A 144,179-nucleotide genomic window follows, 5' to 3' on the forward strand; every position below is an offset into this window, starting at 1 on the left:
TTAATTATTGTTTATTAAACGTATTAATTAATGCTCATTTTAAACATATTAATAAATGTTCATTTCCAACCTATTTTGGGCTCTATTTATCCGAGCAATATAGTATTTTTTAAGTTAAATAAAACTACCCAGCAGGTTGGGTCAACATTTAACCCAACCGCTGGGTCAAAACAACCCATTCGCTGGGTTTGTCCCAATTTTAACCCAACTTGGCTTATTTTTAACCAAGCGTTTTTTTAGAGTGTAATAGCCAATAAATCACCTTTAACAAACATATAGCCAACATCAGCAAACACAGACTTAACAAATCACTATTGTATTAGTTGTGAGAGGTTATGTACACCAAACACTGTGACTGGACATCCCTTAAAGCCAAAGAAAGAGAGTTTTAGCAAAAGCAGCACGAAGCGCATTTAGCCATTAACCTTCAGCTGGAGTATCGTGGCAGTCTCTAATTCTAAATGGAGATATTTCCACCGCCGATATCACAAAGCCATTCTGACAGATATGCACATATGCGCCATATTCGCTACAATATCCACGAGTGTTCTCCACTCGGCGAGAACGCGCGCAATCACTCATGGAGACACTTATAGTCTGCATGGGAGCGGGGCTGAGTGACTGAGAGAATGAGGGCTAAATTAAGAGCGCTCTCTATTTGCTATTGTTAAAACAGCATTCTGCTGATGAGCTCAACTCGCACGCTTTTAAAAATCATACTTTTCAGGGTTTTGTTTTTTCGATATTATATATTCATACTGACATCTTTGCTTTTTTTTACCGCGCCGTTCTCTGTCTCTCTCGCTGACTGTCATTCAAATTCATCTTCTCAAGGACCCAGTGCACACAAGGCCTGGGGAATAATAGGCAAACCCATTTATCGGCTGCCTTTGTTTTTTATTCCTCTTTCCTCCTTTGGGAAATTCTGAGAGGCCATGTTCCATGTAAGATGGCAGCTGTCTCCTGACCATTAGCATTGCAAATGAGGTCAGAAGAGAGAGACCCTCAGCCCAGCATTTAGGGGCCAGAGACTGGGTCTCAACAAGCCCCGCAGACAGCCGTCCAGTTTTGTCAAAGTGAAGGGTGACTGTTCAAGAGAGTAATTGGTCATTTGCAAAAAATGCACAGCATTTATTACGTGACGCAAAAGGGGTCTGAACAGAAGCAAACGGTGAACGGGACATTGCCAGTGTTGTGTTTTCTAATGTAAAGATTTTATGTAAGGGTTTGTGAATTGTGCAAAGTGCTGTGCAAATACAAAACAAATGTGATGATGTGTAATCTGATTGGTTTAAACAATGTCATGGACTACAATTCCACGGATTTTATGTGGCTGTGGTCGTACGAGGCTCGTTCATTTTGAAAAATACATATAGTATAGTAGCACTATTGTTCTCAAAGCCTGCACAGACCTCAGCGACCAGCACAGCGACTCACAGGTGATTGTTCTCCGAACCCTCAGCGAGCGCTATTGTCATGGTAACCGGAAAGTACTTCAGATCACAGAGGGCACACACACACACACACACACACGCAATAAACAAACTCAAGAGAAGTTTGGTGAGCCCCAAACCCTCTAACTAATCAATGTTGATTAACTTTTCCTCTTAATTACACTTAGAGGCACAACATGTAAGATCTTTGGATTAAAACAGCCAAAAACCACTAGAACAGTGTTATATATTTTGTTGACTTGTGTACTTACATTATCCCAAATGTCTCCAAGAATGTTTAAATCCAGAGAAATAAGCAATTTTAACCAGGACACGGACTGTGTCCGACTGTCCGTGCGTCGCCTATCAATGACATCATACCTGCGTTACCCTCGATTTCCAGTTTTATTTTGTAGAAACCATGGAAACACCAAAGACGCTTTAATATTATGTGTTTTATTAGACAGGTGAGCAACTGTTTGGATACATTCATTGACAGAATTATTATATAGCTCAACACATTAAAGGGTTCACCCAAAAATGAAAATTCTGTCATTAATTACTAGAAAGCATCGGATTATTGTGAATCAGTGTGTCGAATCTGCAGTTCGGAGCGCCAAAGTCACGTGATTTCAGCAGTTTGGCGGTTTGACACACGATCCGATTCATGATTCGATACACTGATTCATTTATGCTTTGATGCTTCCTGAAGCAGTGTTTTGAAATCGGCCATCACTAAATAAGTCGTTATTTTATTTTATTTTTTTTGCCGCACCAAAAGTATTCTCGTCACTTTATAATATTAATATTGAGCCACACACTACTCACATGAACTGATTTAAATATGTTTTTAGTACCTTTATGGATCTTGACAGAGGAAGGGACATTGCTCCCTATGGAGGCCTAACGGAGCCATCGGATTTCAACTAAAATATCTTAATTTGTGTTCTGAAGATTAACGAAGGTCTTACGGGTGTGGAACGACATTAGGGTAAGTAATAATTGAAAGAATTTTCATTTTTGGGTGAACTAACCCTTTAAGTCTTATTGTTTGAATCTCGTTTTTTTGATTTACCATGACTACCATGTTTGTACTATGCCTAATATCGATCTAGCACTAGAGTAACATTATAACTTTCAACACACAAATATATCTAATATTATAAACAGTGCTGCTTTACCACACATACGCTTGACTGGAAGAAACGGAAGCGCTCGACTGCGGCATAATAAAAGCTCCATTATGGAATTACGTTTGTTCCAAAAATAATGAACGTAACTTTTCAAAAAAACTAATAAAAATAGAAATTGAAACTGAATAAAATGTCTTTGAAACTTAAAAAAAATAAATCGCAGGCAAAATGTTTGACTTTGTTTTTAATACACTGCATGTTTTGCTAACAGTTTCTTTTCTTTCTTTCACTGATCTTTACTTACAAAAGCATTTCCAGAGTTTTCATTTATGCTTCTGAAGTTTTCGTTTACGATCCCAGAGTTTTCGTTCGTCTTTCTGACACAAATCTCTCGCGGGGGCGGGGCCAGCAGTGGTGTGTTCTCATTGGCTTACTGAGTTTTTGATTGGCAGCTTCTTCTTGACCTGGAAGTGAAGACGTCAGCGTTGTGTTTACAATTACATGTGTGGAGGTGAGCGTCTGTAAGCGACTTCTTATTTCATTTAAAACTTTTTTTTAATTTTATCTGTATTTATCTGCGGCTTCTACTTTGTCACATAAACTTTTAGGAGCGTGAGAGATCAAACGCGAGAGAAAATGAATGTCTTGAGGTTTAATTGTACATTAAAGGTTATAATACTGAAAATATTGCATAATGTCCAATGTTTTCGGAGAATATTTGATTATTTCTGATGATTCTTCTCTATTGTTGGGTCTGATTAGGTTGTGCTGTTACAGTTTAAAGAGAATAGTACTAGTATCATATACATGTATATATTCAGCCGTCAAGAAAGTCTCACTCCAACCAGGTAATCAAGGTTGGCAACCATGGCCATCACTCTACCCATTGTTAGCATATGCACATACACCATCACAATTAATGATCACTTAATTCTGAATGATTCAAATATGAAAATAACAGTCGTGGCTTGCTGTAAGACGGTATAGACCTCAAAGGGCATTTCAGTACTCCACATAAAGAATGATCTTGTTGCCATTTTTTTATCATTATAATAATTTTATTTAGTTAACATTATCATCTAACATATAAAAGTAGATTTTTTTAACAATCATCAACAGTTTCAATTGTGACTTATATATATATAACAGTTGAATAAATGAAAATATGAATCAATTCAAATAAATTTAAATTATTTATTGTCACTACAGCATACACACAAGTATAAAAGTGAAAGTGTTGGATGCAATTATGTTGTGAAAAGAATGACCAGAATCCACAAAACACTAACTGCATATTCATGTAATGCAGTATTCTCATGATATACAGTACATTACTATAAAAATGCACAAGCACCTATTATAGAATACATGTGTAAAATTCATAAAATTCATTTTATTATCATTTTTTTAAACTATAGTGAATAAACTTAATGAATGGAATGAAATGTTCATGTTGTCTGAATACATTTTTGGTTTGAATGTATGACTTTCTCCACATAAGCACAAATATCTTTAGGAAAATAGTCCATCTCTGTGTCCATCTCATAAGTGGACTGTAACCCATACACGTATGATGGTTGGTGGGAAACGATTGTTAATAATTAAAACAGTTTAAATTATTAGTATTTTTCTCATCTATTGTTTCACTTCAGAAGACATTGATTCATCCACTGGGGTCGCATGGATTAATGTGTCTTTAGGACAAGATCAGTATGGACTAGTAAGAATAAAGTACAACCTCTTGTGTGTTTGTGAACTGTGTCTTGTTTTAATCTAGATCTCCAAAAAAATTAAAATATTTGCATAATATCAGGTGTCTGAAGATCAAGATCCCAGTCAGTCAAAGGTGATGTGTCTGAACAAAATAAGATTCTTGTCTGATGGGGACAGTGGATCTCTGGGGCTACCACTCCCTCCTCTGGGTCAGCATCAGAATTTTGTTAATGGAAAAGTTGCTCCACTCCCTGGAAAATAAGAAATCAGATGTATTATAATCTAACAATACAAACTGCTTTGAATTCCCACATAACAAATTATGCAGACTTAAAATATTTATTTCAAACAAATTATATATAATTTCAGCCATAATTACTTTCATGTATTAGGTTTTGCATTTAGCCATACAGTAGGCCTACTGTGCAAAAGTCTTAGCTTTGTTATTTTAGCAATGTTTTAATGACCACCCATGTTTATTTTTTTGGTCTTTATTACAATGCAAACATAAAAAACAGGAAATATGCACACAAAAAAATCAGAACAAAATGGATTCTATAAGCAAAAATCAGTATTTAATGTGACCTCCTAGACTTCCAGTTTTTTCAAAGGAGAAACTTGTGATCAGATTTTGAAAGTTTTCTTGGCCTTCCAGACATTTTCCATTCCATTTAGGTTTGAGAGAGCCAGGTTCTCACTATTACTCAAGTGTAAGGAGAGGTCACTAAATACTTGCCACTTTAGCCTGTAGAAGTCTTTTTTTCCCTGTTTTTTAATAATGCTTACAAATTTAAAGTATTTCCTGGTCATATTCTAATAAGAAGACTGAAAAAAAAATTACATGGTCACTATACCATTGCTAAAACAACATCTAATGGTGTCCTAAGACTTTTGCACAGTACTTTATATGAATTATTATTAAAGACTACCTTTTCCCCTTTAAATATGATCTAATCCAAGGCTGTATGTACAGTACATAACCAGATCCTGTAATGATTGGGTTAAATCAAGACAACACTGCTGTATAAAGTAGGCTCTAAATGAGCTCTAAAATACCTCTCCATCTGAAAAAGCAAAAGCAAGTAATGTTACTTATATTGATTTTGTAAACGTAAAAAATACTAACTTACCGCGAGTAGCCAGATAACGACGATGACTGATGATAATGATGATTATATCATTCGTCTGTGCTAGGCCTAAGAAATCATCTCACTATAGTAGCAGCAGATACAGATAAAATAATAAAAACGCCTATCTTTACATCACTAAAATGAAATAAGAAGCCGCTTACAGACGCTCACCTCCACACATGTAATTGTAAACACAACGCTGACGTCTTCACTTCCAGGTCAAGAAGAAGCTGTCAATCAAAAACTCAGTAAGCCAATGAGAACACACCACTGCTGGCCCCGCCCCCGCGAGAGATTTGTGTCAGAAAGACGAACGAAAACTCTGGGATCGTAAACGAAAACTTCAGAAGCATAAATGAAAACTCTGGAAATGCTTTTGTAAGTAAAGATCAGTGAAAGAAAGAAAAGAAACTGTTAACAAAACATGCAGTGTATTAAAAACAAAGTCAAACATTTTGCCTGCGATTTATTTTTTTTAAGTTTCAAAGACATTTTATTCAGTTTCAATTTCTATTTTTATTAGTTTTTTTGAAAAGTTACGTTCATTATTTTTGGATCAAAAGTAATTCCATACTCCATTGCTCTCGAGCTGTGTGTTGCACTCGTCTCTCATTAGCAATCGCTCCAGCGGGCTCATTCCTCTCCAAAGGCTCTCAGCCTCACCCCGCTTCATACTACAGTAATGTTAATAAATCATTAAAGGGTTAGTTCACCCAAAAATGAAAATAATGTCATTTATTACTCACCCTCATGTCGTACACCTGTAAGACCTTCGTGATCAGTGATTCGGAGCGCCAAAGTCATGTGATTTCAGCAGTTAAGACGTTTGATAGGAGATCCGAATCACTGATTCGATTCGTAAAGCTCCGAAGCAGTGATTTGAAATCACTATATTGTTGAAAAGTCGTTATTTAGTTTTTTTGCCTCACAAAAAGTATTCTTGTTGCTTTATAATATTAATGTAAAACCACTGCACTCACATGGACTGATTTAAATATGTTTTTAGTACCTTTATGGATCTTGAGAGAGGAAATGTCATTGCTGTGAATGCAGATCTCACTGACTCATCGGATTTTAACAAAAATATCTTAATTTGTGTTCCGAAGATGAACAAAGGTCTTACGGGTGTAGAATGACATGAGGGTGAGTATTAAATGACATTATTTTCATTTTTGGGTGAACTAACCCTTTAATACATTAGCTCATCCATGAAAATGATTTCTGCCCAGGTCCCATGGGATTCTTTTCCACTGGCTGTAGACGTGAAGACAACACCTCCCATGATTCCACGAAATCAAGGCGTCATCAAGCTACGCCTTTGTTTTGAATAAGCGACCTCTAGCGGAGAAAAATTGCTTATTGTCCCTTTAAAGGGATAGTTCAACTAAAAATGAAAATCCTTTCATTATATGACTTTCTTTCTTCTGTGAAACATAAAAGAAAATATTTTGAAGAATGTTGGCAACCAAACAGTTTCGATTTCCATTAACATACAATAGAAGTCAATGGGAACCGAAACTGCTTCTCAAAATATTTTTGAGTTCTGCAGAAAAAGGTCTTACAGGTTAGGAAGGAACAGCATGAGAATGAGTAAATGAAAACAGAATTTTCATTTTTGGGGTGGACTATCCCTTTAAGGCTCTCAAATGGTCAAATTTGAATACTAAATAACAAATACTGTGATCACAAGCCATCTGTAATAATCTATAATAATATTTTTAGATTTGGCTGTCATGTGCTCCAGAGAGCCAGATTCCTTAAATTAGCACCCAAATCCACACAAATGACTTTCATTCAAATGCATGGCATGGATCAGTGAAATTGTTGACCTCAAATTACACAGCTAATATATTCTAATTGGGCAGACACTCAAATCCACATGCAGAGAGACATAAAGAGAAGGTGAAGGAGCAAAAGATTTACACTGCTGTCCTCGCTAATGCTGTAAAACGCAACAAATGCACACAAAGAGCTGAATCTGATTTAACATTTTGTTGATATTTATCTATCGTAAGGAAAAGGAAAGTCAGACTGAGCTGTTGCAGTGTTTGTGTGCCTGAGTGCAGGCTTTGTGCTGAAGTCACAGGAAGCACAGGGGGGTTGTGGTGATCAGGTCTGGGTCAACTCTGTCTGTCTAGCTTTCCATCAATCACATGATGGATCTGTGCGCTGGACAGAGGAGACAGACTCAAAACATCAAACTTCACTTTCTTCATTAGCATCATCCATGTGGAACTACTGTGTTATAACATTTACATATTTGGGTCATTGACGAATAAGGTTTTTAAAAGTGTAAAAAAAAAAAAAAAAAACTAATGGAGATATAATTAATTTTGAAGTTTTATTAAGTGTTAACAATGAGATTATGTGTTTTTTATAATCAATTAACACTGCTTTTGTCATTTTTTACAAGATGTACAAAGTTTGTCACCAAAAAAGTCAGTTTTACCGCATGACGATATTTTCAAACAATGCTAACAGGCTGATATCTAACTAGCTATCAAAAGGACAATCAAATATTATATATTTAGTATAATTTTTTTAAATATTACAACATTTCCCATGTTTTATAACTGTTGTACCGAATGACCTGATGTTTCGGGACATGCGTATGAACAAGTGAAAACATGAATTTATCAAATAGTTAAGACAGAGTTAGTTACTTTGCTTCATGGCCATGTGGTCCTTTGCAGGTGTCTGAATGACGTCACATCCTGTCACATGATACTGATCGCATGACTTGATCCAAAATGGTCCCTTTATATTGGTTACTCCGAATGACATCAATGAAATTCATTTTTCCAGACATTCTTTCTCTTAACAAAGCAACGACTTCTACACATAATTTTAATACCATTGTGCACCATATTGATATATGATGTTATAAAATCATGCCAGAATAAAAAAAAAATTATTTACATTTATTATATTTTAAGATATATTAGTCACAAATTAAATGGCTGTATTGGCCTTTGGACGGTTAAACCGAATGAAACGAAACCTTTTTATGTAGCAAAATAATTTACTTTTTAAGTGAAACCAACAATTCTTTTTTACAGCGTGTGAGCTTAAACTCATGTTGAGTGCCGTTTCACCTCTCTCCTCACCCTGCGACCCACGTTTGTGTGTGTGGGATTGCCATGGGGACAGCTGGCTGTGGGAAGCTAGAGCAAACATGGCAAGGCCTGGACGGTGACACCGACCGACTCACAAGGAGACAATAGAAGCTCCCATCGGAGCTAATGGGGACACATGTAACGGGATTACGGCTCTGGACACTGATGGTGAAGGTTGGGGAGGGGGGAGACCACATTGGTAGCTACTACACTTCTACACACCTCCCCCTTGTCTGTCCCTCCTGCCGTACCCTGAGAACATCCCACTCAATCACATCCCACTGACACACTCAGCCACAGCAGGCCCATTCAGAGCCTCCAGGAGCACTCCAACCTGAACGGGCCTTTCCCACCGAAACCTCCTCTGCTTCTTTTTTTACATTCCACTTGCCATACAAGGCAGGTTTATGACAGTAGTTGTCTCATTTTTTTTTTTTAAGGTTGATAGTCAAAATCTGTGCATGTGGGAAACAAGAACTAAAGCAAGCATCACTAAAGGATTAGGGATTTGAACATCATATGGGTGTTTTTTGATGTACAGTGCATAGTAGACAGTAGATTATACATAGAAATAGTTTGTTGGTCAGAATCAACTATTATTCAAAGCTACATTAACAAATTAATTTAAGGCTTTAAGGTAATAAAACCCATTTAATTTTTTAAAAACGTTTTTGAAAGAAAAAGTCTCATGCTCACAGGCTGCATTTATCTGATCAAAAATATTGTGAAAACAGTGATATTGTGAAAAATTGCAATTTAAAATTTTCAATTTGAGAATATTTGAAAAAATAATTTATTCCTGTGATCAAAGCTGAATTTTCAGCATCATTACTCCAGTCTTCAGTGTCACATGATCCTTCAGAAATCATTCTGATATGATGATCTGCTGCTCAAGAAACATTTCTGATTATTGAAAACAGTTGTGCTGATTCATATTCTAGTGGAAATTTGTTTCAGGATTCTTTGATGAATAAAAAGCTATACGTTTTTTTTTAATTAAAAATTAAAAATGTAACTGACTTTTTATCTTACAATTCTGACATTTTTCTCGCAATTGCAAATTATCTATCACACAATTCTGTCTTTATAACTCACAATTATGGCTTTTTTCTCAGAATTGCATGATATAAACTCACAATTGTGAGTTATAAAGAGAGAATTGTGTTATAAAGTCAGAATTGTGAGATATAAACTCGCAATTCTGAGAAAAAAGTATTTTTTCCCTCACAACTGGACATTATAACACGCAATTGCGAGTTTATATCTTGCAATTCTGACTTTATAACACACAATTGTCACTTTATATCTCGCAGTTCTGAGAAAAAAAAGTCATAATTGTGAGATAAATGCTGCAATTACCCTTTTTATTTATTTCAAGGCGGCACCAAGCTTCCAAAGAACAGCATTTATTTGAAATAGAAATCTTTTGTAAACTTTTGTCACTTTTGTAACACTTTTTGACACCAAACTTTTGAATGACAGTGTATTATACACAGATATCATAATGAATACAAAAGTTTTATTTAAAAAAATGAAACTCATGAAAAAAAAAATTTTTTTTAGTAGTTTGGCATTATCTTTCATAATTATATATATTAAAAAAACATACAGTGAAGTAGTTTTGTTAAAATTTTATGACCATTTGAAAACAGTTGTCAGCCAAATGTAAAGAAATGTTGCAATAAACATGCAGAAAGATACATGAAGCCTAAATTATGTATTGATTGTGACTCTTATTTGTCATTGATTCATTAGGATCACTGTACCATGGTACAGTCAGTACTTTTCAGTAAGGGAAACACCTTTTCTATGTGATTTTCCCCTGACAAAGCATTTAGAGATATAGAGACTTGTAAGCATCCGCTCAAAACACCCTTGCAAAACATAAATCTAACAACCACTCAGAACACTTAACATCACCCTAGAAACCATCGACAGCACTATAGCATCGAAGCATTGACTTTTGCTCTTCCTAGCACTGCTTCCATTTTTTTCTCAGAAAATGTAAATATCTAGTTGACATCTATGATTGAGTAGGAGGTCCAGGCTAAGCTGTGAGGCAGTCCTTCCTCTCCCTTTTCTCCTGCAGCCAAATTCCTACACTCCTTCCAAGACACCCAGTCAATTAATAAGACATCGTCTCCTCCCCTTTGCAGCCCCCTGCACAAGAGGCCACCCAAGAGCGAGCGGCCCCGTCTCTAAAGCAGCTTCTCTGGTGGCCCAGTGGAATGCCGGGCAAGACAGGAGGGAAGGGCCCCGGGTCTGAGGTGCAGAAGAAAAGAAAAAGTCCCATCACTGCTCGCCAGGGCAGCCTGGTCAAAATTTAAGGGAGACAATAGGAGATGTGGGTCCCGTGCTGAAATCCTGTATTTCCCGCCATTGACTCCTCAACACCTCCCACTTTAGACCCAAAGGCTTTTCTGCTCTCATTTCCGTTCATTGCATTGTGGAGCTCTTTACTAAACAGTTTGTGCTTTATTCAAATCTTAGATGTTCCTTCTATTGTATCCCACAGTAATATTTAAAATATCTGTAAGCTTAATATATACACCGATCAGGGATAACATTATGAGCACTGACAGGTGAAGTGAAAAAAAATGGGTAAGCGTAAGGATTTGAGAGAGTTTGACAAGAGCCAAATTGTGATGCTAGACGACTGGGTCAGAGCATCTCCAAAACTGCAGCTCTTGTGGGGTGTTCCCGGTCTGCAGTGGTCAGTATCTATCAAAAGTGCTCCAGGGAAGGAACAGTGGTGAACAGTGCTGGGAAACCTTGGGTCCTGCCATCCATGTGGATGTTACTTTGACACGTACCACCTGCCTAAGCATTGCTGCAGACCATGTACACCCTTTCATGGAAACAGTATTCTCTGGTGGCTGTGGCCTCTTTCAGCAGGATAATGCTCCTGCCACAAAGCAAAAATGGTTCAGGAATGGATTGAGGAGCACAACAACGAGTTTGAGGTGTTGACTTGGCCTCCAAATTCCCCAGATCTCAATCCAATCGAGCATCTGTGGGATGTGCTGAACAAACAAGTCCGATCCATGGAGGCTCCACTTCACAACTACAGGACTTAAAGGATCTGCTGCTAACATCTTGTTTCAGATACCACAGCACACCTTCAGGGGTCTAGAGGAGTCCATGCCTCGACGGGTCAGGGCTGTTTTGGGACCAACGCAATATTAGGAAGGTGGTCATAATGTTATGCCTGATCAGTGTGTGTGTGTGTGTGTGTGTGTGTGTGTAGTTTGGGGTTATCAAGATTATATTTGAATATATATCAGAATACAACAATAATTACTATTCAGAAAATATGAAACATGAATTTTACTCAATTTTTTGCTTTTCCTCACATTTTAACATAATTGTCATTTTACTTAAAACTAATTCAAACGTTAAAATCAAAGGTGTAATAAATCTACGGGCTTCAAACAGGTCTGTAAAAACTATTTTTATAAAGTAAAACTTGCACAAATTGGATAATACTGATGGAATATACGGATGAATAAAACATTGTAGCCAACAATGAACATAATATAAACTGAAAATATTTTCTACAAAAACACATAAGAATAAATACACATATTACATAAACATTTTGTGAATTTAGAGATTTTATTCCATGTGTGACAATTTAAATTATATTACTCTTGTTCAATAAGATATGTATTTAAAACTTTTTAAGCCCTTATTTTTTTTAATAACCACCTCAAACATATTTTGAATCACAAAACAAATGGGAAAACAGCTGCTAACAAGACTAGTTAATAAAAGAAGCACACTTTCTGACAGACAGATTCAACTCATCTGAGACTAAAACACTCATGCAAGACACTCCAACTCAAAGCATTTTAATGCACTAATATAACCACACAATCCTTGAAAATATGACGTTTCCATGTATACTGTGTCCTTTTATTTCAAAAGAATATTATTTTTAAAAAGGACTGGACACATCAACAGGGTTCAATGTCATACTGTGTGGTGAAGTATATGGCTTAGCACTTACAAAATAGATACGTAGCATTACAACTCACTATAAATATGACTATTTTGGTGCTTGTAAGCATTAGTTTATTAATAATTCAATTTAAATAAATTAATGTGAGAAAAAATCTAGCCCAGCTAGGTAACTAATATAAAATTGCATTTATGATAAACCATTCAGGTCTCATGTTCAAATCTTCTTCATGTAATGCCTAAACATTAAACATCTAGTGCACAGTGAAGACTAGTACAGAGTACAGAGACAGGAAAGCTCTTCTATACATCCCATGATCAAATTTTCCTTTCCTCAGAAATGACCATCAATGCAAACAGGCTAAATCTGTGTAAACAGCGCCCCTTGGTGGCAGCATTTGGTTGTACACTAGTAGGAAAACAGCCTGTGAAAGTTCCCTTTAAATCTGTTTGCTGTTTGCAATTTAAAGCAGCTTGTGCTGCAACAACTGGACAACAAAATGCAAAAACAGCAAAAATACATATTTCAAAAATGAGCATCTTTGTAAAACACCATACATTTCAGATCATCACGATCACAATATCTGAATTTGCTGCGACACCAATCGAATATGGGCAGTTACACTATCAAACCCATAAGCCCACAGACAACAGGAACGTATATATGATGTACATTTTGCATTGCGCTTTTTGGTGGCTTTGTGGAAAGTGCAGTGAAAGTACCTGGTCCATTTCTACATCGGACAAACAAATAATCAACAAAATGACATTTATAAATGTGTTTCACAGCAGGAAATGCTAGAGAAAGGAAGCACATGGACAAGAACCTAACCAAACCAACAGTTTTAAAGACTTTACTACAAAGCAAATTAAAGCTCAGTGTATGTTGAAACATTTTGCATTAAGTTTCACTGCTACAAATCATGACTTTGGTAAAAAATAAAATGGATGTGTCAATTATTCAGTCCTAGGCATTGACATGGACAGACGAAGTGGTCGAAGCTGAAGACAATTACGTCAAAATAACAATAAGAATTACCTTCAGCGTACAGAGTCAGTGTTCATTTCACAATGCATTTTAAATGTTAAACTGTTACATGTTTAAAATACTGAATAAATACCTGTGATTTAATGTAACTTCAATGTTTTAGAATAACTGATTTGTGTCAAAACCAACAAAGTATCCAAAATGAAATTGTGTGTCTGGTCACATTAGCCATAAAGACAATACAGGCGTAGAGCCGATAATACTGACTACAGTATTTACACTACCGTTCAAAAGTTTGGGGTCAGTATTTTTTTTTTTTTTTTTTAATTGAAAGAAATCTCATCCTCACCAAAGATCCATTTGATCAAAAATACTGTAAAAACTGTAATATTGTTACATTTTAAAATAACTTTTCTATTTTAAAGGAGCTATTCACGAATTTTCATGTATTAATTGACCCTTCACTAGGAGTTTGACTGACAGGCGATCTAACCAATCATAACGCCGAATCCACATTTTGTCGGACAAAGCAGTCAGGGGAATTAGTAGATTAACGTTGGTGGACTTGAACTTGAAAAATGATGTGTACTGACATCTTTCTGTGGTTGAAATATGGTTCATTCAGTTTATTTGATGATATAAATTAAAGGGGCTCTATATAAGTTTTTGACTGTTTTAAAGCATAAAAATGTTTGCAGATATTTATTAAACATGCTCAGTTCACATACTCGTTTGTCTGAAAACCATTGCTACAGCCAGTTATTTTACTTTGAAATTTGCGTTCCGTGTCGGAGTTTCTGTTTTTGTTTTGGTCTGTGCAAGATCACACATTGCCAATTTACCCAATAGTATTTCGCCACCCCGGGTTGCCAGTTGGCGCAAATTGCAGCCATGGAAGCCAGTGAACAAACTGGGTCAGAGATCTAAAAATCTCTACGAACGGGAGCATACTAAAACGCGATATCAACTCATCATAAATCAATAAATCAACTAATTATCTTACAGTGTGCAAGTCTACTCGCCTTACAAAGTCACTTCCGTCATGTGTCTTCAAACTGGCAACCCGCGAGAGCATCGAGTCTGAGGTGGAGGGGGCGGGACGAACAATATTTTGAATTTGAACTGCAGTACCCATTTCAACCACTAGCTGTCATTCTTACATAGAGCCCCTTTAACTAATAAGAAGAGATGATTGATTCATGAGGCGCTGATCTGCAAAACGGTATTTAATATTGTTTAAATTTCTTTAAAAATTACAAATTTGAGACTTTATTATCAAAAGTAAGCTTTTGACATGATGTGTGGTGTGAGCGGGAAATCAAAAGGATGTGACGTTTAAGCGCGTTCCCAAGAGCCTTCTTCCATTCAACGATGCTTATTCAATGATCAGGATAATGCCGAAAGAGCAGTTTTGTACTACAATGCCAATGTGTTATACAAAGAAGAGGGATTAATTCAAAACTATAGTTTGAAATATAGGCCTGTACCTTATAATAATTTAAACTGTGTAAACTGAGTATCTCATCTGATGACAGTGAACTACCAGCAGGTAAGATATATCCACATCGCTATGATCAGAAGATTTCTTACCTGCTGCTTTCCGTTTTGTTGTGTTTATTCTGTTATTGAGAGGAAGGCGCGCAGCTCATATTTACATATTCATCTAACCTCAGCAGTGACGTTGGGATGTTGTTAACAGTAGGATATCACTGCAAAGGTATTTCCACCATCTTTTTACGTCTAAACCAAGAATGAAAAGAACTTCTCCGTGAGTATCGAGGCCTTTAATCACGTTCTGTCTCTTACAGTGTGCACAAGTACAAGCACAAGCAATAAGTTGTTGGCTTCAGTTCATTTAATGGCCACTGGTGTCACTAATAATACGGATTTCTGAATTAGTCCTTCAAATAGCCCCAAATATTTTTTAAAATGTAATTTATTCCTGTGAGGGTAAAGCTGGATTTTCAGCAGTCAGCGTCACATGACATGATCCTAAAGAAATCGTAATATTCTGATTTGGTACATTAATATTAATGTCGTACTATCATCAATGCTGAAAAGAGTTGTGCTGCTTAATATTTTTTTGTATAAACCATGATTTCAGGATTCTTGGATGAACAAAATCTAACATCATATTTGCTTTACTTTCGTTTTTGTTAAATTTAATCCATCCTTGCTGAATTAAAGTATTAATTTGTTAAAAAAAAAAAAAAAAAAAAAACATACCCAAACTGGTAGTGTCAAAACTAATGTAAAAAGTGGTCCCACTTTATATTAAGTGGCCTTAACTACTATGTACTTGCATAAAAAAATAAGTAAAATGTACTTATTGGGTTCATATTGAATTGCAAAACACTTTTGCTGCTATTGAGGTGGGATATGGGTAAGGTTAGGGAAATCTTTGGTGGTATGGGTAGGTTTAAGGGTAGGGGTAAGGTGTAAGGGATGGGTCAACAGTGTAATTATACATGTAATTACAGAAATTAATTGCAGATGTGATTACATGCAGGTGTACACATGAAGTACAATGAAAAAACATGCATGTACACAATAAGTGCATTGTATCAAATGATTAATTTAAATTTAAGTACATAGTAGTTAAGGCCACTTAATATAAAGTGGGACCTAAAAAGTTGTATTTAGGTGGCTGACATTTTATTTCAAGAACTTTTACCGCTAAAGCATAGCCACCTCTAAAACAAGGTAATTCTACTAAAGACGGGGACAAATTTCCATGCAATGCAAAAAAAATTCATTTACATTCCAACATCAACTCAATTCTCCACTTTCAAATCCACAACCCCTTAAAAAACAAAGTTTAAAGAGTCTAATCACCCCACCTCCATGAGCAGATGAGCCGCACACACCCGCCGCTATCACAGATACAAGCAAACGGGGCCCCTCGCTTACATTTCACAACCAGACAACACAATTTACAAGCACTAAAATAGGGCAACAAAAATGAAGTGCACAGATCAAAGGAGCGAGTTCAGTTTGAGGGCCGATGCTCACAACATGTTCACTACACCTTTATAAACGCTAAACAAAAACTCAAAATGTCTGGCCTTTAATTTCATAACAGCTAAAACAAAACCCCCTAAAAACTTATCAGACCGTAAAACAAGCTCTATGTTTGTGCAGTTGGGCGCAGGGAGCCGGTGGGACAAACAGCAGCACAGCAAATCATCCAATAAAGCTTCACTCCCAGAGGAGAGTTCAATGTAGGACTCTCTCAGCCTCCCATCATTCTTGTTCTATTAATACACCCAAACAAAAAGAGGAGGCAGTAATGAGGGAGCTTCAGGGAGAACAGTGATGGGGAAGAGGCCAAACGTGGCAGCTTTCAGCCACATGAAAGTGAGCCAAGCTCCTGCTGTTCTTATTGCTCTTGTCCTTTGCCCGGGTTCGAGTGGGCAGGAGCACCAATTAGAGTGTGTGCGTGCATGTATGCGTACCCAGATCCAGCCCTCGCCGTTTAAACACTCAATCTCGGTTAGTGCACAAGAAGCGGAATGCAGACCGGAGCCTTACGACTGGCAGTTATGTTCGTCCTGATGAGGCACCGTTTCTATTCATTATTTTCTAATGCATAAAGGTATTTCAGGATATGAATAGAGACATAAAAATAAGAAAGGAAGAAAATAACTTTTGCATAGCAATGTAGAGTTCAAGTGCCTTTCAAATAGTTTCGTAGTGCTTGCAAGGTATGAATGAATGATAGCATAATGCTCTGAATAATACAGATGGTCCTTTAGGCCAAAGATAAAATCATTCCTTTTCAACTGTAGAACGACTAGAAAATACAAACGACACAAACACAGAGAACCATACGATCAGCTCAGCAGGGTTGTCCACGGCACGTTCGAAGGCCGATTACGTCACAGCGGCGTGACGAAGGCAGTCCCAAATTCGAATGCTTCATTTCCAGAGCAATTAAGGATACAACAGACGGATCCTTCGCTTACCCCACCGCAGGATTCATTCCGTGCTGTTGACGACAGGATTTTTTTGGAGGGAAATTGGCGGATTCCACTTTTAAATAGAAGTATTGGGTTCCATCTTACTTGAATACAAATGTAAAATCTATATATATAAAGCGGTTCAAATGTTATATCTTACTAAGATGCAATTTCATAGAGTTTATACTCTTTGTTATATACAGAAATGGACCAAGGTGAACATATTTAGACAGTTTGTGAACCCTGTTTTGTTTTTAGACAGTTGAATATAAACTTTCAAAAAAGTCCAGTACAAACGTTACTGTCGCTCGTCAACGGCAGCTGTCACAGTTGTTAGGCGACAAAAACAATCCGTAGGCTAGACCTGACCCTCATGGCCTTCGAAGGCGTTGCTCTTTATATCTAAATATATAAAATTACACACGAAAGATAATCTGCGCATGAAAGAGCGAGTGAATCAATGGTTTCAGTTTAAAAAATATCTCCAAAAAGGACAGATGATAGTTTGTGCGAGCTGCCGATACGCTAAAATTACTCCCGGTACTGTGAACAGCAAAACAGAAGTGCCGCACTGCCTTCACAAAAACCAGGACGCGCACTTGATTTTAGACCGTTTATAGTCAGGTAAACAACGTAGCAGTGTTACGTCATCATTCGTTCCTCAAGTCTGTGGAAAAACACGGCCAGTTCGCGACAGGCTCCAGTTCGCCTGGCCGAGAACAAGGTCTGGCCTCAAACTATTCTAGTGAAAATGAGCTATAAAAGGTTATTTAAGGAACCCAAAATGGTTCCTCTATGGCATCGCTGCAGAAATCCTCTTTTGGAACATTTATTTTTAAGAGTCAACATTGGACTCGCACTTAAGTCCATCTCAAAAGTCCATATTTTCTACGACTAGTCGAGACCAGCTCATTCGAGTCCAGACTGAGTTCAAATGCTCCTGAAAATGTCCAATCTTGTCCAGACTTGAGTACTACAAGATCGTAGCTCAGTGTCACAAAACCGCCAAGGCTTGTGAAACAGACGTTGCAAAGATGAAAAATGCAAGCACATTGTTTTAAACACCACAAACTCTACCGCAGCCCGCCTCGAAGCATCAGTCAACAAACACAGGGCCAAAAAAACACAACGTGCCACCATCAAACAGGAAGCCACAGATGTCTTCTGGCATATCACTTCATTTCAGGGTAAAATGTGGCCTGCAGTCATGGTTATCTTATATAAGATAAACGTGTCATTAGACTTTCCACACGCATAGTTTATAGTCAACATGAAGTGCAACTCATAGTACTTCCTCTAATAGGATGCATTTTCAAAAAACAGGATAACAAGGTTGGGACATGAGCAGGGTCGACAGGTTTTCACGACAAAACCCGCCCAATCATGTTTCAAGGTGGATAAAAATTCCAGGGGGTAAAATCCTCGCTTTTGGCAGGGATCCCCTGGTAGAATTCGCATTCCAGGGACTAAATATGTTATTTGGGGTCACTTCAACCTGTGGACATGAAAAACAACCCGCGGCAACAGTGTTAAAGTAGCCCAATTCCATGGGAAAACCATGAACTTGGCAACACTGGACATGAGTTTATCCATCAGGAATTGAAAAGTAGGCAGTGATACAAACTAGAATACACCCAGATCAAAAGTGAGTTTGCTAAATCTTCGGCTAAATAGCCATTTACTAGTTAGCGTTCCCCAATAGCCTGCAGGGCCTAAGTGATGTCAATGGAAAAGTCATTGCAAAGGAAGCAAGAATTACTACATTTTGATTAAACTTTTTTTCTTTGTAACAACATGCACCGATGAATCAATAGAATCAAGTCCATTAATAATTTAAAATGGGTCTATTTTAAATTCATGTTGACTTTAAACATCTATCGGCAGATTCATGTACAGCCTAAATTTATACTCGAGCATAAAACCTTGAGTAACGAAATCCAACATCCCAGGCAACACCTCTAGCGTTTTCTCTTTTAAGGCACGGTCACATCAGCGAAATTTCAGCAAAAAAGCTAAAAATGTTCCATCGTCCACTGTCAATGCTCACACAGTCACTTTCAAACCAAGCAGTTTCTTCTTGTTGGTCAACGCTGCTAAACTGTGAAATCTAACCAAAACCAAATACAAAATTGGATTTCAGCGACTAAATTTCGCAGAGCAAGAGTAAATGTGACCGCACCTTCAGCCGGTGGCTTTGTCTTCAACTCTTTAAAAATGAGCTCAAGTTTATAAGAACAAATAAATAACCTGAGGAAAGTCAAAATAACACGTAAATGTGAAACAAACTGTCTTTTTTTTACCTTGCCAAGGGTAACTACATAAACAAGAGTTTTACACAGAACACAGAAACTATTACACCTAATTGTTGCTACTTCAGTAAAATCTTTTGGAAGAAGTCAAAGATTGAAGTTAAATATGTGAATCAACACCATAAAGCTCCCAGCACAAATGGAGCTGTTAAATCTGACAAACTGGTATATACCAAATATCTATTAAATTTGAGATAAGTCTGTATAAACAATAAATCTCTTCTTAAATAAATTCTATTTATTTATTTTTTAAATACATATTCCTTATCTTTTTCTCTTTTTTTAGCCTGAAGCAGAGCACCTGGTCAGGACAATGCACAAGCAGGCTTTTCTTCTTTTTGTCTATCAGTGGAGAAGGTCTTGATGCTCCTCAAAGTGAACTTCTCTCTCGTGTTTGAGACTCTGGACTGGATACAGTGATATTAAGCCATGCAAGACTTGAGCCAGAAGTTCACTCCAGCTCGGTCTTCAGTGCTCATGGTGTGCATCTATTGCTAATGATGGATTTGAGTTGGTTCCCACATGCAAATTCTGGAGTTGTACGGCCCAAAGTGTGAGGAGAAAGAATGAGACAGTTGGAAAGTTATGTCCTATCACTCTGTAACCTGGAGTTCGCCCTGAGAGGGCTCCTCATCGTCAGGGACCAGAGTGAGAGGCGTGCTCACGGAGGCCTGGGGAATGATGGCTGTCTCTTCCTCCGGTAGCGTCTTATCCTGAGACTGGGAGGAAGAGGAAGAGGAGTGTGTGCTCTCACTGGAGCTACTGCGGGTCTCTGTGCTGGTGCTGGTCTTCTTCATCTTCCTGCGTTTGGCCAAAGGAGCCTTGTCAACCGTCTGAAGTCGGAAGCCCTCCCGCTTACACTTATTAAAGGCCTGGGGAAGACATAACCATATTACACAACAAAAGTAGGGATATGCAAAAAAAAAAAAAATTGTTATCTGCCAAAATTACAGTCATAATATACAAAGCATACTACTAATAATAAATTGGAAAGTTACAAAAATAACCAAATTTCCTACTCTGCATTGTCAGCATGTTCTGTAAATTGCATATAAAAATCACTATTTTTTCCCCGAAACCAAACGGCCAAAATTATGCATTTATCATTAACATTTATCCACACCTATCTGCTCTTTTATACTATGTTGTAATCTTTATTTTATAGCCTCCTTCCAGTTTTCTTACATTGAAGGTGGCTTTGAAACAAGAGTGCACTGATATGGTAGAAGATCCCAGGATGTCAGGGGTCATAAGAGGGTTAGAGGAGAGCTGACTGTCATCCTGCAGCCAGGCATTATAACGTAGGCCGCACATCTTTATCCGCTTGTCAGGGTCCACCGTCAGCAGCTCTGTACCACACATTAACATTTTAGTTTTAACATGTATTCCTATTTAGACTACAAAAATGGTCTCTAAACATCTCCAGCTGTGTCTCACCTTGTATCAGATCCTTGGCCTGGTTGGACACATTCCTCCAGGCTTCACCTTCAAAAGAAAAGTCTCCTTGTTTGATTTTCCTCATGATCTCCTCTGCACTGGTGTGCGCTAGACTCTTCCCCTGACACTGAAATGGGACCTGGCCAGATAGCATGGTGTACTGCAACAAAACAAAGCATATAAGAGCACCTTGATGCGGGGTACCTCAAGGCTCTATCTTAGGACCTATTTCATTTTCTTCATATATGCTTCTCTTTGGCTTCATAAAAAAAAAAAAAAGACATTTATCTTCAGTTATGCTGATTATAAATAGCTGTGTCTAACTTTTAAAGTAAACATGAAATGAAAAAATGACCTAATTTATTTTCCAAATACCAACTGTGCTATGGAGGGAAATAGTCCTTGAGAAATTGACTGTAAACGCTTTCCTTGATCCAATCAATTACTGATCCTTTTGTCTTTTTCACTAGGAAATGTGTCAATATTGTACACGTTGAATACACTCATTGATGATTACCCTTTTAAATCCTTTTTGATTGTTAGGGCAATGTTTAAATGGAGGATAAAATATTTCACTGGTTAAAAAACAAAGAACAAAACAGTGTTTACATTATAAATTACTATATAGACTTTGTTTGTCACTTTATTTATATTCAGCAGGGACCGTGCACATAAGATTACTGTAAATGTGCCAGAATTAGGCCATTTTTCATTTGTAGTCCCTGGACAGAACCCATCATCATCATCATCTATATAACCAACAGGTTTTGTTTGATAAAGCCCTTAAAGGTTCTCTAAGCGATCCTGGGTGGAGTAACTTCCTGTTGACATTCTTAGTGTTGTCAAACAAAACAGAGGCTAGCTAGACCCTCCCTCCTCCCCCCAACCGTGCTTCCTGAAACAGTCATGAACGCGCATTTAAAATCATTCTTGTCGGTTATTGGCTGGAGCGTGTTTATTATGTTTCATGGTCCAGGCTGCACCAGTTTGTTTTTATTGCCGTTTTCGGAGCTTGTGGCGACTACAGAGACCGCGTTTTTTTTACAGTGTGTTCAGGGGACAGCTAGCGGATAGTGAAGAAATGTTTGCTGTATGTGACAAAAAATGTTTTGGCCTAAAAACGCGTGACATCACTTAGAGGACCTTTAAATTTGTCAAGCATGTTAAAGGATTAGTTCACTTTCAAATTAAAATTTCCTGATAATGTACTCACCCCCATGTTATCCAAGATGTTCATGTCTTTCTTTCTTCGGTCGAAAGGAAATTAAGGTTTTTGATGAAAACATTCCAGGATTTTTCTCCATATAGTGGACTTCAATGGAGCCCAAACGGTTGAAGGTCAAAATTACAGTTTACAGCGATCCCAGACAAGAAATAAGGGTCTTATAAACCATCGCTCATTTTCTAAAAAAAAAATAATAATTTTTTTTTAATACGTTTTAACCATAAACGCTCATCTTGAACTAGCTCTCTTCTTCTTCTTCTCTGTTTGAATTCCGGCAGTGTAGAGACTGCTAAGTGTATTACTGCCCTCCTCAGGTCAAAGTTTGAACTAAATTGTCATATACAATATGCTAGTGCAAGTATATAACAATTAGTTTAAACTTTGACCTGAAAAAAAAAAAAGTTTCAATGGAATCAATTCAATGGAAAGGATTCCGGAAGAGAAGACAATGCTGAATAAAGTCGTAGTTTTTGTTATTTTTGGACCAAAATGTATTTTCGATGCTTCAACAATTTCTAACTGACCCACTGATGTCACATGGACTACTTTGATGATGTTTTTATTGCCTTTCTGGACATGGACAGTCTACCGTACATACACTTTCAATGGAGGGACAGAAAGCTCTCGGACTAAATCTAAAATATCTTAAACTGTGTTCTGAAGATGAACGGAGGTCTTACGGGTTTGGAGCGACATGAGGGTGAGTCATTAATTACATCATTTTCATTTTTGGGTGAACTAACCCTTTAAGATTCATGAAAATGTAAGAAAATAGAAAAGAAAACATGTACACAGCTAAATAAGCTACATAGCCCTCATCTCTCTCAGTGCTATGGTCTCTCTCTTTGCTGTGCAGAGCTCCAGGGTCTCTCAGCTCACAGCCTGTCAGAGATCATCATGTCAAACTCTGCTGCACTACTCTTGTTCTCCCCCCAGTCAGGTCCTGCTCCCCAATACAGAGCAAGCAGAAATGTTCCTACACAAATAACTCAGCCATGGACATCTCCCCCAGGCTCTATCTCCTCTCATCTTTCTCTCAATGAAGTTCTGGCTGAAATCTTCCGCTTAAGGGTAGCTGTGATGACTCCAATCAGCAATGCTAAGCTGTCTGGGAAAGGGCTTGATAGTTTGTTTATTTTGGTTTGTGTTCAACTGAATAAGTGTCAGAAACAGCAAAACATGGATTCATATCCAAAAGGAGTAAATAATATACATGAAGCAGGATAAAAGCTCAAGTATACAGGAATGGAAGAAAGCACTCATATTCACCATTCAATATTTCATTTCCATTAAAAATCCTGAACAAGAAGATACTTCCAAGTGACCTAAAGCTGAATGGTGTGATGTATATTTATTTATTACTTGCTCGCTGCAACTTTTCTTGGTCACACAGAGCTCATTTTCTGCATTAATCCAAAGGCCTATAGAAAAATGCTCCTGAGTTTCAGGGTGATGCCAACTTCCGGGTTGGCCTACAAAAATACGTCATCACAGCAGCACTCCATAGTAGGGGTGTGACGAGATCTCATGCCAGAAGATTAAAATGTGACTAGATATCTCATCGAGGTAAAAAGCTGTCTCATGATACTGCCATGACGTATGATGGTGCAATTTGGATATAGTATGTTTATATAACACCTCCACTGTCGTTTTACTTGTTATAGAAGTACAAAACCATTTAATTCAGTTGGATAACAGTCGCTCCAATCCCATCCAGCTCATCCAACACGAGCCGCAGAGTCATGCGCAGTGCAGCGGGAATCAGAGTTCAGTGATCACGTGATGAGTGTAAGTGACGAGATGACTGACAAGACCATGGCGGAGAATACAGAGACAAAGCGTCTGACAAATGTCTTATCTTATATTCTTATCTTATATTATATTCATTTTGAAAGCAGCTCCCTGATGCATGCCAATATCTCCCAATATTAAAGCTATCTTAGGCTGGGCTGTGTAATTGTAATCATCTCTTAGCTCTGTATCATGCTTGAAGAAAAATTTGGTCTTGTCTCATCTCGTCACACCCCTACTCTATAGTGAACACAACTGTTTTAAACCTTAGTGGACTTCCTTGCTGTCAAATGTCTACACATCTGTTCCTAGTACACATACATTACATTCTATACCAGCATGACATGTACAGTGTGAATACTGGCCTTACCAAAATGACTCCTAAACTCCAGAGGTCACAGGACTCATCGTAACCGTCGTATTTAAGGATTTCTGGTGCTGCGTACTGAAGAGTGAAGCAGGGAGTCTTCAGGAGCTGATTGTCGGGGGGTTTGAGCCGTGCAAAGCCAAAGTCAATAACTTTTATCTCTGAATTCTCAGTGTCGTCAGTGAAGAGCAAATTCTACAAAGAGAAAAGAGAGAACATCTCCATTACACAGTCAGAAAATTAAAGACTGAGGCAGTAAAATCTCATTATTAGTTTACCATTATAAACATTTACTAATTCACTGTTCACCAAACTGAACGCAGATGTTTCTTGAATACATTTTCTATTTCATTCAGCAAGACTTGTCAATCATGCGGCCTAACTACTATGTAAAGTTCTGCCCAACCTGCACTTTGGGGCTCCTCGACCTAAAGTGCTGTGATATGTGGGTTGTATTTCTACGATAATGACAGCGGATGTGTTGTGGCGTGCTGCTGTACCTCTGGTTTGAGGTCCCTGTGCACCACGCCAACATCATGCATGTGGCTGACGGCAGACACCAGTCTGCGCATGATACGGCTGGCCTCCGTCTCGCTGAAGTGCTGCTTCCTTCTGATCCTCTCCAGCAGCTCTCCACCTCGCAAGAGCTCCAGAACGAGATATGTGTGTAGCTATACAAGCACACAAACATAAATTCACCATATTAGAGAGCTCAAATAATTCAGAGCCATCTCTCTAATTGCTCTTGCGATACTTTGATGTCATGCACCGATCGGTCTGCTTCAAATCGAACACACACGGTCTTCGGGAATACTAGAAAGTTATAAGTAGGTGAGTTTAATCAAGGTTGGAGTTTTGAACCCCTGGTCTATATTATAAACTGAAAAAAATATATAACGTAAGTATTTGACATAAAAGACAACCCAAATATATTCAATGAGGTATTCATAAAAACTGCCCTTACAAAGGTACAAAAAAATACATTTACAAGCGGCATATATTGCCAAGCTTCTTTCTACTATCATTCTGCCTAATAAAAGAGGTAAGAGTCCAAACATAAAATTAGCGAGCACATGGAAATGCAATATTTGCAAGAATAACCACATGGAATGGTATATGATCGCAATTACACAAAACTGACAGATAGATATTATGAAAAGCCTTCTATCCTTGCACGGACGTACATTTAATGACAGACAGAGGGAATGATGCCTTTGAAGGACTGGAAAAACCGTTTGGCAAAGGTTCAGATTTAAGATGATTTTTAAAATGGGCTTCAGTCTCATTATACGCTGAATGAGTGTGAATAAGTGAACCGCAGAACAAGTGTTTGGGTCCTGTATGGGGGTGGGATGAGATAGAAAAGAGTGTACGAGTGTGCAAGTGTGTATGTGTGTGTGCGCACAGAAGAAAAAAAAAAAAAAAAAAAAAAAAAAAAAAGGCAAATGAAAAAGAGCAAGCTAATATCTCTCATTATCTCTGGTATAGAGGAACAAAGACCCTGACCGGGCAGGGCGGCTCTGCTTTTCATCTGGGGCACGGCACTGGGTACAGAGCGTGGGGTTGATAACCTCCAATTGGCAAGTGGGCACGCACACACATACACACTTTCACAGATGTGAAGAGCAGCCCAACTGACTCTAGCTTATCATACTAATGAATAGGACGAAGGATCAGGATGTCTGGCAAACAGTGAAAAACACAAAAATAATACACAAACGCCTAAAGGCCTAATAAACCCCAGCAACAGTGACGATGAAAAATATAAGAAAGTAAATAATTTTTTTTTTTTTTTTAAGAAATTAATACATTTATTCAGCAGGGATGCATTAAATTGATCAAAAGTGACAGTAAAGATAATTCAAAAGATTTTTTATATAATAAATGCTGTTCTTTTGAAGCTTCTCTTCTTCAAAAAATACTAAAAAGATGCATCACGCTTTTCACAAAATATTAAGCAGCACAACTGTTTACAACATTAAAAGGTTAGTTCACCCAAAAATGAAAATTCTGTCATTATTACTCACCCTCTCGTCGTTCCACACCCGTAAGACCTTCGTGCATCTTCGGAACACAAATTAAGATATTTTTGATGAAATCCGATGGCTCAGTGAGACCTGCATAGCCAGCAATGACATTTCCTCTCTCAAGATCCATTAATGTACTAAAAACATATTTAAATCAGTTCATGTGAGCACAGTGGTTCAATATTAATATTATAAAACAGCGAGAATATTTTTTGTACACCAAAATAACGACTTTTCAATCGAATCAGTGACTCAAAGCGCCAAAGTCACGTGATTGCAGCAGTTTAGCCGTTTGATAGGAGATCCGAATCACTGATTCGATTCATAAAGCTCTGAAGCAGTGTTTTGAAAGTGGCCCATCACTATATTGTTGAAAAGTTATTTGTTTTTTTTGGCACACAAAAAGTATTCTCGTCACTTTATAATATTAAGGTAAAACTACTGTACTCACATGAACTGATTTAAATATGTTTTTAGTACATTAATGGATCTGACATGTCATTGCTGTGAATGCAGGCCTCACTGAGCCAAATATCTTAATTTGTGTTCCGAAGATGAACGAAGGTCTTATGGGTGTAAAACGGCAATTAATAAATCGAGTAATTAATGACATTATTTACATTTCTGTACTAACCCTTTAATATGAAATGTTTCTTGTGCACCAAATCAGCATACTGGAATGATTTCTGAAGGATCGTGTGACACTGAAAGCATTTTCACACATGAATTGAGTCCAGATGGAGTCCATGATAGAGTAGACTAGAGTAGACTGCTTGACTCTTGCATTGTCAATATAAGATCTTGACCAAAAATTGATGCACCTCTTGTCAGTATTAGATTATCTAAATATGCTATTGGTTGGTTTAATCAAACAGAACTCATTGTGTACAGGCAGAAGGTCTTATCTCTTGTTCACTTAATGTAACTAAGGGTGTGCCACAGGGGTCAGTCCTAGGACCACTCCTATTTACTCTATATATTAATAATATTGATTAAAATGTTCATAATTCAATTTTTCACTATCACGCTGATAATACAGTTGTATATAGTTCAGGATCCACACCCAATCTGGATCTCTCAGTTGCAGCTTGCTTTAAATATTGTTCAGCGTAACTTATTTGAACTCAATCCCTCAATCTTCTTTCAATTACCATTTCCCGAGGTTCAGAGATTGAGTTTGTGTCTCAGTATAGTTATCTTGGGATTTTAACTGATGACTCTCTCTCCTCTGGCCCTCATGTTCAACAACTGGTGAAAAGACTGAAAGTGAAACTGGGTTTTTATTTTAGAATCAATTCTTAAAGGTGCCCTAGAACCATTTTGTACAAGATGTAATATAAGTTTAAGGTGTCCCCTGAATATGTCTGAAGTTTCAGCTCAAAATACCCCATAGATTTTTTAAATTAATTTTTTTAACTGCCTATTTTGGGGCATCATTAACTATGCACCAATTCAGGATGCGGCCCCTTTAAATCACGTACTCCCTGCCCCCCGAGCTCTCTACTATAATACAGTGCATTTACAAAGTTCACACAGCTAATATAACCCTCAAATGGATCTTTACAAGATGTTCGTCTTTCATACTTCATGCATGCATCATATCATGTATTTATTTGGATGTTTACATTTGATTCTGAATTAATTTGATAGCGCTCCGTGGCTAACGGCTAACGCTACACTGTTGGAGAGATTTATAAAGAATGAAGTTGTGTTTATGAATTATACAGACTGCAAGTGTTTAATAATGAAAATAGTGACTGCTCTTGTCTCCGTGAATACAGTAAGAAACGATGGTAACTTTAACCACATTTAACAGTACATTAACAACATGCTAACGAAACATTTAGAAAGACAATTTACAAATATCACTAAAAATATCATGATATCATGGATCATGTCAGTTATTATTGCTTCATCTGCCATTTTTCTCTATTGTTCTTGCTTGCTTACCTAGTCTGATGATTCAGCTGTGCACAGATCCAGACGTTAATACTGGCTGCCCTTGTGTAATGCCTTGAACATGGGCTGGCATATGCAAATATTGGGGTCATACATATTAATGATCCCGACTGTTACGTAACAGTCGGTGTTATGTTGAGATTCACCTGTTCTTCGGAGGTCTTTTAAACAAATGAGATTTACACAAGAAGGAGGAAACAATGGACTTTGAGACTCAATGTATGTCTTTTTCATGTACTGAACTCCTGTTATTCAACTATGTCAAGATAAATAAAATTTTTGATTATAGGGCACCTTTTAAAAAAGGCTTGTTGCCACCACTTTTATGTCTGTACTGGATTATGGTGATGTCATATGCATCTTCTCAGTGTTTATATGCTTTGGACACTGTTTATCTGGCATGTTATTAATTATAAATCTATCCTGGGTCTGCTTATTTCATATCTTCAGACCTACGTCTGTAAAAAAACATGTCGGTAGTTATGGCCTTCGGTCCCAGGAATTTCTCTTACCATCTGTTCCAGTGGTGTGTACTGAATTAGGGGAAAAGGCATTTAAATTTGCTGCTCCCTCTGCCTGGAATAATTTGCAAATGAAGTCGAAACTTAATGAGCTGGTCTCATTGGACATTTTTAAAGTGATTTTTTTTTAAAGTGATTTTTTTTTTAAAGATTTGGAGACAGAAACATCAAGTTGTAGATGCTTTGTCTGATTTAGTTATGTATTGATATCCCTTCACAGTGTGTATATATATATATATATATATATATATATATATATATATATATATATATATATATATATATATATATTTTGTTTTTTTTTTTTGTTTTTTTTATTTAACTTGTGTGTTTGTATGTATCTATGGATGGATGGATGTTATCTGTTAAAACCACATGAGTTGTGTTGCTGAATATCTTGGCCAGGATTCTCTTGCAAAAGATTTTTTCTGATTTGCCATCTGATTTGTCTTGCTTTGATTGGCATACTGTATTGTATTTGTTCTTTTTTCTTACTTCTGTTCAACCTATATCAAATTCTAACACAGCGGCCAGAACAATGAGAAAGCAGATCTGATGGACTTCCATTGTTTTGCTGCCTTGCGAGGACTTACACTTCCTTCAGGAAATTTAAGTAGGTTTTTTTCTTTAGGAAAAGGGACAGAGCATGCTTATTAAATAAGTCACGTTTGGATGTTTTTGTTGACCACTGAAAATCAACCATGGTGTTATTTCTCCAGGGCTGCGTTTCTCAAAAGCATCAAGATAATTGTAAAGACCACTGGTGCCAATGGATCTACAATCTACTTATGCTTACAATGCTTTTGAGAAACGCATCCCAGTTAGTGTTAACCTTCTTTACGGTTGCATCTGATAAAGACTGGATGGTAATTAAGATGAAGTACAAAGAAAAGGAAGAGGACAGTTTATGAACAGGAGGGATGGAATTAAATCTGGGGCAGGTGTGAGGACAAAGAGGGTTCAAACTTATTCAGGCTAGCCCAGTCCTTTAAATGAAAGAGGCTTTGATGCGTACAGGAGCTCTTTCTCAAACACTGTCATACCTGGTCATGGTAGATTTCATGTAGTTTGACTATGTTGGGGTGTCCGTCGCACAGTTTGAGAGCGGCAATCTCTTTCTGCGTCTGTGCCTCCATTCTGCAGAATGATAAATGAGCACTACAAATCACTTCAATGATTATTATGAAATATAACTGAACTTTAAATACATCAAAAATACTCTCTTGTCAGGCTGCATAGCCGGTACCTTTTACTGACAATCTTTACAGCATATTTCTGTCCGGTCTTCTTGTGAGTGCATTGTCTGCAGATGGAGAAGCTTCCCTCTCCCAGAGCGTTCTCCCTCAGGTCCATCTCATAGTTCATGTAGAATGGCGAGTCCTATGGTCAGTTTGTCAGAAGTCAAGGAAAATTGATGATATTAATTTACTTAAAGGTGCCCTAGAACCTTCTTTCACAAGATGTAATATAAGTCTAAGGTGTCCCCTGAATGTGTCTGAAGTTTCAGCTCAAAATACCCCATAGATTTTTTTTAATTCATTTTTTTAACTGCCTATTTTGGTGCATCATTAACTATGCACCGATTCAGGCTGCGGCCCCTTTAAATCACGTGCTCCCGCCCCCCGAGCTCTCGACTCTATCATTGCATAAACAAAGTTCACACAGCTAATATAACCCTCAAATGGATCTTTACAAGATGTTCGTCATGCATACTGCATGCATGCATCGGATCATGTGAGTATAGTATTTATATGGATGTTTACATTCGATTCTGTATGAGTGTGAGACTATACTCCGTAGCTAACAGCTAATGCTACACTGTTGGAGAGATTTATAAAGAATAAAGTTGTGTTTATGAATTATACAGACTGAAGTGTTTAAAAATGAAAATAGCGAAGGCTCTTGTCTCCGTGAATACAGTAAGAAACGATGGTAACTTTAACCACATTTAACAGTACATTAGCAACATGCTAACGAAACATTTAGAAATGTACAAATATCACTAAAAATATCATATCATGGATCATGTCAGTTATTATGCCTTGAACATGAGCTGGCATATGCAAATATTGGGGTCATACATATTAATGATCCCGACTGTTACGTAACAGTTGGTGTTATGTTGAGATTCGCCTGTTCTTCGGAGGTCTTTCAAACAAATTAGATTTATATAAGAAAGAGGAAACAATGGAGTTTGAGACTCACTGTATGTCATTTCCATGTACTGAACTCTTGTTATTCAACTATGCCAAGGTAAATTCAATTTCCCATTCTATGGCACCTTTAAAGGGACCATATTCTATTCGTGTCAAACTCTGCTCCTGGAGTGCCTGCAGATTTTAGCTCTAACCATCTCCAAAACACCTGCCTGGAAGTTTCTAGTAATCCTGAAGACCTTGATTAGCTGGTTCAGGTGTTTAATTAGGGTTGTAGCTAAACTCTGCATAACAGTGGCCCTGTTCTACACTTTTGTAGCATTTAATTTAGATTTTTGGGTGAACTATCCCTTTAAAAAAAGACAGGTCAGCTTTAAATGTTACTACACAGCAATATGCAGACTGACCTTCATCATAGCGCTACGGGCAACAGCAGCGGAGCCCGGCCTCTCTGACACGCCACACAGCTGAGCCGGGTCGTCCATCACCGCATTCCTCTTAAACAGGATGGAGGGAGCCATGAAGGAATAGCCCTGCAGATACAAACATCAATAAACACACTCACTAAGAGAAGAGGGAACTGATGCAGAGGAGTTTTCAGGGTCACTGAAGGAACTCAAACAACTCAGCCTTTTGCATTTCTGCAAATCTTACATGCCAAGGGACTCCAGTCACATTGTTTGCAACGACTGCATCATGTGCACCCAACTAAATAAAGCCTCTGCCAGCCCATGTCCCACTTACGCGGCCAGACTGCAGCTGTGTGCTACATGGGCGGAGGAGTGGCTGGCGGAATGAGAGGATGGCTGGACGGAAGGATGAGGAGATGAATGGTTGAAATGCTTTTAATTGCTAAGCCAAGGTATTTGATTGCCCTGCTTTTCAAATTATCACAGTCCTCTAATGCAGCCTAATTTCAGTTTGTGAGGAGTTCGAGGGGGTGGCTGGGTTTATATGCGGCTATGCATGTGTGTGCGTGGTGGTGCGTTTCGAAAGTTATCATTGCAGACGTCGCTGCAATTGTACCGCCCGAGAATTATGAAGGATCAAAATTCCAGCGCACATGAAAGGCGAACGCTCAGAAAAGCCAAGATGAAGTTGGTAATCAAAGGTTGAAGGAGTAATTGAGCCAGACATGGTTGTTCTCGCAGACGCCGACCTTTTATTCCATGACAGAGCCGTTTAATGGCGGCATTGATCCGCCAGACTGAAGGATTCAGAAGGCAATCATAGACACCATCTCTTTCGCAGCCTCCCATTTCAGCTGGCATCATGCTATAGGCAACGTTATGGATCAAGCCGCATCAAAAATAGTCATTCACATCTGATGCTTGAAACATATCACCATAATTACATCTCCAAACAGCTCTCTAATTCATCTGAATACCAACACAGACAGCCGGGCTCACGTTGCGTAAGTGATCATTATAAAGGCTGACTTGCCCATATCCACTTCAGTACTTCCTGCTTACTGATAATGAAGGGTTAACTGAACAATTATATCCTAACGCAACATCAAATGTCCACTCGTGTGCAGAAATTCATTCTCAGTATCATAAATAAATGCTCAGTGTGAATCAACACTGGTTTAGGTAGATATATTGGCCTGGCAAAGAAATCAGCTGATACTTGGCCATTTTCAAACCCTGAAATATTTTTGAAGTGAAATTTGAGTAAGTTTGGGGTCACTTTTAATGCATAAAAATTCAAGTGAAGACATTTACAAATTCTGTTACAGATAAATGCTGTTCTTTTGATCTTCCTATTCATCCCCCAAAAAGGTATTGTGGTTTCCACAAAAACATTAAGAAGCACAGCTGCTTTCAACACTGATAATGATAATAATAAGAAATGTTTCTTGAGCTGCAAATCATCATATTACGATTTCAGAAGGATCATGTGACACTGAAGACTGGAGTAATGATGCTGAAAATTCAGATTTGCCATCACAGGAATTTTAAAATATATTTGAAATCATGTTGCTAATGTTAAATTTAAAACTATTTTTACAGTATTTTTGATCAAATAAATGCAGCCTTGGTGAGCAAAGAAAAACTGTTTTCTTCTTTTTTTTTTATTTTTTTTTATTTACAGACCCTAAGGGCCCTATAATACACCTGGCGCAATGCGACGCAAGGCGCAGCGCAAGTGTGTTTGCTAGTTTGCGTCCGGCGCCGTTCGCGTTTTCCCGTTCAGCGCCACGTCCTTAAATTAGTAAATGCATTTGCGCCAGTTAGTGCGCCCATGGGCGTGCTGGTCTAAAAAAGAGGTGTGTTCAGGCGCATTGCCGGCGCATTGCTATTTTAAGCAGCTGAAAATAGACTGCGCCATAGACCAACTCAAACCTGGTCTAAAGTCTAAAGTCAGTGGCGCAATATTTTTTTGTTAGAGCGCGTTGGTAGAAACTGCACCTCCGGGCGCGTCCACAGTGAGCGTCGACTTTGCTTATTACACACAGGGATGCGCATCACACAAATATGCCAAATATTAAAAACAAAAGGATTACAGTGTAAAAGAATATTATTGTGTAGGCTACATAAATATAAAAATGTAATGATGAATAGTCATTGTGTGTATTAGAATTAGGATACCTATTTTCAATTCAGCCTATTACTACTTATAATGATGAACGAAACTGGCTAATTAATTGAACAATCTTGCCAATACACACACATATTAACTGACTGATCGCGCGGAGCTATTTGAAAGCCCGCATCCAACGCAGACGACTGAAAGATTGACTGGCCACTTAACAGGTAATTTCAGCAAAACATCACTCGTTGAACTCCTCAGTTGAAACGGTGTGTTTAATAAGTCAGTGTATTTTATAATGTTATATGTTATATAATATATAATTATATAATATATATAATGTTATATCCTGCTTGTCCCGTAGATGATCTGCTCGCGCGCTTTAACTTCGCGCACGAGCAGATCAGTTTCTTCGCTTGAAAAGCGTTCAGCTTTTCCGCCAACAAATTTCGGCATGTAAATAGCAATCCGCCATGGCGCGAGTGCATCTCGCTCTTAAAGGGAATGGGAGATGACACTTTGATTGGTTTATTGAACGTTACGCCCATTACTCATTAAGAGAATAGGGACAACCCATTTCAAAAATGCGCCCCAGCGCACGGACCGTTTTTCCGTCGTTAAAATAGCAAAAGTGGATTTGGACATGCCCTGAGTGCACCTGCGCCGTGCGCTTTACACTTTGCGTTTAGATCATTAAAATAGGGCCCTATATGTTTAAACTGTAGTGTATGTTCATTTGATTGTAGCAATAATATTTGGCAACATTTAATAAAAAAATTAACATTTAGTTAATTTTCACAAATTTGCAAATTTGCATTGGTGAGTAAATTTTGCATGATAACTTCATTAGAAACTGCAACATTAACAGAGCAAAATAATAATGTATTAAATTGTATGATACCCATTAAAGGGATAGTTCACCTAAAAATTAAAATTTTGTAAATGAAAATTGTCTGTATTTACTCTCCCTCATGTTGTTCCAAACCTGTATGAGATTCTTTCTTCTGTTGAACACAAAAGAAGATATTTTAAAGAATGTTGGTAACTAGACAGTTGACGGTAGCAGGTAGGGAAAAAATACTATGGAAGTCAATGGCTGTCGTCAACTGTCTGGTTACCAACATTCTTCAAAATATCTTCTTTTGTGTTCAACAGAAGAAAGAAACTGATGACAGAATTTTCATTTCATTTTCTTTTTTTGGGTGAACTATCCCTTTAAGGCTTCGCAAACAAAAAAAATGCTGCTAAGGTCATTTGTGTTTAAAAAGTATATTTTTATTTAAAGGTGCCATAGAACGTCTTTTTAAAAGATGTAATATAAGTCTAAGGTGTCCCCTGAATGTGTCTGTGAAGTTTCAGCTCAAAATACCCCATAGATTTTTTTTTATTCATTTTTTTAATTGCCTATTTTGGGGCATCATTAAATATGCGCCGATTCAGGCTGCGCGGCCCCTTTAAATCACGCGCTCCCTGCCCACGGAGCTCACGCTTGCCTTAAACAGCATAAACAAAGTTCACACAGCTAATATAACCCTCAAAATGGATCTTTACAAAGTGTTCATCATGCAGCATGTCTAATTGCGTAAGTATGGTATTTATTTGGATGTTTACATTTGATTCTGAATGAGTTTGATAGTGCTCCGTGGCTAAAGCTAACATTACACACTGTTGGAGAGATTTATAAAGAATGTGTGTTTATGAGTTATACAAACTGCAATTGTTTAAAAATGAAAATATATCATTTCCATGTACTGAACTCTTGTTATTTAACTATGCCAAGATAAATTCAATTTTTGATTCTAGGGCACCTTTAAGAAATTTTTTTTTTTTTTTTTTTTTAAGAAAATGGTCGATCGCTTCACTAGATAAACCCTTATTCCTTGTCTGGGATCATGTAGAGCTCTTTTTTTTTTTAAACCCATTGGTAACTGTTGAAGACCACTATATGGAGAAAAATCCTGGAATGTTTTCCTCAAAAAACTTAATTTCTTTTTGCCTGAAGAAAAAAGACATGAACATCTTGGATGACATGGGGGTGAGTAAATTATCAGGAAATTTTAATTCTGAAGTGAACTAATCCTTTAATTCCCCTACCTGGAAGATGCGGTCACAGTTGTTAGGAAGAGCCGCAGGAGAGTAGGTGGGGTCCATCTCCGTAAACTCCTCTGCAAAGTTGCTCACATCCAGCTCATCACGAATTACAGGTTTGAAAGGAGCCGGAACCTTCTTAGCAGCTAGATCCTCCCAATTCATTTTCTGAAGCAACAAAAGTCAAACATTTTTGATGTTGGTCCCTCAAGCCTAAATGAACTTTAACAAGCCAACAAAATGACAAGGGAAATAATTATGCTTCTCATTTAATTTAAAATTAATTTTTGTGAAAAAAAAAAAGTCAATGGTTCATTTTTGTCTTGCCTGGTAAAATGGATGGCTTTTCACATTCTGGGCCCCTGAGGGGCCAGAGCCCAGCCTCTTTTTTGGGTCTTTAATTAGCAGTCGCTGGATAATGTCTTTGGCCAGAGGGCCCATGTCTTTGGGGAACGGGGGATCCTTTTTCATAATTCTCCTATTGGGCAAAGAGAGAGAATTAATCAAAACCAAACCCTTCCTGCAGATTCATATTTGAATTGTAATAAAAAACAAATGCAGCTTTAGAGGCACAGTATGCAATTTTCCCCACTAGAGGTTGCATATTCAAAACAACAACAAAACTTGAACAAACAATAATTATTATAATTAAAACTTGAACAAACACAATTATGCAAACAAAATGCCTTTTTTGTCGAGTATTAGTAAAAGAGCAGTCTTAAATGAGTTAAATAATGTCTTAAATGAAATTAAAAAGTTGTGAGAAAATGAGATGCGTGTCAGATCCACATCATGTTCGGCAGCAGCAGCTCTTAAAGTGACAGCAGCCTAATAAACCAGTCGCTAATGTCAGTCATTAATGTTAATAAAAGAACAAAGGTAACAGAGAAAACTGTATCTTAAATAATAATTAGAGCACTAAAAAAAAAATTCTCGTCCAAAAATCTTTTGATTTTGATTCATCCGTACGTTTACGTTTCTTGGAGAAATCTTTGGCGACAGAACCTGCTACAAAAGATAACGAATAAATGTGGTCCATGACGGCTGTGCGAAACAACAACAGAGTGGCATGCTAGACCAGAGATGGTCTTATTTTTTGGCTTATGGCCTTGAAGTGGCTCTGGCTAGACACTACAACTACTACTTCCGCATTTTTTCACGAGACTCACTGTGTTGCCATGGTGTATATGCTAGTAAAAGCTGAAAACGAGGGCATGGCACCATTAACAGGTGACGCAATGAGGAGGGAGACAACACTGGTTAAAATTGTGAATTTCTCTGAATTTAAACATTGTTGGAAACATTTGGGATAATATAAGCACACAAGTTATCAAGATATATAACATTGTGCTAGTAGATTTTGGATATTATAATGCAAAAATCTTACATATTGTGCCTTTAAGAAAGTAATTTGATGTTATTCTGTCAACATGCTGATGCAACCAAATTCATGATTTCAAAACAAGATGGACTTCTAGATAATGGAAAGGAAACTGGTGTTAAACCACATAAAGGCGTACAGAGAACTAGGGTTGGGAACCAAGAAACAGTTCTTATTCAGAGCAAGTTCCACTTTTTTAAAAAAAGCAACAATCTAAAAATTTTCATATGCTTTCAGATCTGTTTAAGTCAGATTCTTGAACGAATAACTCTTATCAGTCATCAAATTTCATCATTTCCGATTTGAAATTAACCACAAAAAAAAAATATTTTTATGTGTATGCAGGCTTATGACACTAAAGTCAGTGTAGTTAACTGATCGCTCATTTGACAATGAGATACACATCATGCATTTTGTTGTATTTTAGTAAGTGGTATTTAAAAAAAAATAAACTAAGTCCCTCTGAGGTGAAAATCAAGTTTTTAATGTTGATTATATGTCTATGTGGTGTTTTTATTATACTTTAAACAAACCAAAGGTAAGTCAACACCACTGCTAAGTATTTTCTCTTTAAAGATGCCATCAAATGGAAAATTTAATTTACCTCGGCATAGTTGAATAACAAGAGTTCAGTACATGGAAATGACATACAGTGAGTTTCAAACTCCATTTTTTCCTCCTTCTTATATAAATCTCATTTGTTTAAAAGACCTCCGAAGAACAGGCGAATCTCAACATAACACCGACTGTTACGTAACAGTCGGGATCATTAATATGTACGCCCCCAATATTTGCATATTCCAGCCCATGTTCAAGGCATTACACAAGGGCAGCCAGTATGAACGTCTGGATCTGTGCACAGCTGAATCATCAGACTAGGTAAGCAAGCAAGAACAACAGCGAAAAATGGCAGATGGAGCAATAATAACTGACATTATCCATGATATTTTTAATGATATTTGTAAACTGTCTTCCTAAATGTTTCGTTAGCATGTTGCTAATGTACTGTTAAATGTGGTTAAAGTTACCATCGTTTATTACCATATTCACAGAGACAAAAGCCGTCGCTATTTTCATTTTTTAACACTTGCAGTCTGTATAATTCATAAACACAACTTCATTCTTTATAAATCTCTCCAACAGTGTGTAATGTTAGCTTTAGCCACGGAGCACTATCAAACTCATTCTGAATCAAATGTAAACATCCAAATAAATACTACACTCACATTATCTGATGTATGCATGCAGTTTGCATGACGAATACTTTGTATAGATCCATTTTGAGGGTTATATTAGCTGTGTGAACTTTGTTTATGCTGTTTAAGTCAAGCGCAAGCTCCGGGGACGGGGAGTGTGAGGATTTAAAGGGGCCGCAGCCTGAATCGGTTCATAGTTAATGATGCCCCAAAATAGGCAGTTAAAAAAAATTATAAAAAAAAAATCTATGTGGTATTTTGAGTTGACACTTCACAGACACATATAGGGGACACCTTATTAGACTTATATTACATCTTGTAAAAAAAACGTTCGATGGCACCTTTAAAACTGCAGCGAAACACAGACAGTCTCAAAAACACGGTTTGAAATCGCCGGCGGTGTTTCTGACGTCACAAACTATCTTGTAACCAATCACGTCAATGTGTGATCATCAACGAGTGGATCTCTGAGCTGGTATGAGTGGAGGCAGGGCTAATTTGAATATTCATAGAATACTAAATGAAGCAAGGGTTGCATTCAAGCTATTTTAAGCCATGAAGATTTTTTTTTAAGGAAAAAAACATTTAAATATGTAATTTTTGGTGATCAAAAATGAGTTAAGGGATAAAATTATTTACTAGAGAGGGACTTTAAATAAATTTAGTTCAATAAAGAACTTAGAGAATTATTAATTGAACCAGAGTTGCTAAGAAGAATCACAATCAGAACCAAAATGCTTAAATTCTTTACATTTCCCACCCCATCAAGTATTGGTATATGTATGTGCTTGTCTTACTCAGCAATGTCAGAATGAGAGTTCTCATCGCCGTCGACAGTGAAAGGAGAGCCTCCGGTCAACAGCTCATACATCAGAACTCCCATACTCCACCAATCCACCGCCTGCAGGAGAACATCGGTTCAACACACTGGTTATATTCCCAACAGCATTCAAATGTATGCAGGAACATTTTAAAAATTAATGAATGAATCACTGTTGAATAAAAGTCTAACTTAAAGCTGCTTAAGAAAATTTCACATATAACATGAAATGTGGTAAATGGACGGAGGAGCAGTTCACTTTACCTTGTCATGTCCTGACTCTCCTCCCGCTACAATCTCAGGCGCCATGTATTCAACAGTGCCGCAGATGGAATAAGCTCTCTCTACCTACAAGACAAAAAAAGTGTTTATTTTACGGTTTGTAAAAACCTGTAAACAAAATCTGTACAGTTTCAGTTTTCACAGTTGCCTTTGTCACATCCAGATTTTAAATTTTTTTTTATTTTGGAAGTGTAGATGTTGTTTAGGGCTGGGTATCAGCAATTGCATCATGATATATCAAAGGCAATGTTAAATATCAAATACAAGTCATGACTCGATACATCATGAATGCGAAATTGTGTTCCACAAAATCTTGCGAGATTAAAATGTGAAAGATTTCTCGTTGAGGGGGAAAAGCAGTCTCGTGATATTGCCATGACTAAGTGTGAGGGTGAAATTAGGATAGAATATGCCACCGCTACATTTACATCTTTTTTTCCTTTATATAGAAAATAAAAACCATTTAATTCAGTTGGATAACGGTCGCTTCAGTTCCATCCAGCTCATCTAACACAAGCTGTAGAGTCGTACGTAGTTCAGCAGGAATCAGAGTTCACTGATCACATGACGAGTGTAAGTGACGAGATGACTGACAAGACCATGGCGGAGAATTCGTTGCACAAAAGAGCCAAAGCGTCTGACAAATGTCTTATCTTGTAGAATGCACACTCAGCATCGCCTCTACCTATACATAGAGTACACGCGAAAGCGAAAGTAAAACGCGAGCATGCATTTAAATGCAATTTCAATATTGAAAATATTGACAATATTCAATATTGACTACCTGATGCATGCAAATATCACCCAATCTGAAAGCTATCTTTAGGCCCCGATATACTTCAAACGAAATCCAAGAACGAACTAATGTGACGTCATTTCGAACTAAATCAGTCCGAAACAAAGTTAGTTTTGGAAGTTCGAAACAGCTTGCCAAAGCTTTCTGAAAAAGTTTGCTTCGGCAGTTAAACACCTTTGTACTACCATTGGTCTGTGGCCATTACGAAAGGTAGGTGTGCACTGAGGCTCCGACTTCTTTCACTCGGAAAATCTTTTCCAGTTCATTTCTCCTCTCGAGTCCATACAAGTCAGACATCCGCGAGTGAAAACATGAACACTGGAGAGGTTCTTTATAGTAGAAAACGAAGCTGTACTTCTGATAAAATGAGAGACTGACACTTTTTTCGTGTTTATTATGGTAAAGCTGCTTGATTTTAAGCAATCTATTTTATAAAATGCTATAAATATAAATGACTTTATGGAGTGCCAAATTACAGAGCTCATTCAAACAAAACATATCCACATTGCCATGATCAGATGCTTTTCTTATGCTTTATTAAAAAATCTTTGCTAGTTTCTCAATTTTGTTGTATTTATTTTGTTACTGAGAGGAAAATGCGCAACATTTTTACATATTCATCCAACCGTCGCTCTCAGAGGAGTGGGCGGCGTCAGAAGTTCGATTACATTATATCGCTACTCATGTATTTCGAACTTCGTTTTATCCCTAAACGAAAAACGAAAAAGAACTTCGCTTGAAGTATATTGGGGCCTTTAGGCTGGGCTGTGTAGTTATAACCATCTCTTAGCTCTGTATCATGCTTGAAGAAAAATTTGCTCTCTTTTGCACTTTGATTTTTTTTTTTTTTACTTTGAATAAGGTTGCACTTATTGTTTGCACTTAAGACTAAGAGAAAACTGTTATTCATTTTTATTTATAATGTTTTTATGATCAATTTGTGGAAAGGAGTTTAGTTAGGAAGTCAAAAGCTGTAGAAGCTCATAAATCATGTACAGCTGAAGAGACTCATATGAAATCAAACACAGAGAAGCCAGTCAGCTGAATTTGTGGCAAACCTTTTACAGTTAAAAAAAAATCTTTTATGCTCCCCAAGCCTGCATTTATTTGATCAAAAATACAGTAAAAACAGATGTATTATGAAATATTACAATTTAAAATAATTGTTTTCTATTTAAAACTGAATTTATTCCTGTGATGCAAAGCTGAATTTTCAGTATCATTACTCCAGTCTTTAGTCACATGATCCTTCAGAAATCATTCTAATATGCTTATTTGATGCTCAAGATTTAATGTTGAAAGTTCATTTCTTCAAAACAGAAACATTTTGTAACATTATAAATGTCTATACTGTCACATTTGATCAATTAAGTGTGACCTTGCTGAATAAAAGTATAAATTTCTTACAAAAATAAAATCTTACTGACCCCAAACTTGAGTGTAGTATACTTCAATAGCAACATAGTCTTTCAAAAGTTAAAAATACAATTAAATATAAACCTATACATCGAAACAAGATTCATCAGTCTAGAATGATTAATTACTGCACTTAGATGCCGTTGTGGCTAAGACTAAACGCACCATCTGTGCTTTCTAAATTGGGCAAAACTGCTTTCTGAATTATGCGGCATATTTATGGAATGAAATACATGAAAACATCTGGAACAATCTTCTTTAATATCCTATGAGCATTTAATGTTCTTGCCACGTTTGAATACCGCTACAAGCACATGGCTTTTATAATTAAAGTTCCTGTGTACATTTATTAATTGCTTTTATTTTTATGCATCTCATAATCAGCATATTTCTGCCGGATGAATTTACTCGTTTTATGTGTTCTGGTTTATATGTACGCTATAAAGTCTTAATAGTCACAGGCGTCTTTTCAAACCACACTCGTAAAAAGAAATTCTGGCTGAAATGGGTTGTTAGCTGGTACAAAAAAGGTCAAACTGAGAAAAACAAAAAGTTAATATAATCTTTTAGAACAAAGAGCACGATCAAAACATGCATGATAAGTGATTACAGCATTGAGTAAACAGTCTTGCATTTTAATTGCATCCATGGGACGGAGGAAGGTTCATTGTGAACTAATGAAACATCAAACACATCATCTTTGACAGGACAGGACACGCCAGGACCTGCGCGTGCAGGATATTGGGTGGTCCCGGGAATAAACAGTCATTTGTTAGCTAAGTAAAAGATGCTCTTCTCTTCTGGATGAATGTCAAAATCCCAGACAATGATGCAACAATAACTCTCTCAATACAGATCTTTCAACATTGGTCCCATGCACTCATAAACACATTTAGAAAACTGAAAGTCTGGGCATTTTTAATAAGGAACACCATGTAACTTTTTGGTTACAGGTAAAACTCATTGCGAAGGTGCACTTAGGGCATGTCTGAATCCACTTTTGCTAGTTTAAGAACAAAAAAAGGGTCGGTGCACCAGGTGCATGGTCCAAAAGGGTTGTACCTAGACTCTTAATGAGTCTTAGGTGTGTTTTGGGCAATAAACCAATCAGAGTGTCATCTCCCATTCCCTTTAAAAGCCAGTTGCACTTGTACCATGGCAGATTGCTTTATCGTTTTCAGTTGCCTCAAAATAGCAACATGCCAAAAATGCACCTGAACACACCTCGTTTTCAGACCAGCACGAACAGATGGGCACGAGTACATTTGCTATTTAAACAAAGCGGGTCTTGAAAATTATAACTGCATCTCTCTATCAGTGTTTGACTCCGGTTTGAACATGTAAGGCTGAACACCGTTACTGACAATTTCTGACATTTTGGCTGTGTGAGATTCTCCAGTTTTGTTGTTGTTGAAGCACAAGCTGTTAAAGCTCCGCCCTCTTCTGGAAAGGGGGCCGGGAGCAGCAGCTCATTTGCATTTAAAGGGACACACACAAAAACAGCGTGTTTTTGCTCACACCCAAATAGTGTCAAATTTGTCAAGCTATAATAAATGATCTGTGGGGTTTTTTGAGCTGAAACTTCACAGACACATTCTGGAGACACCAGAGACTTATATTATATCTTGAGAAAAGGGGCATTATAGGTCCGCTTTAAAATGTTGTAAAAGTGATGCGGAGATGGCATCTTTATTACTCAACAGGTGAGTATGTTTTTTATTGAAAAGATAAATTGCCATTTGTAGCTTTTAACAGAGTTCATTGTAAAGTATTATCTATTGTGAAGGGTTGTTTCATCATGGTTGTTGTAGCGTGTCTATTGACGGCTATAGCTATAATAACGTCTTCAGCTAGTCAGCTTGAGATCCTTTCTATCTAAACTGGTTATATCTCTTGCCTAGTAATGAATGTTTTATGAGCAGTATAATAATCTCTCGCTCTCTTTTTTTTTAGTTATGAGAAAGAACTATATTTATCCGCAGAGTCACACAGAGCCAAAGCACAACCAAAACAATGTTCTTCTGCAAAATGCATGCAATTTTGTTACATAGTGTACCTTTAATGTTTTAATATAAAACCACTCTTTTCAAGCATACATAAAAGCCATGAAAATTTGAGTACTGAGATGTTCCAAATATCATGACAACAACAGCTGTGAAATATTAAACACTTGTTGGCCTGTCTAATCAAAAAACTTGTTTTCACCCTTAGCAGTTCTCAAACTGGCATGTCACTCTAACACAATGTTCCCTCTAAATTTCTGTTCCAGATTTTTTTTTTTTTCGACAAACCCATGTGGCCGAGAATCTAAGCAGAAATACCCCATGCGACAAACCTGTGAGATGTTCAATGGTCAAACAAAGAAACTCTAACTGTTAAATAATGGGTTAATTACTGGTTTAACAAAGAAACTCAAAAAATTTCTTGATAATGCCATTTTGGTTTTGGAGGCATTACATTTTTACAGTAACTAAAAAAGTAATATATTTATTTAAATATTGATTATATTAAAAAATTTGCTCTATACAATGTTGGACACATAACAGTAATTGATATAATTAGCCTTTGGCTATCAAACAGTCATCATAACATTGTAATATACAATATATACATAATTCACCTCTATATTGGTAAATGTACCTAATTTTTCATATCAACAGAAAAATATACCAGGATAACCTTGCTTCTCTTGAGACTCCCCTGCTTCGCAACATAGTTAATGATATGCTAAAGCCCGCCCACACATTAATGTGATTGGTTACAACATGTTTGTGATGTAGGAAACACAGGCGATTTCAAACCGCGTTTTTGACGCTGCAGTTTTAAGGAGAAAACACTCAGCAATGGTGTTGACTTATGAATTTGCACATGGATTGTCTTAAAGCATATTAAAAACACCACATAGACATATAAACAACATTAAAAACTTGATTTTCACCACAGGTCGTTTTTAAATTGTGGAGAACTGGCAAGAATACAAAATATATAAACACAAACTCACCTCATGAAATTCCTTACTAAGGCCAAAATCCGTCAACACAATGTGACCGTTTGCATCAAGAAGGATATTCTCAAGTTTTAGATCTCTGTAGACGATTCCTAGCTGAAAAAACAAACAGAACCAAATAAGGTCTTATGTTTAGATTTGAGACCAAATACTTTATTTCATATCATCATTCATTACTAGGGGTGTAACGACATATTTATTCCTCCCGAACCGTATGGTACGAGCGTCACGGTTCAGTGCATACAGACAGTTGACGAATATAGTCAGTCACAGGTGATCCATACTCCAGGCCAGAAGGGGGTGCACGTGGTAATGCAATGCTGTTTGCTAACCACCACAACAGGAAAAGGCGCAGAAGTAGAAGAACAGACGATTTACGCATAGTTTATGTGTAATCTTTCAACCAGTGCTTCAACCATGGAAAGAAATCAATAAATCAGATTGAAAATAATAATATCTCACTTAGCATTACATTTACCTCAGGCAAGTCATTTAGTGTCCACAGCATGTTAGTACACAAGAGAAATGAACACTAGAGGGAGCATTTCACTAAATATATGCACTATATTAGCTTATATATTCATTATATTTACTTTACCTGTTGGTAATCTCATTTAACCTTGTAAATGATTATATTTCAAAAATGAATTGGAGAAGTTAATGCAAAACCTGCCTTGTGTGCAATTTACATGTTTTTTTTTGTTGTTTTTTTTGTATGATGATTATTATATCTAAAAATAAATATCAACTGAATGTAATAGTTTGGGCTCTGAAGTTAAGCTTTAATATTATAGTAATGTGCAAGAAGGGATTCCCTGTATAGTTTACAGCATTAGCTGAGAGACTTTTTTATCCTTAAGAAAATGTTAATTATAATTGAATTTATTTAAAAAGAGACAATTTGTTCAATAAACTACTGTTTAATAAAAAAGAAGAAAAAAGTAACAATTTTATGTTTAGTTTTCTCCCCCTGCTGTACTGAACCCGTACCGAACCGTGACTGAGGTACGTTCCGTCATGTTTGTGTACCGTTAACACCCCTATTCATCACATTTTTTTCCATCCTTGCCAAAATTATTTGCTCAACTGCTGAGTTTACAACCTCATCTTGTCTGGGGTCATAAAATGCAGCCATTCACCTGGAAAATGTACTGCTACTTTAATAAATAATAAATGGCAACATAATAGGCAATGACAAAAAATGAGACTGAACCAAAACAATGTTAATCTCACTGTCAAGGTCCATTCTACAAACCCTGCACTGGCCCCCGGGCAACTCTCTTCTCTATGAATAATGGCTGCACAGAACAAGCATGCATTAAAAACACTTCTCTTCCTCTTTCTGTAAACACAGCATTTGAGCAATTTTGAGCACTGCAGATACATGCAGCCTGGCCTGGTTAGACGAGTGAGGAATTGATCTGAGTAGGCAGGAGAGAGGAGAAGTACCTCCTGAGTAAAGGAAGGAACTACTTTCACTACTCTTTCAAAATGAGGCACTGTTCAGTCAGATTGAAAAGGAAATGAAGATAAGTGTGCAATTTTTGCTATTTTACCTTATGCAAGTGCTCCAGTGCTAGTACAATCTCCCCGCTGTACAAGGTAACCTCTTGCTCTTTAAAGCGAACCCTTTGGACCAAGTGTGTGAAGAGCTCACCTCCATTCACATAGTCTGCGATTTAGGATATAGAAAACAAAATTGCAACTGGTTAATGAGGGTTTTATATTTTAAATGCACCTGGTATTGTGCAGTTACTGCAAAATCCTGCTTTCATGCTGACACTGACTCAATCGGTTCCAAGCAATACCACAAAAGCCAAGAGTTCCTGTAGTGGTATACAGGCTTCAGCATTTAATTTTTATAGCAAATAAACTGTTACGATTGACAGGGTCCGTATGCAGTGTTCACTGCTATGTGCAGAAGTTCAGTTTATTTGAAATGTTCAAACAACACTTCAAATGTGATGGCATGACATAATATCAGTTATTTATATGCACTCAAATAAAAAAAATGAAATAAATAAAAATAAATTATACAGTACTGTTCAAATGTTTGGGGTCAGTAAGATTTAAAAAAATAAAAATAAATTATTCAACAAGGATGTATTAAATCGATGAAAAATGACTGTACATTCTTACAAAAAAAATCCATTTTAAATAAATGCTGTCTTTTTGAACTGTCTAGTCATCAAAGAACCCTGAAAAAAATGCATCACTGTCTCTACAAAAATATTAAGCAGCTTGATAATAATTAGAAATGTTTCTTGAGCACCAAATCAGCATATTACAACCCAAATTCCAGAAAAGTTGGGAAGTTTTTTCAATTCGAATAAAATTAAATCTAAAAGACTTTCAAATCACATGAGCCAATATTTTATTCACAATAGCACATAGATAACATAACAAATGTTTAAACGGAGAATTTTTACAATTTTATGCACAAAATGAGCTCATTTCAAATTTGATGCCTGCTACAGGTCTCAAAATAGTCAGGACAGGGGCATGTTCACTATTGTGTAGCATCTCCTCTTCTTTTCAAAACAGTTTGAAGAAGAAGTCTGGGCATTAAGGTTATAGGTTTCCAGCTGCTGTAGAGTTTGTGGTCGTCTTTAACGTATTTTTATGTGTTCTCTATATGTTGTAATAGCTGCAGTATGTGGTTTTGCATTGTCCTGCTGAAATACACAAGGCCTTCCCTGAAATAGACATTGTCTAGAAACCTTTATATACCTTTCAGCATTCATAGTGCCTTCCAAAACATGCAAGCTGCCCATACCGTATGCACTTATGCACCCTCATACCATCAGAGATGCTGGCTTTTGAACTGAACGCTGATAACACGCTGGAAAGTCTCCCTCCTCTTTAGCCAGGAGGACACGGTATCCGTGATTTCCAACAAGAATGTCAAATTTGGACTCGTCTGACCATAGAACACTTTTCCACTTTGAAACAGTACATTTTAAATAAGTCTTGGCCCACAGGACATGACGGCGCTTCTGGACCATGTTCACATATGGCTTCCTTTTTACTTGATAGAGCTTTAGTTGGCATCTGCAGATGGCACGGTGGATTGTGTTTACCGACAGTGGTTTCTGGAAGTATTCCTGGGCCCATTTAGTAATGTCATTGACACAATCATGCCGATGAGGGATGCAGTGTCGTCTGAGGGCCCGAAGACCACGGGAATCCAATAAAGGTCTTCGGCCTTGTCCCTTACGCACAGAGATTACTCCAGTTTCTGTGAATCTTTTGATGATGTTATGCACTGTAGATGATGAGATTTGCAATTTGATGTTTAAAGTATTCCACAATATTTTTACGCATTCTAACCCTCTCTAAAACATCCCTTTTATAGCTAATCATGTTACAGACCTGATATCAATTAATTTAATTAGTTGCTAGATGTTCTCCCAGCTGAATCTTTTCAAAATGTCTTATTTTCAGCCATTTGTTGCCCCCGTGCCAACTTTTTTGAGACTTGTAGCAGGCATCAAATTTGAAATGAGCTCATTTAGTGGATAAAAGTGTAAAAGTTCTCTGTTTAAACATTTGTTATGTTATCTATGTGCTATTGTGAATAAAATATTGGCTCATGTGATTTGAAAGTCTTTTAGTTTTCATTTTATTCAAATTTATGATTCATGGTTCAAATGAATGATTTCTGAAGGATCATTTGACAATGAAGACTGGAGTAATGATGCTGAAAATTCAGCTTTGCCATCACAGGAATAAGTTACATTTTAAAATATATTTAAATTACAAGTTATTTTAAATTGTAATGATATTTTTCACAATATTATTGTTTTTAACTGTATTTTTGATCAAATAAATGCAGCTTTGGTGAACAGTTCTTTTAAAAACGTAAAAAAAAAAAATCTTACTAAGTTTTTGTATAGTAGTGTTTATGTTTTTATATAAAAATATAAATATAATACTATATTTATTAAAAAAATAGCCAAACTTGGGAAAAAAACACTGTTGCAATATTGTAATAATTATAATATGCGTATCTTTTTAACTGTTGTAACAGATGGACATAGTAATAACAGTTTTCTAAAGGTCACGTATCTGGTGCACATTATACCCTCCCTCAAATTGCTCAGTAAACCACTTCTGAGGTTAATTAAGCTGAATAAAAATGCCTGAGGTTGTACACAATGACTGATGGGTAAATTTCCCTGCCCATTTCCTGTGAAGTGAGATATCAGTGTACAGTTGCTCACTAAGCTATTTCAGACTGACTAAATACTCCCTATGACTGAATCACACCCTATAAAATCCACTTCGTACAGCGTTTTCACACCTTGTTTTTTTACGAAACAGGGACTTAATTTGTTAAAGTTTAGTTGGTTCGGTTTCACAAAGCAACACTTCAAAACGTACTAAAATACATAGTTCAGTCATGAAACTCTGATGACGCAGGCTAATGGGTCTTAACGCAAGCTGATGATAATTACAGCGTTAACTACTGGCACAAGCTGATTGGTTCATGTCACATCTACAGCCAGTGAGCTTGTTGCTCACACACTTAAATGGCTGGTTGCATTCACTATAGCAGTTTGCAGCACGCTTCAGAGTTCCTTTAAAACCTTCCCCAGCTCCACAATACATTAACATTGTCATATCAATCACCATGCTAACAACCTTCCGAGAGTTGTTATGATTGAAATATGTTTATGCAAATCACATGTGAGTAAAACTGTCCCATTATTGTTCAGAGTTTCCCATGTGTCATCCATCAAGATGATTTACAAATTCGCTCCATGAGCTTATTGTGGCTTTATTTGTGACAGTCAGGACACTCACAAACACTATATGAATGTAGCCATCATTCCCGCTGTTGGATATACTACATTCGTATTAATGTCGCAGTAAATTCAGACATACTATCTGGATCTGGATAACTGTGTCGAGACGCATGCAAACACTATACGAATGTTATAATGCAGGAGAGCAGGAATCAAGGATATAAAAACTTTAATAAAAACAAAATTTTCAGGTCTATTGTAGTTAAATTCAGCAAAGCTGAATTTTCAGCATCGTAACTCCAGTCTTCAGTGTCACATGATCCTTCAGAAATCATTCTAATATGCTGATCTGCTGCTCAAGAAACATTTAATGTGTACAATTGTACAAAATATTTGTGTACAATATTTTTTTTCAGGATTATTTGATGAATAGAAAGTTCAAAAGAACAGTGTTTATCTGAAATCTAATCTTTTGTAACATTATAAATGTCTTTACTGCCACTTTTGATTGATTTAATGCATCCTTGCTGAATAAAAGTATTAATTTCTTTAATTTCTTTAAAAAAAAAATAAAAATAAAAATTCTAGTGTATAATAGTACAGAAGCTTTGTATTTCAGATAAATGCTGTTCTTTTGAACTTTCTATTCATCAAGGAATCCTGAAAAAAAAGTACACAACTGTTTTCAACATTGAAAATAATCATAAATGTTTCTTGAGCAAAATCTTGAGCAAATCAGCATATTAGAATGATTTCTGAAGGATCATGTGACACTGAACGATGCTGAAAATTCAGCTTTGCATCACAGGAATAAATTACTTTGTCAAATATATTTAAATAGTACACAGTTATTTTAAATTGTAATAATATTTCACAATATTACTGTTTTTTACTGTATTTTTAATTAAATAAATGTAGCCTTGGTGAGCAGATGAAACTTCTTTTAAAAACATTAAAAATCTTAGTGGTTCCAAACTTTTGGACTGGACTGTACTGTATATATATATATATATATATATATATATATATATATATATATATATATATATATATATATATATATATATATATATATATATATATATATATATATATATATATATATATATATATATATATATATATATATATATATATATATATATTCTTTTTTTTTATTCACTCTTATTTGTGTCTAATATGCCAAAAACGCAAAACATTTATTGTCTCGTCACATTCAGTTATGAATTACATTAATCACATGATATTAATCAAATAATAGCATGTTTTCAATTCAAAATGGCGAAATTTCATAAAAATATTGATTAGTTTGCATCACTGGATATTACTGTCAGTCGCTGAATATTTCAATCAAAAGAGTCATCAAATATTAAATGTTTAGCTACTTAGATTACTCGCCACATACTCTTTTACTGCTAAAAAAAAGGCATTTTGAAAAATAAGCCCCGCCTTCTTTGATTTGATTGGCCAGCCCACTCATTTTTAAGCAGACTCGCCTAAAAATGTAACTTTTCAAACTTTTTTTGTCATAATAACAACAAACAGAGTGATGCATAATGGAGTACAGCAGAGCAGCATCAAGAATATCAAATATTGGGGGGGGACAATTTGGCCATTTCTAATATTTGGAGGGGAATGTCTATGGTGGTTACGGCCCTGTATGAATTATGATACCATTTTCGTTCGTTGGTCCGTTGGAAATTGGGCCGAGACCACTTCGTACAGGCGGTCTGAGAGGGATTGTTTTGGTGTGGATCCGAGCGTGATTGCCGTGTCACATATGCCTAAATGAACCGAACCAAGGGAGAAAATGCACCAGCTTCTGAAACAATCGCTCAGGTGTGAAAGCACCCTTAAGACACAGAAACATACCCATAGTTCACTGTAACAACACTGGTGAGCAATGCAGAGCAAAAGTCTGCTGCACAGACTGCACTCTTAAATGCAAAAGCAAGCATAACGTGCAATTCACATTTTTCACAATCCACAAGGGAGAGAGGAGAGAGAGCGTACCTAGAATGAGATGCAGTTTGGTGTCTGTCTGGAAGGCATAATGAAGTGTAACCAGGAAAGGAGACTCTCTGATATGCTCGAGGACCTGTCTCTCTGTGCGTGTGTGTTCTGCAGTCTTCGCCTTCTGCACAATAGTGGCCTTTTTCAGCACCTTCATGGCGTAGAGTTTACTCGAATCATGGCCGCTCACCTTGCGAACCAAGAACACCTTGCCGTAGGCTGCCCAGAGGAGGAGAACGGTTTGTTAGTGGAGTAGGAACAAAGATAAGGAGAGAACACATGGTTCACATACTTGAACTACCACTGACCTCCTGTTCCCAGCACTTTCAGCAGCTCAAAGTTTTCAATGCCCACACGCTCCACGTGACCCGTCAGATTGGCTGGGGAAAGATTTAAACACATATATCTGGTCACGCAGCCAAGAAATCATGTTCTTCACTTGGATATCATACAAGAAGAAAACCTCCCGTAAACCTTCCCAACTTCAGTTACTTGAACTCTTGCCACTTTCTCACAACAGTGAGAAAAGAAAATATGTACAAAATGGCGAACCCTTGGAGACGAGCCTGTAGCTGTTTGTAAATACAGTATGTTGCTTATAAACAGGTCCAGATGGAATCTGCAGACTTTATTATGCATTTGCTGCACTGATTTTAAATATTTAAACATGGTAAAATATGAAGAGGCAGCTGAAAGCATTATGAAATTAGGCAAAAATAATGTAACGTTCAAGTGTATGGAGTCAATAAGATGACTATACTTTAATTCTGCAAGGATCCGTTACGTGACAGTGACAGTAAATTTTTCTTTTTAACTTTCTATTTATCAAAGAATCCTAAACAAATGCAACACAGTTTCTGTTTTCAACACTGATAATAATAAGGAATGTTTCTTAAGCACCAAATCAGCATATTAAAATGATTTCTGAAGGATCATGTGACACTGAAAATTCAGCTTGGCATCACAGAAATAAATCACATTTTAAAATATATTAAAATAGAACAGATTTATTTTAAATTGTAACAATATTTCGCAATATTACTGTATTTTTAAACAAATAAATGCAGCCTCAGCGAGCATAAAAGACAGACCTTACAGGATTAGTTCACTTCAGAATTAAAATATCCTGATAATTTACTCACCCTAATGTCATCCAAGATGTTTATGTCTTTCTTTCTCCAGTCGAAAAGAAATTAATTTTTGAGATTTTTGAGGAAAACATTCCAGGATTTTTCTCCATATAGTGGACTTTACTGGGGTTCAACAGGTTGAGGGTCTAAATTACAGTTTCAGTGCAGCTTCAAAGACGAGACATAAGGGTCTTATCTAGTGAAACAATCCGTCATTTCATACTTTTTTTACATCCTTTTCAACCACAATTGCTCATGTTGCACTGATCGTCACGCATGATGTAATCACGTTGGAAAGGTCACGCTTGACATAAGTACCGAGCAAGTATTAACAAAGCGAACTTGCAAAGACTAAGTCAAACGGCCTTTACTATAAAAGATAAAAACAACAATGTCATTTTTCACCCTGCTGCGGTACTTCCACCTACATCACACATGACCTTTCCAACGTAACGTCATGCGTGGTGCATCTCAGAGCAGTGCAAGATGAGCATTAGTGGTTAAAAAGTATATAATTTGTATTTTTGTTTAGAAAATGACCAATGGTTTCTCTAGATAAGATTCTTATTCCTCATCTAGGATCATGTAGAGCTCTTTGAAGCTGCACTGAAACTGACATTTGGACCTTCAACCCGTTGCTAACTGTTGAAGTCCACTATATGGAGAAAAATCCTGGAACATTTTCCTCAAAGAACTTAACTTCTTGTCAACTGAAGAAAGAAAGACATAAACATCTTGGATGACAATTTAATTCTGAAGTGAATGAATCCTTTAAACTTTTGAATGGTAACGTAAATAAACAAGAGCCAGAAATATGAATTAAAAAAGCACTCGAATTCTGCTGAAATCTAAGTTTTGTAGGCACTGATTCTGTGTGGGCCTGCTCATAAATAACGAAGAGCTTGATGATTCAGAGGAAACAAAACAGCCTTCATGAATGAGACATGGAAGAATGTGAACATGTGCGCGGTATATGTTTACACATTAGCTGGGGCTAAAGTGAGGTCGCTTGTTTTATGCAGTAGATGCAATGAGTGTGTCCAGCGAAGTGAATGCATTCCTGCTGTTATCCTCACTAACAGCAGCACTGCATCTCTCGCAAAACACTGATCTTTCTCTGTCTTTGCAAATTATCTGATTTTAGATGTAAAAGAAAAAAAAAAACATATGCCGTTACCACATCCTCTGACTGGATTTCAAGCAGCATGTTTAAAGTTGTGTGTAGCCCCCTTTGCAACCAACCTAGAGGCCCATGGGAACTACAATGTTTATTAATAAGCTTCCAGGCCCTGACTTTCTCCACTCAGGATACAAAGGCATTAATGGAGAGAATTTGGTCCCCACTGGGCTCTCTTAGATGAGCCTTATCAGATGACCGCCTTCTTGTCTTTAGCTCTTCACTCTAATGTTACAAAGTTTGTAAACCATAACAAGCCAGAAACAATTAAGTGCCTGTAAACTGATCATCCCCATTAACCTGCATTTTATACAGTACAGTACTGATACAGTAATGCATTACAGAGTCTAAGATCTGGATCTTGGTTAGTGGATTAAATTACTGATAATCTACCAGTCTGCACAGTTATGGGCCAACAACAATCTGAAAATACTGACTGATAATTCAGCCTGGCTGAAGCCATTTTTATGATTTGATACAGAAGTCAAAACTATGGAAGCTTGTTTCCACCATGAATTAAAAAATAATATAGGTAATTGCAACTTTTTTTTCTCAGAATTGCAAGTTATAAAGTCAGAATTCTGTGATATAAACTATATAAACTGTTATAATGTTCAATTGTGAGGGAAAAAAAGACTGACGTTTTTTCTCAGAATTGCGAGTTTATATTTCTCAATTCTGACTTTATATCTCACAATTCTGACTTTATATCTCACAATTCTGACTTAATATCACAATTCTGACTTAATATCACAATTCTGACTTAATATCACAATTCTGACTTTATAACTCACATTTCTGACTTTATATCTCTCAATTCTGACTTTATATCTCTCAATTCTGACTTTATATCTCTCAATTCTGACTTTATAACTCTCAATTCTGACTTTATATTGCACAATTCTGACTTTATATCTCTCAATTCTGAGTCTGACTTTATATCTCTCAATTCTGACTTTATATCTCTCAATTCTGACTTAATATCACAATTCTGACTTAATATCACAATTCTGACTTAATATCACAATTCTGACTTTATAACTCACAATTCTGACTTTATATCTCTCAATTCTGACTTTATATCTCTCAATTCTGACTTTATATTGCACAATTCTGACTTTATATCGCACAATTCTGACTTAATATCACAATTCTGACTTTATAACTCACAATTCTGACTTTATATCTCTCAATTCTGACTTTATATCTCTCAATTCTGACTTTATATCTCTCAATTCTGACTTTATATCGCACAATTCTGACTTTATATCTCTCAATTCTGACTTTATATCTCTCAATTCTGACTTAATATCTCTCAATTCTGACTTTATATCTCTCAATTCTGACTTAATATCTCTCAATTCTGACTTAATATCTCTCAATTCTGACTTTATATCTCTCAATTCTGACTTTATATCTCTCAATTCTGACTTTATATCGCACAATTCTGACTTTATATCTCTCAATTCTGACTTTATATCTCTCAATTCTGACTTAATATCTCTCAATTCTGACTTTATATCTCTCAATTCTGACTTTATATCTCTCAATTCTGACTTAATATCTCTCAATTCTGACTTAATATCTCTCAATTCTGACTTTATATCTCTCAATTCTGACTTTATATCTCTCAATTCTGACTTTATATCGCACAATTCTGACTTTATATCTCTCAATTCTGATTTAATATCTCTCAATTCTGACTTAATATCTCTCAATTCTGACTTTATATCGCACAATTCTGACTTTATATCGCACAATTCTGACTTAATATCACAATTCTGACTTATCACAATTCTGACTTTATAACTCTCAATTCTGACTTTATAACTCACAATTCTGACTTTATATCTCTCAATTCTGACTTTATATCTCTCAATTCTGAGTCTGACTTTATATCTCTCGATTCTGACTTTAGATCTCACAATTCTGACTTTATATCTCTCAATTCTGACTTAATATCACAATTCTGACTTAATATCACAATTCTGACTTAATATCACAATTCTGACTTAATATCACAATTCTGACTTTATATCTCTCAATTCTGACTTTATATTGCACAATTCTGACTTTATATCTCTCAATTCTGACTTTATATTGCACAATTCTGACTTTATATCGCACAATTCTGACTTTATATCTCTCAATTCTGAGTCTGACTTTATATCTCTCAATTCTGACTTTATATCTCTCGATTCTGACTTTATATCTCTCAATTCTGACTTAATATCACAATTCTGACTTAATATCACAATTCTGACTTAATATCACAATTCTGACTTAATATCACAATTCTGACTTAATATCACAATTCTGACTTTATATCGCACAATTCTGACTTTATATCGCACAATTCTGACTTTATATCTCTCAATTCTGAGTCTGACTTTATATCTCTCAATTCTGACTTTATGTCTCTCGATTCTGACTTTATATCTCTCAATTCTGACTTAATGTCACAATTCTGACTTAATATCACAATTCTGACTTTATATCTCTCAATTCTGACTTTATATCTCTCAATTCTGAGTCTGACTTTATATCTCTCGATTCTGACTTAATATCACAATTCTGACTTAATATCACAATTCTGACTTAATATCACAATTCTGACTTAATATCACAATTCTGACTTAATATCGCAATTCTGACTTAATATCGCAATTCTGACTTTATAACTCGCAATTCTGACTTTATAACTCGCAATTCTGACTTTATAACTCGCAATTCTGACTTTATAACTCGCAATTCTGACTTTATAACTCACAATTATGACTTTATAACTTGCAATTGCTTTCTATAAAGTCAGAATTGTAAGATATAAAGTCAACTATAAACTCGGAGGAAAAAAGTTTTTATCTCGCATTTCTGACTTTATAAGATGCAACGGAGCGTTTATATCACACAATTTTGACTTTATAACTCCCAATTGTAAGTATAATATATATATATATATATATATATATATATATATATATATATATATATATATATATATATATAGCAATTGCGAGAAAAAAGTCCGAATTACTATATAAAGTCGCAATTCTGACTTTATAACATGCAATTCTGACTTTATGACTCGCAATTGTGAGAAAAAAGTCAGAATTGTGAGATAAAAAGTCGTAATTACCTTTTTTATTTTTTTTATTTAGTGGTGGAAACAAGCTTCCATACAAAACAGAGCTTTGTGTCAGGGTGGCACAATAAATGTTTAATGGATAGTTACTGCTGATGGATAGGGTACAAAATAGGGCCTGAAACTCTTTAAAAAAATACTGAAAGAATGTTCTTAACCTTCAAAAAAGCAATCAATTTTTTTTTTTTCCATAGGGGGCTATTTTTAAAGTCCCCATGTGGTGAAAATCAAGTTTTTAATGTGGTGTTTTTAAGACAAACCATGTGCAAATTCATAAGTCAACACCACTGTTGAGTATTTTCTATTTAAAACGGCAGTGATCTAAAGACAGTTTCAAAAACACGGTTTCAAATCGCTGGTGTTTGTGACGTCACAAACTACCTTGTAACCAATCACGTCCAGATTATATTTTTCTGTTAAAATAAATCGTGTAGATTTAGCAATATAGCGGGTGTGTCATGTATATTATGATGTTATGATGAACTATATGCCTTTCTCCACTGACGTTCTAGGGTGTTCAAAGCGTTTCTGTGGATGCTGATTGTTAGAAAGCAGCCGTCTGACTCTACGATTGCGAACGTGAACACGGTTTGTGTAATATTAGCAACATTAGCTGTTTGATAACATAGCCAAGCATTCGACATTGTAAAAAGCGATACCATTGTGCAGCGTTTACCTCAGTAAGTTGACCGAGTGGATCTCTGAGCTTGTGTGAGTGAGTGAAGGCGTGGCTAATTAGCATATTCATAGATCCACGTATACTAAATGAAGCAAGGGTGTAGATTTACATTCAAGCTATTTTACGGCATGAAGATTTTTTTAACAGGAAAAATGTTTAAATATATCATTTTGGTGATCAAAGATGAGTTTTAATGGATAATATTATTGACTACAGGGGGACTTTAAGAAATGTTTTATCTTCTTTAACTGCGGTAAAAGAGGTTGAGCTGAAAATGTAGACCAAAGAGTTTTTCTGTCATTAAAATTAGTTAAGTATTTATTGTACTAAAAAATTTTAGAGGGTAAAAAAATATTACATTGATTTACTTTATACTGTACATACAGTACAGTTAATAGAAAGTATAACTTTTTGTTACGAAAACAATAACTTGTTTAACAGGATTGAATTGTTTAGGTTCATGAATGCAGTCATAATTTGGTAAAATTTGAGAAAACGGAATGAGATTACAGCGCCTGTAAAAAAGTAATGAAACAACAAAGCTTGGCAGAATGTGCCTACTAAGCAATTGTACCAAGTTTACTAAGAGAAGCAAGTGAGGACACACACCTGGTCACTTCATTTATATAAAGACATCATCAAGGCCCTAGAGATAAAATTAGCTCCAGTAATTGGGTTTCTTTGGACTCAAGGCCATGGCATGACTGAGCAAATGATTAAAGAGCTGACACATAATAAATGCAATTATTTCCATACAATAAAATACTTTCTTTCAAATGTCAATCTAATGCTTCTCAACAACATGCACTGTGCACTTATGTGCACTTAAGTGCAACTGCGGTTATGAATGTGAAATATGAAATTACCCATGCAGAACACCCTCCAGCCTCAAAGTAACACCTTTGTGATGATGCACATATCAATACATTAATATAGACTGCTAATAGCACTTACTAATGCATTTACACTAGCCGACCAGCTAACATTAAAGCTGCTTTTTCCATCATACAACGAAAACACTATCAGTCCAAGACATATAAGCGCTGTTTCTCAAACATAAGCGTAGGACGGAGTGCCCGGCGTTCATTTACCGTTTCTGAGCTCGTGTTTGACGGTAAACAGGTCACCTTCCCCCGACGAGCCCTCCATCGTAGACGGCATTACTCGCGTGAACGGAGCGCACACTCTTTCCTCTGCTCGCTGCGCGACACTAATGCAAGTACTACAGCCGAGACAGTCACGGCAGGATTGCATACACGGAGTTGTTGCTGTAAAGCAACCTTTGGAGAAATAATGTAAATGACAATAACTGCATTCTCGTGGAAAGGAGAGTGGGGCTGCAAATACTACAGCTGCACTAACAGACAGAGATACACACACGCGCCGACCCAACTAGACACGCCCACTGGAGCTGCTGGGAGAAATACTTCCACACTATTGGACCGCCCAGCTGTCACTCACAACCCATCGTACAGTTATTACAGCAGTGTAACAGATAAATTACAATTTATTATTGTTAAAGAATAACTATTAATGAAGAAGACATATATAAAATATACTAATATTAAAACAAATGTAGTTAAATAAATAATAATAATTAATATATTTAATGACTAAAATGAAAATAGGCTACTATAAATATTATCAAAACTATTTCCCTATTGGTAGAAGTTACTGGGAGAACTGTTCACAGTCTTTAGAGTTCTTGCAGGAATGTGTTTTATCTCATTATGCTTATATGTTCTCCAGAGATTGAAGGATTAGTTCACTTCAGAATTCAAATTTCCTGATAATTTACTCACCCCCATGTCATCCAAGATGTTCATGTCTTTCTTTCGTCAGTCGGAAAGAAATTAAGGGTTTTGAGGGAAACATTCTAGGATTTTTCTCCATATAGTGGACTTCAACGGGTTGAAGGTCCCAGTTTCAGTGCAGCTTCAAAGAGCTCTACATGAGGAATAAGGGTCTTATCTAGTGAAATGATCGGTCATTTTCTAAAAAAATAAATAAAAATTACATGCTTTTTAACCACAAAGGCTCATCTTGCACTGCGATGTGCCACACATGACATAATTATGTTGGAAAGGTCACGCGTTACATAGGTGGAAGTACCGATCCAGTGTCTACAAAGCAAACGTGCAAAGACTAAGTCAAACGGCCTTTACAAAAAATTTAAAACAACGATGTCGGATGATTTTGAAGTTGGAGGAGAAACAGAGATTTTTGCCCTACCGCGGTACTTCTGCCTACGTCACATGTGACCTTTCCAACGTGATTACGCAATGCACAGCACAGCAGAGCAGTGCAAGACGAGCATTTGTGGTTAAAAAGGTTGTGGTTGTGGTTATATAATTTTATATAACCACAACCACAGTTTGACCAATCGTTTAGCTAAGACTCTGGTCTGGGATCAGGTAGAGTCATTTAATTTGGACCTTCAACCCGTTGGTAACTGTTGAAGTCCACTATATGGAGAAAAATCCTGGAATGTTTTCCTCAAGAACCTTAATTTCTTTTCGACTGAAGAAAGAAAGACATGAACATCTTGGATGACATGGGGGTGATTAAACTATCAGGAAATTTGAATTCTGAAGTGAACTAATCCTGTAAGTAGCTATCTTTTCTCTTTTACAGTGTATTATTGACTAATAGTTTTTATTTTTAATAATCAAGTTTTTTTTCTAGGCAGTTGTATACAGAATGTGATGTACTTGACTGTCAATCACTGTTTCTACTCTGTTGTGTGTTTGATAAGTGAGCTCAAAGGGTTGTTGTTTTGTTTTTTTCATCCGTACATGCCTGAGGCTCAGGCTGTATTGAGAGAAAAGAGCAGGTTTATAATTTCTCAAGAGGGAAGGGAAGCCTGTGTCCTCATTTGGACAAGCAAAGGCCTGTACCTGCACTTCTGTTATTGCCCAGACACACAGTTATAGATAGTTTACCATGTAAATATTCCCTAAACATATTGATTTAGATGTTCCTGTACGGATAAGAAGTTGTAGCAAACAGACACACACATATGGGAGGCACACCTGTGCATGCAGTGCAAACAAGTGTATGACTATTCTTGTTTGTCTATGGTCTACATCAGGGATAATGGCTCTGAAAAGATTAACGGGTTGCCAGATTTCCATATAGAGACTCTGGTAATTGTCTCCTGTTTTGTTTACTACACAAGTTGTTCCTTTTGCATGGTTTGCTCACAATATATTGTCTTCATAACATCTAAACAGAAGGCTATAGGGACCAATTAATGGGTAACAGCATTGTTCTGCTGTATTTATTGCAGCACATAGAACTGTTTTGTTTATTGTCATAAAACCCAGAAGAGAATTACCACTTTTGAGTATGATCGAGTTAAATTTAAGATAATTAACACTTCAAAATGTAGTGTTTATAAGCTTTTAGAGCAGCAGTTTTTGACTTATGAGTAAAATAACAAAAAAAAAGGTTAACATTATTGAAGAGACTATCAGGTTTTCTACAATGTATGCACACAATCACTGTGTTTTCTAAAAGTGTGAGTTGCTAACAACTAAATTTGTTTTAGATATTTTATGTTAAACCGTAATATTAACCTCAGACCTGATTTTACTAAGGAGCCCATGTTTAATTCTGGTTTGGCTTTCAAATTGACTTCATAACGTCTCAGTTGTTATAAATACAGTGATTTCATGGATATTATTCAGGCTAAACAATTTTTCAATTTAAATAGAGGCGAGACGTACAATGGATTGTATTTGTCATAACCAGTGTTGGGGGTAACGCATTACAAGTAACTTGAGTTATGTAATCAGATTACTTTTTCAAGTAACTAGTAAAGTAATGCATTACTATTAAATTTACAACAAAATATCTGGGTTACTTTTGTCAAATAAGTAACGCAAGTTACTTTGTTTTCCCATGTATTGACTGACAGCTCTCCTGTCCCCATGTTGAGAGAAATCGAGAGTAAAGGTTTTGCCGAGCAATGTTCCTTGGGCACTTTCCCACTGAGAATAGTCAACAAATTTCGATCTAAAGTATCCAGATAGAAATTTGTTGCCCATTCTCAATGGGAAAGTGCCCAAGCAACATCTCTCAGCAAAACTGCCCGGCATCATTGCTCAAAAAGTTGCCCCGTGTATCATCACCATAAGTGTGTGTAAACATGATGATTATTGTAGCTCTAGACTAAGCATTTACTCAAAAAAGTAATGCAAAATACATTACTTTCCATAAAAAAGTAGCTAAGGCGATTTTAAGTGAGTAATATCACAATGCAATATTATAATGCATTACTTTATTTCTCAAGGGGGAAGGGAAACCTGCGTCCTCATTTGGACAAGCAAAGGCCTGACCTGCTCTTTTGTTTCTGCTTTCTTTTACTGTTTCATAATGCCTTAGTGCTTTTCTTTTATGGTGCTGACTGTTTGCATTATTGAATAGATTTTGTATTTGACTTATAACTATGCCCCCAAATTTCAATGCAATAGGTCATATATGGTACTAAGAGAGAACAATACAAAATATAGGCCTACAATGTAAATTTGTTTAGAAAATACTTGATTTTATGTAATATAGCAATGGTTCTTGACATTTTTGACAATACATGTGTTATGTGTGGTTTCCAGGATAATTTATGATCTATTATTACTTCTAGAAATTAACGATTCTAAAAGAGCCGCACTTGTTGTTTTTAAAAAGTACTTTGACTTTGACTAATACTCGACATCCAGGTACAAAACAGGTGTGTGGAAAAATTGTAGGGCACATCAATTGCCTAACAAAAAGAAAAATATCCAAAACACATAAAACCTTTTAAAACAAGTTTTAAAAAAGTTAATTTAAATCTTTAAAAAAGATAACGTTTCTGTACATTGGTTTATAGACCCTTTCTGAAAAACTTTTACTCCCTAATCAAATGGAAGCATAGATATATGTATATCTATGAAATGGAAGATCTGAACTTTTATTTTGAAGTACTGGCAATGTTGTTGAGGTTTGCGCGCGCTGTACTCCTCAGCCAATCCCGTCCTTGACAAGAGGCACGTCACCCTCATGATCCTCAGAGAAGAATGGCGGCTCTTTTGGAATCGTTACTGCACAGTAAAGTGGAGTTAAGCGAGGCAGTGATCTGGCTCAAAGGACAACACGTAAGAATTTAGATTAGTTTTCTTTCTAATACTGTGTTTTCTTGCTAATGCTGTGCTGTTTCTCTGTCACTGCCTAGCGGAGTGTGAGAGGGATTGTTTTCCTGAAAGTCAGTCAGCTAGTCTGTAGCTACGTTAGCAAACAGCCATTAAATGAGTCGCTTTATTGTATATGTGGGTATTTACAGTTTTGTTTTTAAGTTAAATTTATGTTTTACATGTATATGATAACTTTTTATGCCACAGAATATCTTCGAGCAATAAGTGGGAAAGTTTCTTTTTTGGTGAGAGAATAATGACCGTTTTGGGGATATAAATACCTTTCATAATGTGTTGTTTATTATGATAATTTGAAAATATAACATTCTCAATGTTTCTTAACATAATTGAAACGTTTTAGTGTTAAAACGCAATTTTAGTAAAAACTAAGCCTTGTTTTTACAAGGTATAATAGTGTTATTTTACTATTACAATTGTTGTAGTATTTATTGTGTTTTTTTTTCATTTCAGTTCATTTCAGTTTTTAGTAATTTACGTTTTTCTTTTTTTTATTTTAATTAGATTTATTTTCTTTCACTTTTAGTCATTTTAGTAACTTACTTCATCTTAAACTTTTTAATTTCAGTTAATTGCCAAAGTGACATTTTTTTATATTATTATTTCAGCTTTATGTTAATTACTGAAAACAAATAATAGTTTTAGTTAATAACAACACTAAGAATATAATGTTAAATAGAGATAATTAAAAATCCAAATATTTATTTTTTGCTGTGAAAAGAAATAACTTATAATTGAATCATTTTAGTGTTTTGTGTTAAAAAGGCTTATTTACAAGGTATAAGTGTTATTTTACTATTATTTAAATACAATTGTTGTGGTATTTATTAGTTTGAATTAGCTTTTATATTTGAATCAGCAGTTTTCATTTTCATTTAAGTTTTAGTAATTTTATATTTTGTCTTTTTTTTTCTGTTTAGCTTTAACTTTGTCAGTTTTAGTTATTTTACTATTTCATCTTAAACTTAATTTTTAATTTAGTTGCCAAGCTGAAATAATAAATAAAACATATTTTATTATTTCAGCTTCATTTCAGTTGAAAACAAATAATAATAGTTTTAGTTAATGATAGCAACGCTAATAATATAATGTTAAATAGAGATTTATAGGGTTTTGTTTCATATACATAAAAATACAATTATTTTCATTTTTTTTTTCTTTTTTGCTGTGAAAAGAGAAGTAAATTATTTAGGGAGTTATAATATAAATTTAATAATTTCAGTGTTTTTGTGTTAAAAAGGCTTGTTATTTACTAGGTATAATAGTTATTTTACTATTATTTAAATACAATTGTTTTAGTATTTATTAGTTTGAATTAGCTTTCATACTTGAATCAGCAGTTTTCATTTTCATTTAATTTAAGTTTTTAGTAATTTAATTTGTCTTTTTTTACATTTCTGTTTAGCTTTAACTTATTATTTTATCAGTTTTAGTTATTTTACTACTTCATCTTAAACTTGTTAATTTTTAATTTAGTTGCCAAGCTGAAATAATAAAAAATATTTTATTTCAGCTTTATTTCAGTTACTGAAAACAAATAATAATTGTTTTAGTTAATGATAACAACACTAATAATATAATGTTAAAAAGAGATTGATTTTGGGTTTTGTTTCATATACATAAAATCCTTTTTTTTTCTGTGAAAAGAGAAGTAACTTATTTAGGGAGTTAGAATATTTCATACATAAAGCTTCATAACTATATGTGGCATGATGTTACATTTATTGCAATATATTATTAAGATATAATTAAAATTTAGTGAAGAATTTCTCACACCCATGATTTTCATTTAGATATAAAATATCTATTTTTAAATACATAAATATGCATTTCTTTTGCTGAGATATTACATGTTTTGCCAGATAATTTAATGTAAAAAATCTAAAACTAAAGTTTCATTCATTTTGCTCACTTTTTAACTCAACGTTCAAGCCTTTTCACAACTTTTTGTTTCGGCAGGTTTGTGAATCCAAGGTCAGCAAAGAGGAGTTTGTACCTTTCCTTTTGAATTTTTTGCGAGAGCAGAGCAGTCAGACTTTGACCCATGGCCCCACCACACCTGCCAAGACCCCCAGCACCTCCAGATCTGTCAGGACGCAGCACTCTTCTGATCGGAGAGGCAACAAATCCACACCAGTCCAGGGTATGCGTAGCGCCAGCCGAGTCCAGCTCTTCTCTCCTGCCCTGTCTACATCCCCCGTGGGTGGGAGGGGTGAGCAAGAGACCCCATTTACCGGCTCTCAGTGTTTGAGTGGCGTAAGCGCCTTCAGCAGCCCTTCTTTCAGCTCTGTCTGGAGCCCTGCTCCCCGCAACACCCCCTCCGAGCGCCGCTCCGCCCAGCGTGCCAGTCTTGGTGACTTCATGACGTCTCCCCCAGAGACCCAGCCCAGCCCCTCCGCACAGCAGCACAAAGGCCGCAGGAGGAGTGGGGGGTTTGGGGGGTGTTCATCCAGCCGACAAACGGGAACTCGCGTTGCTGTGTCGGAGGAAGGAGTTCGCTGGGAAGGTGGCGGCAGGAGGAGTAGAGGTGTGGCCAGGATTGAACCGGTGTCACCTCCAACACAGGTGCAGCTCAACTTCAATAATTTGGAAGACTTTCCTCCAGTGGGTGCCGCCCAGTCTTCACCAGTGTAAGTGATGAATCAGTGACTAATATAAGAAAAAAAAAATTGTAAAAAAGAAAATGTACACGTAATGTGCATGCTGCCACCGTTTTCACAGATCCGTGTTTTTGTTAAAAAAAACAAACAGGCCAAAACATAAAGTTTTCCATTTTTAGTTAAACGTTTTCGTGTACGCTGCTTTCCATATGAGGTTGGATGTGGGAATATCCAAAATTAAATGTCCCACTTCAGTCCTCAGTGAGTTCCAGTCAAACAGATGTTAACATGTTGACCACATGATGTCGCCACAACAATATTGTGTTCTTGTGTCAATTATGGCAAAAACAGAATAAAAACTACATAAAATCGCTTTGAAAACAGCTGATGAAAAGCAAAAATGAAGTTATTATCACAAAAACTAAGTTAATGTCTAATGTTATGTGTTACGTTACCAATGCTCAATGGAAGCACGACTTGCCAACATCTTGGAAGTGACGTCAAATGACGCATGATCTATGTACCGAGTTCACAGGTCGACTTTAAGTGGCGTTCCAGACGTTATTTCCAAGAACGAGCTGGAGAAAATCCAAATTCCGAGTTCGATAGAATTAAGTGAAACGCTGCGGGGGGCACTCTGACTCGGACCGCAGAAAATTTATTTGTATTATATGTTCATTTTGGGTTTCAAAAAAACTTCATACCAGTTTCAAGCTCATTTATTGACAATAAAATAAAATGATGATAAAATTATATGGCAGTTAAGTATATTTATGATTGTTTATGTATACAAGTGTGTGTGTGTGTGTGTGTGTGTGTATAAAATCTAATAAAAATTAAAAAATATATATTGTATTATTGTACATTTAAATAATGATATATATCAGTCAAACCAAAAATTATTCAGACATTTTTTATATATTTTTACTAGTTGGTGCAGGACACTAAAGTTCATTTATGTAAGTGAGGATAGCAAAATATAGTAAACTGTGACATATTATATCCAAAAATTCTTTATACAGTGGACTACTAGTAAAATTGATAAGAATTTGGGACCAAAAATTATTCGGACCCTTTGCTTAATGAATGAAATGTTCAAGGTGTCTGAAATAAATTTTGGACTGACTGACCATCCATCCATCCATCCATCCATCCATCCATCCATCCATCCATCCATCCATCCATCCATCCATCCATCCATCCATCCATCCATCCATCCATCCATCCATCCATCCATCCATCCATCCATCCATCCATCCATCCATCCATCCATCCATCCATCCATCCTCTCTCAATAAATAAATAAATAAATATATATATATATATATATATATAATATATAATATATATATATAATATATTATATATATAATATGTATGTGTGTGAATTGACTTTGACTAGCTTGGTTATAAAAGTCAAATTATCTAAAAGTTTTAGAAGACTTATTGTCCCATACAGACAGTCATAAGCGCCTCCTATCTTATAATTTCCAGTTTTAGTAAACTGATATATTTTTTTCCCCCTCCAAGACATAATAAAAATTCAAAATTGATAAAAATATGCCAAATTTAATTCTTAAGTTTTTTTTTTTTTTCATTATTATAATATCAAGACAGTTGTATTACCCTGATATTTCTACATTATGCTCCCCAGAAAAATTTAAAATATAAATAATTGTCAAGTCACTGTGAAATTAAAATTGACTTTTTTTTAATTGAATATTGCAGTGTTCATTATAAATTATTTATCTGTGCACATTGTTTTTTTTTTTGTTTTGTTTTTTTCAAATCTTATGCCATTGTAAACAAAAACATTGAGCAAAAAACAAAAAGATACCTATTGTTGTCAATTTTTTCCTCTGTTTTCTGTCAGTTACAGAAATTAACAAACATCAATGATCCAGTCAATTCTCAATGGACAAAATAAAAAAAAATTGAGGCGTTTTAATTGAATGTCACAATAGGGAAGGAAAGATAAAAGCAAATTAAATTTCATGACAGTTTTAACGTATTTTTAAAGTAATTCCTTTTTTTTTTGTGTCAGGAAATTGAGCGTGCTAATCAAACAATTTAATCTCTGTATTTTAATTTTGTATGCATTGAATATTCCAGTTAGTGATTCAAATGTGTATTCATTGCAATTACATGATAAATGTAATATGAAAGATCAAATGAAACATTTCTGCTGTTTTTCCAGAGCAACCAAACCTTCACGGAGAATTAACCCAACTCCTGTAAGTGCAGAGCGGCCCAACTCTAAACCTAAGAGCTGCTTCACATCCACCCCACTCAGCCTACCTGCCAGTTCATCTACCATACCAGAGAGCGCTGGGGCCAAACTGACCGGCGGCAGTCCTCTCAGTCTGCAGGAAGAGAGAGAGTTGCTCAGGAGAGAAAGGTTTGTTGGGTTATGTTGTAAGAATATATTTCTGTGGTTCTCTGTCATCATTTGCAGTTTCATCTTCTCTAGGTCTAAACTTGCCCAGCAGACCAGCTCTCCACTCAAAACCACCCCTGCCATTTGTACCCCAACCAAAACAGTGCAGAGGCAAGGGTCAAAAGTGACCCCTGACCCCAAGTCACCTTGCCCTGACCCTGACAAAGTTACACACAGATCAGAGTTGGATCTCTTAGCGGAGCTGTATTGTACCTGCATTTCAGGTAAGTGGCCTGTAGAGGGTGCTGTATACTGCTTTACTCATTTATAGTTGATCAAAGTTTGCATTTTCTTTTCTTTTTCTTTGTAATTCACTGCCAAATACACTTTTTCAATAACGTTAACAATAAAGAGAAACATATGTTAAAAAAAATCGTTCATACCACAATTATAATGGCACAGAGAAACGATATCGTTGGAATCACTTTCAGAACGATTTTTCAGAACGACAGCCAATCAGAATCCACCCAGCTTTAAAGAGCTCAAGAATTTAAAGCAGCAGACAAAACTGCAGCACACACTTACAATAAACGGAGCAGTATTGTTGGTTGGTGTGGATGAGCCTCTTACAGAGCTGCCAAACCTAAACTTTTGAACGGCATAAGCATACATTAATAAGATGCTTCGTCTGTTTTAAGTTTTAATGCATTTTGCTTGTAGAGAATCTGGTTCCGTGTGTTTTCCTGGAGCTGTTCTTCGTGCTGCAGCTCCTGACATCTCGTGGTGTGTCTGTCTCTGAATCTGCAGAGGAAGGAATCAGTGTGTGTGAAGACAGTCCAGGTATGTCAGTATTTAAAAGCTTATTTAATTATTTAAGGCTTTTGGCTACGCTTACATGTTAAATCGTGCTGAAGAGATGTCATAAAGATGAGTCGTTTCATAATCCTGCTGTCAGCACAGAGCTAGTAGAGTACAGCTTTAAAAGTGCATTACTCATGCATTATTCTGTACTGGAAACTAAATTAGCTGAAACATTTATGCACATATTTTTTTTTTTTTTTTGGCTTTTATTTTTACTGTAAAATAATTCTTAAATACTTGTTTTTTTTTTTTTTTTACACTACAATATTATTGTAATAGTAATATTGGAATAATTGTAGGGCTGCCCACGACTAAAGATTTTTCCAGTCAACTAATAGTTGTTCATTTAAGTGATTAGTCAACTAATCGCACATGTATATTAATAAGCCATATAAATCATGATAATGAACCTTTAATTGCCTATATACTGTACAGTATAATACATATCCTAATCAGCGCTCAAGCGCACGCATAAAACTTGCCACAGCACACCGGCAAAAGTAATGATTATGAGTGTGTCGAACAAAACAGCAAGGAGACTGTCTAAACATTTTAATAATTTGTTTTCTCTTTTCGGCTGCAAAGATTAAGTCAACAATGCTGACTCGTCATCTCCACAGTAGTGGATGCACCTATATGCACGGTTCTTACAGATTAACCCTTAAATGCATGATTGTTTCGCCAATCATTCTTACATATTCGGGTCTATAGCTAACACGGAAGGATCACTACCGTCGCGATAATATAAAACTCCTCTGATATTAAGTAACAATTACAGAAGAATTAATCATATTTTGTTAACTTTTGGAGCTTGAAAGGGCTCAGTTTGAGCAGATGTTTTATGCAATCACCACTGTCCTCGTCAGAGCTCATTTCCCAGTAAATTCAGCAAATAATGGGCTAGTTTTATGTTTGAGGTCACGAATATGAGCCCAACATATTCTGAAAACTATATAATTTTAAATATTTTCAAAATCAATATTTCGATCGCTAACAGCTTCACCAGATTCATCCAGTAACAGTTACAGTAATATTTGATTGCGCTCAGTACTTGCTCTGCAGTAAATCGCTGAGCCATTTCATGTTTTTCTTATTAATTGGTTTTCTGTCTGAATGAGTCGTCACTTCAGCATTGTGTATCAGACATTGCCACCTTGTGGGAAAAACGTATTCTGTCATCTAAGATTCAATTATTGTTGTGCAGAAAAAATATACGTACACTCATACACACCTCGGGTTGTTAGCAACCCTATACAATTTTTTTACCAAAAATGAATACAAAAATAGGCATTCTTTTTATAATTTTGATTTTTTTTTTATTATTATATTCTTTATAATGAATTGTTTGAGGAATACCAAGAAAATTGATGTCTAACTTTAAAAAATAAATGAGGAGGAGGGTAGTGAATGATGTCCCGGGTCACTAAAGACCCGAGGTATGCATTTAAGGGTTAAATAATCTGACAATATTTATTTGTTTTCCACTTGAATTGGTTGACAATCGCTTGACATTTCAAGCTTTCTAAAGATATATTTCTTATATCTGTGAGGCAAGTATACGTTGAGGTTTGGTTTATTTTTTTTGACGCGCTCAAGTTCACAGATGGCAGAAAGTGCATCCTGCTTGTTTTCTTTATTTTACAAAGGCACAATGTTTTCTTGTTATTGTGAGTTTACACAAATAAAAGTACACCTTTACAGTCTACAATCTGTATGAACAAAAAATTGAGTATTTTAAGTAGGGCTGCAAGAATCGCTTTTGATTATGAACGCGATATTGCGTAGCTTGTCCGCGAACTACGGCCCTGTATATTAAGTGCCGCTCCATTTGAAAGCAGGTGATGGACATTTACCGCTAATCACAGAACCGGCTTTACTGATGAGACACGCATGACAATCGCATGCGATTAATCGTGCAGCCCTAATTTTAAGTTGTTTTATCAGAAAAAATGCAAGTGATCGTGCCGGCGCCTCCATGTCTTGCAGTAAGCTAGCTATACTTTAGCCTCCACGCTCCACACACAGACTTATATAAACGCACATTTATCTAGGTTAACGTTAGAGCAAGCACAATGTAAAGTTGCTACTACTAGCATGTTTCAAATGGTTAGCCATATTTGAGGTTGAATGTTTTGATTTCCTGCCCGACATACTGTAATACATTAATCTGTCCCTCACGGACTGCGTGACTTTGCCACAAGTTTTTTTTTTCTGCGACTAACCGAGTAATAAAATTTTTGGTCAACTAAGACTCTTCTAGTCGACTATTAGGGGGCAGCCTATTTTAATTTTTTATAAATTAATATAAAATGTATTATTCATTTTATATTATTGTCGTCATATTGAATGGCCTCCATAGTGGAATAGAACAAAACAATTGCTATATGATTTTCATTCTGTTTTTGTTTTTAGCTGAACACATGCCTGTTAGATATTTATTCTGGTTTTGAGGATTAATCAATCTCAAAGCGATTAATTTGATCATGTCCTGATTGTGTCCTGTTCATTTATGGTCTTGAAGATGTGCTGGAGAGAGCTTACCTGGGAAATGTCCACAACTGTGTGTATTTTTCTGTGAAAGTGTTGGAGAATCAGTTTGAGTAAGTCTGATTATAGTTTCATTACTTCTCACTGCTTCAGATTGGATTCAGTGTGCCTGACTTTCTGTGTTCTCTGTTCGTCAGGCTGGTGTCACACCTGGACAAATGCACTCTGCGTCTTCTGTCTGAGAACGAGAGAGTGGGGACTTTCTCCTCATCCCTCAGAGACCGCCTGGCACAAGCTCAGGACAACTGCACAGCTAAAGTAAGCATTAGTTTAAAAGTAACCAATAAGTAACCGTTGAAAGCTCATGGTGAACCATGTCTTCTCTTCCTCAGGTGCTCCCCAGTCCACCCTTGTTCGTTCATTCGGTACCCTTCCAGCCCGCCACAGATAACCGCTCCAATTTTAGCAGCGATAGGGCCTTCCACACGTTTAAAAAGCAGAGGTACACTGAGCAACATAAATATGTTTCAAATATGTGAAGTTTTAGGTGATTTCAGTTTGTTGCCTGGATATATATGGTTCATTTTATTTTTTTCTGCTTCTGTTGTAGGGATGTGTTTTACGGGCTGATCAGAGAATGGGAGGACTCTCATAAGGAGCCTGGCTGGGATTTTGAGGCAGCATTAGGCAGTAGAGTCAGGTGAGTGTTAAAGGATTAGTTCACTTTCAAATAAAAATTAGCCCAAGCTTTACTCACCCTCAAGCCATAGTAGGTGTATATGACTTGTATATATCTTCTTTCTGATGAACATAATCGGGGATATCTTGATAAGTACCCTGGCAAATCTGAGCTTTATAATTGCTTTATAAACACATCGCTTTGCTTCAGAAGGCCTTTATTATGGAGTACGTTTATGATGGATGGAGGCACTTTTTTTCAACTCATACTCGTGAACCCTGTTCACTGCCATTATAAAGCTTGGATGCATCAGGATATTTATTAATATATCTCTGATTATGTTCATCAGAAAGAAAAGAGTCATATTGAGGGTGAGTAAAGCTTGGGATAATTTTCATTTGAAAGTGATCTAATCCATTAAAAGGGATAATTTATAGTTAAAACTAAAAGTATATTCTTTGTTCTTTTTATTTGAATGATATACATATCATCCCTCAATCATTTTGATTGTGAAAATTTGATTTCCAGTTGTGAGATGTTTATACCTGTATATACATTTATACCTGCAGGATGATGGTCAGTCAGCTTACAGCAGCAGGAAGCCATTCTCACTTTGCCAGACTCTTCCAGAAGCAGCTGATCCAGGTGAGCCAAAATGGCTGATTATTTTCACATATCCTCTTATTCTCTATTTGTCCCTTTTTATATTCTCTTTGTCTCTTTTTCTAGATGTGTAAGAGCCCTTGTGTGCTGGGCTCCTCCAGTGATGCTCCTGATGCTGATCTGCTGGGCATGCTGGGTGCAGACAGCCTGGGTCGTCTGAAGCGCCTGCAGCAGCGTCTGGTCCAGCCTCAGGGACTCATTGGTCCCTGCCCTCCACCGTCCTTTCCTGGCCATCAGGAGTTCTTCAAGGGTTTCCTTCAGACAGCCAGCTGGTAAATGTTATTGCCGCGGGCCTCTTTGGGACCTTTTTAGATGTGCAATTGATGCTTTCATGATGTCATAATTTAAGCTTTTCAATCCCGCTCCAGCTGTTTGAGTTAGTTTGAGTGCAGTTTACATTCCTGTGCAAACATTTTCTGTTCTTTTGTAACAAAGAGATATTTGTTTACATTACAGCACAGCAAAATCACAGCTTGTACGCTGGGCAAAAACAGTGAAGGACGCTTTCAAAACACTCACCAATTTTTTTTAAACACATTTTAAAATGTAATCCTCTGATCTACTCTTTTCAGGATTCTTGGATGAATAAAGTTCAAATGAACAGCATTTTTTAACATTGTGCATATCTTTACTGTCACTTTTTGTCAATATAATGGATCCTTCTTGAAAAGTATTAACCGAGTTTTATTTTTTATTTTTAAGAATCATACCCATTTCATACCTAATTATGCTCTAATTCTTGTCATCTTTGTACTAGCTGTCAGCTGAACCAGCACCTGAAAGATGGTCTGTGTCAGCAGCTGCTGAAGTTAGACGAGGTGTCCATCCTCGGTCCAGACGCTAGCCCTTCCCGGGGAGAGGAGACCGGTGATGGAGACATGGAGCAACAGGTTAGACCAGAAAGCAAAATATTCAAGCACTCCAAAGTAATCAGAGGCTTTGAATGGGTTTAAAACACATTTTTTGGGCTCATTGTTTCAGGATGAGAAGCAACGTTTCTCCTCTGTGCTTCTCACGGCACGACTTCTGGCCAAGTTTTTGGGCTTCATCTCTTTTCTGCCTTACCAGACCTCTGAGCTGCCATCTAGAGACATACAGGACGCTGCAGTCACTCTGCGGAGCAAGGTATGAAGGCCTGAATTTTGCCTGCAAGATATGCATTCTTCAGGACCTAATTTATTTTATGTGCATATTGTCAGAGTTCTCCAGTGCTGGATGTGTGTGCGGTGTTGAGGAGTTCAGTGCATCGGAGACGCACCATTCTGACAGTGCCCTGGATGGTGGAGTTCCTGTCCATGCTGGATTATATCGGCCCATTTCTGCCTTGTTACAGGACTGCTCTGTGCCTTTTGCTTCAGATCTACAAGTGAGTTTTTCACATGCACATCAAAGATGATCTTTGTGTGTGATTGTGCTGTTAATTATGCTTGTGTGTGTGTTTCAGGAGGATGGTGTTGGGTCGAGGAGGGGAGCTGTGTTACATGAATCAGCTGCTCATGGTGGCAGTTTTGGGCTGGCTCTTCCAGGTGAGATGTCTCATTTTCACTGGGCTGAAAATCAAACACCAGGCAGAAAACTGTTGCAGATGGGCGCTTCCAATGTAACCTGCTTTGTTTGCAATTGAACAAACTTTTGACATATCATGTCAGGACATAATTTATTATACTGCATAATAACGTTGCAATATTTAAAATAATAATAATTCCACATTGATATATTATAATAATTTAAAAAGTCTAAAAAATAACAATGCAAGTCAAAAATGTAACCAAAATGCTGCAAAATAGTAGGTTGCACATGACGTCACAGCAGCAGCGTGAATGAGTTTGGAGGGCAGGGAGTGATTTTTCTATATAGGAATCCTATCAAATACTCAAAATTTGTATGTTTTGCGTCGTTTATGGTTGCTCAAATAGATAAAATCAAGAACCCAGAAGGTGTTTATATTGTTTACATAACTTATACCGTTTTTTATAACTTATATCGTTTTTTAACTTTAAAAGTTGTCGCCTTTTAATAGCATTTTGCGTCTGCTGATACTGAAATGAATATGGATACCTGCTTATCTTATTTGTTTTTGACTTGGTTAAATATCCACATGTATCGTTTGCAGGGAAGAGAAGCTATTTTATCACATTGAATGGTAATTTGGTGTTTTCACTTCAGTTTTGTACTATTCCGTTCATAATGTTGTTCTGGTTACCATGAGAACAGTGTCACGCGCTGCTGCTTCAGTCATCATATGGTAGAAAATGTCCAAATAAATGTTTAACAAGCTGACAGAAGTCGATTCAACAACAAAGACAACACTTTCAAAAACACTCAGCTATGTGAATATTTTATTGAGTGATAGGGAGTGGGTTAAATCAGTGACATTATTAGATTGGATATACGGCGTCTTCCCGTCACCTCCTCAACCTGCTTCCCTTAGTGTGTTTTTACACGTATAAAAGGCAACAATTGTATTACACCGTCCAGTTTTTTTCTTTAAACGATGATGTGAGCTCCTGTTGCAATTTTCGATTCAGCATAAATTAACTAAAATAGCGACATTTTTCACAATTGCGACTGAAAATCAAAATACTCCCCTAACTTCACTAGTAAAAAGGCAGCGCGATGTTAACAAACCCAGACTAGAACTGAATGCACAGCTTCACATTCTCTATATCTACCTCTTCGACGGCAGGAAAGTCTTTCAATTCAGTGCAAAAGTCGCTCATCTTCATAACATAAAGATCACGTCCAACATATGTTGTGATTTTCTGTTTATACCTTTCTAAACCAGCACAGAACGGACCTTTCTCCATCTCTTCCATTCTAATTTTCATTGCTTGCCGTCCACTGGTATTTTGCGCGTCACCAGAACCACGTGATTGTAAACAACCTATTTTCAATATTACTGCACATGGCTACATTTTCGTCAATGAACACAAGCAGTCAGATATATGAACTCCCTTTTTCTGCTTCACTTCCTGAATGTAGCAAACATCAAACAAAACTTAAGTCTGAACACAGCACATGAAACTTTCAAGTAGTGTACTTAAGTTATAAAAACGCTCACACACGCACACGGGCTCTCTCACGCACGCTGTAAATGTTAAAATGGTGGGTGCATTTTTTTTATTACTCTTGTGTTTCGACTCCCTCTGCTATTTTACGCTAAAGAAAGAAGCTTTTATGCAATGAATGACGTCAGAGAAACGTCAGTAGGCTTTGATGGATTATGGTCTATTACTGAATTGATGCAGAATCGTCTACGTCTGCATTGTGATGCACCATAGAAGCACCCCTACTAAATAGTGATATGGATCCAGTTTTATGGTCAAGGCCAGTGTGAATGCAAAAGGGTTGCAGGGTTTGGGTTAAAGAAAAGCAGAACATGCAGGCTAAACAGGACTTAATTATGAGATGCAAGGGATCATTTGATAGTTTGTTTTTGCATATACTGAAGATAAGAGAGGTTTCAATGTGATTTTTTTTTTTATTTTATTTATATAATATAATATATAATATAATATAATATAATATAATATAATATAATATAATATAATATAATATAATATAATATAATATAATATAATATAATATAATATAATATAATATAATATAATATAATATAATGAAAAACAATTATCAAATTGCAATTGGCCAAATCATGCAGTCTGGACAAAGAGAATGGTTATGAGCCTGTCAAATCTTTCTGTTACTGTCCCTCTTTTAGATCCCAATCTTCCCAGAAGATCTCTTCTTCAGCACAGATCTAGAGGAAGAAATCAAGGACCTGGAGAGTAATACAAGCTCTCAGGGGCTGGTTAGTGGACCACTGATCTTCTGCTCTGGATGCATTTAGCCATTTTTCTTTTAAGGAGGAAAAGAAATGCTTATTTATCTTTTCTTTTTCCTGAGTTCACAATGTGTATAATACTGCATATTTTCTTTTCAGGACACCATCCCATTAGTGGACCAACAGCTTCTCTTGACATGCTGTCCATATTTAGGTGAGAGCGTACTGTTTGAAAAAAATGTCTTTTACTGAGTTTTGGTTGGAATAAATCCAGTTGTGGGTGATTGAAGTACCTTTACGTCATTCTTTTGGCAGGAGAGTTTCGTAAACTTCTTGCTGCTTTTGTGGCTGGTAGCACATCCAAGAGCGGAGGCTTGATTCGCAAGATCACTCCCACGTCTGCAGAACTGAGGGGACCCTCCACCACCCGTTCACAGCAGAAACTTCAGGTACGCTGCAAACAAATGTCTTCCATCTGTTGAAGATTTGAGAGTATGTCATCCATGTGCGGCCATCCATGTGTTTTAACAGGTCGATTTGGAACAGGCCTTCTTTCACAACCAGCCCCCATCTCTCAGACGCACTGTAGAGTTTGTTGCTGAGAGAGTCGGTTCCAACTGCGTCAAACACATCAAGTCAGTCTTTTTGTTTTTTTCCCCCTCTGTGTTAGTCCATGTAAATCAATTTGAATTCGCATTACATCATTTCATATTTTCCTAACTCTGTGTGTGGCAGGGCTACGCTTGTGTTGGAGCTTGTGAAGGGTGGAGAGAAAACTCTCAGAGATAGTTTGGGTTTGGAGAGTGTCAACACGGCCAAACTAAACGATTCTATCTGTGCTCAGCTGTGTGACGCAGGCATGCAGGCTCTGGAGAGAGCCACCAGGTCAGCAGCTCTCTTCTCTCATTACGTGTAAATCATGTTGTTGGACATGTTTTGGACTAGTCACATCTCTCATGATAGGTTCTGCAGTGAGAATGCCCCTGGAGCGGTCCGAGTTCTTCTTCCTCTGGAAACTTCTTCTTCTGTGAGTTAAACAGTCACTCTTCATTAATTCCAGCCACTTAATACTCTGTAGAAAAATAGAGATGCTTATCTTGGTTGGAAGATTGCTGTACAGTGATACTCTTGTTTGTCATCTCATTTCATGGTTAATTTAAGGAAAAGGCTTCAAAATCATCAGTTTATTTACTTGGAGATATTCATTTTTTTTGTGTTGTGGATTAGGTCCTGACCACTGCTGAGCGCATCACCACTCGTTTGGCTACAGAAAAGGCTTGCAGCTGGCTGTCCTCCAACATCACAAGTAATGAAGCACAATTCTCCATTTAGACTCATTACATATTTTATAGCTTGCCATTTTTTAATATAAGGATCTGAAATATTCCTGTTTGAATACCTCCCTTAGCATTGCTAAAGAGAGAGTGGAAGAGTGCGTTTGATAGGGTGATGAAGAGCGTGCCCTCAACTGTCAGTTTGGATGCTGAAGAGGGCGAGGGATCAAGCAAGAGTCAGCAGGTCCAGAGGAGTGCCTCAGGGCTCAGTGCTGGGTCCTCATGTGTTTCAGACTGCACCCATAAGGTCCCACTGGGATCAGAAGTCATGATTGAAGTTAAGGTGATTATTGGTAATTGATTATCAGACAAGTTGTAAAAATGTTAAAACGGATTGAGAAGGGTGGTTGATGATAAAATTTCATAGTGAGAAATGAGACATACACCATTAGTCAAAATTTCTAAACAACAAAATGTATGTTTCTTTTAATCTTGAACAAGGCCATCAGAAGTGTTGTAATTGTTAATTAAAACTAAGGCTACATCTACATTAATACAGACATTTGAAAAATGGAGGGTCATCCACATTAGCGTTCTCAAAAAGTTGCTCATCCACACCTAAACGTCTGAAAATGCTTAAATCACCTTACAGTGCATGCGCACAACATACTAAAAGCTCACAAATGATGCAGAGAGAGTAGACATAATGAAGTTCTCATGCTATTCTTCTGGCATGATCATTTTATTAGCATAATATCACATAACTCACTGTTTCATCCAGGTCGCACTCAAAATCGGGTTTAAAACGTAACTCATATTTTGCCACGCAGGACAGCAGATGTGAGTAAATTCTCGGTCATCTTTGCTGGAATATAATATGAAGATTTTACAAAGGAGCATTTATCTTGAGCAAAACTGTTGATGTAAATAGAAGGCACAAAAATACTGGAATAACTACATATCTATGGGTACAACATGCGTCACATGACTAAACATGCATCGTTGTTTTCAAATACCTCCGTTTTCAACATCCACTTTATAACGTGAAAAGAGTTTTCAAATTTATCGACTTTGAAGAGTTTTCAAAAAGCGTAGTTTTTCTTTGACAAAAATACCATCTCAAGGTGGGCTGAACGCAAAAACAGAGAAAAAGATGCATTTTCAAACGAAAACATATTAGTGTGGACATGGTGTGGCCTAAAGTGATTAAAAATAGTAATTGTAATGTTAATAGTAATGAAGTTAAAATATAAATGACAAAAAAACTTTTTCACTTAATTGCAAGGCAGCATTTCTAAACTTTATTTAAGTTGAATTACTAAAGTGACTAAACCTGAAATAAAAAAACTAAAAAAAACTAAATAGAAATACTGTATTAGTAAAATATTTTTATTCCATTTAATTCTAATAAAAATGACAAGTGCACATAACAAAATAACTAAACTTACACTAAAATTAAAAACTGAAAATATATTAAAGGTGCCATAGAATGTCTTTTTAAAAGATGTAATATAAGTCTAAGGTGTCCCCTGAATGTGTCTGTGAAGTTTCAGCTCAAAATACCCCATAGATTTTTTTTTTTTTTTGTATTAATTTTTTTAACTGCCTATTTTGGGGCATCATAAAATATGAGCTGATTTAGGCTGCGGCCCCTTTAAATGCTCACGCTCCCCGCCCACGGAGCTTGCGCTTGCCTTTAACAGCATAAACAAAGTTCACACAGCTAATGGATCTTTACAAAGTGTTCATCATGCAGCATGTCTAATCGCGCAAGTATGGTATTTATTTGGATGTTTACATTTGATTCTGAATGAGTTTGATAGTGTTCCATGGCTAAAGCTAACATTACACACTGTTGGAGAGATTTATAAAGAATGAAGTTGTGTTTATGAATTATACAGACTGCAAGTGTTTAAAAATGAAAATGCGACGGCTCTTGTCTCCGTGAATACAGTAATAAACAATGGTAACTTTAACCACATTTAAGAGTACATTAGCAACATGCTAACAAAACATTTAGAAAGACAATTTACAAATATCACTAAAAATATCATGTAATCATGGATCATCAGTTATTATTGCTCCATCTGCTATTTTTCTCTGTTGTTCTTGCTTGCTTACCTAGTCTGATGATTCAGCTGTGCACAGATCCAGACGTTAATACTGGCTGCCCTTGTCTAATGCCTTGAACATGGGCTGGCATATGCAAATATTGGGGTCGTACATATTAATGATCCCGACTGTTACGTAACAGTCGGTGTTATGTTGAGATTTGCCTGTTCTTCGGAGGTCTTTTAAACAAATGAGATTTATATAAGAAGGAGGAAACAATGATGTTTGAGACTCACTGTATGTCATTTCCATGTACTGAACTCTTGTTATTTAACTATGCCAAGGTCAATTCAATTTTTAATTGTAGGGCACCTTTAATAAAGGCTAATTTAAAATATTATTAAATGCTATAATAGTATATAAATAAAGCTGTTTATTACTGTTGACCATTGGCACTGGCTATCAGTAGAATTTGGAATTTAATTAAATGGAATTAACGATCAGCAGTATCATGGAATTGGTCAGTTAATCAGCCTGGACTAGATGGCAGTAAGCAATTTTTTACAGTAATTTTTTTAAATATAAGCGTGTCAGATCTCAAATCATTTGGTCTCATGTTTCAGGAGGTTCTGAGCGTGTCTGTAGGACCCAGGGCTGATGAGGTTTTCACTGTTCATCAGATCGAGTCTCTGCTGGACAGAGTGGGACAGACACTTGGATGCCGGAAGGTAATCGGACCTCCCGTACTAATTCAGTGTTGACTCAAAACATTTTTTAATCCACATCATTCAATGTTTTTAGTAATCCTTTATTTTGATCCTTTCTTACACATTCTCTCCTGATCTGTTTCTAGCTCCTCTCTCCTGTGGTCGAGCAGATGCTGTTGCGTTGTACTGTTCAGCTGGCCTGCAAACTTGGTGAGAGAACAATTAATGGAAAACGGGGCGAACGTTACATGAAGTCAGTGCTGAAAATGATTAATACCCTGTTGTGTCTGTTTGGTTTTGTTTCCATGTGCAGTATCTGGGGAGCTTCCTCTGGTGTTTTCAGCCGAGGGGAACAAGAGACCTGCTCTTCTGGAAAAGTTTTTAGCTCTGTGGGCTTGGACTCCCTCTCCACCTCTGCACCTTCTCTTCAGTGAACTCACTCTGACTGCCATTTGCAGTGCCACAGATAGTGAGGTAAACATTGGTGTTGTTGCAGTTTTGCCGAGCTGTTACATTCTTTATAATAAATAAGAAAAAGAAAAAAAATTAATAATAATATTTTATTACTAATTTTATAATGGAAAATTTTAAAAAAGTTTGTTGAAAATGTTATACATTTAATATTTATACTTCATTTTATTTTAAATTCATTTTAATTACTGAAAACTATGGAAGCTTGTTTCCGCCACTAAATAAAAAAATAAAAAGGGTAATTGCAAGATTTTCACAATTGTGAGAAAGTAAGTCAGAATTGGACTTTATAACTCACTGTTGTGAGTTTATCTCTCAATTCTTTAGGGAAAAAAAGTGACTTTTTTTGTCCTCAGAATTTCAAGTTTTTCGTCAGTGAATAAAAAATGGTTTAATTGCAACATTTTATCTCACATTTCTGACTTTTCTCAGAATTGCTAGTTTATATCTCACAATTCTGAGAAAAGTCAAAAAAGTAATTTAAGATGAAAAGTCACAATTATACCTTTATTTTTTTATTCAGTGGCGCAAACTAGCTTCCATAGAAAACCATTTGTAATAGGTTTAGTTTTATATTACAACAACAAAGTTGGTTAAACAGTGCTTCATCCTTAATATTACAGAGGTCTGACTTCATGTTCCTGATAAGACGGCTAATAGAGAGGGGTCTTTTAGGAGAAGAGGAAGTGGGCACCAACTGGTCAAAGTTGTCAGCACTATCTTGGCCAGAGGTAATTGCTGCTTACATATTCTGTGCTGATTCGTTATTTTAAAGATGGCACAACATGGCTGGACTTCTCCCAAATGTCTGTCTGATGGCTTTTTTCCGTTTTCTCTTATAGGAGTCTGTAGAGAAGTTTCAGCAGCTCTCCCTGACCACCCAGTTCCCAGTGCCTTCACTGCCAAACCACAGGGACATACTGCAGGTGTCTCAATGACCACTAGAGGGACACGTGTGTCGACATTACCAACTCTACACATGAATCCCAGCCAAACACTATTGTATGAACAGGCAATGAGGATGCCTATTCATAAACCTACAATATATATGATTTTAAATATTTTAAAGTCTGATTTATTGTTAGTTGCAAGGACAATATTTGCTGCTTAAAAAATGCTGAGTTGATAGACCAGTCAATTTTAACATGGCATTGCCAGTTTTCTCTCATGCTGCCTCAGAGTAGAATAAGATAAAGACCGTTCACTGTGCTTCCTTGTCCTGAAATTCTATTTATTTGTTAAGTGTTTGTACATGTTTTTCTGCTTGTTGTCACTGCCTGTTTGTATGCGTTTCTTATAGTCTATATTTGCGAAAAATTTGCACTTTGTTCATGTTGGACAATGTTATCTATTTAATTCTAAACCTGTCTAATGTAATAAAATGTGATTTTGTGAATATGTATGAGTACCTTTCGTGTGTTCACATTTTCCATATGGATTATAGCAAAGTTAGAGTCCATATGCAAGACTTACAAAATTCATGGAAATTGTAAACTAAAGGGTTTACAATAGGACGACTACATGGCTTTCCGTCACTATTGTGATTTGTTTTTTTGTTTTTTAATTTAAAAAAAAATCTATTTTTAGCAAATGTTAAGGCCTTTTCACACAAAAAGTGAAATGAATAAGCCTCAGGCTGAAGGAAATGCATATTTATTCCTGTACAGTAGAAAATTCTGAGATAACATTTCACTGTTTTTATTCATTATGGGGAATACTGAATGTTTTCATGCAAGTGAGATTGGTAAATACATGTTCACATTTGGTCTAGAACTACAAAAACTATCATGTTCACACAGCGCACACAACACCTCTGCACTTTATTTCTCTCAACATGGGGACAGGAGAGATGTCAGTCAATAAATGTGAAAAAGTATATTTGAAAAAGTAACTTAGATATTTTGTTGTAAATTGAAAAAAAATGTGTTACTTCACTAGTTACTTGAAAAAGTAATCTGATTACATAACTCAAGTTACTTGTAGTGCGTTACCCCCAACACTGGGAATAAATACATTAAAGGTGCAGTGTGTAAATGTTTAGCAGCATCTAGCGGTGAGATTGTGAATTGCAATATAAAGAAGCTACGGTGGCCAACACAGGACAAATATGTCATCGTCTGATGGTACGTTTACTTGACAATATGCTTAAAACGGATAAGTTTTTCCTTGGAGTTTTCCGCGTACAGACGACACCATTGTCAAAACGATCCCCATTCATACGAATCCATGAAAATGACTAAAAACGCTATATTCTGCTGGCAGGCCATTAGATGGTGATGAAACACTAGACTGAACTTGTAATGCATATGTGCGTGACGTCATCGTCTTCACAGATTCACGTTTTTGTTGTTTACACGTAGGCAGTTTTCAGGTCACCAAAAAGTAGGCCACGTTTAGGGCTCCTGTAGAAACATGTTGGCGCAAAATGGTGACTTAACATGTAAGGGGACTCGTGCTTTTTGTCGTGTAAATGAACGGCCAAAAAGCATTAAAAAGTTTTCCATTTTTAGTTGAAAACAGTGTCATGTAAACGGCCCCTGAGACAGCAGAGAGTCAAGCAAACGCGCTCCGTAGAACAGTTTGTCCATTCAGGGCTACTGTAGAAACATTTTTTTTAAATCCAGTAGTCCTAATAACAAAGTCATGGAAAATTATTAGTCAAATGCAGCTATTACTTAAAGGGTTAGTTCACCCAAAAATTTAAATAATGTCATTAATTACTCACCCTCATGTCATTCTACACCCGTAAGACCTTTGTTTATCTTCAGAACACAAATCAAGATATTTGGCTCAGTGAGGCCTCTATAGACAGCAATGCCATTGTAAATCTCAAGATCCATAAAGCTACAAAAAACATATTTAAATCAGTTCATGTGAGTGCAGTGGTTTTACCTTAATATTATAAAGCGACAAAACTACTTTTTGTGTGCCAAAAAAACCTAAATAACGACTTTTGAACAATATAGTGATTTCAAAACACTGCTTCGGAGCTTTACGAATCGAATCAGTGATTCGGATCTCTTATCAAACGGCTAAACTGCTGAAATCACGTGACTTTGGCGCTCTGAGGCACTGATTCGATTCGTAAAGCTCCGAAGCAGTGTTTCGAAATCAGCCATCACGAGATATTGTTGAAAAGTCGTTATGTTGTTTTGTTGGCACACAAAAAGTATTCTCGTCGCTTTATAATATTAAGGTAGAACCACTGTACTCACATGAACTGATTTAAATATGTTTTTAGTACCTTTATGGATCTTGAGATTTACAATATTTGCTGTCTATAGAGGCCTCACTGAGCCAAATATCTTGATTTGTGTTCTGAAGATGAATGAAGGCCTTACAGAATGACATGAGGCAATAAATGACATTACTTTCTTTTTTGGGTGAACTAACTCTTTAAGAAATAATTTTAAAGGGTTAGTTCACCCAAAAATGAAAATTCTGTCATTAATTACTTACCCTCGTGCCGTTTTACACCCGTAAGACCTTCGTTCATCTTCAGAACACAAATTAAGATATTTTTGTTGAAATCCGATGGCTCAGTGAGGCCTGCATAGGGAGCAATGACATTTCCTCTCAAAATCCTTTAATGTACTAAAACATATTTAAATCAGTTCACGTTAGTACAGTGTTCAATATTAATATTATAAAGCGACGAGAACATTTTGGTGCGCCAAAAAAAAAAAAAAAAAATAACGATTTATATAGTGATAGCCGATTTCAAAACACTGATTCGGAGCTTTATGAATCAGTGTGTCGATTAATGAAGGTCTTACGGGTGTGGAACGGCACGAGGGTGAGTAATAAATGACATTATTTTAATTTTTGGGTGAACTAACCCTTTAATCTGCTGATTTGGTGGCCAAGAAACATTTTTTTTTTTTAAATCAATTTTGAAAAAATTGTGCCGCTTATTTTTTTTTCAGCAGCATTTATTCGAAATAGAAATATTTTGTAATATTATAAATATCTTTGTCACTTTTGTTCAATTTAATGCGTCCTTGCTGGATATAAATGTTGTATTTCTTTCAAAATAATTGTCCTAATGACTACACGGGGTTTTAATAAAGCAGAGACAGGCAGTTAACGTGTGCCTTCAGGCGAGCACTTCGCCTTTGTTTCTCTCGCCCTGGTTTCCTACTATGGCGATGGTTTAGCTCATTAATGTTAAACTTTACCTCGCAGCCTTCCCAAAGCGACCAGCAACCAACCATAATGAATATTAAGAACCCACGCCTTATGCAAAATAGGCATACTCGTTCAGCAAATCAGTAAGTTCTATTGAACTGACGTCACGCTGCGTTCTTAATATTCATGAGCTATGCCTTCGAAATAGTAGGATTCGTAATCTCCCCTCCCGGAGGGACGGCAGGAAGTTTTAGCGCAGTTCAACTGCGGCCGCGGATTCATAATGCGCTCTGTGATTGTCTAGACGATATCAATAACATGACCCGAAAAACGTGTAATAGGTTTCCTCACTCTGCTCGGGATAATTCATTGCAGTGGAGGCATTTAATAAATGGACTCTAACGGACAGCTGAACTTCAGTTCATCGTTTCCCTCCGCCCGGTGTCAAACGAATGGCAAACGTGAAAGTCGCGATTCGAGTCCGTCCGCTGAACTCCAGGTACGATCAGCTTTCATGGATCTTATATGTAATTGATTGTAAAAGTGCATGATAAGAACTGCTGAATGAATAAAACAGCCTTGAGTTGTTGGTGCTGTTGCTATGTCTGGGAATAGACCTGCACTGACAGAAACAAATAAGCCATTCGATTCATTATATTGCACATTTCATAGCTAGTTTTAACATAACGCACAATTTTAGAGATAAAAACGAAATCATAGAATACGGGTAAGCATGCGTTCATAAGCATTGCATGAGTGGAGATAATGCATGTTAAGTTATATTGAAAACAATGTGTTTTGTGCATGATAAATTTACTATAATCTCCTTTAAAACCCCTCCCCCTAAAGTTAATCCCATACTGTATGATTTTAATATCTTGTTTTTATCATTTTCACAAAATTGCATTACAAATGTTATGTAAAATCCAATGCATGTGTTTTGCTTTAACTTTTTAAAAAGGAGGGTATTCAAACAGAGTTTGCCCCATGAGAGCCCTCTGCCCCACCCTCCAGCATTAGCCAAATTACTACAGTATGTGGGAGCTGGACAGGGGGGTGAAGAAACTCCTCCCAGATTTAGACACAAAGATGTGTGCGTGTGTTTGGCTGTATCTGCCAGCCTTGACATTTAGAGTCTCCCTGAAGTGTGCATCACAAAGGGACGACTTCATGGCTTTCCATCACTATTGTGCAAATGAAGATGGCTTTTTAAAAGGCAGCCGTTGGTTTTATGAGTATGCGCATAATAAATGTTTGACTCTTTGCACTTTTTGCTTTGGTCAAAAGCCATATTCTTTTTGAGTTCAGGATATTCTAATAGCCTACTCATTGCTGGAGATGGCAGGAATTGTGTGGGAATGGCACAGAGATCCAAGTCTGCAAACATGCTCTCCTCATAACGAGAGTTATTTTTTCTTTCCACTGATTATGTTATAAAATGCAGCATTTCTAGGCAAAAGTATACACACACACACACACACTGTAAGGCGAGGTAGGTTGTTGTGGTTGTGGGTAGGGCCTCCATTCATCATTGGCAGAGTGAAACAAACCCACATGGTACAACACAAGCTTAGAGCTTCATAACAAGCTCCCAGCCTTCGGTGGATGAGTCCAGTGTAAGATCTGCTGCTTTATCAGTACCAAACGCAATTGGAAAAATAGCTTGATTGGATACTAGGCTATTGCCAGGTGGTTTTTAAGGTGCTATGGGTGTTTGCTTATAAAAAAAAAAAAAAAAAAGATATATGTATATATATAGTTTGATTAAATGATCAAAATATGAGGAAATATTTTATATTTTTAAATATTTTAAATATAAAGGAAAAGCAAAATATAGCTTGTCAAATTTGTTTTGACAAAATTCAAAATAGTTCAAATTTGTGTGTGAGCAAAAACACACCATTTTTGTGCGTGTCCCTTTAAATGCAAATGAGCTGCTGCTCCCGGCCCCCTTTCCAGAAGAGGGCGGAGCTTTAACAGCTCAACAACAACAAAGCTGGAGAATCTCACGCAGCCAAAATGTTGATTGTCAGTAACGATGTTCAGCCCTACATTGTTCAAACCGGAGTCGACACTGATGGAGAGACTCAGGAAGAAGTTACAACTTTTAGAATGAAACTGGATGTTTCTGAATGGTTAATGGATACATTTCTGTAGTTGCTGTGGAGTTGATTCAACTCATCCACTAGCATGTGCCGTCATGTTCATCTTTTGTGTTGAATTGATCCTCGTTTGTGAAGCAGTCCGGCGTAAAATGACGGCATGTCAACAACACTCTACTACAACAACTCTTTCTCTTCTCTAAAGCAGCCCAACATGGCCCCGCCCCTTTGTTGAGTGTTCTCAGTGGCGGGGTTTATGTAAATTTTAGGGTTTGTGATGTCACCAGCCCGGGAAGAAACTCATTGTAGTCCCAACCAGCCGTTTGTTGTAGTCCTTAAACAGCGAATTCTGTAAAACAAAATATCTTCCTTTGCATTGAACTTTGTGCATCGGAACTTTGCAGATGTTGTTTATGATCAAACAGCAACATTACACACTAGCTAAAGTTAAAAAAGTGAAATCATAATCAAGGAGCCCTTTAATATCATTTAATGATAATAATTTAAAATCATTAATTCATTAAATATTATTTACATTTGTTTTATGCATTTAGAAGATGCTTTTAACCATTTCACTGGGAATCAAACCTATGATGACCATGCTGTTTGAGCGATTAGTAATTATATTTTGTTTAGAATATCTCAGTTCTCATCAATATTTGATGATCTCAAGTTATTTTTTGTAGTGCCATTAAAAACTGACAACAAACAAGTAGTCCCACCCCAAACTCACACCATTGGTTGAGCCAGAAGTTGACGTTGACAGTGTTTTGAAATCGCCACAGTGCGAAAGTCCACATGCAAAATGACTCACTTAGATGACTCATAGTTGTGTGTGTGTGTGCATTGAGCTGGATAGGAAAACATGTTAACATTGTAGAATGACACTTCAGCTTTAAGATGCAATGTAGACGACGAGGCCTTCCCCAGCCTGCTCACGTTGTCAGACTTCAGGTTTGTACACAGCCATGCTCCTACGCTGGATTTCATTCTCTTGCATCAGTTCATCTGGAACCCGATACTGGAGAGATTGCACAGCTGTCCTCGCTGCTCTCTCACACACTGACACACATATCCTGCACGCTCACGCACACACCTGCTTCAGCTCAGCTGTGCTGCTCATGGAGGAGTTTTCAGCGCTCTGTTTTCAGTTGAATCTGACCTTCTCAGTCAGCGCAGACGAATCCTCCAGGCGCCCGGCCTCTCACTCTGAATATGATCACAGCCAAATAAACATGCCTCTGCGGATTTTAGAAAGCTTAATGCTAACCTGGAGTTAATCAAACCATTCAATATAAAAACAGAAAAGTTACATATATCAATTAAGAAGTCTGTTATCTTGGGGGGAAAAATGTATGTGCAGAAATGAATCTTGCCATATGCCACATGATTCTTTTTAAAGGGTTAGTTCACCCAAAAATGAAAATTCTGTCATTTATTACTCACCCTTATGTCATTTCACACCCATAAGACCTTCGGTCATCTTCAGAGCACAAATTAAGATATTTTAGTTGAAATCTGATGGCTCAGTGAGGCTTCATAGCCAGCAATGACGTTTCCTCTCTCAAGATCCATTAATGTACTAAAAACATATTTAAATCAGTTCATGTGAGTACAGTGGTTCAATATCAATATTAAAAAGCGACGAGAATATTTTTGGTCCGCCAAAAAAAAAACAAAATAACAACTTATATAGTGATGGCTGATTTCAAAACACTGCTTCAGGAAGCTTCGGAGCACAAATGAATCAGCATGTCGAATAATGATTCGGATTGCGCGTCAAACTGCTGAAATCATGTGACTTTGGTGCTCCGAACAGCTGATTCATAATGATCCGATGCTTCCTGAAGCAGTGTTTTGACATCGAAAACAAATTAAAAAATAAAATTAAAAATAAAAGTGTTAATTTCTTTAAAAAGCTTTTTAAAGGTGCCTTAGAATTAAAAATTGAATTTATCTTGGCATAGTTGAATAACAAGAGTTCAGTACATGGAAATGACATACAGTGAGTCTCAAACACCATTGTTTCCTCCTTCTTATATAAATCTCATTTGTTTAAAAGACCTCTGAAGAGCAGGCAAATCTCAACATAACACCGACTGTTACGTCAGTCGGGATCATTAATATGTACGCCCCCAATATTTGCATATGCCAGCCCATGTTCAAGGCATTAAACAAGGGCAGCCAGTATTAACGTCTGGATCTGTGCACAGCTGAATCATCAGACTAGATAAGCAAGCAAGGACAACAGCGAAAAATAGCAGATGGAGCAATAATAACTGACATGATCCATGATAACATGATATTTTTAGTGATATTTGTAAATTGTCTTTCTAAATGTTTCGTTAGCATGTTGCTAATGTACTGTTAAATGTGGTTAAAGTTACCACCGTTTCTTACTGTATTCATGGAGACAAGACTGTCGTTATTTTCATTATTAAACACTTGCAGTCTGTATAATTCATAAACACAACTTCATTCTTTATAAATCTCTCCAATAGTGTGTAATGTTAGCTTTAGCCACGGAGCACTATCAAACTCATTCAGAATCAAATGTAAACATCCAAATAAATACCATACTTACGCGATTAGACATGCAGTATGACGAACACTTAAAAGATCCATTAGCTGTGTGAACTTTGTTTATGCTCTGTTTAAGGCAAGCGCAAGCTCCGTGGGCGGGGAGCGTGAGCATTTAAAGGGGCAGCAGCCTAAATCAGCTCATATTTTATGATGCCCCAAAAAAAAATTAATAAAAAAAAATCTATGGGGTATTTTGAGCTGAAACTTCACAGACACATTCAGGGGACACCTTAGACTTATATTACATCTTGTAAAAAGACGTTCTACGGCACCTTTAATAAAAGTGTAAACAACACAAGAAATCTATGTGCATTTTTGCCTGCATAATTCAAATATCTGTGTCATTTTGACACTTTCAGTAGTCTTGGTTAGTTTCTGACCTTGGTAGCTTGCTGTTCGAAACAGAACATTCGATACCTTCACACTGTGTCCTAACCAGACACGTTACAACGCTGCGACAAAATGATGAATTAAAATAAAAAAAAAACTTGGATAATTGCCTTCCAGATCTTCAAAATAAATAAAAGGAAACAAGAATGTTCGAACTGTCAAGTCAATGTAAACAAACAAGTGTATTCTATGACAAAGATTGTTTCAGTAACTCGGTTTGTATTTTTAATAATGTTGAAATGGTGAAATTTTATTAATTTATCAGTTTCGTTGCGGCTGCTTTGAGCTTGTAGAAAGAGACTCCACCCACATGCTCTTCTGATTGGCTGTGATTTTTGATTTATTTTGTCGCGTTGCGTTTGTTGGAGCAGTCCTGAATGATCTTTTAGCCTGTTTTAACAGTGATCATCTATTAAGAAGGAACTAGTTTATAAAAAAATAATTAATACACTTGTATTGTAAATGTTTACTTAGCAGTGCTCTGTTCAGTGTCTTGAATGTCGGTCTGTTTGTTTTTGTTCTTCAGAGAGAGTCTGGATGGAGGACGGTTAGCTGTACAAGTGGAGGACAAAGTGGTGAGGGTCCGAAATGTGAAGGTAAATTCATGTTTGTTTGTTTTTATTACACAATTATTGAGCTTTTTTAATAAAAGATTTAGAGAACTCCGAAAGTACATAAGCTCAGAAATACCACAGTTGTTGACATTCATTTGCATGAACATTTAATCATTTAGCAGATGCTTTTATCCAAAATGAGTGATTTTTTTTAAGAGGCAATACACATGAGAAGTGCTAGTAACATAAAGTTTTAGCAGTCGTTTGGAATAGTACAAGCTAGAACATGGAGGGATTAAGGAATAGTAGAAGAAGAATCTGAGTTCAAAGTGTTAGGATTCAACCGATATCTCAGTGACAGGAAGTTTATAGTGAAAATGATTCTTTTCCTGTTGGATTACTCAGTTGTTTGTTTATGCCATGTATGAACTGAATAAACACATTCAAATAGCAGCACCATGCCATTATCGCTTTCCTCTTGAAAACCCCAAACGCCTAAACAAGCAGCACACTCCCCTTACACTTTCTAAATGTCATTCCACGCCTCATTCTTCACTGAAGAGCTTCAAAACCTGATTGGTGGGATGACTTTTGGGGTTAAATAGTATGGGGGATAAGATAACTACAGGCCAAAAAGATTTGCAGTCTTTAAGATATATATAAAATGAAATAAATAAACACTTTTATTCAGCAAGGATGCATTAAATTGATCAAAAGTGACAGTAAATACTTTTACTTTGTTACAAAAAAATCTAAATAAAATTCAAATAAATTCTTGCTGATCAAGAGACTTCTTTCAATAACATTAAAAAATCTTACTCACCACAAACTTATTTAATAAGAAAATATAGATATTTTATTCAAGTATGTGTCTAAGACCAATGCATTGCCTACATTCTTACTCCTGTAGCAGGAAATACTCGCTTACTTTCAGGACTTGATTAATGGATTAATAAAATGGCAGGAGCCACATCTGGTCACCTGCTGTGAGCACGAGAAAAAGATGAAGACTTGCGTTCCACTAGTTATTTAAAGAAAGTAGGACAGTTTTTCAAGGGAAAAGATGGGCTGACATAAACGAACAAAAGACAAGCTGACAAGACTGCATAGAGAAACAGAAACTGCATAATAGACACTATTATTTGTTCATGCTGCACAATTATTAGAGGATAAGTGGTCTATGACCAGGTCATTGTTAGGTCATTATGACTACAGTTTCGGTAGTATGTTTTTAAATGGAAAGTATTAACAAAGACTTTAGATATAGAAAGACGGTTCACTCCTATAAGTTATCAATGGGAGAAATGGCGGAATATGACCCGCCTTCTAAGTAAAAGAGCCAATCACTGATTGATCAAATCATCACATCACTGCAGCTGCCGTTTGAAGCTCCAGTTCCCATAGAAATCTGAGACTCGCGCTTAGGACTGCACATGTGCATTAGCTCATCTAGCCTGAAAAATAAGCATTTTTAATACTATATGAGCATAAGAAACCACATTTTTCAGACAGTTTGTGTCAGATTTTGTTGCTGATTTGAAACATGTAATTTAAAGGTGCTATCGAACGTTTTTTTTTACCAGATGTAATATAAGTCTAAGGTGTCCCCTGAATGTGTCTGTGAAGTTTCAGCTCAAAATACACCATAGATTTTTTTAAATTAATTTTTTTAACTGCCTATTTTGGGGCATCATTAACTATGCACGATTCAGACTGCGGCCCCTTAAATTGCTCGCACTCTCCGCCCCCTCCCGAGCTCTCGACTCTATCACTGCATAAACAAAGTTCACACAGCTAATATAACCCTCAAATGGATCTTTACAAAGTGTTTGCATGCATGCTGCATGCATACATCGGATCATGTGAGTATTGTATTTATTTGGATGTTTACATTTGATTCTGAATGAATTTGAGGCTGTGGTCCGTGGCTAACGGCTAATGCTACACTGTTGGAGAGATTTATAAAGAATGAAGTTGTGTTTATGCATTATACAGACTGCAAGTGTTTAAAAATGAAGATAGCGACGGCTCTTGTCTCCGTGAATACAGTAAGAAACGATGGTAACTTTAACCACATTTAACAGTACATTAGCAGCATGCTAACGAAACATTTAGAAAGACGGTTTACAAATATCACTAAAAATATCATGTTATCATGGATCATGTCAGTTATTATTGCTCCATCTGCCATTTTTCAATGTTGTTCTTGCTTGCTTACCTAGTCTGATGATTCAGCTGTGCACAGATCCAGACGTTAATACTGGCTGCCCTTGTCTAATGCCTTGAACATGGGCTGGCATATGCAAATATTGGGGGCGTACATATTAATGATCCTGACCGTTACGTAACAGTCGGTGTTATGTTGAGATTTGCCTGTTCTTCGGAGGTCTTTTAAACAAATGAGATTTATATAAGAAGGAGGAAACAATGGAGTTTCAGACTCACTGTATGTCATTTCCATGTACTGAACTCTTGTTATTCAACTATGCCAAGGTAAATTCAATTTTTAATTCTAGGGCACCTTTAATTGTGAGTTTGCCAAGCAGTTTTTGAGATTTCATGCTTCCCCTATTCAAATAAATATGACTTGGTCTTGGATGCCCGAAGGCGTTGCAAATATGGCCACCGATTGAACAGACTTTCATTGAAAGGGACTTTTGGTATTAACAGGATTAAAAATATGAAAAATTACGCCAGTTAATGGTTCTGAATTTCGGTTTCGATTACTTTCCAATTAATCGTTGAGCCCTACTATGTAGCTTGCTTTTGTTCATAAAATGTATATAATGAGTGAGTACATCATGAATCCATCATCCAAACTGTGTTTTTGTCTTATCCTGAATCACTACAGTATGCCTATAATACGTTTTTTATATTTGGACTACACTGTAAAATATTTCGTGTAAAATCAACAGTAACTTACTGACAACAAATAGCCAGCAAATCTCTCAAGTCATTTTGTACCTCAGTCAAATGACTGTAAAACTAACTACAGTAGAAGTCAAATTAAGTATAGCATTATACTGTTATTTTTTATATATATATATATATATATATATATATATATATATATATATATATATTCAATAACATGTTATTGCTTCACATCAAAAACTTTATTCAGGTTTGGTCTTTTACATTTCATAGCTGATCTTCAATAAAATATACAGAATTACCAGCATATTAACCACATTTCATTAATGAACAAAATATAATTGTAACCTACCAGTAAAATCACAGTAACACATTGTGCCAGTGGAAATATATAAAAAGTACTTAATAAGTAGTAGCAGTAAACAACGCACAAATACATATCATATTAAAACATTTAAAACCACATGCTTTAAAGTAAAAGGTTTTCTTTATCTCAACGACTCTTCCCATCTGTCTTGCGATGGTCCAATCGGTCTCCCGCCACTGCTGCGGAAGGGAAAAGGCCAGATAGCACAGCTTGACTTGGAAATATTCTCATTAACTAAAGTACTGACTAAAACATAGCTTTATATCATGCAAATAACATAGGAATAAAACATATAAGTAATAAAAAGTTACTTAAAAATGTATCAGTGACTGTTTTTAATTGCTATGCATGTAGGTAACAATGCTTTTGGGACACATAGAGTTAATGTAGTGCTTACCAAGAACTTATGTTTCATATTGTTTCGGGATACCAGGCTTATTGGCCATATAATCAGATCTGATTTTGTGTATTATTATTGAGCCTAAATATAACAGTGCTGAGTGCAATGTTAGGGCTCATTAGTGAAGCTGTGGGCCATATTGTGAGGTCATTAAGTCAGCTGCGGATTGTCATTTTGCAAATAATTACACACCAGAGCCGCAGAAGTAACGTTGTCAGGGAGATAGGCTGGCGATGCCCGGGCATGTTTCTGCACGCTCCTCCAAGTGAAGATCTGTTTGACCGGGCGAATAAAGTGCTGAGGTATACGTGATCTCTGTGTGCTGAGATCTGGGTAATAACTTGATGCTGACAGTCGGGTCATGCTCATATGCTTAAGTAATTTGTCCCCCAGCCTAACAACTTCCTAATTGTTGCTTTTGAGTGCACTAAAGAGTATCCCAGGCATAAGCTACAGGCACACAGCCTTGCTTCTTGGCATCAGTGTGCTGTAATATTATTAATGGAAAAATTGAACACATAAAGGGCTGGTCTCCCAGCAACTGATTAAATGGTCTAAATAGACTTTCAATGGAAAAATCACTTTTCTCAATAGTGTAATGCAGTTTGTGGCAGAAAACAATCATAATGAAGGGTTATCAGTTGTTGTATAAGAAAATTGTATAATAGAAAACTTGGCTTGCTGGATAATGAACATTATGCAAAACCTCATCAATCATTTTAACAGAAAACATGATATCACTGGCGCCAGTGACTATATGTGATGTAATATGATTTGTGTTTTAGTGAAGTTGTTAAATATCACTACTGCTCATACTTGGGGATTTCAACAAACCGCAAACCCTGAGTATTAAACTTTAGCGTGTACCTGAAATTGTGTGGCTTGTTGAGAAAGAACTGGCAGCTGCATAGCAATGCCATAAAAACCACTATAAAAACCCTTGAAACTGCATAGCAACTCCCCGGCAACCACTCCGGTGCGTTTCCCAAAAGCATAGTTGTTTGCAAGTTCCATTTGATAAAAAACATTGTTTCCCGAAACAATAGTTCCATAAAGAAAAAGAAAAAATACACAAATGGCATCACAAAGTTGTGTTCTGAGCTACAGCTCTCGACCTGTGGTTAGAAGCATTGTTTCTTGTTAGTGCAACGTGTGCTTAAATATCCACCTTATTCCTACACCCCAATGATGCTTTGTGCGAATTATGGGTGTAACTTTTAAGCTGGGTACAATGAGATGACATAATTCTACTCACCCTTCAAGCATCAAACATCAAAAGGACATTTAAAAGTGTAAAAGCATCAACAAGGTACTTTCAACAGACCTTGAATAACCGCAAAAGTGTGATTCTTTCTACAGCAATAACGGACGGGTTAAATATTAATGTAGTAAATATATCTGTATTATGTAACATACGTTGGCTTAATCAAAAATGCTCATTAACTTCAGCATTGCTTGATACTATTTCAAAGTGATTTCCGTCATTTTGACAGATAATAAATTGTATTTATCTGTGAAAACAAACCTGGAAAGAGACTTGAGGATTCGAGGAGAAAAACGAGAGATTCTTCGTGCATTCCATTGAATTATTAATGGGATATATCATAAATTAAATGGGGAGAACAAAGCACAAATGTGCAGTATATGTTGTAAAGCGGACTGCAAAGGGAAAAAAAATGCAGCGACTAAAAAGATATGTTATAACGTCACGTTAAAATACCAGTGTTAAGCTATTCTCATGATGTCTGAAAATAAAAGAGGTCTTTCAGTCAAACTGATGGATAAGCTTTATTTGTAGGGCAACCTTATGATTTCAAATGATTCGTTTTGAATGGAAGTTCCCAAACAGGAAGTGCCACCCATAATTCAAAACACAGTAGGCTCGTTAAGAATAAGGTGGATATAATTGAGCAAAATAAGCAAACTGAAATACAGTACAATCTATGTCTTTCCTCCCGTCATGTGTTTCATTTTCATTTCATTTTATGCCTTTTAAGAAATGCCTTTTTTTTAAGAGCTTTAGCTCTCTAGGGAAACCCTGGAATATAACGTAAGAGGAAACCCATGAATTTATCAATCAGTTGAAAAAAAAAGAAAATACTAACAACAGAAAACAGAAATAGAAAAGTAGTCATTATTTACAGCAATAATCTGACAATTCAATTTCTAACTGAATAATTAGCAGAAGTTTTTACTCCACCATCTGCATAACATCAACATCATAGATGCTGAACGTTGGATGTGCAACAAAATAAAAAAAAATAATTGTCGTTACTAGCTTGTTAATTTCTCCAACGATGCATCGTAATATGGTCGTTAAGCAGCGAGTTATGTCTGTGTACAGGAAACGCACCCCTGTAGGGTTGTCAAAAGTACCAAGTCGGTACTGAAATTTTAAAAATGTGACGATACCAGCATTTCCCTCTGGCATTTTGAACACTGTTGAGCCAATTCTTAAACAATAATTGGCCATTGTGTTCACTTGTTCATCAGATATGTCTGTGATTGGCTACAATGATCAACGCTTCAAAAACATGTTGTAAATAGACATCTTTGACGGTCTTCACTGAGCACGATAACATGGGAGCATTTGAAAGCAGGTGCTTATCAGTGGATCCAACTTGGTATCGAAGTTGGTACTTTTGACAGCTTTACCCCAGAACGGCACTGCTCTTCATAAAATGTACAAATCTAGTTTATTCTGCTAACCATCACTCCTTTTTCCCCCTCTATGTAGTTGGAGGGGCGTTTGGATGGGCGTTCGGAGGGACTGGCTGACTCCAGGGAGAAGTTGATGGAGTTTGGTTTTGATTACTGCTACTGGTCCGTGGATCCAGCGGCTCCCAACTATGCGTCACAAGAGGAGGTGGGCTTCCATTCTCACGACTGTTTACTGTATTTCTGCTGATGTTGATGTCACGCTGATAAGATTGTGTAACTCCTGTGTCCTGGGTGGGGGCTAGTGCATGATAACCAGAGGACTCTGGGATAAAAGCGTAATCAAAACCTTTGATCCTCCAGGAAAAGCTCTGAGAAAATATTATCCCTCTGCAGAATCAAAACACTGAAGATATTACATCATCTCTGTGAAGGGAGTCTACGCCTCCCTACTTAATCTGAGATTTAGTTCATTTTAACATATGTGGGTGTGCTGTTGGCTGGATGATTAAGGCCAGAAACATATCTTATTTTTCAACACAAAAGTAAGGTATTTTCTGCAAGAGTTCTGATTTATTAGCCGCTATAGGGAAAGAACAAGAATATCAAAGTGCAGTAAACTAAAACGGTGTGCGGTACAAACCAGTGTGTTTATAATTAAGACAATACATTAAAATAATGTAGTGAGAAATACCAGTTTGCAATATAAAGCAGCACAACGAGCTGTTTTGTACAGATAAAAATAACTGGAAGCGAATGACACCAGAAGCCAGATTAAATTTACAAATGGCCCGCTCTTGCCTGAAAAATAAGGTGGATACAAGTATGCAACTGTTGTGAAGACCTAATCAACACCTCATATGAACTGAGGTGATTTTAATACATTGAATGTTTGTACTTTGTACATTGTGTCATTTGTTTGCGTGAAATCGACCTTGCGTAGCTAGAAGTCATTGTGTTGTTCACGTGCTTAATACTTTATTTACTTTAAAGGCCCATTCATACTAAGAATAATACCTGAAGTTCATTATAGCAATAACTTTTAATGTCGACCCCAATGGACAATATCGTTCTGTTTATTATAAGCGCACACTGCAGTTATGTCGACAGACGCTTTAAATACTCAAGCTCTTTAAAGTTCCATTCATCAGCTGTTAAATTATTGTTCTAAAAGTGATATCATTCCTCTGTGTTGTTAACATAATAGCTGCAGTGTGGACTTTCCTATTCTCGTAGAATTGATTAACATTAAAAACACAGACATTAGGCTGCTGTCACTTTAAGAGCTAATGCACGGATCCAATATACTGTTACACATAGGGATGGGTATCATTAGGGTTTTAACGGTATTACTACTCATACCGATACTGCTTATCGATCCGGTACTTTAACGGTATTCTTATCGGTACTTTTAGTTATATATAATATATATATATATATATAATATACAGAATATTTTAGGAACATGAACAAAGAAAAACAAACTGACAAATACAATAAAATAAAGACTCAAATGAAATAGTGCTTTCATTTGTTCTTGTTAATGCAAGTAATATAGGCCTAGCCTATAAAAAAATCTAAGTAACCAAATGTAAAACTGCATGGTTTTCACGGAATAAATTAATAGATTAAATCTTATTAAAGCTAACTATATTTAGAAGAAGCGCTGTGAGTGATTTTCTCTTTGCATTTTATTGTTTGATTAACACTGATGGCACAATCGTGAGAAGGTGACTGACTGCTGTCACTTTAAGACAATATAGATATTAACACGCATCAGATTTTCTCCAAGCTGTTCATGTACACTTACGATATAAACTGCGTTTAAGTAGCTAAACACGCTCCAATCCGGTCATTTTAACATGCTATTGTGTGTATTTGATCGTTTGGACGTGCACCTGAAGCCCAACGTGTAATTTGTTTGTTTATTTGCGGTCCATTTTAAAGCGCGCACCGCAATTCAGCCTGAGGAACAGCGTCTCATGCGCGGATTATTGTGCTTTCAACGTTTTAAACGTTGATAATAATTATCAAACCTTTACTGCAATTTAGCAACAGTAAAGACTCCATTTTACAATGATCACCGATTGTGCCGATTCTGACGTTAAGTTTGGGTTTAGGGAGGAACGAACGCGCGCAGCTGTGAAGAGAATGAAGGTGTGCTAGACGAAACACGGTTTTTAGTTTTTAATAGTTTTACCTCAGATATGGTCTTTCTGACCCTTGGAAGCGAAATCGAAATAAAAAATAAAACTAGCTTAATATCAAAGCACAGGCCTAAAGTGTAAGCAGACGTTTAGTTGTTTAGTTCTCTCCTCCACTGTCACCATTAAACAGGGCTTTCATGTGAGCAGCTGCGCACGCTGTAGCTCCTCTGCGTGTGCGCGATCTCTCTTCTGGACTGTGAAAGCAAAAATGCATCATAGACAAATGTCCGAATATTATTGCAACAGAAACAGCTGGCGATTCCGGTGAGATAGAATCTGCAAGATAATGTCTATATAGCAATAATAAATGCACGTGTATTTTCTCCATAATTTTTTCAGTACCGATCGCAGAACCGTTAACGTCAGAGCTTATCGATACACCGGTATTTCAAAATTTAGCCCCGGGGTCAATTTAATACCATCCCTAGTTACACATGCGTTTTATTTCTCAACTGTTTACATTCAGTTATATTAAGACATACCTGACTATGTTATGTTTACAAGGATACTTGCCAAATGGGCATTTTGACATAATTCTGTTTGAATATGTCTGATCAAGAGCAAGAAGGCATGAAAGAGAGCTCAGTTCAATATTCACGCGCTGTCTGAGATGCGGATTTCTGGGCTCGAGCTTCAGATGTTTTCACACAGAAAGTGTGCGAGTACTGAATTGAGTTCTCTTTCACGTCTTGCGCTTAAATATTTAAATTGGCATGGTTTCAACTTTCGTGAAAATGCAGCACTGCCCCGTAAACTGTCCCAACGTTTGTTCACATTCATGTTTTGTTAGAATTTATAAAAACATTACTGTCCAACTTTCATATACTTGCCAACACTGATTTTTACTCAAATTTGGTGCTTGGCGAGTGTCAATTTTAGACCCTGGTTACGGTTATTATTCTTGGTGTGAACAGGCCTTAACTCAAGAAACCTTTTATTTGATTCAAAATTGGAAGTGTCAAACTTACAACCAATCAGAACATATTTGATGTTTAATGTACAGATATGTGGAGTGGGACATTGAAACAATGAGATATCATTGATGCAACAAAAATTGAAGCCAACGCAGTTGGATCACTGCAAAGTTTTCACAAACTTCAGACCAACAACACACATGGATCTCACACATGCAGTACTCACAGTTAACCAAGTGAACTGTTAAACAAGTGAACTGTATCTTTCCTTTGTCCTTTTGAGAGATAGACAGAGAGAAGCAGTGAATCTTCTCCTCAGTCACGCCCTGGTGTTTCCTTCAAAGTGTCTTTGTCCGCACTGTATGAAAGACTGAGCTGTGATGGCCCACTCACAGAGGATGACCTCGTCTGCACAACTCTTTTCTTTCTCTTCACTCGCTTCCTCTCTTTCAAATTTGCCCAGTCAGAGCTTTACGGCAGAGGCCTGGAGCTTGCATTCCTTAGGCGGCCTGCAGCAGCGTCTGGTCAGGAAGAGAGAAACTGACCTCTTTTTTTGGAGTCCTGTGGGAGGGTGCCCATCTGAAGCAAAAAAAAAATCCTGACAATCTCATTATCATGTGCTCAGTGATCAGCTCACAGGAGCTTGTGTTGTGCCGCAACCGTTTAAGGTGGTCTACACTAAACGCGCCAAAGCAAAAATTCTGAATCTATTTGTACTGTTGTCAAAAGTCTCATTGCACTGCATCCAGTGTGATGTAACTTTGCTTTCCATTTGTTACTTAAAGGATTAGATCACTTCAGAATTAAAATTCCCTGATAATTTACTCACCCCCATGTCATCCAAGATGTTTATGTCTTTCTTTCTTCAGTCGAAAAGAAATGAAGGTTTTTGAGGAAAACATTACAGGATTTTTCTCCATATAGTGGACTTCACTGGGGTTCAACGGATTGAAGGTCCAAATGTCAGTTTCAGTGCAGCTTCAAAGAGCTCTACATGATCCCAAACAAGGAATAAGAGTCTTATCTAGAGAAACAATCAGTCATTTTCTATAAAAAAATAAAAATGTTTATACTTTTTAGCCACAAATGCCTGTCTTGCACTAGCTCTGTGATGCTCCACACATTACATAATCACTTTGGAAAAGTCCCTTTTCGAAAAGGTCGAAAAACTCCATCTCATTTTCTCCTCCAACTTCAAAATTGTCCAACATCGTTGCTTTATCTTTTTTTGTAAAGGCCATTTGGCTTAGTCTTTGCATGTTTGCTTTGTTGACACTGGATCAGTATTTCTTTCTCAACTGTTTAAGTTGACTTAAGACATAACCAACTGTGTTTACTAGAATACTTGCCGAGATTGGTATTTCAAATGATAAACTTTCACTCTCTGTGATAAACTTTGCAATTAATCTGTGTGCCGAACCGTGGGGCCTGCTCCATACTATGATCTGTTGCATTCCTGTTTATCAAAACAAATCAAGAATTGTCCATTTTGATTTCATGGTAACTTTAACCCAAAGAATACTTTATTATTCGGAGTGCACAAGTATGCGTGATGTAAATTTCACATATACGGCTTGAATTTTGGCTAATCAGTTTGTCGACAAGGTGGCAATACTGGCCTAGGCCATTGTTTCAGTCAAAAAAGAAACAGACCGAACAGCTATCAATCTAGTTTAAACAAGTACAAAGACTATAAAGATTTATAAAGACACTGACATTGGACATAGATGAAACTTTCTAGTGTGCACATGTTCGCACATTCTATGAAATAAAGTACAGTATACTTGGAAAGTCTACACATTCAGCTGTATGCATACACTAAGTGTATTTGTCAAAACTAAAGTTCACTTTGGGCTTTAGAGCACATTTCCAGCCTTGTGGTGAACAATTTATTTCTGCAAGTTAATCTACAGCAAAAAAACAAACAAACATTTTTCTTCATAATCTTTAATCAAATCTGAAAGTTTGCTTCCCTTCTGGAATGATTCAGTCACAACTTTCATTTCACGCAGACTTTTAATACCAAGTAACTCTGGGATTTTCAATGAAACTTTGGTTAGCATGTAAATCTTTCCAAGGATAAGGCTGACCACATCACAGACAGGATAAATGCACTTCTCTGTTCACTACTCTTTTTTTTTTTTAAATTTTAAATAACATTCATTTAATATTAAGTCAGTAAATGTCATTTTCATTCCAAATTACACACATTGCCGACATCTGGATTACTCCGTCTAATTTAGTTTAATTGGTTTTTAGTAAAAAGAGTCTCATGAAGTCTCACATGTTACTCTTTAATTGGATCTTCCCGTGAAGTGCTGTTCTCTTAGGCTGAGACCGGAGTCTGTACTTCCTGTGGGGTCTCCAGAGACGCCTCAGTGGAGGGAAAACCAGCCCTGCTTCTTCTCTCCGACTTCTCCCCTATTTCTTCCCTTTAGGATCCAGCTCATGTGGAAAGATACTATGTGCTTGTTTTAGTGGCTAAAAGATTGGTGGTTATCTCTGGATGAGCGTGTTTATCTGTATATTTGCATGTGTGAAGAGAAAAATGGAGTACAGAGAGCTGAGAGGCAGACAGAGAAGTGGATCAGGCCTCAGAGCAGAATAGATAAAGATGAGAAATGGAAGCCAGCTGTTGTGAGGGCAAGGTTGCATCACATCCTGAATTCATTACTGGGTGCTGGATTAAACGGCATCTTAACCATCTTTAAAATAGCGTTGTAGTACTCCAGACTGGTCTTGGTTTTATACAAATGTTCAATAAGCAAGACGTTAATATTAAGTGACTTAATTTCTGTGAGGGGCCATATAGGCTATAATTATTGAAAAGCCTCTTAAAAACACTGTAAACCTTATAAATAATGTTTATAAGAGACTTCAGTTATGCATATGAATGAATTTCACTCTTGTTGATTAATGTTTTTTGTTTCACTAGTTGTTTGTAAGAGGCTTTTCAATAATTATTGCCTATACTATGTTTTGGCAAACATAACGTTTCGTTACTTAATGAATCGGCTGCTTTGAACAAATTGGTTGAAGAAATGATTCCCTGACACACTCATGAAGTGTTTTGATTTCAGTTCCATATTTAAAAGTAGACCTATCATTTTATTTTTCCATCATATTTCTATATTCAGAATGTTATTTTTAAAACATTAATCTCATAATGTAATTGTTCCAATTCAGATGCAACTTCTGTGCCACCTCTGAATTTTATTGTAAGTGATTTGATTGGTAACAGCTCTATTTTGTCTTATTATTCTAATTGTATTTATTGATTAAATATAAAACATTTCTCATACAGTAGATGTGGACCTTTTAGATGAATTTGAGGAGTGCTGGTCTGGACTCAGTCTCGCCCTGTATTGGTCTTGGTCTCGTCTTGGTCTCAACCCCACAAAGTTTTGGTCTTGTCTTGGTCTCGACTTGGTCTCGGTTTGGCTGCAACACTACTTTAAAGCTTTGGTGTATAACCCACATTTTTGTAACATCATAACCATAACCTTTTGTGAGTGAATCATTCTTTTGAGTTAGTTCTTTTTAATGAATCAGTTGAACAGGTTCAAAGATCAGTCTGAATGGTTCATTAATGAATCACTCTTCAAATGGTTTTATAAATCCAGTAATCACAAATAATTGGAAAGGTTAATGGAAGTTCATCCATGATGAAATGGAAGTAACAACAGATCCTGTCTTCCGTATTTTGATGTACATTTGAGTGATTATTGGGAAAAAATGTAGGGTCATCGGATGTTGATTGGATGGACAGATCTGAAACCAAGCTTGCAGTGGGTTTATATGGACGAAATGATTGGAGAAGTCTGGCAAAAAAAGGAAAAATGCATGGATGAATTGCTCACAATAAGATCAATAACACACAATTTCTGTTTCACGCTGACTTCAATAAAAATGTGTCCAGACGAAAAGTAAAAAGTAGGGAAATTTCCATGATATGATCCCTGTAAATCTATTCTATTTCAGTTGATTTTCTCAGGTTGATTTTCACAGCTTCAAATAATGATTTTATTGGAGAGAATTGAGATGACAGAGACATAAATGAATAATGAGAGTGTAATGTAGGTGGTTAAGAGCACTTTTAGATGCAGTTTCTCTCTTGCCAGCAGCACAGCTGCTTTAGTAAATGATTTTTCACAGACAGATTGCACCAGGAGGACGTCATTTGTCCAGAGCTGGAGCACAATGCTGGTTTTCTTTTCCAAGTGAAGTCAGCTTTGTGTTTTCTTTTTTTTTACCCTCCCTCTTTATCGCTCTCTCTCTCCCCTCCCTCTTTTCCTTTTCGATACAGTGCACAACTTTATCATGCTCTTGGTATTTCTGGGTTTCTGTGTCAGTGGCGTGAAGAAAATCTGCACAAAACATCTTTACACAGACTTACCACTTACGTCTTACCATCTAATTTTTTCAATGATGCACAAATGAACATGTCTTTTACCAAGAAATTTGTTAGATAATACCTATAATTCATGCATTAAATTGATCAAAAGTGACGCATTTGCAATGTTACAAAAGATTTCTGTTTAAAATAAATGCTGTTCATTTAAAAAGTTCAAAAATATGAAGCAGCACGAATGTTTGTTAAACATTAATAATAATAATAATAATAATAATAATAAATGTTTCTTGAGCAGCAAATCACCATTTGATTTCTGAAGGATCACGTGACACTGAAGACCGGAGTAATGATGCTGAAAATTCAGCTTTGATCTCAGGAATAAATTACAGCTTACAATATATTCACATAGAAAATGAAATTGTTATAACATTTCACAATGGATTTTTGTGTTTTCTATCAAATAAATGCAGGTTTGGTAAACGTAAGAGACTTCTTTCAAAAACCTAAAAAGTTTTAGAGACCCTAAACTTTTAAACGGTAGTGTATGTACGTCTCCTAACATGGACTTTAAATCATTTGGCAGGCTGTGGAGGTCATTTTCCCTTATAACAGCTGCAGTGAGGAGAACTTTTATTTGAATGGGAGTAGAGAAACGTCATTGGTTTTGTGTCTTTTTCTTTAGTCCTGTAGTTTAGTTCATTGGCAGCAACAGTTGGTGTCTTGCCTCTCTCTCTCCCTCCCTCTCTTTCTCTCTCTCTTTTTCTGTAGGCCATCTCTGTGTAGCCCTCAGAGTCCCCTGACCTCCTTCCTGCCCTTGCAAATTTGACCCACATAACGTCTGTGAAAGTATGACAATTGTGTAGCGAGTTGAACCCCTGCCAATCAGCTCCGTGTCTCTCTCTCTCTCTCTCCCACAGTCCCCTTCACCACCCCTTTAACCCAGCTTTCCCTACAGTCGCATGCAGCTATAAACAGGATCATAAACATATAAACAAACGGAGAGCAGCAGCTTTCATTTCTGCTCTGACAGCCACAAGACTGGCTGAATGCTGTGAGTGTGTGTTAGAAATCAGAAATAGTGAAGAACATTGTGCTTGGCAAACTTCAGCCGACAAACTTTAAATCCCGTCTGGCTAACGAGCTTCCCATATTGTTTACACATTAGGTCAGTATGTGGAAAGTAGACAGTCTTTTGTTTGGACACATTCGATCACATGAGCATCTACGCTACGAAAGCAATCCAGTCAAATGCGTTTTTAACTAACTCTGGAAGTAGTCGAAAGTGGACAAGCTCAAAACGTTTTACACCCCGTTTAGACCTGTATTTGATCCGATCGACCAAAACTGATCTTAATTCCAGGTGGAAACAGGGTCTTCATAACATGAATATATCAAAGTGAGAACGAGTCTAGTTATTATTCCCAGATTTGTGAATACAACATTTGGATCTTCTCTGTCAGCATCAATAACATAAGTGACAAAAATTACTTTCTTTTTTGCATGGGACACAAATGAAGATATTTTGCACAATGTCCAAGCTGCTCTTTCGGGTTTTTATTTTTGGGCAACAATGACCTAAATTTTGTTTTTCACATTTGTGTATTTATTACTTACACCGTTCAAATGTATTTAAAAGTATCTTCTGCTCACCAAGACTGCATTTATTTAATCAAAAATACAGTAAAACAGTAATATTGTGAAATATAATAATAAACTGTTTTCTATTTGAATATATTTTAATAATAATGTTCAAAGCTGAACATTTTTCAGCATCATTACTCCGGTCTTCAGTCACATGGTCCTTCAGAAATCATTCTAATATGCTGAATTGCTGCTCCAGAAACATTTCTTATCAATGTTGAAAACGGTAGTGCTGCTTAGTATTTTTAATGCGTTTTTTTCAGTCATTTTTTGATGAATGAAAAGTTACAAAGAACAGCTTATTTGAAATAGAAATATTTTGTAACATTATAAATGTCTTTACTGTCAATTTAATGTGTCTTTGCGGAATAAAAGTATTATTTTCTTTCAAAAAGATATTGAGTTTTTGATTATTTTTTTAATATAAATATTTATTTGTGTTCCTTGCACATTTACAAGTCCCTGCAATGTAAACCGTGTGTTTCAGTGTTTTTTGCTTCGTGTATAAAAGCGGGACTGACGTATTGGTCTGTGGTCTGGGCTGGCCCTTGATTTGGATGGGCTTCAGTTGGCACTCCCCATGAGATCTCACAAGAAACAAGGAGTTTTTCAGAGGTGGCTATTAAGAAAGCCACATTAAAGAGCTTCTTTTCACTGTAGCTCTCCACACTCTGATTACAGGCTTTAGGATTTTAAAGTGGGTGTATTACGCACTAACAGTTTATTAATGGAGTGGAGTTTCCCTCCAACCTTTCGTATCCATCCTTCTTTTCTGCAGCCATTATTCATCCTAAAGCATCCTGCGCTCAGCCTCGTCTTCTAGAGTTTTTGAACAAGGCCTTTACTTCCCTTCACTGGGAGGCCAAGACTGAAGCCATAATGGTGTTGGTTTTTATTGAAAGACGTCATCTCCTATAATTTAGACCGCCTGACCCTTCCTTTCCACTGCCCCACTTTTGGATTTGCCCCTCCCAGACTGAGCATCTCCTCAAATGGGGTCTTTGGGATCACATGTTGCCTAAAGCACTGACCTTCTGGACAACTTCCTGTCCAGAATCAACTCTATATTCGGCTTTCCTCTTGCATTGTGACCAGAAGTACATTTGTTTTTGTTTGTGGTATGAGGAAAAAGGAGGAAAGCAAACATCAGATGCTTTTGTCCAAGGTTTCCTATGCCTGTACACATGTGCATATTCATAATTGAATGCACCCAATTGATCTTAGATGGGGATTTAATTCTATTTTGGCCAGAGTCTTTAAGTATTATTATTATATGGTCATACTGAAAGTTTTGCATAAAAACAACATCAATGTGGACTGAGACGACTGAAGTGTAGAGAAGGGTTAGTTCACCCAAAAATAAAAATTCTGTCATTAATTACTCACCCTCATGTTGTTCCACACCCGTAAGACCTTCATTCATCTTCAGAACACAAATTAAGATATTTTTGATGAAATCTGAGAGCTTTCTGTCTCAATAGACAGCTATGCAATTGAAAGTTTGACGCTTCAAAAAGTTCATAAAGAGATCGTAAAACTGCTTTATATGATGAACAGATTGAATTTAGACTTTTATTCAAAGTGGTAGTTGCGTATCTGTCTATGAAGGGACTGAAAGTTCTCAGATTTCATCAAAATAATCTTAATTTGTTTTCCAAAGATGAACAAAAGTCTTATGGGTGTTGAACGACATGAGGGTGAGTAATTAATGACAGAATTTTCATTTTTGGTTGAACTATCCCATTAAAATCTGCTTTTCTAGCGTTCAGTCAGCCGATCAAGCGTGTAAATGTGACCGTCGACTAGGGATGCAACGATTAATCGCGATTAATCGTTTGCAAAATAAAAGTCTGTATATACAATATTTGTTTATATGTAATATAAAATATATATATTTATAATATATGCATATATTTCTAAACTTTATACCTGTATGTGTGTGTATTTATATATACATAATTATTATACACAGAACACACACATATATATTACGTAAACTCACACTTTTATTTTGCAAACGATTAATTGCGATTAATCGTTGCAGCCCTACCGTTGACTATACTTCAGAGACTGAACATTGTGTTTAATGTTTGCAGTGAAACCAGTAACACGAGCTGCCTTTTTTGCAGTCTATCAAATAAACTGAAAATATTATGTTTGCTTTGTCAAAGTAAACTTTGTAATGACTCCCACTATTCTGTCATAATTGAGCATCTACTTGTGCATGTTATATTGTGGCATTATCTCTAAAGAAACTGTACTTACAATTGTTTTTAAATTAGGAGCACTAGTGAGCAAATTTTGCTTTTAGTGTAGTCAAATTACATTGGCTGTGTTCGAAATCTCTCCCTATACCCTTAAATAGGGCACTGTAGTGGACTTCATAATGCAATCAATAATGAGTGTACAACCAATGTATGCTCAACGGCTAGAGCAGTGGTCACAAACCTTTTTAAGCCCAAGATCCCTGACCTCGACCTTTATGAAAGACAAGATCTACTTGATAGAAAAAGAGAGCCCAGATTGTATTTAGTATTTTTTTTCGTGGCCAATTTAGATTCTGATTTATTTATTTATTTATTTTTACAAGCAAATTGGCCGATTCTCATACTGGTTGCAGATATTTGTTATTAGGGGCCAAGCACCGAAGGTGCTTAGGCACCTATTGTTATTGTTGGCGTTCCGTACGCTTATTATTATTCTTCTTCTTCTTCCGCTCTTGAAGTCTATGGCAGCCCATAGAACCGCTTGCGGGAAAGTCGTGAAATTTGGCACACAGTCAGAGGACAGTCTGACCTTTGTCCATTGCAAATTTGGAGTCTCTAACTCAATCCCTCTAGCGCCACCAGCTGTCCAAAGTTGCACTTATGTTTATGTTAATAACTTTTGAACCATAAGGGCTAGAAACACAATTCTTTTTTCCTCTGATTCCTTGGCTCAAGACGAATCGAACGCACCATATGACCGTCATTTTCCGTCATGAAAATTTTTCCGCCATTTTGAATTTTCTGAAAAACTTACTTTTTCGAACTCCTCCTAGGCCGTTACTCCGATTTTCATGAAAATTGAATCAGATCATCTTCAGACCATGCTGACAAAAATTTATGGAATTCAAGTTGATTCCTCAAACCGTTTTCGGAAAACTAACGAACGAATTGTACGTAGTGCTTGCAAAAACAGAAGTAAGGCTGTATCTCCGCAACGCTTTATCGTATTCAGACCAAACTTGGTACATGTCATCACAAGCATGACCTGAGGTACCATGCAGTGTTTCGGCGCAGTGCCACCTACTGGTGCGGAGATATGAAAAATGGGTATTTTTGCTTATAACTTCTGATGGGTTTGTCCAAAAATCATAAATTTGGTCTCGTTGGATTCGGGGAATCATGCCGAGTCGAATGATATCCAATTTTCCCAATTCGGCCATTTTGGCCGTCGGCCATTTTGAATTTTGTGCTAAAATGCTGTATTTTACGAACGCATTAACGTATCTTTACAAAACTTGGTATGGGTCATCAGCACAATGCCCTGAAGGAGCCTGAGAAGTTTCGGCACAGCGCCGCCTTGTGGTCAAAAGTTATAACAAAATTTACAAAAATGCTAATAACTTTTGACTGTATTCACCAATTGTAATGAAACTGGTCTCAGTAGATTCCTTGGGTCATGCTGAGAACAAAGATATCAAATTTGCCATAGTCAGCTAAACTTCCTGTCCGCCATATTGTTTTTCTTTAAAAACCTACTTTTTCGAACTCCTCCTAGACCGTTGCTCCGATTTTCACCAAAATTGAACCGTGTCATCGTCAGACCATGCCGACAAAAAGTTATGGATTTCAAGTCGATATGTCAAACCGTTTTCGTATACCAGAGCAAAGAATTTGAGGCATGATGCAAAAACGACTCTTGAAGCTGTATCTCTTCAGTGCTTTGACATATTCAGACAAACTTGGTATGTGTCTTCACAAGCATGACCTGAGGCAGCATACTCTGTTTCGGCGCAGCGCCACCTACTGGAGTGGAGATATTAAAAATGCCATTTTTGCTTATAACTTCTGATGGGTTTGACCAAAATTCATAAATTTGGTATGGGTCATCAGGACAATGCACTGAAGGAGCCTGAGAAGTTTCGGACCAGCGCCACCTTGTGGTCAAAAGATATAACAAAATTGACAAAAATGCTAATAACTTTTTTTCTAATTGCTCACTACTGCTGTTGGTCTGATGCTCCCAGCCATGTTGGCTTGCTTCTTGTGCCATTTTTGTGCTTGGCCCCGTAATTGCTGCTTGCAGCTATATTTATTATTATTATTATTATAAACAAAAATACATAGCCATTTCAAATTAGAGGGAACCACTGCTTTTTAATTACAATCCAAACAAAGATGCTATCACACTGCATGAGCAGTTTTTTTTATTTGAATTAATTGAGATCTAATTTCAAGATTTAAAGCAAAAACACAATGGTCTGACTTTATCTTTGTGAAATTATATGCTACACAAAAAAGCATGAAACAAAAACAGCAGGCTGAATGAGACGCAAATTCACTCTCTGACAGCAGGTGGCGCTTATGGAGCAGCAGTGACACAGCGTTTCCTTGGTTACCGCTGTAAACAAAGCTGAACTGCGCTAATAATTAGCTACTTTATTTGGAGGTAAGAGGAAAATAAAATGCCATTACCATCTATTTTTTTTTCTGAAGACAGTAATTCCTTTTAGAGATGCATTCATATAACCCTTCACCCCTAATTCAATATTTATATTTTCTTCCCATATTTCGAGCATCGTGAACAGTGTCTCCTCTTCGCGTCCGTCTTCAGCGTCTCTGGCCTCTTGTTTACGGCCGTTTACAGACTCGGACATGATGTGGGCTATTTACCTTTATCACTGTCCCAGTAGCTCCCGAAAATAACAGAAAAATAAATACAAAAAATAATACAGTACAAAGACTGGAGAAATGTAATGTATTTTTGCACTCATATTTCTGTTGTTTTCGCAAGCTACTGGAACAGTGATAAAGATCGACCGGCCGATCGCGATCAACGGGTTGGCGACCACTGGGCTAGAGAATACCCATAATGCTCTGTGAGGTTCGCACCGAATACATTTCCACAACTCATCAGAATCATCCATCCATTTTCCTAACCGCTGGTCCAATGTGGGTACAGTGTAAAATCATACATTCCTTTTTTAATTTTTGAATTGTTTAATTTAGGTTTATACATGCTATTTTCCATCACAAGCTATGTTTCCATCCAAACTTGTGAATTTAACGTGCGCAAATTTGGAATACTATTTTCATCCATTAAATCGAAGAGAACAAAAAAGTCACTTCCTGATAAACTGGCGCTAAATATCATTAAGAAATTGGACATTGTTGCAGTAGAAGCCACTGTATATAATAATTTTTGTATTTAATAAATCATCTGGCCTCAGAGCACACAGGTGAAACTCAATAAACGCTGTCATGTTGCATTCAGATGCCTGGTGTTTGTGAACACAATCGTGTGAAACGCTTCTGCGAGGGAATTATACGAGCCACTTTAACAGCAGACATTACAAAATGACCGAAACAGCATTTCAGATGCTGTACAATTAGATTGGTCTGCTGGTTGGTCCAGTGATGCAGTCCCATTGCAAAGTCACATCTTTTTTGATGCACATCAAGGACATTTTATTTGGTAAAAGTGTTTAATTTGAGCGCATACATTTTTGGCATTTCCATCCAGCGCTTTTTATGCGATTATCTCAAAATGGGCATAAAAATAGGTGGATGGAAACATAGCTACAGAGTACAATATAAATCTTTTCATTACTAATGGAGCTGCCAGTTTGCTAAGTTTCAAATGATAATTAAAAAGCAAGCACAAATTATGCAAACGACTATATTAGTTGATTAATGTAGAGAATAATGATTGAGGGTATAGGTGGCAATTTCAAACACAGCCCATGTCATGTGCCAGTTCACTACTTTAAGCCATAAACACTCATATATTGCTGTTTAAGAACTTGTTTGAGACTTGAGAGTGCTTTGGCCTAATTCCAGTAGTGACAGAGAGAGCAAATTAAAAAGAGAGTGCTGTGACAGTGGAAAGCATCTAACGTGAGCTGAGTTCAGTGGAGAGTGAGTTCAGATGAACTCCTCTAACAAGCTCCCTCACTGATTCTTTCAAGCTGAAGAATCGAGCTCAGGCTAATTAGATTGAGTCAGACAGAAGCGGCTGCTAGATGCTGATCCGCTCTCCCTGCAGACAGCATCCCAATTAGCCTCCATTCACACCCTACACAGAGGCCGGCCCGGCCCCAGGACTCTTCTCATCTCTGCCAAATACATACCTGGGTTACAATACCCTGAGAGAGTCTCTTGTTTTGCTGACTCACTGGGTTTTCAATGGACTTGAAGGTCAAATTACTTTCTCTCTCCCACACCTGTGGTACACAAAGATGTCTTTTATGTGTTTTTGTAATTCTTTTGAAAGTTCATGAAGATAGACAAGGGTGAGTGAAAAACAAACTTTTGGTAGTTAGGCATTGTCCTTGTTCTTTGCAATTAATACCTCGTTTACAGTGCCATTTACTGAGTAAATACTGTCCAGTCAAATAGCTTCAGATTTTGCTTTGTTTCTCATGTGTTAGCTGATAAACATTATTACAGTGTGTACATGCTTTCTCTTAGAGACCTACACTGTAAAACACACACACAACACACTATTATTATAAACACACAAATGAACCGGTGTGGCTGTAACAATATGGTAAAATTGAGTCAAAAGACTCAAATAAAAGGTTGAAATCAGATCAGACCCAGATTTATTAAGCTGTAAGAAAACATACCTGTTCATTTTTGTTACATTGTTATTGACTTTTGATGTGATGTGTAACAAAATGTCCTCCTCTGTTCAGGTTTGACTGAAAATTAATGCAAAAACTGACGCTTCAAATCAACATTTCAAACCAAAAAAATGTAAAACTTGACATAAAGTAGTTTTGGAGAACGTCTAAGTATAAATCCAAATCCACGACTAAATAAAAATAAGTTTATGTCTAAAAATTACTACTTTAATAAAAAATTGTTTAAAAATATGTTAGTAAAAATTGTGTATTATTTTCATAATATTTGCATAGTATGATAAAATGACCTAAAAATTGTAATTAATAATCAGAAAATATTATTAATCAAAATATATTACATTGGCTATGTTTACATGCACCAATTTTCGTCAATCCGAATGAATTGAATCTGATTGCAGATCTGTTTACATGTACTCTAAACATTGTAATCTGATTGAAATATCCGTTTATATGTAATTTTCCTTTTTTTTTTTTCCTTTTACTGTTTTTCACTTTTTACTTTCACTTTCTGTAGTGAATACTGACTGAGTTTGAGACTTTTACACCGGCATAACACTTGCACAAAGTTTGCATGTTGCTTCTTGTCTGATATCCATTGGCTCCCCTTGTTTTAAAACGGAAAGATTTCCGATATTATGACGTATCCTGAACTTGCGCACAGTGTAATGCGTGTCAGCATTGCACTGCGCATATGCCCCAGAGACTTTTGAATATGATTGGGAAAGTAGTCGGATTCAGGCGTTTACATGGTCATATTTTGCTGTTGGATCAGATTAGAAAAGGAATAAACCACCCCTATCAATCCGATCAAAATTAATTTGGATCGAGCTCAATCGGATCGATTAAGGTGTTTACATGATCGTTTTTCAATCCGATTGAGCCATCAATCTGATTACAAACGGATTATTTGGGTGCATGTAAACGTAGCCATTGGTTTTCCTGAAAAACAAAAAAGTTACATTTCAAGGCTTCGGTCACTTTTGACCGTGAAGGAGCCAAGTGTGACCCGAAGGGACCAGAGGGTTAAATTAATGTTTATTGCACTATTTTAGTGTCATTTGTGTCAGCTGCCAGCTTTTCTGTAAAAATGACAGTTTTACAGTGTACAATGCCTCTTTTATTACCCATCTATTCTACACTGTTACTCTGCTATACATAGTGGGGGTTGTTGATATGGCATGCTTTATTTTTTAACATGTCCAGGGTGTCAAACTGGCATGTGTCTGTGTCTTAGCCAAAATGAAGTGTAGCTTAAACACAGGGAAAAGGCTGAGATGGACAACATGCTGTCAAGGAGATCTCGTTAAGACACAGGAGTTCAATAAATTCTCAAGCAAGAGAAAGAGGAAAATAAAGCAGTCCAAGTGGGGCTGGTGAGAGAGCAGTAGGCCTCTGTGTTTTTATTTCTTCTCTCCTTACAGTTAAAGAGGCAAAAGCTTGATCTCCGCACACTCTGAGGGTCTCAGACAAACACAGACGCAGCACATTCTCTTCGCTCTAAACATACACAAACATACGCAGATAACCTTCAAAGACCAGGCTCTCTCTCTCTCTTTCTCAAACAAACACGGATCAACAATCACACTCTCTCAACAAACTCATTCAAAGAGCTCAGAACAAGAATTTCAGCACCTTGCCAGAAAACATAAAAATTGACTTATTAACAGATTACAATGAAACATTCAACTTTTTTAAATTAGAAAAAATGTTTAGATTTTAAAAATTGTGCTGTCTCCTTTAGGTGTTTCAGGACCTGGGTGTGTGTGTCCTGTCTGGGGCTTCAGAGGGGTATAATGTGTGTCTGTTTGCATACGGACAGACGGGCTCAGGGAAAACGTACACCATGATGGGTACTCCGGTGAGTAAAGGCACTAGCATGACAAAGTCATTGATGAAGCTTTATTTCAACTTAAATATTATGTGTCTTCATCTATGCAGGACTCCATTGGGCTGACACCAAGGATCTGTCAAGTAAGTCACTGGCATTAAAGGGTTAGTTCACACAAAAATGAAGATTACCCCATGATTTACTGACCCTCAAGCCATCCTAGGTGCATATGACTATCTTCTTTCAGATGAACACAATTTTAAAAATAAGCTTTATAATGGGACTGAATGGAGGATGAGATTTTGAAGTCCAAAAAAGTGCGTTAATTGATCATAAACGTACTCCACACGACTCCTAGGGGTTAATAAAGGCCTTCTGAAGCGAATCGATGCGTTTGTGTAAGACAAATATCATTAATCGACTTAATTGTACAAAAAGCGTTAACTTCTGTGACGTAGTACTCAATGACATGATAAACTACGCTACGTCATGACATACTACGCTATGTCTTACGTTATAACGCGTAGAACGTCATGTCATTGTGAGTTATGTCGCAGAAGTTAGCGCTTTTTAGGCGCAAGTTAAAAGCGAATGGCTATTTTACTCTATAAAGTTTTAAATGAGGATATTTGTCTTACACAAATGCATCGATTCACTTCAGAAGGCCTTCATTAACTCCCAGAGCCGCGTGGAGTATGTTTTATGATCGATAGATGCACTTTTTTGGACTTCTCATCGTCATCCTCCAACACTCCCTTTTATAAAACTTGGATGAGCCAAACCCAAAATTTCCTTCATCTTCAAAAGAGTTGAATATTTCTGTACGTTCATTGAAAATCTACGCAATCAAACTCTGACGCTTCAAAAAGTCGATAAAGAGATTGCAGTTTAATCCATGTCTTCTGAAGACAAATGTCATTTGCTCAGTTATGTCATTTTTAATGCAAAAATGACATTGTTTGAGATGTCTGAGTTATGACAACTTGACATAAACCAACACAACATAACCTGTCAGTGTCTTTGTCATGACAACTTGACATCATTTAGCTTTATGGGTTAACATTGCATTAAACTGTCATGTGGTTGGTTTTGACATTGGCTGTCATGAGGCCATTATAATATGTATCTTGAGCTCAAGTACAGTGGTACAAATTGAACATGTCATTAAAATGTAATTAAGTGACAATACTCTGACAAATAATTTTATAACAGTGTCATGAATATTTTTCATTTCATGTTTTTTTTTTGTTTTGTTTTGTTTTTTTAAGTTTCCTCCAACAGAAGGTCAGATAATAGAAAATTTCAAATTTCTAAAAAAAAATGACACTTTTATAAAATAATGGTAACACTTTATTTTAGGGTCTTTTAATTAGTTGCTTATTACTATTAGCATTCATATGGCTAAAATATTGAATATTTATTAGTAATTAATAAGCACATATTAATGCCTTATTCTGCATGACCTTATTCTAGATTCTTAAAGGAACACTCCACTTTTTTTGAAAATAGGCTCATTTTCCAACTCCCCTAGAGTTAAACAGTTGAGTTTTACCGTTTTCGAATCCATTCAGCCGATCTCCGGTTCTGGCGGTACCACTTTTAGCATAGCTTAGCATAGTTCATTGAATCTGATTAGACCGTTAGCATCGCGCTTAAAAATGACCAAAGAGTTTTGATATTTTTCCTATTTAAAACTTGACTCTTCTGTAGTTACATCATGTACAAAGACCGATGGAAAATAAAAAAGTTGTGATTTTCTAGGCTGATATGGCTAGGAACTATACTCTCATTCAGGCGTAATAATCAAGGAACTTTGCTGCCGTATCATGGCTGCAGCAGTGCAATGATATTACGCAGCGCCCGTGAGCCTGCTTGCACAGGGAACGTGCCTTGCAACCATGGAGATGTTTGTTAGAGACGCTGCGTAATATCATTGCACTGCTGCGGCAGCAAAGTTCCTTGATTATTATGCCTGAATGAGAGTATAGTTCCTAGCCATATCAGCCTAGAAAATTGCAACTTTTCATTTTCTGTCGGTCTTAGTACACGATTTAACTACAGAAGAGTCAAGTTTTAAATAGGAAAAATATCAAAACTCTTTGGTCATTTTTAAGCGCGATGCTAACGGTCTAATCAGATTCAATGAACTATGCTAAGCTATGCTAAAAGTGGTACCGCCAGAACCGGAGATCGGCTGAATGGATTCGAAAACGGTAAAACTCAACTGTTTAACTCTAGGGGAGTTGGAAAATGAGCCTATTTTCAAAAAAAGTGGAGTGTTCCTTTAATCCTACACAATATCTAAACCTAACAATTAACTATATTTAAAAGCAGTAAATTAGGAGTTTATTGAAGGAAAAGTCATAGTTAATCGTTTATATATGTGTTCCCTATACTGAAATGTTACCAAAATAATGTAATGTAATGTTAACCCATAAAGCTAAGTAGTTTTTTAAGTTTGATAATTAATCTGCTATGTCATGTTTATGACAGGTTATGATGTTTTGCTAATGTCAAGTTGTCATGACAAAGACACTGACAGGTTACGATGTGTTGGTTTAAGTCAAGTTGTCGTAACAAAGACATCTCAAACAATGTCATCTTTGCATTAAAAATGACATAATTGAGCGAATGACACTTAATGACAGTTGTCATAAACAGTCATAAAACCTCCTTCATATTCATGACACGTGTCATGTCATGATTATGAAGGTGTCATGTCAGTCTTATGCACACCCAATTGTTTTTGCAACAATTGTTTTTGGAAGACTTGAATTAAACCACTTAATTCATATGGATTACTTTTATGAATTTTTTGAAGACTTTCAATGGAAGGATGGAAAATTCTCAGGTTTAATTCAATATATCTAAATTTGTGTTCGGAAGACGAAATAAAATCTTATGGGTTAGAATGACATGAAGGTGAGTAAATGATGACAGATTTGTCATTTTTGGGTGAACTAACCCTTTAATAATGAAATTTCTTTACCATCACTGCCACTTTACATGATCCATTAGGGTTATCTTTGAATGTTTTCTTACAATCATTTTTTATCATTTCATAAGGGTCTTTTTAGGTCTGGAGTTGAATCTGCAGATGGACAGAGCTGTAGAGTTGAAATAAGGTAAGAAGGAAACCCTTTTTATTTGACACTTTCCAGCAGTACCAACAAACATATCCTGAGAATGAAGCAAGAAATATGCCTGTAAGCGAAAGCAAATCACATCCTCTTGTTTTCCCTCTCAGTTTTCTAGAGATCTATAATGAGCGTGTCCGCGATCTGCTGAGAGGTGCAGAGCAGAAGAAGCCAACACCCCTGAGGGTTCGAGAACACCCAGAGAAGGGGCCCTATGTGCAGGGTGAGTTCACGTGCCAAACTTAAAATGACCTTTGTTGTAGAAAGAACAAAAATGGTAAAGTCTGATGAATGCCCTCAAACAAGTCAAAATACCTACACTTATGAAAACATGAGGAAAGCGCTCGCTGTGTTATAATGCGTAAACAATGGTTGTGTATTTTTATTAAAGGATTAGTTCACTTCAGAATTAAAATTTCCTGATAATTTACTCATCCCCATGTCATCCAAGATGTTAATGTCTTTCTTTCTTCAGTTGAAAAGAAATTAAAGTTTTTGAGGAAAACATTCCAGGATTTTTCTCCATATAGTGGACTTCAACAGTTACCAACGGGTTGAAGGTCCAAATGTCAGTTTCAGTGCAGCTTCAAAGAGCTCTACATGATCCCAGACGAGGAATAAGAGTCTTATCTAGAGAAACGATCGGTCATTTTCTAAAAAAACAACAACAATTTATATACTTTTTAACCACAAATGCTCGTCTTGCACTGCTCTGTGATGCGCCATGCATTACGTAATCATGTTGGAAAGGTCACGCGTGATCTCATTTTTTCCTCCAACTTCAAAATCGTCCAACATCGTTGTTTTTCTTTATTTTTGTAAAGGCTGTTTGACTTAGTCTTTGCACATTCGCATTGTAGACACTGGGTCGGTACTTCCACCTACGTCACAAGTGAACTTTCCAACATGATTACGTAATGCGTGGCACATCGCAGAGCTAGTGTAAAACGATAATTTCTGGTTAAAAAGTATATACATTTTTATTTTTTTAGAAAATGGCTGATCGTTTCACTAGATAAGACTCTTATTCCTCGTCTGGGATCATGTAGAGCTCTTTGAAGCTGCACTGAAACTGACATTTGGACCTTCAACCTGTTGGTAACTGTTGAAGTCCACTATATGGAGAAAAATCCTGGAATGTTTTCCTCAAAAACCCTAATTTCTTTTCGACTTAAGTAAGACATAAGCATCTTGGATGACATGGGGGTGAGTAAATTATCAGGAAATTTTAATTCTGAAGTGAACTAATCCTTTAAAGAAGTAATTTTGTACAATTTTGTACAGTTATTCATTCGTTACTGTGTGCATATGTAACTCAATTCCCACCACAGCTTGTGTTGAAAGTGGCCAGCTTGTAGGACTGTATCTGCTCCTCCTCTTTCTTTTGCTCTCTCTCTTCCTTCTTGTCCAACATCCAGTCATTGTGTGTATTAGGAGAAAGCCCAGTGCAGCAAAGGAAGTGACCTCACTTCCATGTGGCCGCTAGGAGCTGAGTAGAAAGGCATTGTGTTTTGACCAAGATGTCTTTCTCACACATGTAAACAGTGACCCCAAAAAGTATTTGGACACTTTGGATACTTGACATTATATGAATTTTCTTAGCATTAAATAACAATATAAACACTTTTTCTCACAATTATATAAATTTTTCTTGCCATTTTGCCCAATTATTTTTAACTTTTGTTAATTCCTTACAGATTAACAACCAGTTGGACAACCAGAAAGCATCCAAATACTAAAATATATTATAATTTAAAACCTAACATATTAAATTATAATGTAAATGCTTTTCTTGAAAAGTTTGTGGTCACACTGTACACACATGCACATAGCAACTGGGGCTAAACTCAGGCCCAATTACGCCGTAAAAGACCAATTAGTAAATGTTTTAGCACCGCACTCCACTTCATATTAAAAGAGGATTCATCATCATCTCTTCCTGATTTTGTTCCTTTTACAGTAAGTGTCATTCTCAGGCAGGAAGAGAGTATCTGTGACTCAGATTATGGAAAGGATGATGATGTTATCATGTGTTTATTATAGGTCTTTCTCAGCATGTAGTGACCGACTACAAACAAGCAGCGGATCTGCTTGAGGAGGGCATCGCTAACCGCATCACAGCCGCTACACACGTTCATGACGCCAGCAGTCGATCTCATGCCATCTTTACTATTCAATACACACAGGTTTGAATCTCTGATCATGTCCATAGTATCTGAAGATCTCCCATTCGTCTAAAAATGCAAACTGCATTAAACTAGTGTAGTTGTATGTGTACTGGTTAAAGCACCTTAAAGCTCTAAATGCCTGCAAGTCATGCTAGATATTTTCTTTCTTCACTATCCAAGTGCCAAAAATGTAATTAAAGGGTTAGTTCACCCAAAAATTTAAATTCTGTCATTAATTACTCACCCTTGTGTCATTCCAAACCCGCAAGACCTTCTTTCATTTTCGGAACTCAAATGAAGATATATTTAATGAAACCCATTGATCTGCAAAAAAATATTTTTCTGCAGCGCACGTTCACGAGAGCACCACAATGCATGTGTGTTGTGTTGACGCGAGAGCTGACATTGTTGCGTGAACATGCTTTGGATAATATCAATTTGTAAATAAATTGATAAATTGTTTTTTTGCACAAACAAAGCACTCACATCACTACATAAAATTGAGGTGAAACCACTGGAGTCACATGGAGTACTTTAATGATGTCTTTAATAATAATAAAAATAATGATGCCTAGAAAGTGGTAGTTGCATTGGATCTCTGTGGTCTTGTGGGTTTGAAACGACATGAGGGTGTTATTTATGAGAGAATATTCTTTTTTTGTTTTAAGTAGTTAATACTTTTATACAGCAAGGATACATTACATTGATCAAAAGATTTCTATTTCTAATAAATGCTGTCGAAGTTTGAACTTTCTTTTCATCTGAGAATCCTGAAAAAATGTATTACAACTGTAATGTATTAAGGATTACAACTGCTTTCAACATTAATAATAATAATAACAATAAATGTTTTTTGAGTACCAAATCAGAATGATTTCTGAAGGATCATGTGACACTGAAGACTGGAGTAACGATGCTGAAAATTCAGCTTTATTTCACAGAAATAAATTATATTTTAAAATATATTCAAATAGAAAATAGTTATTTTAAATTGTAATAATATTTCACAATATTAGTGCTTTTCCTGTAGTTTGAGCAAATAAATGCAGCCTTAATGAGCATAAGAGAAAAATCCCTAAACTTTTAAAAGGTACACTGAAGAAAATATTTTTGGCAGTAGTAAATAAAACAAATATTTCTGGAGTATGTTTTATAAGAAAATACTATTTAAAATGTAATGTTAAATTCAATGTATTACTTACAGTTTCTTTGTAATTATTGTGACATTTACAGCAATTTGGAAGTTTCTGTTCAATTTTTTTCTTCAGTTTAGTGTATATTATTGTGAGATCAGTGTTTTCTTTTTTATAGGCTATTCTAGAAAATAACCTTCCTTCAGAAATAGTGAGCAAGATCAACTTGGTGGACCTGGCTGGCAGGTTAGTGTCTTTGTTTGAACTTAAACAATCATTCTTTTCAAGCAGTAAAGATCCTATAAAGTCACCTTTTGTAATCTAGATCAAGGGTGTCCTGGTTCTGGAAGTCCACTGTCCTGCAGAGTTTAGCTCCAAACTGCCTCAACACACCTACCTGGAAGCTTCTAGTATGCCTAGTAAGACCTTGAGTAGCTGGTTCAGGTGTGTTTAACTGGTGTTGGAGCTAAACTTTGCAGGACAGTGGTCCTCTAGAAGCAGGATTGGACAGCCCTGATCTCGAATATGGCTTTTACTGACCATGATAGAGAACCATGATACTATATGCCCCCTAGTGGGTGATCTCTGTAATGTAAGTGTAATGGTGAAGAGTAAAGTTCTGACTCTGATTCTCTTTGTGTCGTGTCAGTGAACGAGCAGACCCTCAATACTGCAGAGACCGAATAACAGAAGGAGCCAACATCAACAAATCTCTTGTCACCCTTGGCATTGTCATCTCCGCTCTTGGTAGACACTGGCCTTCTTTACTCTTATCATCCTTCCTTATCTTGCTTGTCATCACATTTCAATTTTTGTTTTCCTAGCCCAAAACTCTCAGATGTCCAGCAGCAGTCAGAGCATTAACAGTGTGCTCAGTGAGGGTGAAGGGAGCACCGTGGGCAGCCAGTCCAGCTCTCTGTCAGGCAGTGGGCGCAGACACTGCTTCATCCCCTACAGGGACTCTGTCCTCACCTGGCTTCTCAAAGACAGTCTGGGCGGCAACTCCAAAACCATCATGATTGCAAGTAAGTCATTTAGAGTGAAAAATTGATGTTTGTTGCAGTGCCAGAAGAACTGATTCTGAGATTAATTTTCCGCCAGCTGTCTCGCCATCTAGCAGCAGCTACAACGAGACTCTGAGCACCCTCCGCTACGCAGCTCACGCCAGGAACATTGTCAACAAGCCAAGAGTCAATGAGGTGTGTCTAAATGCCTGCATAACATGCTTTTTCTGAGTTGAAGTTAAAGGATTAGATCACTTCAGAATTCAAATTTCCTGATAATTTACTCACCCCCATGTCATCCAAGATGTTTATGACTTTCTTTCTTCAGTCGAAAATTAAGGTTTTTGAGGAAAACATTCCAGGATTATTCTCTTTATAGTGGACTTCACTGGGGTTCAACGGGTTGAAGGTCCAAATGTCAGTTTCAAAGTGCTCTACATGATCCCAGACGGGTCTAATCTAGCGAAACGATTTCTAAAATGTATATACTTTTTAACCACAAATGCTCGTCTTGCACTGCTCTGCGATGTGCCACGCATTACGCAATCATGTTGGAAAGGTCACGCGTGATGTAGGCTGAAGTACTAATCCAGTGTTTACAAAGCAAACATGCAAAGACTAAGACTGTCGGATGATTTTGAAGTTGGAGGAGAAAGTGAGATGCAGTCATGCGTCACGCATGACCTTTCCAACATGATTGCGTAATGCGTGGCACATCACAGAGCAGTGCAAGATGAGCATTTGTGGTTAAAAAATATATACATTTGAATTTTTTTTAGAAAATGACCAATCTTTTCGCTAGATAAGACTCTTATTCCTCGTCTGGGATCATGTAGAGCTCTTTGAAGCTGCACTGAAACTGACATTTGGACCTTCAACCCATTGGTAACTGTTGAAGTCCACTTTATGGAGAAAAATCCCTAATTTCTTTTCGACTGAAGAAAGAAACATCTTGGATGACATGGGGGTGAGTGAATTATCAGGAAATTTTAATTCTGAAGTGAACTAATCCTTTAAATGAAACTAAAAAAAAACTTGTTTTACCGCAGGACGCCAACGTGAGGTTGATCAGAGAACTGCGAGAGGAAATTGATCGTCTGAAGAGCATGCTGCTCGGCTTTGAAATGGTATCAGAAAGTGTCTGTGTGCTGGTAGCGGGACACTTGGCATGTTTTTTTTTTTTTATTGTCTTTTTTACCCTATCGCATTATTTTGGTAATCATCATAGGTATCTTTTGAATGTGTAAACACTTAAAAAAAAAAAAAGAATCCTGTGAAAACTGCTTTAAAATTGGACATTGCATTTCCATGGAACTTTAAAACCTTTTAGCGGGCTCAGTTTCTTTGTTTTAGCAATTTTAGAGTCCATTATTTTGTAAAATATATATTTTCTGTAAAATAGACAACGTTAAGTTCAGTTCTTTTGCTTTACAGTAAACTTAAACTTCTATAACCTTTTTACACTTTAATTTTTTTTTAAGCTGCTTTCACTTCTGCAGTAATCTGCTGAGTGTTGTCTTTAAACTAACCAGCTGCAGCGGTCAAGAGCACAGGACAAGACTTGGTTTACTTTATTGTTGATGTGAAATTTGGACAGTGAAATCTCATATGTCCAAATTCACCGTCCATGTAGCTCATTAGTACACCTCAAATATATTCTGGCTTGACAGGTTGGTCTTGTATTAACAGACACTTGACAGATGCCTGGTTAGGATATTGTGTCTCAAATCCAATGAAAATAGCCAAATTTTCATACTCGTATAAGACAAAAGTTGCTGACTGATAATTGTCTTTTCCATCCACAGCAGAGGAACCCCAGTCCATCTCTCAGTGATGAGAGAGACGGTAGCTTGTCTGATATAGTCCTGCAGAATGAACTGAAGGTTAGTCTGATATTAATTCTCTTTAGGAGCTCTTTATGTACACTACTGTTCAAAAGTTTGGGTCCATAAGTAACACTTTATTTTACAGTGTCCTTTTACAGTGTAGTTACTGTAGTAATAACTATAAATTATGAATAATTACATGCAACTAACCCTAAACCAAACCAAACCCTAATCCTCATCTAACTCTATAGTAAGTACATGTAGTCAATTGTTTTTACTCAGTACTTAAAGGTGCATTGGATACATTTTAGCAACATCTAGCGGTGAGGTTGCGAATTGTAATATAGAGAAGCTACGGTGGCCAACACAGGACAAAAATGTTGTTGCAGGGCTCGACAATGAGGACAGCCCGATGGTCCGGTGCCAGTGTGAACGGCGCTCGGGACAGTAGACTGAACGGTCACTTGCCCGATCGGGCCAGTGCTGTAGGGTTTGCGTTAGGCTATATATTTATGATCGTCTATGATATCGTAATTGTTGATTTAACGGTCTGAAATTTTTGAGTATGTCCCTCGTAGACGTATTCTAGTAGGTTAGACTAGTGTGCGTGCATTTTAGAGTGCACGCTGCGTGATTTCGTCTACTAAAATGCCTTTATAATGCACCCAGAATTCAAGATAAGGGGCCCCAGTATATATTTCATATTTATATAATTTAATATAGTTAACCAATATTACACAAAGAGCGCCGTTTTTCTCCAAATATTAGCATGATTACAAATGTGATATTGATTTCATTCAGCGTACAGTTTAATGAACAAGAACTTAATATCAAGAGACTTACATTTAAAACACCAAATTGTCTGTTTCGCCAATGAAAATAGTTCCAAACAAAGTCCACAGAATTGTCTTGTGTCTCTGAGCAACACTTCGTGAATGAATCAGCCGCTTGAATGAATCGGTTGAGTCTGATTCGCTCATTAACAGTGATTCGCTAGCTGCCACCTACTGGCGGGTTTAATTTCACATTTAAAGTGTCTTCATCTTTTTTAATAATTTAAAATAACAGTATTTAACGTTTTATATTTAACATTAAAACATTATACATCTGTAACTGCTCTAGACTGATTAACTTCAATAAAGTTTAATCTATTCTATAGTTATATAGTTATACATTAGATTTCTGACAATTTCTGTACCTGAAAATCTCCTGTTTAAACCTACATGAAAAACTTTTATTTCATTGTTTGTTCTGTTGTATTTATTTGTGCTATTACTCGTAATTTGATTATTTGTTGATATTTTATTTATTACAAATGTTTATTTGTCTAACAATATTTAAAATATAAGTTAATCTAGTAGCTTTTGGTGTCATAACCCTATTTATTGAGGATAAATGTAACAAAGACAATGATTTATAGGCCCATTTTCTTGTTTTTTACTTTTATTACATTTTTGTTGTGGGGACAGTAGACCGGGCCAGTAGAAAAAATCCTTAGCGTTGAGCCCTGTGTTGCCTGAGACAGAAGAGAGAAGCTAGTCAAGCAAATGCACTCTGTAGAGCAGTTTGTCCATTTAGGGCTACTGTAGAAACATGCCAGCACAAAATGGCGATTTAACATGTAAGGGGAACTGTTGTATATTCAGAAATATGTTGTATATTATAAATGTCTTTATTTTTGATCTATTTAATAAAGGTATTTATTTCTTTTTAACAGTGGTGCACTTATATAAGCAATTCTGTAACTGTATTGCAACACGTCACATGTTACTGTCTGGCTAGCACTATTCAGTTTGATTCACTGTTTTTTCTCCAGTTATATTTTCACAGTCTGTCATGTTTCCTCTGCAGGTGGAGCAGCTGACTAAAGACTGGTCAGACAGTTGGCATGATAAGCGAGCTCTGTTGGAGCGCTACAGTGTGGACATTAACCAGGACAGAGCAGGAGTTCTCATCCGCTCACTTCTGCCCCACCTCATCGCTCTAGAGCCAGACGTCCTCAGCACAGGCGTCACCATCTACCACCTTCGGGTAGAATTATTCATTGCTTTTTCCTGTGGCATCCATATTGCCTTCAGCTAGTCTTTTCTCTACAAAATCCTTTGCTCTTTCGGGTCATTAACCAATGATTCTTTCTCTTTTCCCTCCAATAGAATCTCCCTTCAACTTAATTTCTCTTCTGTCTTTTCTACTCTTGTTCTGTGTGCAAAACTCTTGAGATTCTTCTCACAGGAAGGTAAAACAGTTGTGGTCATGTGGTCCATATATTCACGCCCTCCTTTTCACTTTCCTGCTTTCGTACTTTTGTGTGATTGTGCTGGAACATTTTAGTGAGTTTCTCAGTGGTGTATGTAAATCAGTGCCAAGAGGTTAGTCCTGAAAGCCAATAAAAGACTCAAGACTGCAATTTCAGCAGTTTCCTTGCTTCAAAAGCTAAAACCACCTGGGAATGATTGTGCGCCCATGTATCCGGGCTTATATAAGCAGCCTTCATAAACAGTACACAAATCCCTTTCTAGGCTTTGAGGTGTAAAAGAAACAAATGTTAAGAAATGGAAGAAGAAAATGTTTTATTTTGGACATGTGTGAGTGTCATGCACTAATTGACTCCTTTTAATGTTTGTTTCATTTTGGTGCTACAGGAAGGGGTGACAAAAATTGGGCCTCAGGGCAACAATCTGGAAGAGCCTCACATAGGTATTTCATATTCATCTCAACATCTTTGTGTACTATGGTCCGTTTACACCTGGTACTAACAGCTCTAAATAGAGTTCTGTAAGGGTGATGTATTTTTGTTGGCCAAAACCTGTGACAAGTTAACATTTTAGCAATTCCGGTTCCATCGTCCCATATACAGGGAGTGCAGAATTATTAGGCAAGTTGATTTTCTGATCATATTTTTTTTCCAAGCACATTTTACCAATTCCAATCCACATCAATCTTAATAACTACTATTAATATTGTTTTTAATCATTTATAAGTGATATATAATTGTTCATGAAGGCTGGAAATGAAGAATGCCCTATATTCAGGTGTGCAGAATTATTAGGCAGGTTTTCTTTTACAGATAAAATGAGCCAAAAAAGAGATTTAACTGGGTTTTTATAGGCCTTATAGACAGACAGCTTGAGAGTGACTCCTGAAGGACCAGCACCACATCCTCTTGTACCACTGTTTGAAGAATTTATCTTCCAGAATCTAGCAGTGAGTTTTGGAAGATCATTTAGTCCATCTCTGCAAGATGGACATTTCAGGATAACAGATGGACTAAAAGTGAACTCCCACACCTTACTGCCAGATTCTGGAAGATAAATTCTTCAAACAGTGGTACAAGAGGATGTGGTGCTGGTCCTTCAGGAGTCACTCTCAAGCTGTCTGTCTATAAGGCCTATAAAAACCCAGTCTTCATGTACTTTATAACACTTCAGCTTGTGATTCTTATTAAGAGCAGGTCGCTTTTTAGGATTCTTCACCTAACCTAAGTCTCTGAGATTCTGACACCTCACACTTCTGAAGACTCCAGGTAGGTTTCAGTACTGGGAAATGGTGGCGCTGGAGACTAAAGGGTTCCTGATGGTTTCACACTTAATTCTTCACCTTAATTCTTAATTATTTTGCAGTTAACGTGTCTTTTCTTCTCCAGCTGTTTTTGTATGACCCCGCTGACCCAATGAGCATTTCACTGTCCAATGGTCATGCTTTAACTTTGCAATTTCTAGTATTACATTAGTATTGCGTCCTTCTCATGAATATTTAATAATTTTTGACTTTTCAGTCTGAGTTAAATCTCTTTTTTGGCTCATTTTATCTGTAAAAGAAAACCTGCCTAATAATTCTGCACACCTGAATATAGGGCATTCTTCATTTCCAGCCTTCATGAACAATTATATATCACTTATAAATGATTAAAAACAATATTAATAGTACTTATTAAGATTGATGTGGATTGGAATTGGTAAAATGTGCTTGGAAAAAAAATATGATCAGAAAATCAACTTGCCTAATAATTCTGCACTCCCTGTATGTCGTGTAAATGGGATCTAATGCGTCTTGTGATCTGATCACTCAAACCACTTTCGGCCACATCGCAATTGTAGTGTAATGTGTCTGAACCGGTCTGAAGACCAATATAATTGTTTGAGGTGGACAGCAGTGATTAACTTGCACCTCAAACCCTCAGTCTTGCCAGAAGGTTCCTCCTGTGAGATCGAGAATAAGAGCGGGGTGGTGACTCTGAAGCCAGTCTCAGGGAACATCTGCATGGTCAGTGACAGAGAAATCACAGAGCCCTGCAGACTTGCACAAGGTAAATGCAATGTGCAGAAAACAACCCTTCATACCTATTTCATGTGCAAACAAAATAATGTGTTTACATTTACATATTGTGACTATCCTGATGTTTTATTTTGCATTTCTATTTCCCTTAAGGTGCAGTGATTACCTTAGGAGGACTCCATAAGTTCAGGTTCAACCATCCTGCAGAGGCGGCCGTTCTGAGGGAGAGGAGACGGGTACAGTCCATGCTTTGTAATGCATATCCACTAAAAATGACCTTGAGATAAGATGGCTAAAAGTACATGCAGTACTTGCTTGACATACAGGAACCAATGAGGTTTGTTTTTGCATTTGACTCAAGCAGATTTGAGCTTCCACAAGAACCAATGAGGTTTGTTCTTGCACGTCAAGCAAACATGTTTGATTATCTCTGCGTATGTTCGCTGACATGTGAATTAAAGGTTAAAATAAATCTGTTTATTATATAAAGTGATCATGTCTCGCAGAAGGTTTGGATTAAACCGCTCAAATGGTATATTTTACCAATGAGTTTTATACTTTTTGATGTGAAAAATTATGGACAAAAATGATGAGATGAAATGTAATTTTTGGGTAAACTAACCCTTTAGGTTTTTAGTCGGTGGTCCTGAATATGAATATTTCAATATGAGATTTGTAGGCTTTTTTTCTTTTCAGTTTGTAAGCACATTTTGTAATTCAGTCATTGCCCAGTCAGCCTTATTTACCGAAATAGTAAGTGATGTTAAGGGGAGATTTTAAGAAATTTGAAATACATTCTTAGAGATATTAGTTTGATTTGTTCTAGTGTATTTTTTTTTTTTTGTATTTATTAAATCTAAATAGCTAAGTTAAAAACCTTCTGAAAAATCAAGTCTCTGATCGAAATCTGCTGAGAAATATCTGATTCATTGAAGTATTTAATGTATTTTTTAGGGCTTCCAATGAGTTGACATAAATTAAAGGATTCGTTCACTTCAGAATTAAAATTTCCTGATAATTTACTCACCCCCCATGTCATTCAAGATTTTTTTCCTTCAGTCGAAAAAAAGAAGGTTTTTGACCAATGGTTTCTCTTGATAAGACTCTTATTCCTCGTCTGGGATCATGTAGAGCTCTTTGAAGCTGCACTGAAACTGACATTTGGACCTTCAACCCGTTGGTAACTGTTGAAGTCCACTATATGGAGAAAAATCCTGGAATGTTTTCCTCAAAAACCTTAGTTTCTTTTCGACTGAAGAAAGAAAGACATAAACATCTTGGATGACATGGGGGTGAGTAAATTATCAGGAAATTTTAATTCTGAAGTGAATTAGTCCTTTAATTAATTAATTAAATTTCTAATGGTATTATTGTTTTTAAGTAATGCAATTAATGCATATAATACAAAATTTACTAGTTAATATTTGCATGAATTTTGATCTTTGCAGACCAGAGAAGGAGGTTTGGTCTGCAGCTCTACAGAGCTCAACCTGCCCAGTTCTGACACCAGGTAAATATGTTTTGTTCATTCAAAAGCAGTAATTTTTCGAGCTATATATATATTGCAAAAGTTCATGGTAAATGTTCAACTGTTAATGAGCCCCCTAGAGAAAATATTGTTTATAGAGTAGACATGGTGTTGCTTGGTTACTACAGGGAGTATTTAGACAACAAAAGAAATGAGGTATAGAAGTAAATTAGACTTAGTAAGTTAAAAGGATTCTAATTTTTCAGCGCTATCTGTCATTTTCTGGTTAACTAGTGCATCATCCCTAGAGTTTGTGTTTGTTGTGTGCTCAGGGTTGCAGGAGCAAGTTGTCATGAGAAGGGCAATGGGACAGCACCCAGACAGCGACTAGAGGAGCAGCAGTGGTACATCGAGTGTCTACGAGAGGAGATTCAGATGGAACAGAAAAGAGCGGAAAGAGATCTGGAAAGAGAGCAGGCACGTCTCCGACAGCAGCACACTGAGAGTGAGTACAGAAAACATTGACACGCTGTGTGGTGCTTAAATGCTGGATTCAATGCTGAAGTGCACTTTTGTTAGAAGAGAGTCTAATGCCATTTTTATAGCATTTAGAAGGATTGAAATATATGAATGTTCTTCAGTAAAGAACGTTATTTCTCTTAAAACATAAGGATTAAGACATCTGTTATATTTTACACACTTTGTGCTGAGATATTTTTATTTTGGACTTGTTCCACTATAGAAAGAAATTGATTTTGAATCCTTTCACACAGCCCAGAATACCTGACAATAACTAGGAAATTGTCCTTTCAAATTGTTATTTCAATTATAAAGCCTTATGCTCCTCTAAACTCTGATTTCTTTTGCACCTAAAGTCAAGCAGTGGATCTTGGAAGAAAAGCAACGGCTTGCAGCCCACTGGGAACGGGGAACACTGGAGTCAGGGGTTCAGACAGATCTCATACTTCCTATTGGTTTATCAAGTCAGAGGACTGAGAAGGAAGGCAGTGCTGAAACAGTCCCACCATCACCCTTAATGGGTGACAGGAAAAGAGTGGTGCAGGAGGAACTGCTGAAACACCATGCGTTGCGCAGAGCTGAGAGCCGTGTGCGCCGCAAAAGGTTACATTACCAACTGGAGAAGATTGCACGAAAGCGCCACCTGTTGGAGGCAAAGAGAGAGCTGCAGAGGATGGAAAATGAACTTCTACAAGGAGGCGATGAAGCCTTGTCTCCAGAACTGGGGTGTCCCTCAAAGTCCAGGGGACGTCCAATGACTTTACGAAGGCATTCCTTTTCTGCTGATTTGCTGTCCCGATTGTATCCCCAACACACTCCCATTTTCAGGTAGGAGTAAATGTGAATAACCAACATTAGGTCTCATTTACTATCCATGCATACACACAATTTATGTTTGAATGTTTTCACAAAGATATATACCTTTCGTACTAAAATTTATTCTCAATTCATGATAAAATGCAGCAACAACAGAAAACACATGTACACAAAAACCATGTACTCTCGGGGGGCGTTATAGCCCAAGCTGTGAGGTTCCTCTAAATAAAATCTCAGATATGTGTATCTACAGCTGGCTAATAAGAGGTCTGTAACCTGGGTCTGTATAGAAGGTTTTATTGTGTTTGAACTGGTTTTGAGGATTGGCATTTATTTAGGATCTTGCTGCCAATGCTTTCAGGTAAAAGTGCATCTTTAGAAAGCATCTTATATTTACTGAGAATGAAGAAAGGCTCTAAAGGAATGCATGTGTGGAAAGGCCTTATATGGTTTGAGCATGTTTTATGCAAATTATTTACCTTGTGCAGGCAATATTTATATAGTTGCCAGCCTGTGCCAACATTTTTGATAATTTTCACAAAAGTTTCATGGCCTCCAGAATATTTTGTTGTATGAATATAATCTAAACATGCAATTTATCAAAAGAAAGTACAGACCCTCTGCTTTTAAACAAAACAAAACAAAAAAACTGTTTTATTCTCGCTTCATGCATTCTTTTTTTTAATCATATATTTAATGTGGGTAAGTATAACAAAAAAAGCAACATTTTGAGCAAAAAGCGAGTCAAAAAATATTTTGTCAAAGACTACGTCTGGATCGGATTCACAACAATGATCAAAACATAGGTTGAGTCCCCAAAGCTTGCACAGTCCCGTACCTCGTCCTGATTTTACAGATGCATCTGCTTACATAAGCTATCACATGTTTCTGCATCTTCTTCGCCTGTGTTTTGATCAGGAGATTTGGTACTCTTTCAGAAGATGCGTAATAGTGCCCCCTACCGTATAAGAGTGAAAACATGGAAAGTCAGGAAATTCCATCAATGGCAGGGAAGCGTTGTCTCATAAATGACAGAAAATTACATCAATGGCAGGGAAAGAGAACAAATTCATGTGTGTATGCACGTGTTGTGAATGTCAAAATGCAGCGTTTTGTGAATGAGACACTAAAGAATGAAGTATTAAATTTTAACGTACAAGGTTTTATTCATGTGAAGATTACATTTAATTCAAAATTATCACTATTATTACACCAAGAACAGTAAAATTTGTTTTTACTTAAATATATTTTCCTTTTTCTCCAAACAGCCAGTTCCTTAAAAGGAATAGATCTTCTGAGTGTACAGCATCTCTAGCTGGCTTTGCTTGTCCCACCAAATGGGAATCTGATGAATGTCTCCAAGATCAAAAGGTTAGAAGGCGTTCAAACACAATGCCCTCAAGATATGACCAGGTATCCTCAAGTTGGGCCAGTTTCTCAGACAGCTTCAAAAGCCTGCAAAAAGATGCAAATTCAGCTGAAGTGAAAAAAGCAAAAACGGCTTCCTCAAGGTTGTTAGTCAAGAAAAGCGATCAAGACCAGGATTGTCTGGATTCAAACACCAAAGGCACTAGAAAAGTATTACCTATAATAAAACAGAAAACTAATGTTAAGGGAACAAAGAGTCTATCTCAAGGTGGGAATAAAGGTTTAGAGACCATCCGCAAGGTGTTTTCACACTCCGTTGGTTCTGGGTTCAGGACTGCCTTGGCAAAAGTTTTCCGCAAGCCACCATCAGGCTCAAGGGGACATAGAAGTGTGAAATCTATGAACAAAGCGATACATCAATTTAATGAGAAATCAAACAAAAATAAGACTGTGAAAGACTTTGAGAAAAAACAGGAACAGTGCCCTATCAAATCAGCAATGTCTTATGAAAGTTTGGAGCAGCTTAGCTCACTAAAATACAAGCAACCGAGGCACTGGCAAAGTGCAGAAGCTCTGACGAGTACCAAGCAATGTGTTGCAGTGCAAAAAGAAACAGCTGGGTGGGTGGAACAAGGTGGTGGTGAGGATCCCAATGGTTCTTCAGATTGTGATAGTATTTTCTCATTGGATTCGCTGTCATCAGCTTATGCTACAGCTCTGTCTGAGCAGCTTCAGCAAGAGGAATGTGATTCCAGTGAAGACAGTCAGATGTCTCAAGATTCTCTTGTTATGGAGAGAAGTGGAAAGCATGTGACTGCCAGACCAGTGCTCCGGTTTAAAAAAGTTCCAAGCCACTTAACCTCCCATCCATTGCCGGCATCATGCAGCTCTCAGTCAATTGGCAATAAAGAGGAGATGAAAATATCCAAAGATGTTCCTGCAGAGGTTTTCTGGAGCCTAAATGGTAGTCAAAAGTTGAAAACAAAGAATGGCCAAGGCTCTTGTCTAGTGTCTGAATCTAGACCCTGTAGCAGTGCGAGTATCAGAGAAACCGAGAATCCGCTTTCTCTTACTGATGCTTGGTCATCCACTGATGCAGCAGACAGTCCCAGAATCCTTGAGGCTTCAGGACACTTGCTCAAACAGGATCCACACACACTAATACAGAGCAGTAGATGCCAAAGCTCTACTAGTCTGGATCTGTCAGACAACACAAATGTCTCAGAAAGCCAGAGCTCACCTCGCTCTGACTCTACTCAGGATGAAACTGCAACACTTGAAGAACAAAATGACACGTCCTTTGAGAATACCTTGTTGTTTGATAGCCATGAGAGTAATTCTAGTTTTATAGTTTTAGGGCAGGAGGATTTTAAAGAACTGATTACCAATGCAGAACCATGTACAACTCATGCAGTCTGTGATTCTACACATATCAATCCAGATGGGGTAGCATACACAAATAAACCAACCACTGAATATGAACCACTGAATCCCATTGTGACCGAAGCATTGTTCAAGTCTTGTTCCAAACAATGTGACATCTCAACAGATACTAGTGTTTTTAAGTGCTTCCCAGTTCATTTGAATAGGAAAGATTCACATATTAGTAAGGAAAACCCATCATCGTATCCAATTCACCCTGAGGATTCATCTTTGAAGTCAAACTTAAACCTAACAATTGGTTATCAGGGTATAACATGCAACAATGCAGGAGATCCAGAAGTAAAGAACTCAAAAGCAGCACCGATTCTAAATGAACTACACATTAATGCAAGCAATGACCATGGCAATACCACTGGATGCTATGATGAAGAAAAGAATTGTTTCTACACAAAACAGTGCACTGTAATGGCTTGCATGAAAGATACCAAAAATTATGCCTTGACCTTTGGTCAATCAGAAAAGCATGATGAAGAAGGTAATAGTTTTGGCAAAGATGGTGAATGCTTTGGTGTCCAGTTGGGGAACGAGCCAGTCACTAGAACATGCAAAATGAAAGACTCTCTTGAAGGCTTTGTTGGAAATATAAAGCTATCAAAGAAAAATGATGTTTCAGACACTGAGACGGCACTCTTAAATATGGATCAGGAACGCTCTGTTTGTTCAACTGTCAACAGAGAATCAGTAACAAATGTATCTGTTTTGGAAAATTTGCTCACTAAGATGGAAAACTCTGATCAAGAGCTGAAAGAGAAGGAAATGGAAAGTGCATCACCAACCAGCGATGCTCACAAGGCTTTAATCAGCAAAGATCACATTGATAGTTTTAGAAATGACAGCAGTACATACGATAGTGGGTTGACTCAAACAAATTGTACTATCCTGAAATCCTCTACAAGTCCTGAGATTAAGAACATTATCTACAACAGTAAAGAGGATAAAAAAGATGCAATTCAGATTATGGAGAGAAAGACATTCAATAACAGATATTTTCAAATGAGCAACTCTGCGATTAATGATAAAATATCAGAGGTGGTGAAAGAACACTTTAATATGTCTCTGAGAGAAGGCTGTAGTGAAGATCACCAGTTGGACACTTGTTTTGCTAAACTGGATGATTTCAAGTCCAAGACAAACAACCATGAATTTGATTACAAAAGTACTCCGGATGGACAGGGCGAAAATAGTATTAGTTTCCAGCCTTTCTTAAGTATGGCAAAATCAGAGAATCCTACGGACAACACTACTGTGCACTTGGAGAACGAAACAGAATCAAGACATTCATTGACTATGAGTCCGAACTTGAACGGCACAGAAGATATTATTGTGAGGAAGACAGAGCGGAAAGTTGAACAAGAAAGTCCAAAATGTGGCTATATTAACGATAACATGGAGTCAGTCCTATATTGCGCAATAGAGGCACAGACTACAGATAGAGTAAATTCAAGCGAATCAGTGTTGTCTTGTGTTAAAGAAACTAATATTGGGGTGAATGCATCGAGAGAGAACATTATTGTATGCACCCAACTAAGAAAGAATTATATTGATGCTTCAAACCCTGTTCAAAAGAAACATTGCACCAGTGAAGAGGTTCTGAATAGTGGCAGAGTCACAGTATTAAAACCTCCCTGCATGTGTGCACAAGCTACTCCATCTCTTAAGCTGACAAATGGGTTAGATAATGTCCAGAAAGTTAATCAGTGCACATACCAAAATGCACAGATTGTCAACAATGAAACAAAACTAAATGAAAGTGGGCTGACCTCAGTGGAAATGCACAAATTTGATAAACCACTAACACATGGACATTCAAGAATTTTGAATGAAACCAAATGTTCGCCAAGTGAAAATAGTTTTATGAAGATCTCAACTACTGTAATGTCCAGTCAATGCAATGTTCCTCAGGTGTCATTACCTACCGAAGCAACAGTAAAGCATACAGTCTCAGGTTTACACTCTGAAGAGACAGATAGAGATATGGCTGATACATGTCAGCAAACCATGGAGGACAGTGCTACAATGTTAACTAATTCAGAGGAACAAAATGAAAAAACATGTTCACATAATTCTACAACATCAAGTAAAGAACATTTCCACTCAGCAGTGGAGGACAATTACCCTGCTCCTGAAGCCCGACCTTTAAGCAAGCTAGCGTTTTATGAATTTGGTCCAGGAAATCTTGGAAAATATCATGGTTGTGTAAGCCAAGATAAAAATTGTTCTAAACATTCCTTGGAAAACATTACCACTACTATTGGTAGTGGTAGTGATAAAGACAGAGTAAGATCTGTGGAGCACATACCTAACAGTTACTCTGAAGATTTACTCCATCAGGCATCACAAAGACCACAAATGCACAATGTGTTGACAAGAGTTGACAAGGATCTACAATCAGATAATCAGTCCATCTGCACAAATTATGATTTGAAATTTGTGGTTAAATCTCAGTATAATGGTAGTTATCTCAAAGGAACTCAAAGTTCTGATAACCAACCAATAAAAAATCAAGATCCATATATGCCTAAAAGTCACCAGTCAACTTATACGCAAAGAAGAGAGCCTGATAAGTCTGTGACCAACCCCTCATCACCTGTTGAGGTATGTCACAACACAAAACCTACCCCTTACAGTCAAAATACAAAGGAATGTTATAACACGTGTAAATCCAAAGATAGCGTTAGAAGAGAAAATTGCACAGCAGCAGATGCTACAGAACATTTTGTTGGCAATGGTAATGATGATAGACGGAAAGGAAAACAAAAGCGATGCAGAAGGGCCCACTTTATGGCACCTACAAGTTCATCCACTGATTCTACACCTGATTTATCCTCGGACGAGATTACCACATCTAAAAGTCATGTTTCTCATACCAAACCTTCTTCACGGACAAACCTGCTTGCTAGCAGTCAAAATGTTCTTGGCAAACATGAAAATCCTCCACTTGATGAAAGCATTCCTTTATCTCCAGCAATGAGTCCAAGATCATTGGAAACACAACCAAAAGAGAGACATACCCAGCAGCCTAACACTGGCATTACACCCTCTGTGTCTGGAGTTGCCATACGTAGGGAAATTGAGACAATTGCATGTCAACGAGAGCTTGGTTCCAGTGAAAAAATGCAAAAAACAGAGATGATTAAATCAAAGGGTGATAAAGACATTACTTTAAGGAAGAATACTCCTTCCAAAGATATTTTAGATGTTTGTGTGAAAGACCATGCACACCCATTTGAGGAGACTCAAACACAGACAAGAGATTCTGCAATGCATTTTGCCTCAAGCGATATTAACCCCTTTATTCATACAAGAACTACTATAGGGGTGAACACGGCAGTCCACAAAAAGCAGGCCTTTGGAAGTGCTGCCAATATATCCTGCCAACACTCTCCACTCAGTAGTTCCAACAAGAATATGACCAGGTGCTGTAGTGTAGACAATGGCCTAAATATTCAGGACTTACCTTTCGGTTCCCATTTGAGCACTTATGTAAATCATAAAGGGCTCTCTAGCACACTGAGTGGTAATGGATATTCTAGAGATCAAATTATTTCTGAGCCTCTGCTGAAGAGTGCTTCTTATTCCTCTAGTTGTTCAAATAAGCAGACCCTAACTGCTTTGAAATGTGACTCTTACAGTGGTGCCTCAGAGGAGTTACCCCACAGTTCAGGTCAAGTTGACGAAATAGTACTGGTCTACTCCTCTGAGTATGAATCTCAGGAACATCCAAGTCCAAGCAGGTGTGATCATGCCACACAGACCATTGAGGTTAATAAGGACCTTAAAAGAAAGAGCCGTCACAGAAGAAGCAGCACCCAGACACCAGTGTCCAAACCGGGAAATGGTGCCCCAACCACATGGGCAAGTCTACAGAACATGTCTGAACATCTCTCTGACCTGATACACAACACCTCTGATCTTCTGGGGAACATACAGTGTATGCGAACAGGTGAAAGGCCACCAAAATATGACCATCCTAAACACCGTTTCCAGGTTTCTAACGTGCGTTCTGGCAGGAACCACAAGATGGACAGTTGTACACAAACTTCATTGGATATTGGGGTCCAGACAGAGGATGCTCCAGTGTCAAAGAAGGCTACGGCCCATGAAGTAAATGTTATTGTCAAAGTAATTGGCTCAGATATTTGCAATGTGTCCCAGCTAGATGGTGATGCCAAGATTTTCAGGAATAAATGTGAAAGTGAACAGGCCTTTGAAAAGATTAAAAGCCTGCCTGATTTACGTCCCATTGGCTCAAAGATAACTGACAGCCAACATGTTCTGATTCCTCCCCACAAAGTTTTTTCATTAGAGACTATTGTGCCAAATCAGGATTCCCCCACTTTGGAAGGATTTGAAGGTAAAACTATAGACCATTCCTATAAGAAGAAACGCTCACAAATGAAGCGAGAGGAGAATCAGACTCGTCACAGAAATGTGGACCAGAAGAATTTTTTTAATAAACAAATTATGCTAATGGATCGTGCATGCTCCCCTATCCTTACAGTGAAGGCAGCAAGATACACCCAGCAAAGACAAGTAAAAACAAACCATAAGACAACCAAGGGACAACAAATCTCAGAGAAACAATGTTCACATGTATACAACATGCAATTTAAAGGTCATAAAATATCTAACCATGAGAATACAGCACTAGCTCAGGAGAACCTTCACAGTAAAAATGCAAAAACAATGTCTACATCAGTATCATCTGTGACCTTTGAAAACCTGAGTGACCTTAGTTCTCCAAATCTGGATGGATCTGATGACTACTCAAATAGTGTCTTTCCCCGCAGCAAATGTATGCAAAATGAGAGAAATGAATACTTTCATGGAGTTGAGGACAGGGTAATAACTAAACCCACTATTAACTGTTCACCATCTCACCTACAAAGAATCTCCCTGTCCCATCCAAGCAGTACCATTGGTGTCCAACTTGCATCATCCTCAATTCAAGTTAGACAATCTAAAATGGAAACCTCAGAAAGGCCTCATTTGTCAGCTATGAACAGCCAACTGAGTCACAGATCATCTGAGTATATAATTAAGAGTTGGGATCATTTGAATCAAAGTACTATGCAACAGCAGGAAGATGATGTGATGTCTTTGGTGCCAAGCGATTGCAATACAGATGTTCTGGTTAGCATCAATCCTCTAGCAGAGACCAGCATGCTCAAAGAATATCAGTGGATCCCTGATGATCTGCCCATGCACAACAAATTTACTAATTGGTCTGGAATCAACCAGCATCCACCATCAACTCTTAGTAAAGTCAACAGACCAAGTGGACATCACCTCACAAGGCTCAGCCCCAGTTACCGGCAGCCAATGGAGTCCCAAAGCCCTAGTTCTATCTATAGACCAGAGCCATCGGAGAAAGCGGATAGGAGAACACAAGAAATTGAGAAGCTGAGAAAAGAACGTGAACAGGTTTTAGCATCTGTACATCTGGATCCGAGCCCTCATCAGCTGACTGTTGAACTCACAGAGGCCAGGCTGCACTATGGCCAAGGGGAAACAGACACTCTGCTTAAAATGCTCAAGTCTGGTTCTAAAGAAGTATCTTCAGCCTGTAACAAACAGGAGCTTCTTAACAGGTCTGTATAATCTGTGATTACATATTTTAAGTATTACAAAGTTCTGCATGTTTAATTTTTTTTTTTCTTTAGATCTATTATGAAGTTATATTGATGTATAGTTGACACTTAGAGTGCTTTCACACTACCTGGGTTTGATGTCAGAATTTGGTTTGTTTGGATAATGTGAGTAACTTACCCAACACTGCTTGGTCCAAACCAGAATTTGATTGTTCCCCTCTCCCCCGTCACTGGATTAATTACTAGCTACTAATTACATCTTTATCAGTGTAATTAGATTACTGTAGTAATTACTATCTCTAAAAAGTATTGCATTACTTATTACTAATTTATTTCTAAATCCAATATCAACCTCGACCTGTTGAACAATACAAGGATAAACATGAAACTGCTCTTTTAATTCTTTCAAATAAACAATATAACATTTCATGTCAACTCAGAGGTCGCCGGCTCAAATCTTTGATTTTGTTAATATGTTTTTTTTGTACAAAGACAAACAAAATAGTAATGAAAACCAAAATATTAAATGTCACTGATGTATATTTACTGAGTAATCCAATATTTTGTAGAAGGGGGTCAAAATGACCATTTTCACAAGAGATTCGGAGCCAAATTACAGGGGTGTAAAAATGACTTTAGAAAGATGGCAGCATCATTATTTTATTTTTACATAGAGATTAGTAGGTCTTTTAGTAAAATCTGTTGACTTTAGCAATCTTTGTTTCATTATATGCCAACAGTGACAGTTCAAAAACGGGAAAAAAGCACTTTGTGTGTTTTTTGCCTCAAGTTTGGTTGCCTATAACTCAAGAAGTATTAAAGATATCTTAATATCCTTTTAGATTCTGGTTATTAACAAACTCTCTTTTTGGTATCTTCATTTGGTATCTTCATTTGTTCCCCCTTTACAAAATAGTGGATTACTCAGTAACTATACATCTGTGACATTTAATATTTTGGCTTTCATTAAAATGTATGTTTGTTTTTGTACAGAAAAAAATTTGAGCCAGGGAAGTTTCCAAAATTTGGTTGATTTGACATGGAATATCCCATTAATTATTCTTGAACTGACCACAGTATTTAAATGTTTCATTAAAAATGCATATTTACATACATATAGTCTGTACAGTTTTTCATGCAATTACATCAGAAGTCACTAATTAAATCACAGAAAAATTAAGAGTAATCCCTTTACTTTTTCAAGGGAAAAGTAATTAAATTACAGTAACTAATTACTTAATAATGAGTTACACCCAACACTGGGACCAAGCAACTGTACCAAGTGTGAAAGCACTCTTAGTTTTCCGAGCTTGTTATGAATGGAATTATATTCTGTCATTAGGCATAAGAAGAACATTGAAAGTTTGAGAAAAGAGAGAGAAGCCCGTCTCCAGATGTGTCGTCGGGCTCGGAGTCTCAGTCCCAGTAAGCATCGGATCCCTATAAATGATGAGAAGGAGCAATCTCAAAAAATTTCAGACCTGCCTAGCAGACGTCGAGAATATCTGCAGCAGCTCAGACGAGAGATTGTGGAAACCAGCAGGTGATTTGGAAATGCATTAAACATTACAGATGTTAAAGTTCATGGTAAAATTCTGTAATTCTATATACTAAACCAGATGTTCTCCCCCAGAGTTCCTGATCCACCAAGGCAGGAGGGTCAGTGTCCATCTGACATTGAGCTTCTATTGCGTGACTACAGCCGAGCCCGTGAGGAGGCGAGAGCAGAGATTGCACGTGCACGAGACCGCCTCCGTGAGAGAGCCGAGCGGGAGAAGAGACGACTACAGCAGCAAGCTCTCTCGCAGGCAGTCAAGGTCAGTGACGCTTGATCATTCTTAATTCTTATGAAGTATTACTGCCCTTTGCTTATTTTGAAGTCGTTTCATATTTTCTTTCCTTCTCTCCCTGTCTTACGTAGGATGACCTGCTGTTTCGCACACGCATTAGTAACAGTACTTTATGTAGTGGTTCAAACCTGAGTCTTTCCTCAGGGCCCACTTCAGGGTACAATAGCAGCAATGCCTTACTGAAAGACATTTCCTCACCATTAATACAGGTAAGGCACCACACTAAAAAGTGTGCTTTTGTGTTATTTTAAAGGATTAGTTCACTTCAGAATTAAACTTTCCTGATCATTTACTCACCCCCATGTCATCCAAGATGTTTATGTCTTTCTTTCTTCAGTCGAAAAGAAATTAAGTTTTTTTAAGGAAAACATTCCAGAATTTTTCTCCATATAGTGAACTTCAACAGTTACCAACCGAAGGTACAAATGTCAGTTTCTGTGCAACTTCCAAGAGCTCTACATGATCCCAGATGAGGAATAAGAGTCTTGTCTAGCGAAACGATCAGCCATTTTCTAAAAAAAAATAAAAATGTATTTACATTTTAACCACAAATGCTCGTCTTGCACTGCTCTGCGATGCACATTACGTAGTCATGTTGGAAAGGTCATGCGTTACATAGGCGGAAGTATTGACAACGGCCTTGACAATAAAAGGTAAAACAAAGATGTCGGACGATTTTGAAGTTGGATGAGAAAATGATTTTTTTTTTGCCCAACAGCGGTACTTCTGCCTCCGTCATGCATGACCTTTCCAACGTGATTATGTAATGCGTGGTGTATCTCAGAGCAGTGCAAGACGAGCATTTGTGGTTAAAAAGTATTTAAGTTTTTATTTTTTTAGAAAATGACTGATCGTTTCACTAGATAAGACCCTTATTCCTCGTCTGGGATCATGTAGAGCTCTTTGAAGCTGCACTGAAACTGACATTTGGACCTTCAACCCGTTGTACCCCAGTGAAGTCCACTATATGGAGAAAAATCCTGGAATATCTTAAAAAACCTTAATTTCTTTTCGACTGAAGAAAGAAAGACATAAACATCTTGGATGACACGGGGGTGAGTAAATTATCAGGAAATTGTAATTCTGAAGTGAACTAATCCTTGCCTTTAGAAAGCTATTTTTTAAGCTCTTCACCTCATTCCTCAGGTAAATGGAGCCTCAGAATTCAAAGCAAGGACTCGACCTCCTATGATCCCCTTGCAGACTTCAAAAGCTCAGCGTAGATGGCTATCAGTCCAGGGTGAGCAATAACCCAGAAACAATTGGAAACCCAAGGGCTGTGCTTCGAATCCACTTAATTAATCAAATCCACTATTCTCTCTAGATGTCAGCCTGGAGACATCTGTCACTGGATATGAGCCTGAGTCCTGCTCCACTCCATCATCTCCTCCCTGTGTTCGACAACGTACTCTCTCCTTTGGCTCTCCCTCGTCTATTTCAACTTCATATCAGGATATCGCAGACAGCACTCTTGCCAGTGCTATTTCAGAAGTACGCGACTCCAACTTGCGTTTCAAAATATGCAAGAGCATGTCGATGTGAAATACGTCATGGACTTGCTTATCTGTTTTAGGTATATTTGGCCTCTGGAGGTGATGTGAGGAATCTGCTGGCTGGGAAAGCAGCTTCTGGCTGGAGGTACAGTAATATGCATAGTTTACATATGTATAAAACTTTACATGGATTCCATCCTCATGTTTCATTAATCATTAGGCATCAAGGCGTGGAGAGAGGTGTTCAAGTCTTTCACAAGGCTACTTCCAGACCCTCAGCTCATGGGTTTCTTGGAGCAGTAGAGCTGGAGAGACCTTTGGCCAGTCTGTGGTGTATAGTTCGAGATCACTCAAAGACTCACCTCTACCATCAGTCTATTAAATCTGCCTGGACACGACCACTGGATGAATGCACTCAACTAGGTGAATCCCAGTGTACACTCTACGATTTTGCCTTTGAATTTCTAAACAAATAATTAAACCAGGTTTGTGACAAGTTAAGGCATGATGCCTTTAGATGTTTAGTTTTTTTCCTTACATTTAGCATTATTAATCAGCATATTAAGAGTATTTCATTATAAACATTGTTATAATTTGTCAAAGTGACAAAATGATCCCTGTCCCCAGAGCTTGCGACTGCCTTAACCAGCATAAACAAAGTTCACACAGCTAATATAACCCTCAAAATGGATCTTTACAAAGTGTTCGTCATGCAGCATGTCTAATTGCGCAAGTATGGTTTTTATTTGGATGTTTACATTTGATTCTGAATGAGTTTGATAGTGCTCCGTGGCTAACGGCTAATGTTACACTGTTGGAGAGATTTATAAAGAATGAAGTTGTGTTTATGAATTATACAGACTGCAAGTGTTTAAAAATGAAAATAGCGACGGCTCTCTTGTCTCCGTGAATAGGTGTAAGAAACAACAATAACTTTAACCACATTTAACAGTACATTAGCAACATGCTAACGAAACATTTAGAAAGACAGTTTACAAATATCACTAAAAATATGATATCATGGATCATGTCAGTTATTATTGCTCCATCTGCCATTTTTGCTTGCTTACCTAGTCTGATGATTCAGCTGTGCACAGATCCAGATGTTAATACTGGCTGCCCTTGTCTAATGCCTTGAACATGAGCTGGCATATGCAAATATCTTTCCTGTAGCTCAGTGGTTAGAGCATGGCACTAGAAATGCCAAGGTCATGGGTTCGATCCCAGGGATTGCACATACTCGGATACAAATGTATAGTATAATGCAATGTAAGTCGCTTTGGATAAAAGCGTCTGCCAAATGCATAAATGTAAATGTAAATATTGGGGTCATACATATTAATGATCCCGACTGTTACGTAACAGTCAGTGTTATGTTGAGATTTGCCTGTTCTTCAGAGGTCTTTTAAACAAATGAGATTTATATAAGAAGGAGGAAACAGTGGAGTTTGAGACTCGCTGTA

At 36.9% G+C, this 144,179-nt stretch overlaps 3 protein-coding genes across 5 annotated transcripts in view; 2 read left to right on the forward strand and 1 right to left on the reverse strand.

The window, feature by feature from the left end:
• Positions 1 to 19,467: 19,467 nt before the first annotated feature.
• On the reverse strand, positions 19,468 to 58,991 carry rps6ka5 (ribosomal protein S6 kinase, polypeptide 5). Its single transcript, XM_067367611.1, has 17 exons — positions 58,723 to 58,991; positions 51,812 to 51,883; positions 51,504 to 51,722; positions 46,299 to 46,414; positions 44,737 to 44,838; positions 39,506 to 39,589; positions 39,219 to 39,322; positions 36,172 to 36,322; positions 35,851 to 36,012; positions 31,632 to 31,757; positions 30,315 to 30,448; positions 30,112 to 30,205; positions 25,062 to 25,232; positions 24,565 to 24,756; positions 21,179 to 21,338; positions 20,927 to 21,090; positions 19,468 to 20,613 (listed from the first exon to the last, which is right to left on the reverse strand). The coding sequence occupies exons 1-17, from the start codon at positions 58,883 to 58,885 to the stop codon at positions 20,335 to 20,337; spliced, it is 2,493 nt and encodes an 830-aa protein (XP_067223712.1). The 5' UTR covers positions 58,886 to 58,991; the 3' UTR covers positions 19,468 to 20,334.
• A 3,666-nt stretch (positions 58,992 to 62,657) lies between these two features.
• Positions 62,658 to 82,137, forward strand: cdan1 (codanin 1). The gene is made up of 28 exons (XM_067368113.1): positions 62,658 to 62,766; positions 64,780 to 65,450; positions 67,618 to 67,818; positions 67,891 to 68,081; positions 68,518 to 68,637; positions 71,180 to 71,258; positions 71,343 to 71,463; positions 71,538 to 71,647; positions 71,756 to 71,845; positions 72,394 to 72,469; positions 72,554 to 72,759; positions 73,245 to 73,377; positions 73,469 to 73,612; positions 73,687 to 73,853; positions 73,932 to 74,013; positions 76,209 to 76,298; positions 76,431 to 76,485; positions 76,587 to 76,720; positions 76,803 to 76,906; positions 77,007 to 77,156; positions 77,235 to 77,298; positions 77,499 to 77,577; positions 77,680 to 77,888; positions 80,221 to 80,325; positions 80,451 to 80,514; positions 80,618 to 80,778; positions 81,399 to 81,506; positions 81,618 to 82,137. Exons 1-28 carry the CDS (start codon positions 62,689 to 62,691, stop codon positions 81,711 to 81,713), a joined length of 3,888 nt encoding a protein of 1,295 aa, XP_067224214.1. The 5' UTR covers positions 62,658 to 62,688; the 3' UTR covers positions 81,714 to 82,137.
• A 3,042-nt stretch (positions 82,138 to 85,179) lies between these two features.
• stard9 (StAR-related lipid transfer (START) domain containing 9) overlaps positions 85,180 to 144,179 on the forward strand; it is a 62,420-nt gene continuing 3,420 nt past the window's right edge. The window contains exons 1-30 of one of the 3 annotated variants that reach the window (XM_067367891.1): positions 85,180 to 85,402; positions 90,505 to 90,574; positions 96,911 to 97,039; positions 114,539 to 114,655; positions 114,736 to 114,768; positions 117,692 to 117,750; positions 117,873 to 117,985; positions 119,806 to 119,948; positions 121,242 to 121,309; positions 121,713 to 121,810; positions 121,888 to 122,088; positions 122,165 to 122,262; positions 123,117 to 123,194; positions 123,873 to 123,950; positions 125,745 to 125,924; positions 126,536 to 126,590; positions 128,074 to 128,199; positions 128,322 to 128,404; positions 129,617 to 129,678; positions 129,969 to 130,141; positions 130,512 to 130,983; positions 132,240 to 139,373; positions 140,716 to 140,916; positions 141,007 to 141,190; positions 141,295 to 141,432; positions 142,370 to 142,463; positions 142,548 to 142,714; positions 142,797 to 142,861; positions 142,937 to 143,139; positions 143,344 to 143,725. In XM_067367891.1, coding sequence (XP_067223992.1) covers positions 85,356 to 85,402; positions 90,505 to 90,574; positions 96,911 to 97,039; positions 114,539 to 114,655; positions 114,736 to 114,768; positions 117,692 to 117,750; positions 117,873 to 117,985; positions 119,806 to 119,948; positions 121,242 to 121,309; positions 121,713 to 121,810; positions 121,888 to 122,088; positions 122,165 to 122,262; positions 123,117 to 123,194; positions 123,873 to 123,950; positions 125,745 to 125,924; positions 126,536 to 126,590; positions 128,074 to 128,199; positions 128,322 to 128,404; positions 129,617 to 129,678; positions 129,969 to 130,141; positions 130,512 to 130,983; positions 132,240 to 139,373; positions 140,716 to 140,916; positions 141,007 to 141,190; positions 141,295 to 141,432; positions 142,370 to 142,463; positions 142,548 to 142,714; positions 142,797 to 142,861; positions 142,937 to 143,139; positions 143,344 to 143,441 — 10,767 coding nt within the window. In that variant the 5' untranslated portion in view covers positions 85,180 to 85,355 and the 3' untranslated portion in view covers positions 143,442 to 143,725. Of the gene's footprint in view, positions 85,403 to 90,504; positions 90,575 to 96,910; positions 97,040 to 114,538; positions 114,656 to 114,735; positions 114,769 to 117,691; positions 117,751 to 117,872; positions 117,986 to 119,805; positions 119,949 to 121,241; positions 121,310 to 121,712; positions 121,811 to 121,887; positions 122,089 to 122,164; positions 122,263 to 123,116; positions 123,195 to 123,872; positions 123,951 to 125,744; positions 125,925 to 126,535; positions 126,591 to 128,073; positions 128,200 to 128,321; positions 128,405 to 129,327; positions 129,461 to 129,616; positions 129,679 to 129,968; positions 130,142 to 130,511; positions 130,984 to 132,239; positions 139,374 to 140,715; positions 140,917 to 141,006; positions 141,191 to 141,294; positions 141,433 to 142,369; positions 142,464 to 142,547; positions 142,715 to 142,796; positions 142,862 to 142,936; positions 143,140 to 143,343; positions 143,726 to 144,179 lie in introns of those variants that run through there. The other 2 variants (XM_067367890.1, XM_067367893.1) reach the window with 2 other exon arrangements.

Source organism: Chanodichthys erythropterus, chromosome 18 (assembly GCF_024489055.1).
Source record: "Chanodichthys erythropterus isolate Z2021 chromosome 18, ASM2448905v1, whole genome shotgun sequence".
Taxonomy (NCBI): Eukaryota; Metazoa; Chordata; class Actinopteri; order Cypriniformes; family Xenocyprididae; genus Chanodichthys; species Chanodichthys erythropterus.

Bases quoted from the DNA above. Each gene is read 5' to 3' on its own strand.
- rps6ka5 (XM_067367611.1), bottom strand. From the start codon at position 58,885: ATGCAATCCTGCCGTGACTGTCTCGGCTGTAGTACTTGCATTAGTGTC. The intron at 39,323-39,505 runs GTAAAGTGAACT...GTTCTCCTGCAG, and splicing joins GAGAGTCAGGACATGACAAG to GCGGTGGATTGGTGGAGTAT. The intron at 21,339-24,564 runs GTAAGGCCAGTA...GTTTTGTTGCAG, and splicing joins GGAGTTTAGGAGTCATTTTG to TACACCATGCTATCTGGCCA.
- cdan1 (XM_067368113.1), top strand. From the start codon at position 62,689: ATGGCGGCTCTTTTGGAATCGTTACTGCACAGTAAAGTGGAGTTAAGC. The intron at 71,648-71,755 runs GTACACTGAGCA...CTTCTGTTGTAG, and splicing joins CACACGTTTAAAAAGCAGAG to GGATGTGTTTTACGGGCTGA. The intron at 80,326-80,450 runs GTAATCGGACCT...ATCTGTTTCTAG, and splicing joins AGACACTTGGATGCCGGAAG to CTCCTCTCTCCTGTGGTCGA.